Here is a 144,179-nt window from a genome sequence, read left to right as displayed (position 1 = left end):
AGCGATAAAGAATAAACCAGCAAAAGATATTATTTTTTTCACTAACCTTCTCAAACTTCTTCAGATGACAGTCCTATAACATCATATTACACAATACATATAGAGTTTGTTCGAAAATGTGCATATTTAGCGGCACAAATCGTGGTTATACAATGAGAATAGTAGCCAAGCTGCCAACAAAATGTTGGGAGAAATCTTGGGAGAGGCACCTAATCTAATCATTAACTAATCATAAACTTGACTAAAAAATACAGGTTGGACAGCAAATGAAAGATACATTAGTTCTTAAACATATTTAATAATGATATTTTACCTAGCTTGATGACCATGGGCATTTTTGCTTACTTGTTGTTCTAAATGGAGACAGCATATTGGATTGTGTAAAAATGCAGGAAATTTGCTTTAAATGCACAAAAACATTCTGGGGGAGGACCCCCAGATCCCCCGCCAGGTTATGTCCTCCCCACTTCTAAAACCAAAGCGACGCCCCTGAACATATTTAGCGGATGTTACTGCGAGTGTAGTGAAATGCTTGTGTTCCTGGCTCCAACAGTGCAGTAATATCTAATAATCCACAACAATACACACACATCTATAAGTAAAGAATGGAATTATATATGAAATATTATGTATATACAGTGCAATCGGAAGTATGCAGACCCCTTCCCTTTATCCACATTTTGTCACAGCCTTATTCTAAAAAAAAAAAAAAAAAATTCAGCAATCCACGCACAAAACCCCATAATGACAAAGTGAAAACAGGTTTTTAGAATTTTTGCAAATTTATAAAAAAAACAAAAACAGAAATACCTTATTTACATAAGTATTCAGACCCTTTGCTATGAGACTCGAAATTGAGCTCAGGTGCATCTGGTTTCCATTGATCATCCTTGAGATGTTTCTACAACTTGATTGGAGTCCACCTGTGGTAAATTCAATTGATTGGACATGATTTGGAAATGCACACACCTGTCTATGTAAGGTCCCACAGTTGACAGTGCATGTTAGAGCAAAAACCAAGCCATGAGGTCGAAGGAATTGTCCATAGAGCTCCGAGACAGGATTGTGTCATGGCACAGATCTGAGAAGGGTACCAAAACAGTTATGCAGAATTGAAGGTCCCCAAGAACACTGTGGCCTCCAAGTTTGGAACCACCAAAACTCTTCCAAGAGCTGGCCGCCCAGTCAAACTGAGCAATCAGGGAAGAAGGGCCTTGGTCAGGAAGGTGACCAAGAACCGGAGGATCACTCTGACAGAGCTACAGAGTTCCTCTGTGGAAATGGGAGAACCTTCCAGAAGGACAACCATCTCTGCAGCACTCCACAAATCAGGCCTTTATGGTAGAGTGGCCAGATGGAAGCCACTCCTCAGTAAAAGGCACATGACAGCCCGCTTGGAGTTTTCCAAAAGGCACCTAAATGTCTCTCAAACCATGAGAAACCATGAGATTCTCTGGTCTGATGAAACCAAGATTGAACTCTTTGGCCTGAATGCCAAGCGTCACTGGAGGAACCCTGGCACCATCCCTACGGTGAAGCATGGTGGTGGCAGCATCATGCTGTGGGAATGATTTTCAGTGGCAGGTACTGGGCAACTAGTCAGAATGGAGGGAAAGATGAATGGAGCAAAGTACAGAGAGATCCTTGATCAAGACCTCAGACTGAGGGGAAGTTTCACCTTCCAACAGGACAACGACCCTAAGCACACAGCCAAGTCAATGCAGGAGTGGCTTCGGGACAAGTCTCTGAATGTCCTTGAGTGTCCCAGCCAGAGCCCAGAAACTCCCCAAATAGAGGTGTGCCAACCATGTAGCGTCATACCCAAGAAGACTCAAAGCTGTAATCGCTGCCAAAGGTTCTTCAACAAAGTATTGAGTAAATATATCTCTTATGTATATGAGATTTCAGTTTTTTGCAAAAAAAATAAATATATATTTTTGTGTTGTTATTATGGGGTATTGTGTGTAGATTGATGAGGGAAAAAAACATTTTAATCAATTTTGGAATAAGGCTATAACGTAACCAAATGTGGATAAAGTCAAAGGGTCTGTGATGGGATTACGAATTTCCCGAATTGGATCCTTTGTTCGTACCCACCAGGGCAATTGAACTGATTCCAGAGGCTGATTCACAGCCCGGCGGAGAAGAGGTATTCGGAGCAGACTCCTAGTCCGACTCAGCAGGAGCGAACACCACCCACTGCTTCCGGGTATATTATTTGCTAATGTTCAGTCTCTGGATAATAATGTTGACAAGCTAAGGGCTAGGATCTCCTTCCAGAGAGACATCAGGGATTGCAACATACTCTGTTTCACGGAAACATGGCTCTCTCGGGATATACTGTCTGAGTCCGTACAGCCAGAATTCTCTTCGGGTATAGTCACAGCCGCGTATATTCCCCCTCAAGCCGATACCACGACATCCCTCAAAGAACTACACTGGACTCTATGCAAACTGGAAACCACATATCCTGAGGCCACATTTATTGTAGCCGGGGATTATAACAAAGCTAATCTGAGGAAAACGCTACATTGAATGTAGCACTCGCTCTGAGAAAACATTGGACCACTGCTACTCAACTTTTCAAAATGCCTACAAGGTCCTCCCCCGCCCGTCCTTCGGCAAATCTGATCACGACTCCATTTTGCTCCTCACTTCCTATAGGCAGAAACTGAAACAGGGAGTACCAGTGCTACGGACTATTCAAAGCTGGTCTGACTAGGGCTCCCGAGTGGCACAGCGGTCTAAGGCACTGCATCTCAGTTCTAGAAGCGTCACTACAGACCCTGGTTAGATTCCAGGCTGTATCACAGCCTGCCGTCATTGGGAATCCCATGGAGCTGTGCACAATTGGCCCAGCGTCGTCCGGGTTAGGGGTTGGCCGGGGTAGGCCGTCATTGTAAATAAGAATTTGTTCTTAACTGACTTGCTGAGTTAAATAAAGGTAAAAAAAATAAGAAAATCAGATTGTTTTGATCACGTGGACTGGGATATGTTCCAGGTAGCCTTTGAAAATATTATTGACAAATACATGGATACTTTGACTGAGTTTATCAGGAAATGTATAGGAGATGTTGTACCCACTGTGACTATTAAAACCTACCCAAACCAGAAACTGTGGATAGATGATAGCATTCGCGCAAAACTGAAAGTGCAAACCATTGCATTTAACCATGGCAAGAGGACTGGGAATATGGCCAAATACAAACAGTTTAGTTATTCCCTCTGTAAGGTAATCAAACAAGCAAAACGTCATTACAAAGACAAAATGGAGTTGCAATTCAACGGCTTAGACACGAGACGTATGTGGCAGGGTCTAAAGACTATCAAGACTACAAAGGGAAAACCAGCCACGTCGCATACACCAACGTCTTGCTTCCGGATAAGCTAAAAAACGTTTTCACCCACTTTGAGGATAACACAGTGCCACTGACGCGGCCAGCTACCAAGGACTGTGGGCTCTCATTCTCTGTGGCTGACGTGAGTAAGATATTGAAGCGTGTTAACCCCCGCAAGGCTGCCGGCCCAGACTGCATCCCTATCCGCGTCCTCAGAGCATGCGCAGACCAGCTGGCTGGAGTGTTTACAGACATATTCAATCTCTCCCTATCCCAGTCTGCTGTCCCCACGTGCTTCAAGGTGTCCACCATTGTTCCTGTATCCAAGAAAGCAAAGGTAACTGAACTAAATGACTATAGCCCCGTAGCACTCACTTCTGTCATCATGAAGTGCATTGAGAGACTAGTCAAGGATCATATCACCTCTACCTTACCTGACATCCTAGACCCTCTTCAAATTGCTTACCGCCCCAATAGATCCACAGACGATGCAATCGCCATCGCACTGCACACTGCTCTATCCCATTTTGACAAGAAGAATACCTATGTAAGAATGCTCGTCATTGACTATAGCTCAGCATTCAACACCATAGTACCCTCCAAGATCATCATTATGCTCGAGGCCCTGGGTCTGAACCTCGCCCAGTGCAACTGGGTCATGGACTTCCTGACGGGCCACCCCCATGTGATGAAGATAGGAAACAACAGCTCCACCTCGCTGATCCTCAACACAGGGTTCCCACAAGGGTGTGTGCTCAGCCCCCTCCGGTACTCCCTGTTCACCCATGACTGTGTGGCCAAGCATGCATCCAACTAAATCATCAAGTTTGCGGAAAACACAATAGTTGTAGGCCTGATTACCAACAATGACGAGACAGCCCATAGGGAGGAGGTGAGTGCCCTGGGAGTGTGGTGCCAGGAAAATAACCTCACACTCAACGTCAACAAAACAAAGGAGCTGATTGTGGACTTCAGGAAACAGCAGAGGGAGCACCCCCCTATCCACATGGACGGGACCACAGTGGAGAAGGTGGAAAGCTTCAAGTTCCTCGGCGTACACATCACTGACAAACTGAAATGTTCCACCCACACAGACAGTGGGGGTGAAGAATTCCTTTTATTTAGATTTGTGTGTATTGTTGTGAAATTGTTAGATATTACTTGTTAGATATTACTGCAATTTTGGAGCTAGAAACACAAGCATTTTGCTACACCCACAATAACATCTGCTAAACATGTGTATGTGACCAATAAAATTATATTTGATTTGATGTATAGACCTTATGGACAAAATGTGGATAGAAAATGTAATATACAACACAGCAGTAGTAGACCTGATTACCAACAATGACGAGACAGCCTATAGGGAGGAGGTGAGTGCCCTTGGAGTGTGGTGCCAGGAAAATAACCTCAACGTCAACAAAACAAAGGAGCTGATTGTGGACTTCAGGAAACAGCAGAGGGAGCAGCCCCCTATCCACACTGAATAATACATAGATAGATTAGTAAATGTACAGCAATAGTTGAATAGGAGGGTAATGACTAGGGGGGTGTAGTATATGGCCTGAGGGGGGTGTAGTATATGGCCAATATACCACGGCTAAGGGCTGTTCTTAAGCATGATGCAATGCGGAGTCTGGAGATGCTGTGATGCAACCCAAGATTTTGTTGGAGACCATTGCAAATCCAAAGTAAAATGGTCAAATGATTATTGTAACATTATTTGTGTATTTCTGTCAAATAATAAAAAAGATCTATAAATCACTTAATGCATTTAATATAGAACAATCAATGATTCAGTCACAGGCTCCATTTGACCTCCAGTTGTGCATATACTTTACCGTATATGTACTTATTACTACTTGAGATCAAACTTCTTTAAACAATGTGACCTAAAGCACTGTCTCTCCCCAAACTGACCATCCTACCGATCCTTGACTTCTGCGATGTCATTTACAAAATAGCCTCCAATACCCTACTCAATAAATTGGATGCAGTCTATCACGTTTTGTCACCAAAGCCCCATATACGACCCACCACTGCGACCTGTATGCTCTCGTTGGCTGGCCCTCGCTTCATACTCGTCGCCAAACCCACTGGCTCCAGGTCATCTACAAGACCCTGCTAGGTAAAGTCCCCCCTTATCTCAGCTCGCTGGTCACCATTGCAGCACCCCCTGTAGCACGCGCTCCAGCAGGTATATCTTTCTCTGGTCACCCCCAAAACTAATTCCTCCTTTGGCCGCCTCTCCTTCCAGTTCTCTGCTGCCAATGACTGGAACGAACTACAAAAATCTCTGAAACTGGAAACACTTATCTCCCTTACTAGCTTTAAGCACCAGCTGTCAGAGCAGCTCACAGATTACTGCACCTGTACATAGCCAATCTATAATTTAGCCCAAACAACTACTTCTTCCCCTACTGTATTTATTTATTTATTTTGCTCCTTTGCACCCCATTATTTCTATTTCTACTTTGCACATTCTTCCACTGCAAATCTACCATTCCAGTGTTTTACTTGCTATATTGTGTTAACTTCGCCATCATGGCCTTTTTTTGCCTTTACCTCCCTTATCTCACCTCATTTGCTCACATTGTATATAGACTTATTTGTCTACTGTATTATTGACTGTATGTTTGTTTTACTCCATGTGTAACTCTGTGTTGTTGTATGTGTCGAACTGCTTTGATTTGTCTTGGCCAGGTCGCAATTGTAAATGAGAACTTGTTCTCAACTTGCCTACCTGATTAAATAAAGGCGAAATAAATAAAACATTTAAAAATTAGAGGTCAGTCTTCAGTTAATTACTCACCAACTGAATCGAGATCTGCACACACAGAAGCCAGGTATGTCGGCTCCGTCATATCCTCACATGGTCTCTGCTATCACTGCTATGTGGTTGACACAACTACTTTTCTCCTTCCCCCCTTCTTGACACCCAGGTGGTGACACGCATCTCTGCGTGCCTGGCAGATATCTCAGATATCCCAGAGTGCAAAGAACCGCGGTGTACGCTGGACAAAACCCTGTCATTCTCTGCAAACATCTAAGTAGTGATTCACTCGTGCAGGTACATGGTCAACAACAGTGATCACCAACCTTTTCTGAGTCAAAATCACTTTTGCAGTCAAAAAGCAAGCTGAAATCTACCATGACTTTAAAAAAAGGAACATTGACCTATTAAAAACGGTTCTGTTGGATTTAGGTTATTGCAGTAGGCCTAATACATTATCACAGCTTATTGGCTATATATTCGGTCCGCCCATTTTGTTCTTCTTAGACCATATCATATTTCAAAACTCAAGCTTTTGTCATGACTGGCCTGTGCAGGTCAGGTTGCCGTGTACCCTTATCCTACAGAGATATCTCTCACACCCACCAGCGGGGGAGAGATCGAAAGGTTTGGAGGTGGGGGGTTTTATGACAACTGCAGCCCATGGTAAATCTTAAGGCAGCAGACAAAATCTGTTTGTCCTCTCAGTACAGAGGAATGGAATGTGTGATGGGCCTATGGAGAACCTACCTCTGAACAGTAACATGCAATAAATGGACTTTGGGACAATATGTTTCATCAGCCAAAATGGTAGTAATGACGATAGAAGGAATGTGAAAATGAATGTCTTTTTTTGTTTATGTTATTAAAAGTTAAATGACGACGTTATAACGACAACATTGTAACTTGAAGAGTTTTCACAATATGTACTTGATGTTTGCATACTGTACGTTGTGTGGAAATTGTCCAGATCAAATATAACGTTTTTGTAAAGATGAAATGTGAAGTTAGTTGTCTAAATTGGATCTGAGTCAAATCCAGACCTTGCCTCGTAACGCCCAGAGAACTTGCCCTAAAGGCGGAAACGGCCATTCATGAGTCGAGGGTATAAAACATGTGAGTTAACCTGTTGGGGATGGGGGCGCTGTTTAGACTACTTATGCTAATGTGGCTAATTTTTTAAACGGCTTCCCACAAAATCCTTGATCGTACAATATGCATATTATTATTATTATTGGATAGAAAACAGTCTATAGTTTCTATAGGAGTTGAAATTTTGTCTCTAAGTGGAACAGAGCCCATTCTACAGCAATTTCCCTGACATGGAGTCAGATTTGAGAAATGTTGGCCACTCTTCTGAAGTCATTTAAAAGGGCACTGTCGTTGCTATGACTATACGGACACTTCTTACGTCTTCCCCTGGATGCCTTTACGTGATGACGATTCCAACGGGGTCGATTGCACGTTCACAGGCCCTACAAATGAAAAAACCCTGAAGCTAGTCATTCTTTGGGAGCTGCGTCATGAGCAAAGTGGACACCGGCGCGCACCTGTTCCAAGCGTTAGTTTAGCCTGTTATATTTCTCCGGTCATCTTTTCACTCGTTATAGGAGTTAAAAACATCATAAGGTAGTTAATTTAAAGCGTTTTATAGCAATTTATATCCGTTTAGTGCGATTTTGGGACATTTATTTTTGCAACGATGTGAAAAGTTGGGCACGCTTTTCAGTTCATCCCGAACGCAGTTGACTTTTCCACATGGCAAGAGGACAGCTTTCCACCAAAAGACGATTTCTCCCAAGAAAGGATCCTTTGCCCAAGATACTGATGGAAGAACAGCTCAAGGTAGGACATTTTTATTATGATAAATCGTGTTTCTGTCGAAACATTTTAGTGGCTTAGGACGCCATGTTTTTTGACGTAGCTTCGCTTGGCGCAAACTGTATTGAAAAGTAAGGATAAATTAAAAAATGTAATAACGCAATTGTATTAAGAATTAAATTGTCTATCAATCCCTGTCCACCCTATATTTTTTAGTCACGTTTATGAGTATTTATGTATAAGAGTAGATCACTGTCTAAGTGGCGCAAGGACATTTTCTGACCAGCTGAGCTAAATTTCACATTGTCTAACCATGATTTTGGTGGCTAAATATAAACATTTTCGATCAAACTCTATATGGATTGTGTAATATGATGTTACAGGAGTGTCATCTGAAGAATTCTGAGAAGGTTAGTGAAAAAATTAATATATTTTTGGCGATGTTGACGTTATCGCCCACTTTGGCTAGAATCAATGCTGGGCTGCTATGTGCTATGTGCTATGCTAATATAACGATTTATTGTGTTTTCGCTGTAAGACACTTAGAAAATCTGAAATATTGTCTGTATTCACAGGATCTGTGTCTTTCGATTCGTGTATGCTGTGTATTTTTACGAAATGTTTGATGATTAGTAGTTAGGTAAACACGTTGCTCATTGTAATTATTCTAGTCCATTTGTGATGGTGGGTGCAATTGTAAACTATGCCATATACCTGAAATATGCACTTTTTTCTAACAAAACCTATCCCATACCATAAATATGTTATCAGACTGTCATCTAATGAGTTTTTTTGTTGGTTAGGGGCTATAAATATCTTAGTTTAGCCGAATTGGTGATGGCTACTGGTGTTGGTGGACAAATAAAAGATGGTGGATTATGCTAATGTGTTTTTAGGTAATAGATGTACATCTTTACATATTGTGTCTTCCCTGTAAAACATTTTAAAAATCGGAAATGTTGACTGGATTCACAAGATCTGTGTCTTTCATTAGCTGTATTGGACTTTAATGTGTGAAAGTTAAATATTTTAAAAAAATATTTTTTTTGAATTTCGCGGCACTGGTTTTTCAGTGGGGGGGGGGGGGGGGGGGTGCCGCTAGCGCCACGCTGATCCTAGACAGGTTAAGAATTAACATCATGACTAGGGACCACGAGCTGCAGCCAAGGTCTGATGAGTTGTAACCCCAAAACGCAACACGATGTCGACGAAGACAAAGGTACCTTTTAACAATTTATGCTACGGATGAGTAGCTGTGTCTAAGAGGGGGAATTCTAACAGGACGACCCGGTTATTCTCTCCAAGGAATCGTGTGTCTACACTGCTTTCATTCCCACGCTGGAACCACATACATGGCTGATTAGCCGTCCTCAAAAGACCCCTCTTTTAGAACAAGTGCGAGGAAACAGACCACTAAGAGAAAGGACACTGACATCTTGGTAGACAATCAGAAAGTTACACCTGGTAACAACAGAAGTGTTGCCATCAAAGAAGTCGGAACCCGGTCCACTAAGAGACACCCCATCGGAGACGTTCGACACATAATTACATCATTATATTCTGACCCATAAGAGCGGCAGTTCAGGCAAGGTTAGGGTTAAAATAAGCATAGTTTACAAATGTACCTAAGTGTGCTTTTCTCTCGTGCACTCTCTCTTTCTCTCTCTTTTGAAATCCCCATTTTGTGTAACACGTGTCATATTGTGTTGGCCCGCTAGGGACCTGTTTCATTGTACTAAGTTCTAATCAATAACCTAGACTGTGTTTATGTATGTGTATCTTATATTATCATTTTAGCTTGTTAATAAATAAATAATCAACTCAATTGGTGTGGTTACGGATTTATTTAGTGAGACAGATTATTTAGTTTGTGCAGATTCCCGGATTATGCAACGTTCAAAATGACACTGTAGAGGAAATTAATGAATTAGCGACTGTTGTAAAATCGATATTCTGATATTCATTTGGGAAATAGAAACTCAATAAAGCCAAAACTTTCCTATGGTGCCCCAAGCTTAACTTGTTTGGGATAGGGGGCAGCATTTTCACTTTTGGATGAATAACATGCCCAGAGTGAACTGCCTCCTACTCAGTCCCAGATGCTAATATATGCATAGTATTATTAGTATTGGATAGAAACCACTCTGAAGTGTCTAAAACTGTTTGAATGATGTCTGTGAGTATAAAAGAACTCCTATGGCAGGCAAAAACCTGAGAAGAAATCCTATCAGGAAGTGGGAAATCTGAGGTTTGTATTTTTTATTTTTTATTTTAATTTTATTTTTATCCCATTTTCTCCCCAATTTTCGTGGTATCCAATCGCTAGTAATTACTACCTTGTCTCATCGCTACAACTCCCGTACGGGCACGGGAGAGACGAAGGTCGAAAGCCATGCGTCCTCCGAAGCACAACCCAACCAGCCGTACTGCTTCTTAACACAGCGCGCCTCCAACCCGGAAGCCAGCCGCACCAATGTGTCGGAGGAAACACCGTGTACCTGGCCCCCCATGGTTGGCGCGCACTGCGCCCGGCCCGCAACAGGAGTCGCTGGAGCGCGATGAGACAAGGATATCCCTACCGGCCAAACCCTCCCTACCCCGGACGACGCTATGCCAATTGTGCGCCCCATGGACCTCCCGGTCGCGGCCGGCTGCGACAGAGCCTGGGCGCGAACCCAGAAACTCTGGTGGCGCAGTTAGCACTGCGATGCAGTGCCCTAGACCACTGCGCCACCCGGGAGGCCAGGTTTGTAGTTTTTGAACTCACCCCTATCGAATACACAGTGGGATATGGGTTATTTTTCACTTCCTAAGACTTCCACTAGATGTCAACCGTCTTTAGAACGTGGTTTCAGGCTTCTCATGTGAAGAGGGGCCGGATGGGAGCTGTTTTACTAAGGGGTCTGCCTACAGCCTCGTTCTCAGTCACGCGCTTTCACTTGAGAGGTTGCTCTCGTTCCAGTGCATTTCTACAGACAATGGAATTCTCCGGTTGGAACATTATTGAACTTTTATGAATAAAACATCCTAAAGATTGATTCTATACTTAGTTTGACAAGTTTCTTCGACCTGTAATATAACTTTTTGAACGTTTTGTCCGAATAGACCAGATCGCGCTTTTGGATTGTTTACCAAACGCCCTAACAAAAGAAGCTATTGGACATAAATGGACATAAATGATGGACATTATCGAACAAAACAAGCATTTATTGTGGCACTGTGATTCCTGGGAGTACATTCTGATGAAGATCATCAAAGGTAAGTGAATATTTCTAATGCTATTTATGAATAATGTTGACTACCCAACATGGCGGATATTTCTCTGGCTGGTTTGGGCTCTGAGCGCCGTTCTCAGATTATGCTTTTTCCGTAAAGTTTTTTAAAATCTAACACAGCAGTTGCATTAAGGAGAAGTGTATCTAAAGTTTCATGTATAATAACTGTATTTTCATCAACATTTATTATGAGTATTTCTGTGAATTCATGTGGCTCTCTGCAATATCACTGCATGTTTTGAAACTTCTAAATCTAACACGCCAATGTAAAATAAGATTTTTGAATATAAATATGAACTTTACCGAACAAAACATACATGTATTGTGTAACATGAAGTCCTATGAGTGTCATCTGATGAAGATCATCAAAGGTTAGTGATTCATTTTATCTCTATTTGTGCTTTTTGTGACTCCTCTCTTTGGCGGGAAAAATGGCTGGGTTTATCTGTGACTTGGTGGTGACCAAACATAATCATTTGTGGAGCTTTCGCTGTAAAGCATTTTTTAAATCAGACACTGTGGCTGGATTAACGAGAATTGTATTTTTAAAATGGTGCCTAATACTTGTATGTTTGAGAAATTAGATTTATGAGATTTCTGTGGATTTGTATTTGGTGCCCTGCAATTTAATTGGCTGTTGGAGAGGGGTTCCGCTAGCGGAACGGGGTTCTGCTAGCGGAACCCCAGTCCTAGACAGGTTAATGAGTTAATAATTACCTGATTCATTTAATCACATAATTCTGAACAGTTAATAATTCGATGAACAGCAGTCTTCACATGAATCGACCCAACGTCACAACACTTTGATAACAAAATATATCAGTTTGTGTAGCGCTTGTGAAGCACAGCTGAGCTTTTTTATTGAACTGGACTGATGGTACCTGCATCTGATGGTCATAGTGCTTTCAAGACAACTAGGAACTCTAAAAAAATAGGTCAATTCATGATGTCCGTGATTTTCAGGTCAGAGCTCTAGAAGTTTCCATCTTGGAAATCGGAATTGGATGACTGTTCAAAACTATTTTTCCCAGTTTGAGCACATTTTTTTCAGACTTCCCAGTTCTCTTGAACGCGCTGAAGTTGGACGCCAAAGACTTCAGAGTTCCCAGTTGTTTTTAACACAGCATTAGTCTGAGCGGAGGGAGGGCGAGAGCAGCAGATGCTCCGCCTCTCACGTCCCTGCTCACTCCTTTTCTCCGGTTAGACTGACCAGAGAGAGGGGACACCGTCTTCCACCTGATGGCAAAACTCGAGTCACATTGCAATCCGCATCTGCCTCATGCACAAATTCATGTTGTTCCTATGACCAGAGAAAGTAAAATACTTCACGATACTAAAAAAAGACACAATGACCTGCTTGTAATAAAAACGTAGGCCTATCAATACACTTGGCTACTAATTAATTTCAGCTGCAGCGCGAGTGGGGAGAAGTGCGTTTTATGTTTTGTAAAAGTGTTTAATTTTAACCGTGTTGAGAGTGCTGAAGAAAAACATGAACTCAGTCATAAAAAAACATCTCTTTGCTGTATTCTTTGACAGCCTCGCTCTGGTCATGGTTTTCAAAGTTATGAACTATCAAGTAGACTAGTATCAAACCTTGCTGTGGCACAGTGATTTGAGCTATCCGATTGGCCAGGGCAGTAGGCACACTTGATTTAGCCACAACTCTCCCAGGTCCGCCGGGGGCATCTGAATCAAGTTTACCTACCACCAACAGCGGGGGGAAAAAAGGAGTGCAAGCCTTTATCGTTGGCTTTTCTAGAGAAATGTTTGGTGATCGACTAGGAATGCCTTGAAGATCGACCAGTCGATCGCGATCAACCAGTTGGTGACCACTGCTCTACAACATCTGCAGAATACAACCCAACCTCATGCAGGAAGCGGTGCAGGACCTAATCTACGCACTTGTCATCTCATCTCCCATCTGGAATACTGCAGCCCGCTGTTGGCTCGGCCATTAAACCCCTGCAACTTATCCAGAACGCCACAGCCAACCTGGTTCTCAACCTTCCTAAGTTCTCCCATGTCACCGCGCTCCTCCACACACTCCACTAGATTCAAAGCTCGCATCCACTACAAGACCATGGCATTTGCCTATGGAGCAGCAAGAGGAACTGCCCCTCCCTACCTTTAGGCGATGCTCCAACCCTACACCCCAACCAAAGTACTCCATTCTGCCACCTCTAGTCTCTTGACCCTCCCACCCCTATGGGAGGGCAGCTCCTGCTCAGCCCAGTCAAAGATATTGTAGCAGGCTCAAGGGGGTGGGGTTTCCACGTCACCAAGTTCAATAACCAAACACGCACACGAAGCACAACTAGAATACAAATGGGGAATTTATTAGGGAGATTTGCACACTGTGGGACGGGGGGAATTCAGCAACCAGTTCACTGTCCACAATCTATTTTTATTAATACTTTTTATTTTAGCCTACTTGGTAAATATTTTCTTCTTTTTGAACTGCACTGTTGGTTAAGGGCTTGTAAGTAAACATGTCACGGTGAAGTCTACACTTGTTGTATTCGGCACATGTGGCAAATAAAGTTTGATTTGATTTGATAATATGATTAGGATTTTGTGTTTGGCTTCTGGACATCAAAAATAAAGTTTATTTGAAAACCAACGGAAGAGAAAATGCTGGTTTCAATTTCATAATGTTAATGAGGAACTGTTTTGCCTATGGTCGGATTTTGGTTAGGCTACTTTGAAACAAGGTAAGACATGCCTCATTGATCTCTGAGAGTTCTGCCCCGCGAGAAAACGACCAAGGAAGGGTCCGAAAACACAATACCGATACTGTCATCGGATCTTAGAATGTGACAATGTTTGTGAACGATTCCCTTCATTTGTTCAGAGCACGTTGAATAGCACGTAGTAAGAAAGCAAGAATTATTATTTTTGCGAGACTGTCCTTTGGATTTTCTCAATGGCAGTATTAATCTGAAAATGTTTGTACCCCCTCTCCTTGAATTTTCTTTGCATCTCAGCCATATTTCTGTCGAAATCTGATTGTTTTTTGCAAATTCTTTTGATTCAAAAGAATTGGCTGTAGGGCAAACGGGTGACAGCTATCAGCCCTCAACAAACTGTTAGGATCAGTAGGTTTCCTGTAAAGATCAGTGTATAGAACATTATCCTCACACAAAATCATAAGATCAAGGAACTGACTTGACGTGTGTCAGATTGCATAGTCAATCTCAGGTGCTCAGAACAAGAGTTAAGAAAAGCATGGAATGCCTTGAGCTGTGTTGCATCACCCCTCCATGGAACAAATCATAATGTTAGGCAGGAAAACATTTTTGAAAGGATTGAGAACTGACTGTTTCTCCATGTAACCCACATACAAATTAGCATAGTCAGGAGCCATAGGGGATCCCATAGCAGTATCCTTCATCTGAATAAAGAAATAATTTAGAAACTTGAAATAGTTGTGTGTGAGTACTATTTCAGACAATGTTATAATACATGCACTGGAAGAAAATGTTCCATGGCTTCAATACCGCCCTCGTGTGGAATATAGTCAAGCACACAACTGGTTCGATCTTTCTCTCTCCAGTCAGGTGGTCCACCTTCCCAGTGGCCGACACGGTTGCTGTATGGACAGTGGAGAGAACATGGACGTCTCGTTTGTTATGCCACTTTACTGCCAGCTGTTGACCATTCTCCTTGAACCCCACCTCCCCCATTTGCATCTTCCTGCTTCTGAATGCTGGAATCCCCTTCCTGTTAGTCTAGACTGTGTCACAGGCCCCTGTGCTGTTGGAGAGAAGATGCTGGAATAATGTGGGACTGCTGTATAAATTGTCCACATACAAAGTGTGGCCCTTCCCGAGATGAGGAGCCAGAATGGTCATTATTACGGAACCGGACACACCAAACCTCTCATAATGTTGGGTGGACCCTGTGTAAACTATAATGTCCTGGACAAATCCTCTCCTCACATCGCACATAACAAAGAACTAGACCCCAAACCTGTGCCTTTTGGAGGGAATGTATTGACAGAACGAAAGCCTACCCTTTCATAACATCAGGGACTAACTAACACAGCAGGTTGGGTGAATTAACGTAGGCGGTTAAGAGAATGAGGTTAAGGTTAGGAAAAGGGTTAGGGCTAGGGTTCGCTACAATGCTACAGTTGTCAACAATTGCTGACCCGGACACAACCACTAGTTGTGTCCGGTTCTAGTTGTAGGCCTAGCTACTAGTTCTAGTTGTAGGCCTAGCTACTCCATCTAGCCACAATGGTAGAAACATAAACAAATCGTCTGTGGCGACAAATTATCAGTATCATAGCACCGGCATGTGCCATTTGTATCAATAAATCACTATAAGAAACTGGTTTGTGTGGTAATCATTTCTTTATTTACTGTTTTATTTACATGTTTTCAAGTACTATTGACAAATCATGCATTCTTGTTCTTCCGTAGATTGTAATGGACAAATATGATATGTAAAATACTTTTTGGAACTTTGTATTGATTATGATGAGCTAATGCTAAGCTATTTGCCGGCTATATGTGGTTTCACTATCTCCAAAATAAGCCCAATGCGTTTCTATGGGCAAATGTTTGGACCTGCCTTCCTGCCTTTGGGACAACATTAGGGCGGAGACATTAGCATCTCGTCATTATATGCAGATCTCTGGTGTCACGTAAACGTCTGTCAGACCAAAGATGTTCCAGCAAAAATGAGGTGACTAACCTTACTTTGCTACCTGACAACTTTACGGATTTTACTTTTTAATTACCCTTTATATTTTTTGTTTTTCCCTCGCGCTACTTTTTTTCATTAAACTTTTTCACTCCGGATGCTTTATCTGGACGTGGTTTGTCAGGACCTCCACCAGCCAAAGCTAAGTAGCAACATTAACATGATTCCTTCTAATTGCAGTCGCTTTACTCATAATCTACAGGAGAACGATCACCTTAAGGCGAGGATAGCTGTGCTGAAAGCCCAGCTTCAGACGCAATCGTTAGGCAAGGGTAATTTCAGTGTAGGCAAGGATGAAACAGCGTCTGTACCACCAGTAAGTACAGATAGTAGTATAAATCTCCTCACACATGCTCCGCAGCCGGACAACTTTCTCATGGCTTCTGGAGGGAAATACTGTAGGAATGCTCAACCGGTGTCGCTCATTCAACCGGTGTTGCTCATTGGGGTGTAAGGTAGCCTAGTGGTTAGAGCGTTGGACTAGTAACCGTAAAGGTTGCAAGTTCGAATCCCTGAGCTGACAAGATACAAATATGTCGTTCTGCACCTGAACAAGGCAGTTAATCCACTGTTCCTAGGTTGTCATTGAAAATAAGAATTTGTTCTTAACTGACTTGCCTAGTTAAATAAAGAGTTTAGGGATATTGTTATCCATGTCGGCACCAACGATGTTAGGATGAAACAGTCAGAGGTCACCAAGCGCAACATAGCTTCAGTGTGTAAATCAGATAGAAAGATGTGTCTGCATTGAGTAATTGTCTCTGGCCCCTTCCCGGTTAGGGGGAGTGATGAGCTCTACAGCAGAATCTCACAACTCAATCGCTGGTTGCAAACTGTTTTCTGCCCGTCCTAAAAGATAGAACTTTGTAGATAATTGCCCTTTTTCTGGGACTCACCCACAAATAGGACCAAGCCTGGCCTGTTGAGGAGTGACGGACTCCATCCTAGCTGGAGGGGTGCTCTCATCAAATCTACGAACATAGACAGGGCTCTAACTCCCCTAGCTCCAAAATGAGATAGGGTGCAGGCCAGGCAGCAGGCTGTTAGCCAGCCTGCCAGCTTAGTGGAGTCTGCCACTAGCACAGTCAGTGTAGTCAGCTCAGCTATCCCCTTTGAGACCGTGTCTGTGCCCTGACCTAGGTTGGGCAAAACTAAACATGGCGGTGTTCGCCTTAGCAATCTCACTGGAATAAAGACCTCCTCCATTCCTGACATTTTTAAAGAGATTGTGATACCTCACATCTCAAAATAGGGCTACTTAATGTTAGATCCCTCACTTCCAAGGCAGTTATAATCAATTAACTAATCACTGATCATAATCTTGATGTGATTGGCCTGACTGATACACAGCTTAAGCCTGATGAATTTACTGTGTTAAATGAGGCCTCACCTCCTGGCTACACTAGTGACCATGTCCCCCGCTCATTCCGCTAAGGCGGAGGTGTTGCTAACATTTATGATAGCAAATGTCAATTTACCAAAAAAATGGCGTTTTCGTCTTTTGAGCTTCTAGTCATTAAATCTATGCAGCCTACTCAATAACTTTTTATAGCTACTGTTTACAGGCCTCCTGGGCCATATACAGCGTTCCTCACTGAGTTCCCTGAATTCCTATCGGACCTTGTAGTCATGGCAGATAATATTAAAATTTTTGGTGACTTTAATATTCACATGTAAAAGTCTACAGACCCACTCCAAAAGGCTTTCTGAGCCATCATCAAATCAGTGGGTTTTGTCCAACATGTCTCCGGACCTACTCACTGCCACAGTCATACTCTGGACCTAGTTTTGTAACGTGGAATACATTTTGTGGATCTTAATGTTTTTCCTCATAATCCTGGACTATCGGACTACCATTTTATTAAGTTTATTACGTGCTATAAATTCTCGGACAACCCAAAGATTCCTAGATGCCCTTCCAGACTCCCTCCGCCTACCCAAGGACGTCAGAGTACAAAAATCAGTTAACCACCTAGCTGAGGAACTCAATTTAACCTTGTGCAACACCCTAGATGCAGTCGCTCCCCTAAAAACCAAAAACATTTGTCATAAGAAACTAGCTCCCTGGTATACAGAAAATACCCGAGCTCTGAAGGAAGCTTCCAGAAAATTGGAACGGAAATGGCGCCACACCAAACTGGAAGTCTTCCAACTAGCTTGGAAAGACAGTACCGTGCAGTATCGAAGAGCCTTCACTGCTGCTCGAGGATCCTATTTTTCCAACTTAATTGAGGAAAATAAGAACAATCCAACATTTATTTTTGATACTGTCGCAAAGCTAACTAAAAAGCAGCATTCCCCAAGAGAGGATGGCTTTCACTTCAGCAGTGATAAATGTATTAACTTCTTTGATGAAAAGATCATGATCATTAGAAAGCAAATTACGGACTCCTCTTTAAATCTGCGTATTCCTCCAAAGCTCAGTTGTCCTTAACCTGTTGAGGATGGGGGCGCTGTTGTCACTATTTATGCTAATCGTGTAATTTTTGAAACGGCTTCCCACAAAATTCTTGATCGTACAATATGCATATTATTATTATTATTGGATAGAAAACAGTCTATAGTTTCTATAGGAGTTGAAATTTTGTCTCTAAGTGGAACAGAAGTCATTCTACAGCAATTTCCCTGACATGGAGTCAGATTTCAGAAATTTTGGCCCCTGATCTGGAGTCAGTTAAAAGGCCGCAGTTATTGCTATGAGTATACGGACACTGCTTACGTCTTCCCCTGGATGCCTTTACGTGATGACGATTTGAATGGGGTCGATTGCGCGTTCACAGGCACTACAAATTAAAAAACCCTGAGGCTAGTCACTCTTTTGGAGCTGCGTCATGCGCCTAGAGGACACCGACCCGCACCTGTTCCAAGCATTAGTGGAGGGAGTAATATTACTCTGGTCATGTTTCTACTCGTTATGGGAGTTAAAAACATCATAAGGTAGTTAATTTAAAGCGTTTTATAGCAATTTATATCCGTTTAGTGCGATTTTGGGACATTTATTTCTGAAACGCTGTGAATTGCTGGGCACGCTTCCAGTTCATCCCGAACGCAGTTGGCATTTCCACATGGCAAGAGGACAGCTTTCCACCAAAAGACGATTGGACCCAAGAAAGGATCCTTTGCCCAAGATACTGATGGAAGAACAGCTCAAAGTAGGACATTTTTATTATGATAAATCGTGTTTCTGTCGAAAAATGTTAGTGGCTTAGGACGCCATGTTTTTTGACGTAGCTTCGCTTGGCGCAAACTGTATTGAAAAGTAAGGATAATTTAAAAAATGTAATTCCGCGATTGTATTAAGAATTAAATTGTCTATCAATCCCTGTCCACCCTATATTTTTTAGTCACGTTTATGAGTATTTATGTATAAGAGTAGATCACTGTCTAATATGGCACACGGACATTTTCTCACCAGCTGGGCTACATTTCACATTGTCTAACCATGATTTTGGTGGCTAAATATAAACATTTTCGATCAAACTCTATATGGATTGTGTAATATGATGTTACAGGAGTGTCATCTGAAGAATTCTGAGAAGGTTAGTGAAAAAATTTATATATTTTGGCGATGTTGACATTATCGCTCACTTTGGCTAGAATCAATGCTGGGCTGCTATGTGCTATGTGCTATGCTAATATAACGATTTATTGTGTTTTCGCTGTAAGACACTTAGAAAATCTGAAATATTGTCTGTATTCACAGGATCTGTGTCTTTCGATTAGTGTATGCTGTGTATTTTTACGAAATGTTTGATGATTAGTAAGTAGGTAAACACGTTGCTCTATGTAGTTTTTCTAGTCCATTTGTGACGGTGGGTGCAATTGTAACCTATGCCATCTACCTGAAATATGCTCTTTTTTCTAACAAAACCTATCCCATACCATAAATATGTTATCAGACTGTCATCTGATGAGTTTTTTTCTTGGTTAGGGGCTATAAATATCTTAGTATAGCCGAATTGGTGATAGCTACTGGTGTTGGTGGACAAATAAAAGATGGTGGATTATGCTAATGTATTTTTAGGTAATAGATGTACATCTTTACATATTGTGTCTTCCCTGTAAAACATTTTAAAAATCGGACATGTTGGCTGGATTCACAAGATCTGTGTCTTTCATTAGCTGTATTGGACTTTAATGTGTGAAAGTAAAATATTTAAAAAAAAATAAAAAAATTGAATTTCGCGGCACTGGTTTTTCAGTGGGGGTGGGGGGGGAGTGCCGCTAGCGGCACCCTCATCCTAGACAGGTTAATCTGCACAACTCTGCCAGGACCTAGGATCAACGGAGACACTCAAGTGTTTTAGTACTATATCTTTTGACACAATGATGAAAATAATCATGACCTCTAAACCTTCAAGCTGCATACTGGACCCTATCCCAACTAAACTACTAAAAGAGCTGCTTCCTGTGCTTGGCCCTCCTATGTTGAACATAATAAACGGCTCTCTATCCACCGGATGTGTACCAAACTCACTAAAAGTGGCAGTAATAAAGCCTCTCTTGAAAAAGCCAGACCTTGACCCAGAAAATATAAAAAACTATCGGCCTATATCGAATCTATTATTCCTCTGAAATATTTTACAAAAAGCTGTTGCGCAGCAAGAAGACCAACAATGTATATGAAAAGCTTCAGTCTGGTTTTAGACCCCATCATAGCACTGAGACTGCACTTGTGAAGGTGGTAAATTACCTTTTAATAGCGTCAGACCGAGGCTCTGCATCTGTCCTCGTGCTCCTAGACCTTAGTGCTGCTTTTGATACCATCAATCACCACATTCTTTTGGAGAGATTGGAAACCCAAATTGGTCTACACGGACAAGTTCTGGCGTGGTTTAGATGTTATCTGTCGGAAAGATATCAGTTTGTCTCTGTGAATGGTTTGTCCTCTGACAAATCAACTGTACATTTCGGTGTTCCTCAAGGTTCCGTTTTAGGACCACTATTGTTTTCACTATATATTTTACCTCTTGGGGATGTTATTCGAAAACATAATGTTAACTTTCACTGCTATGCGGATGACACACAGCTGTACATTTCAATGAAACATGGTGAAGCCCCAAAATTGCCCTCGCTAGAAGCCTGTGTTTCAGACATAAGGAAGTGGATGGCTGAAAACGTTCTACTTTTAAACTCGGACAAAACAGAGATGCTTGTTCTAGGTCCCAAGAAACAAAGAGATCTTCTGTTAACCTGTTGGGGATGGGGGCGCTGTTTAGACTATTTATGCTAATTGGGTAATTTTTGAAACGGCTTCCCACAAAATCCTTGATCGTACAATATGCATATTATTATTATTATTGGATAGAAAACAGTCTATAGTTTCTATAGGAGTTGAAATTTTGTCTCTAAGTGGAACAGAGCCCATTCTACAGCAATTACCCTGACATGGATTCAGATTTCAGAAATGTTGGCCACTGTTCTGAAGTCAGTTAAAAGGGCACTGTTTTTGCTATGACTATACGGACACTGCTTACGTCTTCCCCTGGATGCCTTTACGTGATGACGATTCCAATGGGGTCGATTGCGCGTTCACAGGCCCTATAAATCAAAAAACCCTGTAGCTAGCAAGTCTTTCCTTGCTGCGTAACGCGCGTGCTGGACACCGACCCGCTCCTGTTCCAAGCGTTAGTTTAGCCTGTTATATTTCTCCGGTCATCTTTTCACTCGTTATAGGAGTTACAAACATCATAAGGTAGTTAATTTAAAGCGTTTTATAGCAATTTATATCCGTTTAGTGCGATTTTGGGACATTTATTTTTGAAACGATGTGAATAGTTGGGCACGCTTTTCAGTTCATCCCGAACGCAGTTGGCATTTCCACATGGCAAGAGGACAGCTTTCCACCAAAAGACGTTTACTCCCAAGAAAGGATCCTTTGCCCAAGATACTGATGGAAGAACAGCTCAAGGTAGGACATTTTTATTATGATAAATCGTGTTTCTGTCGAAACATTTTAGTGGCTTAGGACGCCATGTTTTTTGACGTAGCTTCGCTTGGCGCAAACTGTATTGAAAAGTAAGGATAAATTAAAAAATGTAATTCCGCAATTGTATTAAGAATTAAATTGTCTATCAATCCCTGTCCACCCTATATTTTTTAGTCACGTTTATGAGTATTTATGTATAAGAGTAGATCACTGTCTAAGTGGCGCAAGGACATTTTCTGACCAACTGAGCTACATTTCACATTGTCTAACCATGATTTTGGGGGCTAAATATAAACATTTTCGATCAAACTGTATATGCATGTTGTAATGTGATGTTACAGGAGTGTCATCGGAAGAATTCTGAGAAGGTTAGTGAAAAAATTAATATCTTTTGGCGATGTTGACTTTTATCGCTCACTTTGGCTAGAATCAATGCTGGGCTGCTATGTGGTATGTGCTATGCTAATATAACGATTTATTGTGTTTTCGCTGTAAGACACTTAGAAAATCTGAAATATTGTCTGTATTCACAGGCTCTGTGTCTTTCGATTCGTGTATGCTGTGTATTTTTATGAAATGTTTGATGATTAGTAAGTAGGTAAACACGTTGCTCTAAGTAGTTTTTCTATTCCATTTGTGACGGTGGGTGCAATTGTAACCTATGCCATCTACCTGAAATATGCACTTTTTTCTAACAAAACCTATCCCATACCATAAATATGTTATCAGACTGTCATCTAATGAGTTTTTTTGTTGGTTAGGGGCTATAAATATCTTAGTTTAGCCGAATTGGTGATGGCTACTGGTGTTGGTGGACAAATAAAAGATGGTGGATTATGCTAATGTGTTTTTAGGTAATAGATGTACATCTTTACATATTGTGTCTTCCCTGTAAAACATTTTAAAAATCGGACATGTTGACTGGATTCACAAGATCTGTGTCTTTCATTAGCTGTATTGGACTTTAAATGTGTGAAAGTTAAATATTTAAAAAAAAAAAAATTTTTGAATTTCGCGGCACTGGTTTTTCAGTTGGGGGGGGGGGGGGGTGTGCCGCTAGCGCCACGCTGATCCTAGACAGGTTAAATCTGACAATTAATCTTGATGGTTGTAAAGTCGTCTCAAATAAAACTGTGAAGGACCTCGGCGTTACTCTTGACCCTGATCTCTCTTTTGACGAACATATCAAGACTGTTTCAAGGACAGCTTTTTTCCATCTACGTAACATTGCAAAAATCAGATATTTTCTGTCCAAAAATGATGCAGAAAACTGAATCCATGCATTTGTTACTTCTAGGCTAGACTACTGCAATGCTCTACTTTCCGGCTACCCGGATAAAGCACTAAATAAACTTCAGTTAGTGCTAAATACGGCTGCTAGAATCCTGACTAGAACCAAGAAATTTGATCATATTACTCCAGTGCTAGCTTCCCTACACTGGCTTCCTGTTAAGGCAAGGGCTGATTTCAAGGTTTTACTGTTAACCTATAAAGCGTTACATGGGCTTGCTCCTACCTATCTTTCCGAGTTGGTCCTGCCGTACATACCTACACGTACCCTACGGTCACAAGACGCAGGACTCCTAATTGTCCCTAGAATTTCTAAGCAAACAGCTGGAGGCAGGGCTTTCTCCTATAGATCTCCATTTTTATGGAATGGTCTGCCTACCCATGTGAGAGATGCAGACTCGGTCTCAACCTTTAAGTCTTTACTGAAGACTTATCTCTTCAGTAGGTCATATGATTGAGTGTAGTCTGGCCCAGGAGTGTGAAGGTGAACGGAAAGGCTCTGGAGCAACGAACCGCCCTTGCTGTCTCTGCCTGGCCGGTTCCCCTCCACTGGGATTCTCTACCTCTAACCCTATTACAGGGGCTGAGTCACTGGCTTACTGGTGCTCTTTCATGCCGTCCCTAGGAGGGGTGCGTCACTTGAGTGGGTTGAGTCACTGACGTGATCTTCCTGTCTGGGTTGGCCCCTTGTGCCGTGGCGGAGATCTTTGTGGGCTATACTCGGCCTTGTCTCAGGATGGTAAGTTGGTGATTGAAGATATCCCTCTAGTGGTGTGGGGGCTGTGCTTTGGCTCAAAGTGGGTGGGGTTATATCCTGCCTGTTTGGCCCTGTCCGGGGTTATTGTCGGATGGGGCCACAGTGTCTCCCGATCCCTCCTGTCTCAGCCTCCAGTATTTATGCTGCAGTAGTTTGTGTCAGGGGCTAGGGTCAGTCTGTTCTATCTGGAGTATTTCTCCTGTCTTATGCGGTGTCCTGTGTGAATTTAAGTATGCTCTTTCTAATTCTCTCTCTCTTTCTTTCTCTCTATCGGAGGACCTGAGCCCTAGGACCATGCCTCAGGACTACCCGGCATGATGACTCCTTGCTGTCCCCAGTCCACCTTGCTGTGCTGCTGCTCCAGTTTCAACTGTTCTGCCTGCGGCTATGGAACCCTGACCTGTTCACCGGACGTGCTACCTGTCCCAGGCCTGCTGTTTTCAACTCTCTAGAGACAGCGGGAGCGGTAGAGATACTCTAAATCAGGGGTGTCAAAGTCAAATGGACGGAGGGCCAAATAAAATTTTTTGCTACAAGCCGAGGGCCGGACTGTTCGAATGTTCATTGAAAAAAATTTAAATGACGCATATAGTCTAGTGAACCTAATTGAACCTACTGAAAACCTAACAAATATATTCCAATATGATCAGATAAATAAAGCAATATTTTCTTATGGCTCTGTCAGTAATCTTTAATTTTCAACAGACACAAAAGACAAATTTCCTTTATATAAAAATCCCCATAACATGAACATTAAATGAAAGAAACCGGTATTCAAGGCACCATCAGTAGCCTATATTTTCTATTTTAGCAAAAGTGGGCTAAATTTACTTCAAAGAAAAAAACAATAATAGCAATTTTCTATCATCCACTCAACTGAAATATTTTTAAAATATAATTGGATTGAAATACAATAAAATAAAGTGCAAAAATCTATTAATCAAAAACAACACTTTGTTTAAGGAGAAGTAACATGCAGTGAAAACAAATATTAAACTTGAACTTTTAAACTTGAACTGAGTAAAAACTCTAAATATGTGATTGCACAGTAATGTTCACTTGTTTGAGGTTGAGGGTGATACTTGGTGGTGTCCCATCTTTTCCACAAGTTCATCAATGTTCGGGGTAAGGCTCTGAGCTGAGGAAATCCTCAGAATTGAGTGGAGGTGTTCAGCAGTAAGTCGACTTCTGTGTGATGTTTTGTTCAGGTTCATCAAAGAAAACAGTTGTTCACACAGGTATGTGCTGCCAAACATAGACAACGTTTGAGCAGCCTGGATGCGCAGCTGGGGCATTGTGTCGGGGAGGAAACGGGCGAACTCCGCAGCACCCACTGCCGCATATTTTGCCCTCAGTGCATCATTGCATTGGAGGTCAATCAACTCCATTTGGAGGTTTGGTGGTGAGCTTTCCACGTCAACAGCAAATGGGTTACCGAGCAGTTCCAACCTGCTTTTTTGTGCTTCAAAGTCAGCAAATCGGCGTCGAAAGTCAGCGGCAAGCATACCTATTTTATCAGCCAACTGTGCGCTCGGGAACGCACTGGTAGAGAGCTTCTCTTTCATGGTCTGGCAGCTGGGAAAGTGGCTCAAATTTTCTTTCCGCATCTGCGTCTCCCACAGAGTCAGTTTGGTTTTAAATGCCTTCACTGTACTGTACATATCAGAGATGACATGATCCCGACCCTGCAGCTGCAAGTTCATTGCATTCAGATGACTCGTAATGTCACACAGAAAAGCCATTTCACACAGAAACATTTCGTCTCGGAGTTGTGTTGTGTCTTTCCCTTTGCTGTCCAAGAACAGACAAATCTCCTCACGAAGCTCGAAACATCTTTGAAGCACCTTTCCCTGGCTTAGCCATCGCACCTCTGTGTGATAAGGCAAATCACCATGCTCCGTTTCTAACTCCGTCAGAAATGCCTTGAACTGGCGGTGATTCAAACCTTTGGCTCTGATAAAGTTAACTGTGCGCGTGATGATGCTCATTACATGCTCCATTTTCAAGGCTTTACCGCACAACGCTTCCTGGTGTATGATACAATGATAAGCTGTCAGCTCACCTGTCGCGTTTTCCTCTTGCATCTTTTCCCGTATCTTCGCCACCAGTCCGCTCCTGTGTCCACACATCGCAGGTGCTCCGTCGGTTGTCAAACCCACGAGTTTTTCCCAAGGCAGCTCCATCTCATTTACACATCTTGACACCTCTTCATACAAATCATGCCCCGTAGTTGTGCCATGCATAGGACGTAAAGCCAAAAACTCCTCTGTCACGCTTAGGCTGGAGTCCACTCCGCGGATGAAAATTGACAACTGGGCAATGTCAGAAATGTCGGTGCTCTCATCCACAGCCAAGGAATATGCAATGAAATCTTTTCCCTTTTTCACAAGCTGCTCTTTTAGATTGATGGACAACTGGTCTACTCTCTCGGCAATGGTGTTTCTGCTCAGACTCACATTTAAAAAGAGTTGCCTTTTTTCTGGGCAAACTTCGTCACAAACTTTAATCATGCAGTTTTTGATGAAATCCCCCTCCGTAAATGGCCGGGCTGATTTAGCGATCTCTTCTGCCAAAATAAAACTGGCCTTGACAGCAGCCTGGCCTTGTGATTTGGCTTTTTTGAACAGAGCCTGTCGAGATTTGAGGCCTCGGTTTAATTCCTCTGCCTTTTGTAGCCTTTGTTCCATGTCCATATTCTTGTTTTTGTCCGCGTGTTTCGTTTCATAATGTCGTCTCAGATTATACTCTTTCAGTACCGCCACACTTTCTCCACACAGAAGACACACAGGTTTTCCAGCTACCTCCGTGAACATATACTCCGACTCCCACCTTGTTTGAAACCCCCGGTTCTCAGTGTCCACCTTCCGTTTTGCCATTTTTGATGGGTATCTGAATGTTAATTTTACTGTGATGCTGACGACTGCTGTGCCAATAAATATTGAAATGAAGCAGCCTACTGCTCGGTGCGTCACCGTTGCATTGTGGGAAATGTAGTATTGGTGCGTGTAAAAGATCTGCGGGCTGCCGGCTTGCTGCGGTCTGCGGGCCGGTTCTAATAATAAATCAAGATCATCCCAGGGGCCGTAAAAAACCTTCTCGCGGGCCGGATGTGGCCCGCGGGCCTTGACTCTGACATATGTGCTCTAAATGATCGGCTATGAAAAGCCAACTGACATTTACTCCTGAGGTGTTGACCTGTTGCACCCTTCGACAACAACTGTGATTATTATTATTTGACCCTGCTGGTCATCTATGAACATTTGAACATCTTGGCCATGTTCTGTTATAATCTCCATCCGGCACAGCCATAAGAGGACGGGCCACCCCTCATAGCCTGGTTCCTCTCTAGGTTTCTTGCTAGGTTCTGGCCTTTCTAGGGAGTTTTTCCTAGCCACCGTGCTTCTACACCTGCATTGCTTGGGTTTTAGGCTGGGTTTCTGTACAGCACTTTGAGATATCAGCTGATGTAAGAAGGGCTTTATAAATACATTTTATTCGAAATTTTATTTGAGGTATGGGATGGTTCACTCGTCTTTTGAGTAAACTTCCGGGAAGTGAATGATGGGAAGCAAATTATGTAGTTGACACACCCCCTTCGCCTTCAACATGGATACTGCAAACAGACCCAACTCATCTTGTCACCTATTCTTATCTTTGGTTTATGCGGGAAAAGCATAAAAGTGTCATGTGATAAATAGTAATTGCTACTAGCTAATTCAAATTATGGTTTCTGACAGTCGAGAGATCGCTAAATATGACTGCTTCCGTTAGCTCACTCTTTCCTCAGACGAAGGTAGCCTACATTTTCCGATTTGGATGAGAATTGTGTTATGCAATTGCTACTTCTGTAAATGTCGGAACATCTGCATCCAAAAATAAACAGCTCACATTGAGGACATAAAGTTGTAAAACTGTTGGTGCAAAATGTTTCTGTGAAGAAACAGTATGGCCAGCTCAAACGCTGATGGTTGCGTCAATTGTAACTAGATATTCTGATGAAGTGTTCCAATCACACCAGTTTCAGCGTACGCTGCAGGGACCACTATATAATGATCAGACCTGTGTGTTCGTACTTGTCAAAGGGTTCATTATTTCGAGCAATCCTGGATCTAATCGATTCCAAAATGTTAAAAAGACCTCTGGAGGAATTGCGTCCCATCCAGGTGATTTGCCTTTATTCATGCTATCCTTTTGCCCTTTTGAGTTCATTGAGAGAGATTTGGGCTCCCAGCCAGGTGGCTTCCTCTGTTGAGAGAAGAGGAGTTCTTAATTATTTTAGAAAGGACTTAGTCTGACTTGGTGTGTATTTACAATCAGAGGTGTACAGTTCTTTATAGAAGAGGTAGAACCTTTGATTAATTTGGGTTCTTATAGTAATTCCCCGGTTTCAGATTCAATAGTTGCTATATCAACAAATGTATTGTTACTGCGTAAGTTGTTGGAAACTAAACAACTGAGGCAATTACCGTGGAGGTAATGCTTGAGTTTTACTCGATGGATGGCAACTTCTGCTCTCTGTCTTAACAATAAATTAAGTTCTGTCCTTACTTTACAAACAATAATAGCTACCTGGTCTGAAAAGAGTGTTTGTTGGGAACACTCTTACAGAGTTAAAAACATTTCAAAATTGGGTATATCTGTCACGGCCGTCAAAGAGAGGAGACCAAGGCGCAGCGTGGGATGCGTACATACTGATTTATTTAAAGAACGAACACTAAACAAACGAACCGTGAAGCTATACAAAAATGAGTGCTGACAGGCAACAACACATAGACAACTACCCACAAATACAGGTGGGAAAAGGCAACCTAAGTATGGTTCTCAATCAGAGACAACGATAGCCAGCTGCCTCTGATTGAGAACCACACCCAGCCAAACACACAGAAATACAAATCATAGATAAAGGAACATAGAATGCCCACCCAAATAACACCCTGACCAAACCAAAATAGAGACATAAAAAGCTCTCTACGGTCAGGGCGTGACAATATCATCCTTCATTGTGATTTCTTCAACCTAGGTGCAAATGCAGCTGTATTCTTTTTTGTAAAACTTTTGGTGCCATCCCATATAATATGGGGTCATCGACTGAATTTTTATTGATCATTATGAAATAGTTTAGTTCAATTTCAAATTGATCACAGAATGTAGGATTTTGTAGTAATGAAATGTTGAAGCGCCAACTTGTGGCTTTTAGAATATTCTGACATTTTAAGTTGGCAGTAGTAAGCATGGTGGTCAGACAAGCTCGTATGCCAAATTTTGTATTCTCTTAATTCAAGATAATAGAGGTGTTGATAATAGTATGAAATCGATTCGTGAGAATGATTTATGTCTGAGTAGAAAGTGTACTCTTTTGCTTTAGGATTATGTGCTCGCCAGGCATCAATGAGGTTGTAATCAAAGACTATATGTTGGAGAGCCTTGGTTGAGTGCGGATTGTATTTGGTCTTATTAGATTGTTCCTGCAATATCCAAAATGACATTCATGTCTGTCCCAATAACCAGATGGAATTCAGTTAATTCTAACAATATGCTGTTCAGAGGATGAAAAAAGTAGGATCATATGAATTTGGAGCGTACACATTAATAAAGGCAATTTTCTTTCCATCATGGATACATTTAATGAAAGTGATTCTGCCTTTTTGGTCTTTGCCTTTACCAAAGATGGTAATTTTGAGTTTCTAATGTATTATTATGATTACACCTTCATTTTGTTTGGGGCTGATGAAAAAAACAGCCAGTTTGTACAAATAGTTCTCTATTCTATTTAAGTCCTTTTGGAGCATGTGTGTTTCTTGGAGCATTGCTATATCAACATGATTTCTTGCTAGGATATCAAGACAGCTGGAACATTTAATAGGACAGTTTAGGCCTTTGAAATTCCAAGAGAGAATGGCAAGCGTTGCCATTGTTTTAAAATATATGATTTATTAATGTAATTGTTATCTTTAGTGTTAATAAGTCCATGGATGTGAAACAAAAAGCAGGACTGACAGGGAAATGCATCCATTGTGCGTTCCCCACCCAGGGTGAATTAAGCCGCATCTCAGGTTCAGCTGGCGTAGCTGGGATCTCACCTTGTTGTAGGTCACCCTCTGTTTTAGCAGTTCGGCGCTCAGCTCTGGGTAGATGCTGATCCTCGTTTCTGCATAGGTCTGAGCCCCAAATTCCACTGCAATGCAAACAATTTGCAGTTTGACTTCAAAACTGTTGATTCGCACAATCATACACCGAGATCCGCTCCGGAGAGGACCCATGCCGTGCGCAACGTTTATCAGCGGCATGGGACCCAGCTTCTCTTGCCCAAACAGAAAAGATCATGAAGGAAGTTGGGTTGCCCACTTCCACACCAGTTTCCAGTCCAGGGACCCGCACATTGAATATATGGGAATAATATTAAATTCTATTAAATTTTTTAGGAGATTGATTTACCCTCCTAACTTAGTTTGCGCTGTTTACAGGTCATGAAGTTGCTCCTCAGTTACATTGGCCCCTGTCTCCAAACATTCCACTTTAGTTGATCTGGTATCCACTTTAGAAGTGAGCAGTGCAAGAGATTCATTTATTGGTGTTAATTGCAAGTCGAGGGCAGAGGTAATTTCCTCAGAACAATCTCTCGGCTAGTAGTGGCCAACTCTTTCTGTTGTCGGGTGTTGAGAGCCGCCATGTCCCCACAGGTGAATTGTGAACGGACAAAATATGCCAGCTGCTAAAGCAAATAGACCTGCTATTGTTCCTTGTAATACAGTGAATGTGTAAGGACAGATGCTGAGAGACGAGAAGCAAGTACAGGGAGTGAACATTTAAGCACCAGAGAGGGGGAGCGGGAGAAGGCATGACAGTACCCCCCACTCTAGGGGCGCCACTCGGCATCCCACCTGGGCGAGCCTGACGGGCCGGCCGAGACATGGGAGTTGGACGAGCCAGCTGAGGCGTGGAAGTCCGACGAGCCGGCTGAGGCGTGGGAGCCCGACGAGCAGGCTTAGGCGTAGGAGCCCGACGAGCAGGCTTAGGCGTAGGAGCCCGACGAACCGGCTTAGGCGTGGGAGCCCGACGAGCATGCTGAGGCGTGAAAGCTTGACGATCCCACTGAGGCGTGGGAGCCCGACGAGCCGGCTGAGGCGTGGGAGCTCGACGAGCCGGCTGAGGCATGGGAGCCTAGCGGGCCAGCTGAGGCATGATGTGGGATGTGAGCCTGATGAGCCTGGCTGAGGTGTGGGAGCCCGACGAGCCGGCTGAGGCATGTCGTGGGGTGTTAGCCTGTCGAGCCAACCGAGGCAAGGAAACCTCTCGAGCCAGCTAAGGCGTGGAAGCCCAACGAGCCAGCTGAGGCACCCCCGGTTCCTTCAGCAGCGGCACCCTGACCTGACGTCACCAACAAAAACAAAGAACAAAAACTCCCTGATGCTTCAAATTGTGGTGTCAGCATTCTGTAAGGTCAGACGCTGAGAGACAAGAAGCAAGTACAGGGAGTGAACATTTAATAAACAATGGACATGAAACAGAACACGGACAGCGTCTGGACAGGGGAAACAAAAGGACAATAATGCCGACACGGGGAACAAACTGAGGATCAGACAGATATAGAGGCAATCAACAAAGTGAAGGAGTCCAGGTGAGTCCAATGAGCGTAATGTTGGTGACAGGTGTGCGTAATGATGGGCAGCCTGGCGCTCTCGAGCACCAGAGAGGGGGAGCGGGAGCAGGCGTGACAGAAGGTCCCACACCTTAATGTGATGTTATATGTTGACATTAAAAAAAATATAAGTATCTGAATTCATAGTTACTTTTGCAAAAGAAAGCTACGAGAAAGCCACGCGTTTCAATGCATTCCACCAGAACCGGAACACCTCAGCTCCTCATTTATCTTGACATATTGTACCGTCGATAAACTGCATGCACTTGGTGAAAAGCAACCTCATAATATCTAGAGTACACTCAAATTACCCTAATCAATCAAAACCTCCTCTGACAAAATATCACTTTTCCTCAACACCAAATATCTAACGCTAGTTGCCGAGTGACCTCCGGCCTGTACGGTGTGCATATTAAGACAACCTTAGTCTCAGCAGGATTTATACAAGACACAGTACAGAGCTGAGTGTGGGGAGAAGGATGTACTGTATATACCTCATAGTCATAATATAGCTACAGAGGGGGCTTTGGTCAAGCCAAAGACACTGGACTGGAGAAGGGGAGATACTGCTTAACATAGAGAGCACAGAAACAAAATGGAGAACAGAACAGAGTAAAGACAAAGTAAGAAAGAATAAAGTCTGGAAAGGGAATGAAAGATACAAAGATTAAATCAGAGATAGAAGTATCGAGAAAGAGAGAGAGGGGAGAGGATAAAATTAGAAAGGCTAGAGGTGGAGAACAAAATGAAAAGGTGGAATGAGAGTGTGGGACCGCGAGTGAAGCTTGAAGAGTTTGAAGAGGCTGTTCTTGTGAAGATGTTTCTGATGTCTTCTGATTGGCGTTTGGCTATGTACTGTGCAGTCGATCAAGCACCAAAGTGTTTATGGGGCAGACATTTGGATTCCCCCCTCTTCTCTGTGGCGTCAGATTTAGCTGAGCGCTTGATGCCACTGCATCGATTTCGCTTCACCCTTTCAACTGACAAAAGAAGAGAGGGATCAAAAAAAGAGAGAACTTCATCATGAGACCTCTATTGTACACAGACACGAGCCTTAAAGGTCAACATGAAAAACTCCCTTTGGAACACCAACTCACAGAATAACATGATGACAATTAAAATACAACACCTAAGGGAAGCCAAAGTAGGACCAGGCCAGCCCAGCCCAGTAGATTGCGTTGCAGGCTGGAGATTACTATAAGATTGCTCGTATTTGAATGTGGCTCCTGAGATGTTTAAAGGGAAATTATGGAGAATTGAAAAGTACCTTGTTGTTTGTTAAACATCCTGTTTTGGACTTAACGTGTCAATGTACGGCTCATACATGCATAATAAACCATCTGCAGTCCTCTCCCAGCAGAGAAAGGCACATCATTCTTAATTCTAACCTGACATCATTTAGTGTACAAGATCTGTGCGGTACCCCATGTAGCGAGGCTATACATGGGGTACCGCTACAGAATGAATGTGCGGGGGCACAGGTTAGTCGAGGTAATTGAGATATTATAGTACATGTAGGTAGATTTATTAAAGTGACTATGCATAGACAATAACTGTCACGATCGTCTTTAGGTGAAAGAGAGGACCAAGGCGCAGCGTGATATAAATACATCTTCTATTTATTTGAAGATGAAACGAACACGAACACTAATACAAACTAGACAAAACAACAAACGTGAAGCTAACAAACGAAAGTGCAGACACAAGCTACTAACGTCAAAACATAGACAATTACCCACAACCTACCTAATGCCTATGGCTGCCTAAATATGACTTTCAATCAGAGACAACGATAGACAGCTGTCTCTAATTGAGAACCAATCCAGGCAACCATAGACTTACATAAACACCTATACTGAACACAACCCCACGAACTCTCCCAAACCCCCCTAGACAATACACACACCCTAGACTAGACAAAAAACACACAAACATCCCCCATGTCACACCCTGACCTAACTAAAATAATAAAGAAAACAAAGATAACTAAGGCCAGGGCGTGACATTAACCTGTCTAGGATCAGCGTGGCGCTAGCGGCCCCCCCCCCCCCCCCCCCCCCCCACTGAAAAACCAGTGCCGCGAAATTCAAAAAAAATATTTTTTTAAAATATTTAACTTTCACACATTAAAGTCCAATACAGCTAATGAAAGACACAGATCTTATGAATCCAGTCAACATTTCCGATTTTTAAAATGTTTTACAGGGAAGACACAATATGTAAAGATGTACATCTATTACCTAAAAACACATTAGCATAATCCACCATCTTTTATTTGTCCACCAACACCAGTAGTCATCACCAATTCGGCTAAACTAAGATATTTATAGCCCCTAACCAACAAAAAAACTCATTAGATGACAGTCTGATAACATATTTATGGTATGGGATAGGTTTTGTTAGAAAAAAGTGCATATTTCAGGTATATGGCATAGTTTACAATTGCACCCACCATCACAAATGGACTAGAATAATTACAATGAGCAACGTGTTTACCTAACTACTAATCATCAAACATTTCGTAAAAATACACAGCATACACGAATCGAAAGACACAGATCCTGTGAATACAGACAATATTTCAGATTTTCTAAGTGTCTTACAGCGAAAACACAATAAATCGTTATATTAGCATAGCACATAGCACATAGCAGCCCAGCATTGATTCTAGCCAAAGTGGGCGATAACGTCAACATCGCCAAAAATATATTAATTTTTTCACTAACCTTCTCAGAATTCTTCAGATGACACTCCTGTAACATCATATTACACAATCCATATAGAGTTTGATCGAAAATGTTTATATTTAGCCACCAAAATCATGGTTAGACAATGTGAAATGTAGACAAGCTGGTAAAGAAAATGTCCTTGCGCCACTTAGACAGTGATCTACTCTTATACATAAATACTCATAAACGTGACTAAAAAATATAGGGTGGACAGGGATTGATAGACAATTTAATTCTTAATACAATTGCGTTATTACATTTTTTAATTTATCCTTACTTTTCAATACAGTTTGCGCCAAGCGAAGCTACGTCAAAAAACATGGCGTCCTAAGCCACTAAAATGTTTCGACAGAAACACGATTTATCATAATAAAAATGTCCTACCTTGAGCTGTTCTTCCATCAGTATCTTGGGCAAAGGATCCTTTCTTGGGAGAAATCGTCTTTTGGTGGAAAGCTGTCCTCTTGCCATGTGGAAAAGTCAACTGCGTTCGGGATGAACTGAAAAGCGTGCCCAACTTTTCACATCGTTGCAAAAATAAATGTCCCAAAATCGCACTAAACGGATATAAATTGCTATAAAACGCTTTAACCTGTTGGGGATGGGGGCGCTGTTTAGACTATTTATGCTAATGTGGCTAATTTTTTAAACGGCTTCCCACAAAATCCTTGATCGTACAATATGCATATTATTATTATTATTGGATAGAAAACAGTCTATAGTTTCTATAGGAGTTGAAATTTTGTCTCTAAGTGGAACAGAGCCCATTCTACAGCAATTTCCCTGACATGGAGTCAGATTTGAGAAACGTTGGCCACTTTTCTGAAGTCATTTAAAAGGGCTCTGTCGTTGCTATGACTATACGGACACTTCTTACGTCTTCCCCTGGATGCCTTTACGTGATGACGATTCCAACGGGCTCGATTGCTCGTTCACAGGCCCTACAAATGAAAAAAACCTTTAGCTAGCAAGTCTTTTCTTGCTGCGTAACGCGCGTGGAAGACACCGACCCTCTCCTGTTCCAAGCATTAGTTTAGCCTGTTATATTTCTCCGGTCATCTTTTCACTCGTTATAGGAGTTACAAACATCACAAAGTAGTTAATTTAAAGCGTTTTATAGCAATTTATATCCGTTTAGTGCGATTTTGGGACATTTATTTTTGCAACGATGTGAAAAGTTGGAAACGCTTTTCAGTTCATCCCGAACGTAGTTGACATTTCCACATGGCAAGAGGACAGCTTTCCACCAAAAGACGATTTCTCCCAAGAAAGGATCCTTTGCCCAAGATACTGATGGAAGAACAGCTCAAGGTAGGACATTTTTATTATGATAAATCGTGTTTCTGTCGAAACATTTTAGTGGCTTAGGACGCCATGTTTTTTGACGTAGCTTCGCTTGGCGCAAACTGTATTGAAAAGTAAGGATAAATTAAAAAATGTAATAACGCAATTGTATTAAGAATTAAATTGTCTATCAATCCCTGTCCACCCTATATTTTTTAGTCACGTTTATGAGTATTTATGTATAAGAGTAGATCACTGTCTAAGTGGCGCAAGGACGTTTTCTTTACCAGCTTGTCTACATTTCACATTGTCTAACCATGATTTTGGTGGCTAAATATAAACATTTTCGATCAAACTGTATATGCATGTTGTAATGTGATGTTACAGGAGTGTCATCGGAAGAATTCTGAGAAGGTTAGTGAAAAAATTAATATCTTTTGGCGATGTTGACTTTTATCGCTCACTTTGGCTAGAATCAATGCTGGGCTGCTAATTGCTATGTGCTAAGCTAATATAACGATTTATTGTGTTTTCGCTGTAAGACACTTAGAAAATCTGAAATATTGTCTGTATTCACAGGATCTGTGTCTTTCGATTCGTGTATGCTGTGTATTTTTACGAAATGTTTGATGATTAGTAGTTAGGTAAACACGTTGCTCATTGTAATTATTCTAGTCCATTTGTGATGGTGGGTGCAATTGTAAACTATGCCATATACCTGAAATATGCACTTTTTTCTAACAAAACCTATCCCATACCATAAATATGTTATCAGACTGTCATCTAATGAGTTTTTTTGTTGGTTAGGGGCTATAAATATCTTAGTTTAGCCGAATTGGTGATGGCTACTGGTGTTGGTGGACAAATAAAAGATGGTGGATTATGCTAATGTGTTTTTAGGTAATAGATGTACATCTTTACATATTGTGTCTTCCCTGTAAAACATTTTAAAAATCGGAAATGTTGACTGGATTCATAAGATCTGTGTCTTTCATTAGCTGTATTGGACTTTAATGTGTGAAAGTTAAATATTTTAAAAAAATATTTTTTTTGAATTTCGCGGCACTGGTTTTTCAGTGGGGGGGGGGGGGGGGGTGCCGCTAGCGCCACGCTGATCCTAGACAGGTTAAATTAACTACCTTATGATGTTTTTAACTCCTATAACGAGTGAAAAGATGACCGGAGAAATATAACAGGCTAAACTAACGCTTGGAACAGGTGCGCGCCGGTGTCCACTTTGCTCATGACGCAGCTCCCAAAGAATGACTAGCTTCAGGGTTTTTTCATTTGTAGGGCCTGTGAACGTGCAATCGACCCCGTTGGAATCGTCATCACGTAAAGGCATCCAGGGGAAGACGTAAGAAGTGTCCGTATAGTCATAGCAACGACAGTGCCCTTTTAAATGACTTCAGAAGAGTGGCCAACATTTCTCAAATCTGACTCCATGTCAGGGAAATTGCTGTAGAATGGGCTCTGTTCCACTTAGAGACAAAATTTCAACTCCTATAGAAACTATAGACTGTTTTCTATCCAATAATAATAATAATATGCATATTGTACGATCAAGGATTTTGTGGGAAGCCGTTTAAAAAATTAGCCACATTAGCATAAGTAGTCTAAACAGCGCCCCCATCCCCAACAGGATAACAGAGTAGCAGCAGCGTAAAAGGGCACTATGGTGTTGAACGCTGAGCTGTAGTCAATGAATAGTAGTGCTACCGACCCGATCAAACTCAGGTTTGATCACCAGTTTCTCATTTCATCTATGGTGCTGCTTTCCTTTGTTAGTTTTACAAGTTCTGTGCTATGATATGGGCTGCTTAATTAGCCATACATAATGTTAGCCAACATATGTACAGATTTCCTATTTTGTCATTGAAAATCTGTCTCGAGCCGCCTACTCTGGTTATAGACTGCACACACACAGACCCGTAGAGATGTATAGAGGGCCAGTAGACGGGAAAGACCTCTATGTCCTTTGTTATAACAGCCGCATCAGAGAAAAATACAAAGGTGTGCCCTATACATTTCTATGGACAGCAGCTGTCATGACATTTCTCCAAACAGCCTTTCTCCACTCGCTCGAGAACTAAATAAGGAAAGAAGTCGAGATCGGATCATGGAAATGTGCCCGGTAGAGAAATTATTATTCATTACATATTAAATTACATATTTACACTTTTTTGTTAATCCCTTTGAGGCCTTTGAGGTCTTCATTCAGCTTTGATTTAACTGTCTTCAAAGCCTCTTTTTTTGTTGCAGCCACATTTCTCCACCAAGTAACCTTTTACTTGGACAACCAATTATAAGCCATTATCAATCATTATGCTAACATAGGTCAGAGACGCAGACGCGGTCTCAACTTTTAAGTCTTTACTGAAGACTCATCTCTTCAGTGGGTCATATGATTGAGTGTAGTCTGGCCCAGGAGTGTGAAGGTGAACGGAAAGGCTCTGGAGCAACGCACCACCCTTGCTGTCTCTGCCTGGCCGGTTCCCCTCTCTCCACTGGGATTCTCTGCCTCTAACACTATTACAGGGGCTGTCACTGGCTTACTGGTGCTCAACCATTTGAGTGGGTTGAGTCACTGACGTGATCTTCCTGTCTGGGTTGGTGCCCCCCCTTGGGTTGTGCCGTGGCGGAGATCTTTGTGGGCTATACTCGGCCTTGTCTCAGGATGATAAGTTGGTGGTTGAAGATATCCCTCTAGTGGTGTGGGCGCTGTGCTTTGGCAAAGTGGGTGGGGTTATATCCTTCCTGTTTGGCCCTGTCCGGGGGTATCATCGGATGGGGCCACAGTGTCTCCTGACCCCTCCTGTCTCAGCCTCCAGTATTTATGCTGCAGTAGTTTATGTGTCGGGGGGCTAGGGTCAGTTTGTTATATCTGGAGTACTTCTCCTGTCTTATCCGGTGTTCTATGTGAATTTAAGTATGCTCTCTCTAATTCTCTCTTTCTCTCTCTCTGTCGGAGGACCTGAGCCCTAGGACCATGCCTCAGGACTACCTGGCATGATGACTCCTTGCTGTCCCCAGTCCACCTGGCCGTGCTGCTGCTCCAGTTTCAACTGTTCTGCCTGCGGCTATGGAACCCTGACCTGTTCACCGGACGTGCTACCTGTCCCAGACCTGATGTTTTCAACTCTCTAGAGACAGCAGGAGCGGTAGAGATACTCTTAATGATCGGCTATGAAAAGCCAACTGACATTTACTCCTGAGGTGCTGACTTGCTGCACCCTCGACAACTACTGTGATTATTATTATTTGACCATGCTGGTCATTTATGAACATTTGAACATCTTGGCCATGTTCTGTTATAATCTCCACCCGGCACAGCCAGAAGAGGACTGGCCACCTCTCATAGCCTGGTTCCTCTCTAGGTTTCTTCCTAGGTTCTGGCCTTTCTAGGGAGTTTTTCCTAGCCACCGTGCTTCTACACCTGCATTGCTTGCTGTTTGGGGTTTTAGGCTGGGTTTCTGTACAGCACTTTGAGATATCAGCTGATGTAAGAAGGGCTATATAAATAAATTTGATTTGATTTGATATAAGACAACATAGGACAACATTTGATAAGCAATGTTAATCTTACCAACAATGGCCTCCAGTCTTCTTATTTTTTATTTATTTTTCATTTTTTATTTAACTAGGCAAGTTGAGGGCCTCCTTGGCAACAGGTCAAAAGAGGTAAGTAGAGTGGATAAGTATACCAATATGAACATACCTAACATTTTTATACAAACACACATACTTATTTGCTAGCATGACTCGATCATACCTACAGCATTATTGCACAAAATGTTACGCTACATCATCTGGAAATGTGTGCAACAAAAGTTCAACATTCACCTTCTACCATTTCTGTCAAGCCGTCTATGCATACAGTTTGACGCATACGTTCGATAAATCCAACGTATGCACCACACAGAACGCACTGCAACTGCCTCTGCAACGCAATGCTGCAAGGCAAATGCAGCTTTCCATTGGAAATTAATGAACTTCTGGTGTTCCAAAATGCAATGAAGAAAACACAGGCTACATAGCTACATGTCAATGGGGCTAGCAAACAACTAGGCTAAACTCAAGACCATTTTGGCTAGCAATCTTTTTGATGTGGTAAAAAAGTTTTATTTAAACGGCTAGACAACATGAAAGTATTCATAAAACATACAGCAAAGTTCAACTTACTGATGGTGCCAGCATAAGGGATATGAAAGGCAGGATGTCGAAGGATAGAAGATGATTGCATTAGGGATTGTAAAAAACGGTAGCTAGCTAACAACAACCAACTACTACTACTACTACTACGTCTTCTTATGTGGTCTTGAAAACATTTTTAGGCACTGAGCAAATTTCAGGTCTGCTGAGCTCAAACTCGAACGTTGTGAAAATTCTGTGTAACTTCTAGCACGTTTACTGTGAACACTAAGGCTGTACCCGCTTTAAGTTACAGATTTAACAATGGCCAAGTAGGCTACTGTGGCTATTTGATCATAATCTAGGCCTATCAGAGTGGCCTACCATCAAAAACAATGAACATGTTTTTAACATTTTATCATGGAAATATCTGTTCTATCATGCAGCCTACAGCAGAAGCCAATGTGTTGTGTTCAATGTAGGCCTACATTCCGTGAGAGTTTTGAAAAAAACATGCAGGGCTTGACATTAACCGGTTTAGCCACTTGTCCTTCAGACAAGGAGGTGACTGAAAATGTTGTGTTGTTTGGTGGAAGAAACCACTTTACAAAATAATATGCATTATTATTCCTATACCATTATTACAGAGAATCAGACAAATTATGCTACCCTCTGCCTATTGGATTCTCAGCTTATTCAAGCAAGTCTCAAAATACAACACTGTCCCTTTAAGCCAAAAAAAATGCTTTTAACCTGACGACATGCTTTTCAAAGATGTCTATAAATGTATACGTTTTTCTGCTGTTGTAGGAAGCAAACACTCCCCTATTGCTGACTACAAAGTATCTATAACTGGGCTAATAACTCACTAACTAGCAAAGGATATGAAGAAAACGTGCTTTGATCTCAAAACAAGGTATCAACTCATGACCACAGCTGTGAACACAGTCTAGTTCAATTAAATGGCACAGATCCCTACATGGCAATGATTGTAACGATCTTCTTCATCTGATGAACAGGATAGATCGGACCAAAACGCAAGTGTCCATGTTAATTTATTATAACTGAACACGAAATGCAAAATAAAGTGAAAACAACGAAAATCGAAACAGTCCTGAAAGGTGCAAACACAAAACAGGAAACAACTACCCACAAACACCAGGTGGGAACAATCAGAGACAACGATAGACAGCTGCCTCTGATTGGGAACCATACCAGGCCAAACACATAGAAAATAAAACATAGGAAAAAAACATGGAATGCCCACTCCAACTCACGCCCTGACCAAACCAAAATAGAGACATAAAAAAGGAACAAAGGTCAGGGCGTGACAATGATCTATTTGCATATAGGCCTACTGCAGCTCTAATTGGTTATGACGCACTTGTCGGTGTAGAGTATGGGCTGAATATCACAATAGAATCCTACTCTGATGCGTTCTGCCTAAAATAAAATCTCTTGCATAGTTTGTTTTGTTTCGATATGTTGCATTGAAAGTTGCTAATATTGCGTTGATTCGAGAACAATTGTCACAGTAAAGGGAAACATCGATCGTGTTAACGAACAGGGAAAACTCTAGAAAGTTGAGTGAAGTTCAATCTCGATATTTCTTCTGCACTCTACCGCCAGGCGAGCTGCTTGTCAGTCCCGGGGCTACTGCGCACACGCGCACGCATGCAGCTTAGAGGAAACATTACATTTGAGTCGTAAAAGACGGTCTGTTCTTTGTCACTTGTCATCCTCAGTCCCTTCAGAGTCGTAAAGGGAGCAGTTGATTTGTCTCGTGATAGGCTGCAAAAGGGGGCCGTCAAATACATAGCGGTAAACGCTTGGCCTGGAATGTGGTACTTAGGAAACTCTGTTCTGCATTACCTACTCCACCCCGATCGTGAGCACTCTGCCGCAACATAGGCTATAAGCTATTTTTCAGGCATTCTCAGTTCCATTATAATACAATATATTCACTTTTTCTTTTTTATTTGAAGGATTCTTTCTCGCTGATGAAAGATAAGTGCCATATATTTCGAAAGCCGTATCACAAGCGATGAATATTGATATTTCTAATTGTTAAAACACAGCGTCAGGATTTTTGTTCACATGAGCCAAGTGTAGGCGAAGCTAACCACTGAAAAATGTAGGGAGAAGGCAGAATGCCGCCTAGAGTTTGAGAGCTAGCGTCCATCCATTTATCCTGTTTGTGAATCGCGACACAACACACACAACTTGTGACATGACTCTCCTATGAGGATCCAAAGATGAGGTTACAATGGATCAACTTCTACCAGATCGCTCTCACCTGTAGAGGTGGAGGAGGTATTGATGTGGGGGTTTTGTGACACCTCACGCCCTGTTGTAAATTGTATGCAGCAGAGGACTCTTTTTAGCTTTTAGTATTGGTGATTGGAATGTCCTTTGTTAACAGAGACATCTTGCCACCCAAAAACTCTAACGTCCAAAAGTGGGCACTGGAACAATATTCCTAACATCCAAATGTGGGGAATGATGAGAGATGGTCTATGGAAAACTAATGTCAATTTTGGGATGTCAATAAAAATGGTATTAAAATGTTAACAAAAATATTGTAACTTGAACACACATGGTGAAGACGACAAAGTAGCCTCTCTAACAATCAAAGTTACTGCTGAGTAGCTGTTCGAAGTACTGTATCTAAGAAAAATAATTTAAGTAGGACCATCCTGTTACTCTCTTCAAATCATCGTCAACTATACTGCTCACATCACCCCACTGAGGACCATCGACATGGCTGATTAGCTATCTTCAGAGAATCTCTCTTCCTGGGAGTGAAAGTTACCACCCTGTTAGTCTGCTTTAGACTACAGGACAAGGCATTGATGCCATTTACAACTAAGAAGAAGGTATTGTGACCTCTTGTGGACTTCTTGTGGACAATCAGAGCCTTACACTTAAGAGCTCGGGAGAAGGCCAACGGAACCCTGTCCACGAAGGCCTGGATCCAACAGAGATGAACGACGAAGGAAGACATTCAAACACGTAAATACATTAATTATTTCTTACCCAAAACGTGCGGTGGTTCAGGGCAAAGTATTTTGATTACAGTGAGCGTAGTTCCAAATGCATAAGTTTGTTTCTTTTTCTTTCTCCCTTTGTTCCTCTCTACTCCTCCCTCTTTTGATAAACAAGCAGTCATGTTGTCGTTTGTCCGCTAGGGACCTGTTTCCATCGTATTAAGTTTCTAATCAATAACCTATACCGTGTGTGTGTATCCTGTGTTATCATTTAGTAGTAGTAAATAAATAATGAAATCAATTTGTGTTGTACGGAATGATCTGTAAAGCTGGGGTTTGTGTGGGGCTCCCGAGTGGCGCAGCGGTCTAAGGCACTGCATTGCATGCAGTAGTGCTAGAGGCGTTACTACGGTCCTGGGTTCATATCCCGGGCTGTGCCACAACCGGACATTGTCGGGAGTCCCATAGGACGGTGCACAATTGGCCCAGCGTTGTCCGGGTTAGGTGAGGGTTTGGCTGGTGGGGCTTTAACTTGGCTCATTGCGCTCTAGTGACTCCTTGTGGTGGGCCAGTTGCCTGCGGGCTGACCACGGATGCCAGTTGAGCGGTGTCCTCCAACACTGCAGCTGTTGATTGCCAGAGATCATCATCCATCACATGCTATATGTAATCAATACATAACTTTCAAGGAGCAGGACATTTGATGCAAACATATACAGTAAGTATAACTTTTCAATTGTATAAAATGACAGTATCACATTCGTTTGCTCGTTTGCAATACTAGTCAAATGAGACCATGCATGCAACAATGCGAACTAGCCTGCAACAACCAAACGTGAAGGACAATGTTGATTGGCAGGTGGAATGAGGTTGCAAGGTTAAAGTGGGAGGCAGGATCAGGCTGGCACAGTATTGTCCAATGAGGTTGTGTGGTGAGCTCAACATGCACACCACAGTTTTTTTACTCTCTTTGTGCACATGCTACAGGGGCTCAAGACAAATGACGTGATCACGTTGTACACAATTGTGTACAATTGTTGGGGACCCTTTTAGGCTCTTGAGCGATACTTTCAGAACTACTGGCTTAAAAGTATAGAAAACCTCAGTTCAATCTTTTTAAATACTTCACCAGGAGTTGTGAGATCTGATAAACTGCAAAGACGACCTAAAACGAAGACAATGCATTGTTGGAGGAAGGGCAGGGTTAAGGGCAGAGAAGCTGGGCAACACCATTGGCAAGGTAGTTTCCGAGTCAGGTTAGTCCTCATTAAATTGAGGGAAAATTAAAATAATGAAACATTCAAAAATCCTCATTGTAACTTAAACTATCAAATTTGTACACGTCACCAACATATCTAAGTCAGGATATGTTCCAAGACAGGAAAGTATTGACCTCAGGGAGCCAGATGCTGGATGCCAGTTAGAGGTCAAAGAGTCCTGGGTATGTTGGGTTAGAGCGTCACCCTAGCATGTTGGCGTTCAAACTAGCACCCAAGGAAACCTTTCGGTTGATTGATTGATTGTGTAATCACAAGGGTCCCTGAAGGGGAGACACTCAGTAATAATTTGATGTAGGTTGTACATGTCACTGAGGATTGACAGACCCTGCTTGTCATCGACGGCCAAGGGTCGTCTAGTATAGTCTATTCTAGTCTTGTCAATCACAATGAACATCATCAGGTGATGATACAGAGTTTTTTAAAGCATCATTTTATTCGATTTGGTCAACAAATCTCATTACTTATCACTAACATTTCGATCAATAGACCATCAGGGTTTTACAGAGATGTAATATTAATTTGATTTTATAGAAATAGAGGTATTCTACAAATAATAGTCAAGACAGGCCTGCCAGAGGCGTCAATTAGGTTAAAATAATTGACGGGCCATGTATCCCAAACAAAAGGTGTAACTAGCATCTTTTACTTTTCTTTCAGTTTCATGAGCGGTTGAATTGTATTAGATGTGAGCAAGCACATTGTGTGTTTTGAGAGCCTCAGCAATATCTTCAATCTTTTTTTTGTGACAATAAAAACTCTTCCGAGGATCCTTCCCAGAAAATACTTAAAAAGACAACAAGTGCTGAGAAAGTTACTAAACTCCACCAAGCTCCCCAACCCTGATGTCCTTGCCGTGTCTGAATCCTGGCTTAGGAAGGCCATCAAAAATGTGGAGATTTCCACCCCCAACTACAACATTTTCCGTCAAGATAGAACTGCCGAAGGGGGATGAGTTGCAATCTACTGCAGAGATAGCATGCAAAGTTCTGTCATACTTTCCAGGTCTATGCCCAAACAGTTCGAGCTTCTAATTTTAAAAATGTATCTCTCCAGAAATAAGTCTCCCACTGTTGCCGCCTGTTATAGACCCCCCTCAGCTCCCAGCTGTGCCCTGGACACCATATGTGAATTGATTGCCCCCCATCTATCTTCAGAGTTTGTTATGTTAAGTGACTGAAATCTATAATTGGCTTCCTATTTTGCAACAAAGCATCCTTCACACACGCTGCCAAACATACCCTCGTAAAACTGACCATCCTACCGATCCTCGACTTCGGCGATGTCATTTACAAAATAGCCTCTAACACTCTACTCAGCAAATTGGATGTAGTCTATCACAGTGCCATAAGTTGTCACTCAAAGCCCCATATACTACACACCACTGCGACCTGTATGCTCTCGTTGGCTGGCCCTCGCTTCATATTCGTCGCCAAACCCACTGGCCCCAGGTCATCTATAAGTTTTTGCTAGGTAAAGCCCCGTCTTATCTCAGCTCACTGGTCACCATAGCAGCACCCACCCGTAGCACGCGCTCCAGCAGGTATATTTCACTGGTCATCCCCAAAGCCAACTCCTTTGGCCGCCTTTCCTTCCAGTTCTCTGCTGCCAATGATTGGAACGAATTGCAAAAATCGCTGATGCTGGAGTCTTAGATCTCCCTCACTAACTTTAAGCATCAGCTGTCAGAGCAGCTTACCGATCATTGCACCTGAACACAGCCCATCTGTAAATAACCTACCAACTACCTCATCCCCATATTGTTATATTTTGTTTTGTTCCTTTGCACCCCAGTATCTCTACTTGCACATTCATCTTCTGCACATCTATCACTCCAGTGTTTAACTGCTAAATTGTAATTATTTTGCCACTATGGCCTATTTATTGCCTTACCTCCCTAATCTCACTACATCTCAGACGATACGAAAGAGAGGTTGAATAGGCTAGTAATAGGGGTTGCAACAATTTGGGCAGATAAATTCCTTAGCTTTCCTAATTTTCCTAAAATACCACAAAGAGAGATGAGAAGCATTTTTTCTCCGCTTTTTACAGTAACCCAAAGGAGTCATACCTAACTGCCCAGTGGCTTTCCATAGACCCCCTGCTGCAACCTGTTCTCAGAGCATTTTCTATTATTCTGTCCCTAAATTCATGTATGATATGTTACGAATTTGTGAAACGTACAATATGTTACGAATTTGAAAAGCATGCCATACGTTTTTGCCTTAATGCTGCAATATGTAACTTTTTCTCGACCTGACCAAAATAGAAATGTTGAGTTATAAATTCTTATTGAAGCAAGTCTAAGAAGTGGTAGATCTGTTCTATGTGCAATATCTTTCCCGTTCTTAAGTTTAGTTTTTGCGTCTTTTACTTTTGGTTTTGTACACCAGCTTCAAACAGCTGAAAATACAATATATTTGATAATGGAAAATATATTTCACAGTGGTTTAGATGTTATAATGATTCTATACACAATGACTGTTTGTTCTGTCATATAAACTGAAATTAGCCGAACTATTCGAATTTTAGCAACCAGGAAATGGCGGTGCGATTTCTGCATATTGCACATTTAAGTAACCTTCTGTCTTATGTAACCATACCAAACGTAACATATCATACTAATTTGAGTGTTTTAGATTTACATGTACTATATTACGTCTAGTCTATGAGACCAGGCTGCCTGCACACATTGCAGCGTGCCCTGTCCATTGTACTGACACAGTGCAGCGGAGACAGCGATTTTTTTTGGGGTGCCAACCTATCACACAATCATTTGAACTTTTTAGCTTTTTTAATATAGGGATATAAAACTAAAACTCCACCTCCTAATGGAGTCCCGAACTTATGCATACAATTCCACTTTAAATTCACTCTCGCTGAATAAGAATGACATTTGACAGCGCCCTTCAGTTTATTTGCATCAATTAGAGCTGTACGGTGATAGACAACCTTAAATGGATGGACACTTATTATAGGGTGGTGTGACGTACAGGGCCAAAAATACACCAATCCCCACATTTATCTCAAGGTGACAGTGACATGAGAATCGTTTATTTTCAATTACTGTACAGAAGTATGACATATACTATGATACTTATGATACTTATGACATACAATATTTAATAACTATCCTTATGCCAATGTCCTTCCTTTTATAATTTCCTGCTTAATTAATTCCATATCTCTGAGCCATCTTGCTGTAAAAGAAACTGAATTCATGATATACATATGGACATACCATTTTAACTTTACTTGAGTCATTCATTAGGGCACACTGTAGTAAAAGGTTTGGCAAAAGAACACTAAAATGAGCATTTCTTATTGGTGAAGTTCAGGAAGTCCCTCACTGTTTCCGTATATTTTTGTTCCAGTTGTTGCCTATTTAATACGACTCTGTTGTAAATGGAGTGTATCATGGTTAATGGTCAGCATACACCAGAAGCACAATGATGCTCCCTTAGAGATGAGTTACCACCTTACAGGAGGAAAGGACACGGGCATGCTTATGACTGTGACACCGGACATAGAATTCAGGTCAGAGAAAACAAGAGGCCAACTGAGAGTCAATGTATAACAAGGACCTCTACAAGAAATAAGGGTCATCCTTGCTGACCTTTGACCTTTTGGGGGAGCACCGTGCTGTTGGTGTCGTGACCATATCCAGTAGGTAATGTACAACAGTAGTGAACATGTGGTGTCTTGAATGTGTATGGTTGAAATGTTTTCATAGTTGAATAGGCATTGCTCATTCCATTCAAGCACTTAAAAACAACCTAAATATATTCAATGTTTGTTAAAAAAACGGTGGTGTTGATGCAAAGAGAGGCTAGAGCATTTATTTAGCCATGTTACCGGGTTGAGGTGCGAAACTGAAGCGTTCAGAGGTATTGAGGATATGACAAGTCATTGACAATATGTTCAGTCGATCCAAAAACGTTACGTGTACCCTGGGATGTACAAGGACCTGCAAATTATTTGAATTTTGAAGTACACAGCATCTTTGAGGATTGTGAGTGTGAATGCATGGTCTACGAGTTAACTGTTCATTAGAATGAAATCCATAATTGATGCTTTCTAATGGCCCACAGGGAGGAAGTAGTGGAACTCACCCACAGCATGTATCAGGGAGGTGCTGATGCCTTCTACACACCCTCTTCCCAGTTCCCACCCAGACTCCCACAATCCGAATTGCGGGAGTTCATCTGTGGAGCATGATTGAAAAGGCAATGTTTCCATTTAGCGGAGACTACATTCACGGTAAACACTGCATATGTAAGCTCAATCGGATACTACCTTTAAATTTCTAGCGTGGAATCGGTAATGCTTCAGCGTTACAGACTGAAGAGAGCCCTAAGCCTAGAGCTAGAAGAGATGTAATGGAGTAGTCCAAGTAACTCTACGAAAGTGGACAGCAATTGCATTCCCCTACATGACCAATGGGAATTCTTGAGTGAATCAAACGTCTGGTAGAGACGGAGAGGAGATACGAACAGCAAGGCGTAAACACTTGAATCACGCACGGTGTCGGGGAGATGATGTGATGTGGGAAGAAAGGTTAGAAGGGGTGAAGAGAAAAAGCTAAAGTAGAGAGAGAGGAAATGAGTAAATACTACCTATCAAAAACAAAACAGAATATAATAACCCAATTTGATCCAAAACGACTTCCAGAACAGTGAGTATACAATACCTTTTTGTATAGTATATATACAGTTGAAGTCGGAAGTTTACATACACCTTAGCCAAATACATTTATACTCAGTTTTTCACAATTCCTGACATTTAATCCTCGTAATCTTAGGTCACTTTATTTTAAGAATGTGAAATGTCAGAAACATAGTAGAGAGAATGATTTCTTTCAGCTTTATTTCTTTCATCACATTCCCAGTGGGTCAGAAGTTTACATACACTCAATTAGTATGTGGTAGCATTGCCTTTAAACTGTTTAACTTGGGTCAAATGTTCTGGGTAGCCGTCCACTAGCTTTCCACAATAAGTTGGGTGAATTTTGGCGCATTCCTCCTGACAGAGCTGGTGTAACTGAGTCAGGTTTGTAGGCCTCCTTGCTCACACAAGCTTTTTCAGTTCTGCCCACAAATTTTCTATAGGGTTGAGGTCAGGGCTTTGTGATGGCCACTCCAATACCTTGACTTTGTTGTCCTTAATCCATTTTGCCACAACTTTGGAAGTATGCTTGGGGTCATTGTATATTTGGAAGACCCATTTGCAACCAAGCTTTAACTTCCTGACTTATGTCTTGAGATGTTGCTTCAATATATCCACCTAATTTTCCCTCCTCATGAGGCCATCTATTTTGTGAAGTGCAACAGTCCCTCCTGCAGCAAAGCACCCCCACAACATGATGCTGCCACCCCCGTGCTTCACGGTTGGGATGGTGTTCTTCGGCTTGCAAGCTTCCCCCTTTTTCCTCCAAACATAACGATGGTCATTATGACCAAACAGTTGTATTTTTGTTTCGTCAGACCAGAGGACATTTCTCCAATAAGTATTTTTCCCCGTGTGCAGTTGCAAACCATAGTATGGCTTTTTTATGGCGGTTTTGGAGCAGTGGCTTCTTCCTTGCTGAGTGGCTTTTCAGGTTATGTCGATATAGGACTCATTTTACTGTGGATATAGATACTGTTTTACCTGTTTCCTCCAGCATCTTCACAAGGTCCTTTGCTGTTGTTCTTGGATTGATTTTCACCAAAGTACGTTCATCTCTAGGAGACAAAACACGCCTCCTTCCTGAGTGGTATGATGGCTGCGTGGTCCCATGGGGTTTATACTTACGTACTATTGTTTGTACAGATGAACGTGGTACCTCCAGGCATTTGGAAATGGCTCCCAAGGATGAACCAGACTTGTGGTCTACAATTGTTTTTCTGATGTCTTGGCTGATTTCTTTTGATTTTCCCATGTCAAGCACAGAGACACTGAGTTTGAAGGTAGGCCTTGAAATACATCCACACGTACACCTCCAATTGACTCAAATGATGTCAATTAGCCTATCAGAAGCTTCTAAAGCCATGACATAATTTTCTGGAATTTTCCAAGCTGTTTAAAGGCACAGTCAACTTAGTGTATGTAAACTTCTGACCCACTGGAATTGTGATACAGTGAATTATATGTGAAATAATCTGTCTGTAAACAATTGTTGGAAAAATTACTTGTGTCATCCACAAAGTAGATGTCCTAACTGACTTGCCAAAACTATAGTTTGTTAACAAGAAATGTGTGGAGTGGTTGAAAAACGAGTTTTAATGACTCCAACCAGAGAGAGAGAGAGAGAGAGGAGAGAGAGAGAGAGAGGAGAGAGAGAGAGAGGAGAGAGAGAGAGAGAGAGAGAGAGAGGAGAGAGAGAGAGAGAGAGAGGAGAGAGAGAGAGAGAGAGAGGAGAGAGGAGAGAGAGAGAGAGAGAGAGAGAGAGAGAGAGAGAGAGAGAGAGAGAGAGAGAGAGAGAGAGAGAGAGAGAGAGAGAGAGAGAGAGAGAGAGAATCTATGGAAATAGAGAGGCTTTTGATGAATATGTAGTGACCGATAGAGAAACCCCCTTGAGCCTGCCTCTGCTTCCTCTTCAAACCTCCTGTCATCGCAGAACATCATGACCAACTACCTTTCACATCTCCTCAGCGCGGGGAGGGGAGGACGAGCCACAGCGCTAAGCCCATGTGGTTTCACTGAGACAAGAGCATGGCACGTAGCCATCTCCCTAGGTTTTGTTCTACTCTTCAGAGACAAAATGAGAACAATTCACAGTATACCTAAACTCTGTTTTATGGGAAGGAAATAGCGACAACTGAAGACTCAAACAATTCTACAGAGATGCAAGGTGAGGCAAAAGTCTGGAACGTTTCCCTCGGGGTGATTTTGTCTGAGTAAAGTCGATCTTTTCAACTGGAAATTTACTTCTGACAGTTAATACATGAATGGTTGGTTGGGAGGGCCTCCGATGGTGGCATGTTCAACAACTCTGAAAGATGGTGGCATGTTCAACAACTCTGAAAGGAGACCTTGAACAACACAATGGTGCAACTTTTTCCCAAAGACCAAAAGTATTTAAACACTGAAGCATTTAACTGTATTTTTTTTGTGTAGGCCTATTAGCAGTATCATATAAATAGATTTGAATGGAATTCTCCTTATTAACTGAGAACTTATTAAAGGAAAGATAGCTAATATCAAATACAACATTGTTTTCCCACTAGGGAATAAAACACAAAGTAGTTCCTTGACTAACTCCTTATTTCTCTGAGGCTGTCATAATATGGACACGGTATAATTGTCCCCTTTCATTCTATAACAACAGTTGCCTGACGACTTATCCTGAATTGAATTCTGAAGCTCTATCGATCGCTCAAACATACATTCAGTGTGAAACTGACATCCGGGAAGTCGCTTATGTCGACTTCAAAATGAGCGGCGTTGTACAAAACAAATTCATCAGCAATTGGATCATCTCTAACCAATCAGAGTATCAAAGTTGATAACATCATCACGTAGACCGGCTCTGGCCCAACCCAAATGATCAGAATGTGTTTGCATTCTACAAGACGTCAGGGAGGAAAGCAAACCCAGACTCATCATGGAGAAGAAACGCTAGTGGGCGTGGCATTTGGCCAGAGCGATGTAGGTGGGTAGTCAGGCTACAAGAACAGTGACCACTAGAATAAATTGAGTCTCTGCTAGAGAGTATTTTATTTGCAAAATGGTGACACACTTCACTGTTTGAATGGCAGCATACATTGAATATCATCTGTACATTTTCGAAATATGTAAAGTAGCTCAAATGAAATGAAGTCAAACTGACCATGGTCCCACTGTGGAGTTTCACACCAAGATCTGTATTACCCCGTTGCACATAATTGTAATTGTTGATTAATTTGTTTACATAATATGTCATATCACATATTATGTGATCTTGAAAGGCGGATTGTTAACTGGGAATTGGGGAGATTCATAGAGACAACCCACATGGCACAGACGTCAGTTCAACTTCTAGTTTTGATTTACATTTGGTTGAGTTGTCAACTAAGGTGAATTCAACGTGAAAACAAAGACAGAAAATTCCCTTTGGGCTTTGGGCTAAAATTTGGGTGAATAAAATATGAAATGCCCCTAATTTGATTACTTTTTGCAAATCCAATCAGTTTTCCACGTTCAACGTTATCACATAGATTTGTGGGGTTGAAGTGACAATGGAAACTGTGTTGATTCAACCAGTTTTTGCCAAGTGGGAATTAGCTTTGCGAACGGTGTTTGGTGGACTTATTAACATGGATGCTGTATGATAGAGAATGGAGAATGGTTGGATTTGTGTGTCTTGGACATTTTTCTCACCAAATAGAGAGAGGTAGAATTGAATATCCCTTAAGGTCAGGCACCACAAGCTGAAATTACATTTTTTCATCTCCCTAGCAATTTGGAGATTTTTTTTGTACTTTAGTCCAATAATATTAGTATTTCTAAAAAGTCAAAATAGGTTGATGAAAATTGATATTTTCGTTAGTTTATCATACTACCATCATAAAAAGTTATTGAATTGTAACCCGCTTTAAATGTCCATATATCGATCATTGCAAAGCTCACTACATTGAATCACACATAATTTAATAAAAGCCCATTTCATAGACAATGTTACAAACTGGACTATATGTAGTAACTTATTTTGAAGAGATGGTGATTGGGTCTAAATACTGTAGGTATTTGGCGTTTCTCATGGGCACACACTGGTTGAATCAACGTTGTTTCAACGTAATTTCAATGAAATTACCTTGAACCAACGTGGAGTAGATGGTGAATTGGTATCTGTGCCCAATGGGTTGGTATTCTAAATTCAGTCTACTTGTCTTTAACTGCAATTCCCTGAAAGTCAAACTCTTCCCACATGTCAACTCATTTTTTTCAGCCTCAGACGCATCTGCATTCACCAATTTGTCTGTGGTTATCCTTAGACGTATTCTCCATACTTATACATAGGGAATTGCTGATATGTTGTAAAATGTTTCTTCTCGATTACATTTTCTTCTGAAAAATGAGCCAGTATGTATTTTACATATCGATCCTGGAGTTTTAACAAAATGAAACTAAAATATTTAGGCTGACTTCATCCAGTGTCCAGAAAAAAGAATTTGCGTGATATGTAAATATGCGCATATTTAACTAGGCCACCTAATTTGCATATTTTAATTAAAATATTTCAGAAAAATATATACAAAAAAGTATTATAATTGTGTCCACATTCAACTGGTAAAAGTTGATTGTGATATGATGGGGGGGGGGGGGGGGGGGTTACCCTATTAGGGTGTGGTACCTGGCCTTAAGCTTGTCATACTTGGCAGCTGTTCGCCATAATCACTCAAAGGAAGGTTTCCAACAGTTCCTAATTAGCTTTGGACCGGTGTGGATTTATTATGGGTAAAGTCAAGCCTATAAGAAGTCTGCTGCTGCAGGTGCATAATTCGATTGAGAATGCTTTGTCTAATGTGCAGTTACTTCAGAGTACGTGCAGAGCAGGGAGATTTGTGTGTGTGTGTTTGTGCGCGAGACATCAGAGAGAGAGTAAGCACTTTTAATATTTTTGCCTCATGTAAATTAAACATTTTGTAATCCTTTAACATTCCCCTTGTTTAAAAACGATATTGCACTCTTTCCCATAATAAATAAGGCATTTATACAACTGCATGTGGTTACACTGCGCCTGTAAGGCTTACCATATTTTCCATAGTCTGTAGGACGGCGGTCCCACTGTCATTGATCGGATAATGGATAAGCAGTCATTTCTGAATACCATCTTGGGGAACTTGTACCAATTGGAGCAACCGGTTTCAATACATCTGCTGCTCCAAATACATAGAAGCTATAACCTTTAGAGATCATATGAATAAACAAAGACTAGTGTCTACTCTTATAAGACACAAATTTACGTCACTTTTCAGCATGGGACAACAACACCACATGTCAAATATCTGATTGAAGCAACACATCCTCTTACGCACGAGGTGAGACAAGGGAATTCAATGTAAACCATTGGGGGTAAATGGTGTCGTCCGTTCGATGCTAATCTCTTCCTCGCAATCGCCCAAGTCACAAACGGAGTCGGTGCCATTTTCATTGTTGTGAGTTAACTGTGATATCCTGTCAAACGTGTCCTCGTGCTCAATGCATTCCACTACGTTGGGGATCATATTGACATAGGCGTTCACGATTTCTTTGTGGACAAGTGTGTCCTGGTTGTAGGAGACCAACTCGTTGCTAATATTCACCGTTTCAACTGGTGTGCTGGAGCAGAAATTACGACAACCCAGCAGACTGGCAAATGCTTTTCTGAACTCTGCGTTAAAAGCGTAAATAATAGGATTCATGGATGAATTAGTCCAGCCAAACCACACAAAGACGTCAAATGTTGTCTCGCTGACGCACGGGAGACCTGCATCTTGGTCAGTCTGTGGTTTGTCACAGAATGGAACTATGCAGTTCAAAATAAAGAAAGGTAACCAACAACACACAAAAACACCCATAATGATCGATAACGTTTTTAAAACTTTGGTTTCCCTTTTAATAGACGTTTTCAAGGTATTGTGGTGTTGGCACTCGAGTCTGTTGGTCCTGCAACTTGTGGCGTGCTCTGCCGCGCGCTCTAGGGAAGCTATAGTCCTGATTTGGATCTGAGCAATCCGATAGATTCTCGTGTATGTCACAATCATAATTGCTACGGGTATGTAGAAACTTATTAAAGATGACGATATGGCGTATTCTCTGTTGAGGCTAGAGTCACAGTTTTCCTCTACTTGACCCAAGGAGGCGTTATGCGCTCTAACTATTTCGTCTTCGCTGGCTTTGTGCCAGTTCAGTTGGACGGGTATGAATGAAATGAGAACAGACAAAGTCCACGTGACGCTTATCATCACAAAGGCAACTCGTTGGGTCATTTTTCTCTCGTAGCGGAATGGACTTGATATGGCCCAGTATCTATCCACGCTGATAATGCAGAGGTTGAGGATAGACGCAGTTGAGCACATAATGTCAAACGCCACCCAGTAATTACAAAAAGTGCCAAATGGCCAATACCCCGCCACCTCAGCCACAGCTTTCCATGGCATCACCAGAATTGCAACGAATAAATCCGACACAGCCAAAGAAACGATGAAAATGTTGGTCACTTTACTTCGTAATTGCCGAATTCGTAGCACGGCAGAGCACACCATAAGGTTTCCCAGCAGTGTCCATAGGATGAGCAGTGAGAGCAAACAGCCCGTCACTGTCCGGATGACCAGTTCCTTTCCACCGTCGGATGTTCCCTCCGATTCGGTCGAGTTCCACATAATCTCCCCAAGAGATAACGGGACGGAGTGGTTCTTATGTACTGAGTTGTATTTCGCAGGGTTCTCTGTGTCCTCAAGTGGAAAGCCAGTCCATTGCGCCATGCGCGTCTGAGGACGCAGTAGTAACCAACTCACGGTGCTCTGTCGTCCCTTCGTCAGCCATTCTATTGGAAATAAATATACAAACAAAGGATTTGAGATTGCTTAGTGAATTTGCGACAAATGTGTTGCATCCACGCTGAACCGAACAGAGCGTTCGGTGCGTCAAAAAATTTAAGCGCGTTGGCGACCGCATGTTATTACCTCGCGTGTCGTCTGACCTGCCTTGCCAAAGTAAGACAGCAGCACTGACACTGTTGGTCGAGGCTATTTTGAGTTCGTGAGCGCTTTGAGAAGGGAGGGAGTCCCCTGAGCCAACGCCCCCCCCCCCCCCCCCCCCCCCCCCCCACACACACACACACACTCACATACATACCTCCGTTTTGGAAACACGCACTACATGAATTGAGTTTCTACTCCCCTCGCTAGAAAGATACCAGTGAGCATTCTATTTGGATTGTATTTTTGGATTAGGTTGCACACTCATACTCCAGTTGTGGGTTTCTGTTCTTCAAAAGCAACAATTCAATTTGCAAAATGTAGGCCTGAGTGAATGTTTTTTTTAATTTAATCTATACCTTTCTATAAACAGTGAAAAAATGATGGAGCATTTCATTGCTGTGGGGATAATGAATAGTAATATCCAGAGGTGCTGTCAGTGGTGCTGAAATTGCACATGGGACAACTCTCCCCCAGGAATGGGAATTTTACGCACGATACTTGTTTTCGAATTAGCCTTTTGTGGATGGAATTCTATTGTTAATCGACGTTGTTTGTGTGAAAACAAACATGGCATATAAGTCATACATTTATAAAGGCCATCACTAGACTACGTTGTGAGCAATTGATAGTACAGCTCTCTCTAAATTATGCACGACGCGTTTGGAGTGAGCGTGATGTTTTCAGTTTAATTTCAACTTCAGGCTAGACATCCTAGGTGACTCACTCTAACACTCGACGTGCAAGTAGAAACACAATAACTCAGTGCACTGCAACATCTGCATTTGCAGTGTATCCTCTCTTGCGTTGGCAGTTTCCGTCTTTTAAACGTCATCTTTATTTTTAGCTGTGTCAACAACATGCCTGTCAAATCGATTTCATGCACCATCTACATAATCTCTCAGCGTCCTGCAAAATTCTGTCGAGTAAAATCTAGGATATGTTATGTCGAATTCTGACATGATTTACTTCTTTCGTTCATGGAAATTTGTGCAAATGATGATCCGTCTTTTTTTTTTACTGACTTTCACCTTCCTTGAATATAGAGAGTGAGAGTTTACCGAACAAGAGATTTGTCAGCCCCTGTACCTGCACAATGTCAATCAATGACAAAGATGTATACAAATTGAACATTTTAATGTTAACTATTTATAATAGGCGAGCATATGCTTACCTATAGAGCATGAATTATATTCAGATAATACTTTGCATTTGAAATTATGATTGACATAATTCAGATAATAAATAGGCTATATCCCAATCATTCGTAAAACCCCTAGGGAATATGGTCACAAACTGTTTTGAAATTATTTAGCAATTCCATTCCAACAAACAATGGGACTAGGCTAACTGACAAAAATGGGTGATTGCAAAATGTTACATTCGCTGACCGTTATTGAAGAGTTGAATACAAAGATAATATAGCACGCTTGGAATTGGGCAACAACCTTAGCAATGTATCTGATTCCGAGGTTTTACGCACCAACGCATAGTCGGCTAGAAAGTTAACATTTGTCGCCACCAGGTGGCCAGCTATTCCATCTAGACGACATTTTAGCAAGTTAGAAAATGGTTAGGAAATTCAAATAATTAGCAGGATCAACTAAGGTCGGGGTGAGAACTTTAGGCCTATATTCCCAGAGTTCTATAACGAGGCAAATTGATTAATCTTGTTTCCAAAAATATGCTTTTAACTCTTGCGGTGAAAGAAGATAGTTTCTGCTATTTGAGCATTGAGCTATGCTACATAGGCCTATATGCTCCGATGAAGGTCCACAGTGAATTGATGAACTTTTAGCTAACGTGCAAAGATTGAGCGAGCGAGAGAGACCAGGGTCCCCTACCAGCAGTGGGTTATAGGACCCACTGTGTGTACATAGGTTTTATGTGAGTTATATATTCATAACTTCACTGTAGATAATAGACCGAATGTGTGTCATTTCTTTAACTTAAAATGTCAGTTTCACAATCATTTTTATTACAGAGCCAGGAGTCTTTATGTACATTCGCTTTAATCTACGTTCAGATATGTACACAGGGAGGATATAGTATTGGTGCAGGTTTACCAATAAGCATTGACCACAGATTGGCACGTACAACTGAAAACAAGTACAGTAGTTAGCACCAATGTAGAACTCACAGTTTTCTGATAGTCCCTACAGCCTAAATATGTTGTCCAAAAATGAACCATACAGTAGCACTACATTTCACTAATTCATCACAAAATCGATCAACAACATCACAGGTTAAGATTATTGTCAACGCTTACTTTTCAAAACTACATCAATCAAGATATGTGGTTCAGTTTGAGTTGTTTCAGTTTGAAGCAACATATTTTCTTTTTGGAAAATGCATGTCAGTCAATACAGTATATACTGATGTGTGCAAATATTGTATTATTTCCCTTTTCAATGATATAACCGCCCCATTCTTCCGCTGTTTACCAAAACAGTGGCAGGGTGTACGCTTTGGTGTTGTTTGAACTGCAGATTGTCCCTTTAAGATGCAGAGTGCATACTTAGTCTCTTCACCAACATTATGGAGTGGGAGAGCAAATGGGGCACACTGTCGGCCGGTGACAAGTTTACGGACACTTTCAATGGAGATTCTCCATTGAGCATTTGTTTTAGTCCAGAACTAGGCTTAATATGGGTCCAGGGAATACATCAGTGGGGATTGGGGCACGCTCCACACACTCCCAGGCGGTTTCTTAGTCAAATTGAGTTCCATAACAATTATTGAAATGTTAAATATATTTAAGGGAACCACATTTGAGGTTCATTAGAAGAAGAAACTATATAACTGAAAGGAAAGTAGAGCTACGAGCATTACAGATGAGTCAACACCGTACAGCATTCAACTGTATGTGTATGCCATCAAATATACGCGGAATGATGTCAACAAGTCATGATTGACGACCGTCAATACAATGAGACGTTTGCGAAAGATTGTGAGAACTACAGTCCAGTGTTCATTTGTTGGAGATTCTGAGAACTACAGTCCAATGGACTTTTTCGAGAGATTGAGAACTACAGTCCAATATTACACCGAAGAGCAATCCAAGTCTAGCCCAGCCCTATACTACAGTACATGTAGGACTCTAGACTGTGGCCAGTCAAGTAGTTCAAGTGTTTGACACAGAAGTATTGAGTTTCCTGTGTATTTTTCTGACCACTGAGAACATCCTCCATGACAGTATGTGCATTTGAAATATACATAAAAATGGCAACACAAACAAAAACACAAAAAAACCTTTAAGGCTTTTACAGTTGCACGTCATCTTTACAATCCATAGTACAGTTCTTATGTGACGTTAAATAATCGAGAACGAGAGAGCTTCTTTGGCTTCTCTATGATGTTGGAGTACTGCTGCAAACACAGTGGTGTGTGTGAAATCAGCGCAACCGGGGATGAGGCCCACTAGTCTCACCATGATACAGGATTTGAAAAATGAATGTGGCATGGCATTTTCGATATAAGTTGTTTCACTGCACCATCTACTTTCATCATGTATCATCACTTATCATGCTCCACTCTCATGATGCATTCATACATAGCCTGGCTTACATCTGTACTAGATCTGAGAGACAACTCGACACTAAACTATTACATACGCGTTTAACAACGCGTTCAACAAAACTTTGATGAACATCAAAAGACAAACCCAAACACTTGTTATAACAGAGACCTAAATTCAAATGTCAATTTCACTTTTCAGTGCAGCAACACACAGCAAAGCAAATAATATTTGAAATCTTTCAAAGACTTTGGCGTTTTGGGTGAGCCTTCCCGGGGCGGGGGATCAGTTCTTGCACATTTGGGGCTATTCCATTGGTTACATTGTGCCAGGCCAGCTCAATCAAGCACAGCTAAAGTATTTGAAAGATTCCGAATACTATTTGAATCCAGGGTCTGATATCAATGTAATTTGTTGTTTATATCTGGTGCTATAAAATGTTTCCGAAGATGCATCGCTACAAGGGACATCTCATCTAGTATAATCCCCCTAAACTGACATGTTTCAATGCTTATTTAGAAGTCTAAAGTACATGACAAGAGCTCCTCCTGAAAGGTTGACCTGTGTTGCTATTAATTTCCTCTATGGAGCCCTTGGTGACAAGTGTTCTTGTGCATGTTGCGTCGTCTCGTCGGTCCCTCTTCGTCCTGTCACACCCTTCGGAAGACTTCGAAGAGGGAGGCCACAGAGTGCATGCGGTAAAAGAGGTTCATGGGCACGGCAAAATTGAGAACTGTTGTCCATATGGTGAAGCCAAACGTCTCCTGCTCCAGGCCGTTGTCATACTGGGGTCTGCAGCCGAAGGCGGGGAGGATCCAGAGCTGGAGTGAGGAGATACCAAATAAGGTTAAACTTACCTTGTTGTTTTTGTGTGTGGTGAATACGCCTTGTATTTTCATAATTCTCACACACAATACATTTCCCTACTGGAACATTGCATTAAAGGTAGAGAATAAGAGTAGCTAGTAGGGTAAGAAATGGGGAATCCTATGAGTTTGAGAACTAGTTATGAGACAATAACATCAATGCTGACTATTGTCAATAAATAAATGATAAATGATAAGTAAAAAAAAACAGCAAGCTTACTGAGATGTTGCACATGAAGAGGAAGACAGCGATGTTCTTCAGAATCTGCCTCTTCTTGCTCGGGGTCTCCGCTACGTTGTTCCCGACGTGCAGGGGCACTGCCGAATGTTTCCGTGGGCTGAATGTTCCGTAAACCTGTCCGTTCTCCACCTGCTCGTTCTCCAGCGTGACACAGCCCTTGTCTGGGTTCTCGTACGCCCGGTTGATGATGCCGTTGTAGGGCGGCGCCAAGGAGGAGGTCACAGAGAAGATCTCCGGCACAGGCCCCGCCGCCTCAGCGTCCACCCTCTCACCGTCCTCCCGCTGGCGGTAGAGGGACTCTATGATGAACAGGTTCTGGATGTACTTCTCCAGGACGATGAGCAGCGAGTACATCAGGTTGGTCCAGCGGTAGCTCGGGCTGCTGCTTGAGGCTGTCACAGCCACCACGCTGCACCAGGACATGAGCCAGGAGCCCACCGACGATCCGAATAGGATCTCTGTGTCCAGCGTCCGCGAGGGGTTCTTGGTGGTGTCCATGGTCATAGGGTCGGCACGGTATATGAGCAGACCCGTGGCCCCGGCCGAGCACATGAACACCAGCATGACGATGCCGTAGCAGTAGAACATTGCGATGGCCGACTCCCGGGTGTCCGTCGACTCTTCCACATGGATGATGTAGACCACCAGCACGCCGATGGTGCTGGCCAGGGCGACAAGACCCAGGATGGGGCCGACCACCAGTCCCTGGGTCCTGGTAGCCGGCCTTTTCCGGTTGTACTGGAGGTCAATGCTGCGCCCTATGTTCTTCCACATGACGAAGAGCATTGCAGAGACAAAGATGTGGTACTCTATGTTGAAGGGGTATAGGTAGTAGAGGCTGTTGGAGAACATGGAGCAGGCGCTGGTAGTGCAATTACAGTGAGGCTCCATATCCACTGAAACACATAGAATAAAACAATGTCTTGTCAGTTTCAAGCACAGTGAAATCCCACTTCTGCAACCATAATGTACTTCACAAAACAGTGGCCTCCAGTTTGTGTATACAACTAGACTACACAGAGGATGTAAACTCCCAAGTTATTCAAATATAACAAAATAAATTATATATGCCAATAAAGTATATTTCAACGTTTTTTTTCCCCATGAAGCCAGTTGTTTTCTTTGTGTCTTATATAACATAATTAATCAATTCTTTGCCATCAGAGTCTAAAGCAACAATACACTTTAAAGGGAGGTAGGAATTGAATTTAGAATTCAGTTATTTACCAAATAAATTGATCTGGACAGGAATATAGAGAAAATGTCCTGTTAGGGCCTCCCAGCTCAATGTCCTAGTCATTTCAACTTTGACAATCCTTCATGTACCAGTGGGTGGTCTGATAAATATTCCCACAAACTCCTCTTCACATGTGTGATGAGGATCATCAGGTTGGTGGATCAAGTGTATCAATCAACCTTCTGAACACCAAAATACACAATTCCACAAAATGGTATACAATGACTTCCAGTCTTTCCTCAAAATAATGCTTCCCTTTGTACTTGAAGCCCTTACCATTTGTACTACTCTTTCCTAGTGCTGCCCTCTAGAGACTGCTTTTAAACTCAACCCTGAAGCACCACTATCTCTACCCACTCACGACCCCCTCCCCAAAGGGTACCACTACGGCCCTGTTCTCTTTAATTAAAAAGGGAACAACAGTGGCACAGTCAGCCTCACAGTCGGCCGGATATGAGGGGGCCGGTGGAGCAGCCACGGCTTAAGATGTATCAGTTACTGTAATTGCAGCGCCCATGGGAGCAGCCCGGCCTGGGACAAAGGCGTCTGAGGTCGCTAGAGCTGGGGGGGGGGGTGGGTGGGTGGGTGGTGGGGGCCAGCGACCGTGCATGTCTCGTGAAACCTAAGAGAGAGGCGTTCGACACAAACAAGACCTGCCAGACTGCCTAATCCATCCCACCTTCCCCTCCAACCCCCCTCGCACCCCTGTCTTTCATCCAATGAAGTGAGCTTCTCAAGTGAACTATTGTCCTTTTTTCTTTGGGTACAAGCAGCCACTCGACCCCTGGTCCCCTTACCTATGGTGAGGTTTACATAGCCCAGGGAAGAGAGCCTTCTCTTGTGGTTGTTTAGGAAGTGCTCAGCCTCAGACATCACACCGTTGCACCACAGTAGCAGGTTGGTGAAGACTGCATGGATGACGCCAAATCTGAGGGAAACACACATGAAACAAAATGGAACAATATGAATTTACAATGACACTTTAAATAAGTACAATGTTTATAACAGGATAAATAAACTCATCAACTGTTTTATTGAATTGCACCAATGAAAAATGTGCTTGAGTATAACCTAAACATACCTTAGGCTTGAGAGGCGGGCATGGGTTGTGACAATCTCAAAATACTGGTTTATTATATTTCACACTACCTTTCAAAGGTCTCGAAGGTCTTGATGACGTCCTTGATGTGAAACCAAAGGAAATGCACCTAAAACAAAACTCAAAATTATACTTGTATCATGGCACTGACAGGACACACTATATAATAAAATAAAATAAAAATACAAAAAACATTCCATTTCTGGTGAAGGCTTTCATTTGGACTGTGAAAATGAATCATCAGAATGTGAAGGCCATATCAAGCGACCTCTCAGCTGATGGATTACGTTAGTGCTACATTAGACTCCAGAAACATGGACAATGACAGGATTATGTTGTACAGACAACTCTCTTGCCTGAGCAACAAAGCTTACATTATTCCACTCCAAGACAAAGCACTATACCTGTTTAAGTGGAATTTCGATACCATTACTCAATAACTTTTCAAACAGAGCAGCCAATTTACCTGTAACACTTTACATATTTAAGAGGACAAAGGGGTTTATTCATGGTTTATAAGCGGTTAACTGTTACTTAGCCTGTGTACATTGCAATTGTAGGCTCTAATAACACATTGGTTTAAACGGTGTGCTTGTCATTTAGCTGCTAGGCAAATACTGAGCTTATGTGGCTGCACTGTCAATAATAACAGTAATAATCATTAGAACATTCACAAGCATATTATTAAGCAAGCACCAAAAATAACAATCTTTAAATGAATAATTAACCGTTTGGAAATTACAGACCACTTTATAAATCCTTGAAAGTATAGGCCATAATGAAAAGCGTGATCAAATTAACATAGAATGGGGGTTGTATCTTACCTGCGCTATCGTGTGAGTTGCGTGGATGATAGGGTATACCCCTAGAACAGCCGACACGCATGATCGATAGCCCACAAAATAACCAATTCGGAAGGCATCCATGATCAACGAGAGGAGCGCAAGAAGAGTTAACCCACCTATATCAATGAAACATTCGTTATTATGGGGCTGCACGGAAACGGGAAACTATGCAAAAGAACCTTTAATTGCTTTTGATGTCAATAAAATGTTTGAAAACCGAAAACAAATATATTCGGAAAATACGCCACATTTAGCTAGTTGAGAAGCATTAAACTATATAAAACATTCAAGATATAATGTAATACCACGTTATTCCTATGGACTAATAACGACCTTGAGATTAAATAAAGAAATTTTTACGTAAGGGAAAGACTAAATCTTCCAAACATGCGTGTCAGCTTCACCTCTTATCCAACAGGTAGTGGCATGCACATCCTTTTCTGGCTGTAAGTTACTCTGCCTGTCTCTGCTCACGATGTACCATATCATCCATATCAGCTGGAGGATCATGAGGGTCGTGATAAACGACAGCAGGTGCTCTTCCTTCACTGATGCGCCATGGTGCGCAATGGCCAGCATCAGCGACACGCCGATCAACAGTAAATTAGTCCCATACTGGCCGCTCAGGATCTCCGCGTTCTTCTGCGGATAGTCCTCAGTCAAACTGACTTTCAACTTGGTGAATATTCTCTTTTCTCGCTCTGAGCTGGAGGACGAGGTAGTGGAACTGTGACTGTAGGACTTATTTAAACACATAAGATCGAGGCCTCCGTGCTCAACCATGGCGCCGAAATCTGTAACATTCGAGTCTGAACGTAAGAGCAAAGTCAAACCTGTGCGCTATAAGTGCATTTGTGGAAGGCCAAGCGCGCAACCTGTTGCAACAAGGCGGGGACGCAAATGGATAGGAACTGTGCCAATTGCATGTTGATTCAATCCAAAGACGGTCTCAATTGTTTCGCATGCTTTCAGTGTCCAGTTTCCCTAACTTCACTGTTTGATGTAACCTATTGTCACCCTGGACCATTTAGCTGAAATTAGGCTACTTTATAGCGCATAATATACCCTCTAGCTGTGTGAATTCAGATTAATAGATTGAGTTTCAGCCATCGGTGACCGCCATCCGTTGTCCGGTTGGACCTGTCAGACGTTTTTTTGCTAAATTGGTGGACTAGTAGTGCCAACCATTCACTTAATCTACATAAAAAAATTAAGTGATCATGGAATAACTTAATCCCCAAAAAGCTTTTTCGTCACCGGATCCTCGTTTCTATAGTCGTTGCCAACTAGCACTACTATCCAAGTCTCTGAAATCCGTTTTGAGGGGTTATCCCGTGTAAAATAAAAAGAAAACGATATTTGTCAAACCACTTAGGCGAGGTTTTATAGGTATGGGGCTAAGAGTCTTCCCAACTCTCCAAATGTGCTCGTCAGTCCAATAGTCCGTTAACATGTACCTCCACTTGCCTTGTCATGGTTAAGAACTATGCTTTCCAAGAGTGAAAAAAACTGAATCGGATTTCAATGGTCGAATTTACAATGGCCCTTTTTGTAAATGGATTTGTTTAAGTAGGAGGACTCATCTTCAATGAGAATTGCTCCCCCGCCCCCATCCCCTTGAAATGAAATCGTCTTTGGCAACATCTAGAGCACTAAGGGGATTGTTTTTTTCTATGTGAGGGGGATATAAGTAAAGTCAAAATTAACCTAGTCTATTTGTTGTGCCCCCCCCTCAAACACATTTATCAAATGCATGATAACATATTGCATGCAATAGGCTATCAATGCGTGGTAGATAGTGTGAGATACACTTAGTGAAATTGATACAGGTAGGAGTAATGGTTTAACAATGGGAGCCATTATATTTCAATATCCTTCGGGAACTCTGGGAAAATCTGACCCGGGAACCCCTGACCAAGATGTTGTCCCGAGTGGTTTACACCTTTTACGCATGACTCCAAATTCCCTTTGGTGCTTTTTATGTTACCATAGCTGCAGTTTTAGAGGCTGCAAATTATACATTGACCAGGGTGCATTGAATAGTGCTTACAGGAGAGGCGTAAAACAAATACAGGGCCATGAAATAATGATCAATTAGCTCATGAGATGGGTTGGCGCAGATCTATATCGAATCTCAATACTATTCTACATGCCTAATCAGAACTTCGTTTCCGTTGTTGTATTTACACTCGTTGTTTTGATCATTGCAGTCAAAGCATCAGGAAATTAACTCATGGACTCTCAGTTGAGGTGATCATCAGCGCTAACCTTTCTGAATGGGAATCCTAATCGGAGATGACACCATGTCGTAAATCATTGCTCTCGATTCCTATCAGTCAAGTAAACAAACATCCATTAAATGTTAATTCCATCAACCTGATTGATTCTGTTTCTGGGCATTTCAAATTGATTGGAGGCGGTCATTTTGAACAGTGGAGCGCGCGTGCATGCATGGTGGGGTTCCAACTTCCCTGAGCTCTTATTCAACCAAAGATAGGCCTATTTAGGTTTGAAACTTCCCTTGGATCGACGGAGTCGAGTGTTTTCGATTCTAGGCCAGCAATAGTTGTTTATTACAGATCGATAATATGCAGTTAGCCCTTTACACTTGTACCCATATACAGGTTGAACATGGCAGTTTTGGACACTGATAAGCTCCTAAATTGGAACACAATGGCTGTACAGTAATATGCTAGAAATGACATCAAAGCTCAGGCTCTGCACTTCACAGCGCTGGATGGGTTTTGACTGACAGCAGTTCTAAACTTGAGCACCGCATGCAACAAGAAGTTGCCCCCATCCCTCCCGCTAATTAAGCAGCTACTTGTTTGTTGTCTGAGTGAGGGACTCAATGTATTTTTAAAGATGAGACATTGAGGATGATGACAAATACCACTATGATGTCACACAAGCCAGCCAAACACCCGAGCCCAAATGTGCACTACACATTTCCATATGAAACTCATGTCATACACAGTGTCAACGTTTATGATCACTATGATGTACATAGTTATTTACGAGACGACATGGCGTCGTACTCTGGGTTGTTCTGAACAGAATGAGCCTGTTTGTCTGTTGTGATGAAAATGTGCCGCTGAACACACACCTAATGCACACGACTCCTTTCTATACACACCACAATTACGATCAGTTTCTCTGAATTGCCCCGTGAAAGCCTAAACCCTAAGATTGTACTTTATAACTTAGCTAGTCATGTTAGCAATAGAACAAGCTTTCAAATGATGCCCACCTGACCCAGATTGCGTTTTACACTGAGTGTACAAAACATTGACATAGACTGACCAGGATAATGCTATGATCCCTTATCGATGTCACCTGTTACATCCACTTCAATCAGTGTAGGTGAAGGGGAGGAGATAGTTTAAAGGATTTTTAAGCCTTGAGACAATTGAGACATGGATTGTGTGTGTGTGCCATTCAGAGGGTTAATGGGCAAAACAAAAGTTAAGTGCCTTTGAATGAGGTATGTCAGTAGGCACAGGAGGTTGGTGGCACCTGAATTGGGGAGGATGGGCTTGTGGTAATGGCTGGAGGGGAGTCAGTGGAATGGTATCAAATACATCAAACATGGTTTCCATGCGTTTGATGCCATTCCATTAGCTCCGTTCCAGCCATTATGAGCCGTCCTCCCTCAGCAGCCTCCACTGGTGCCAGGCGCACCAGTTTGAGTATGTCAAGAACAGCAACGAAGCTGAGTTTTTCCACAGTCAACAGTTTCCCATGTGTATCAAGGATGGTCCACCACCCAAAGGACATCCAGCCAACCTGACAACTGTGGGAAGAATTGGAGTCGACATTGGCCAGCATCCCTGTGGAACGCTTTCGACACCTTGTAGTCCACAAATTGACGCTGTTCTGAGGGCAAAATGGGGTGGCAACTCAATATTAGGAAGGTGTTCCTAATGTTTTGAGAAGTTTTTGGATTGCGTAAACCTCAATAGTAATTGTGTGATGTCGGAGATACAGGTCTGTGTTCCAAAAAAAACAAATACAATTGTGCTTGCTCTAGTTCTTCAACGGCACAGCTGGAGACTTTTCTTTGGATCAGAAAAGTACATTTAAATTACTTAGGAACTGTGCACATTTTGGAGAGTTGTGTGGCCACGTGGAGTTAGGACTAGTCCTCTCACTACCCCACATTTTCCAGGAATATTCTTATCACGAATGTATACAGAGTATTTTCAGATATTGTTCTGAACAAATGCGTTGAAAAGTACAGGAAATGTAAAATGCACATAAAATCAACAGTAATATTTGGATTAAATCTTGTGTCAGATGAACTGTTGTGTCCTGACCTTTGGTCTAATAACTTTCCCATTATCTCCAAATTGTTCCCTTTCAGTTGCTACCACAGTTATGCATACGCTTTTCATATACTTCTGTAAGAAACATTTCAATTTAGCCCTATCCGTATAAGGCCAATTCCTATGAGTGTAAAAGGTTTTAAGGTGTCTTGCTCAAGTGTATCTTATTGCAGTTGTTAGTAAAGGGTATTTGATTCTACAACTATCTTGCAGGTGTAGGCCTGTACATTTTTAGGTAGGCCTATAGATTTTCTCAAGGAGATTATAATAACTGATCCCACAACAGTTAGACAACTACAGTATAGCTCATCTTGATGCAACAAAAACCACTTGTCCACTTAAATGACCTATTAGTCCCACATACAGTATTAAATAAATATAGACACTCAAGTTCATATCAATAATTCTGACAGTTAGGCTTTTTGCCAACAATACAGGAAAACAAGGTTGACATTAGCTACAAACCATTATTTATTAAGCAGATTTTACAGAATGTAAGCACACATTTACAATGTTAATAGCACAATGGCTTTGTGACTCAAAAATACACATGCGATACAAAAACAATTAAAGCACTTAAAAAGCTTTGGTAATTTATCAAATATAATATATTCACGTTTAAAAAAAAAAACTTTCCTGAACATTATCAATTTATTAACACGAACGTCAAACTGTCGTCATTGTTGAGGCTTTAGTTCTGTAAATGAAACAAAAATAATTGCACTCAGCAGTAGGTACTTGGTTATCTATTATTGGTAGTTATGCAATACAATGATATAATTTTGAAATGGAGGGAGAAGTATTGGATGGAACAAATATTAACAATACAGTTCACAATACCGATTCTTACACAATCTATATTGTTGATTCATAAGACCATCTTTATTTACATTTTGCTATCTTACCTTAACATCTCACCCAAGCATGGATATGAGCATAACACCTCCCATGAACTGGGTAAACAGGAGGATGGGGGTGAGGAACGACCACACAGGCCACAGTGCTATATTTAAACTGGGGAGAAGAAATAAAAAAATGTGCTTGATCAAAATCATTCTGATCACCTTTAGAGATATTGTAAAATAGGCTAACAATTTACAAACCAAAAGCATTATGTAGCCAGCTAGCTATGCCATTTGTGTCCATTCACATACAGTGGCTTGCGAAAGTATTCACCCCCTTGGCATTTTTCCTATTTTGTTGTCTTACAACCTGGAATTAAAATAGAATTTTGGGGGGTTTGTTTCATTTGATTTACACAACATGCCTACCTACCACTTTGAAGAATTTTTTTTTTGCATAACTATTCACCCCCTCCCCCCACCCCCAAAAGTCAATACTTTGTAGAGCCACCTTTTGTAGCAATTACAGCTCCACGTCTCTTGGGGTATGTCTCTAAAAGCTTGGCATATCTAGCCATTGGGATTTTTGCCCAATCTTCAAGGCAAAACTGCTCCAGCTCCTTCCAGTTGGATGGGTTCCGATGGTGTACAGCAATCTTTAAGTCATACCACAGATTCTCAATTGGATTGAAGTCTGGGCTTTGACTAGGCCATTCCAAGACATTTAAATATTTCCCCTTAAACCACTCGAGGGTTGCTTTAGCAGTATGCTTAGGGTCATTGTCCTGCTGGAAGGTGAACCTCCGTTCCAGTTTCAAATCTCTGGAAGACTGAAACAGGTTTCCCTAAAGAATTTCCCAGTATTTAGCGCCATTCACCATTCCTTCAATTCAGACCAGTTTCCCAGTCCCTGCCGATGAAAAACATCCCCACAGCATGATGCTGCCACCACCATGCTTCATTGTGGGGATGGTGTTCTTGGGGTGATGAGAGGTGTTGGGTTTGTGCCAGACAGTGTTTTCCTTGATGTCCAAAAAGCTACATTTTAGTCTCATATGACCAGACTACCTTCTTCCATATGTTTGGGGAGTCTCCCACACGCCTTTTGCCAAACACCAAATGTGTTTGCTTATTTTCTTCTTTAAGCAATGTTTTTTTTTCTGGCTACTCTTCCGTAAAGCCCAGCTCTGTGGAGTGTACGGCTTAAAGTGGTCCTATGGACAGATACTCCAATCTCCACTGTGGAGCTTTGCAGCTCCTTCAGGGTTATCTTTGGTCTCTTTGACGCCTCTCTGATGAATGCTCTCCTTGCCTGGTCCGTGAGTTTTGGTGGGCAGCCCTCTCTTGGCAGGTTTGTTGTGGTGCCATATTCTTTCCATTTTTTAATAATGGATTTAATGGTGCTCCGTGGAATGTTCAAAGTTTCTGCTATTTTTTTTATAACTCAACCCTGATCTGTACTTCTCCACAACTTTGTCCCTGACCTGTTTGGGGAGCTCATTGGTCTTCATGGTGCCGCTTGCTTGGGTGGTGCCCTTTGTTTAGTGGTGTTGCAGACTCAGGGGCCTTTCAGAACAGGTGTATATATACTGATATCATGTGACACTTAGATTGCACACAGGAGGCCTAATTATGTGACTTTGGTTGGACCAGATCTTATTTAGGGGCTTCATAGCAAAAGGGGGTGAATACATAGGCACACACCACTTTTAAGTTTTATATTTTTTGAAACAAGTGATTTTTTTCTTTTCACTTCACCAATTTGGACTATTTTGTGTATGTCCATTACATGAAATCCAAATAAAAATCCACTTCAATTACAGGTTGTAATGCAACAAAATAGGAAAAACACCAAGGGGATGAATAATTTTGCAAGACACTGTAGATCAATAACAGGGTATGCTTTAATGAATATTCAGGTACTTTTTGCGAAGATTTCAGGAAGGCTGCCGTGCTACAGAAAACAAAGAAAACTAAGGAGGGGTGCTTGACAGCAATGACAAAAATCCAACAAAAAGGGTTTACCCAACTTCCAAAAGGACTAATTCGAGGCAGAGACGAGTTGGAGAACTCAACAAAAAAGACAGATTAATTTCTTATTTTCTCACTTTAATCCACTGTTGAGGATGAACACTAGATTAAAGTAAGCAAATAAGAAATTAACCTGTCTTTTTTGTAAACCCCGGTTAATTTTTGCAAAGTTAAGTGATGCGTTTCCTACAGCCTTCGTAGCTAAAGTAATGTTATTTCTCTGCAAAACCCAGCCACAAGAGAGTAACAATTATACAAATGTATGTTTGACACTTAATATTCAATGCTTGAACTAATGATATTTGTAACATAAAGCACCTTGCACTTCTACAAGAGGCGTAAGTTAATGTCGGCAACAGGAAGAAAAAAAACCTACTTTATGTTAACACATCCCATGTCAGTTTTGAGGATGTACAATGTAATTGAAAGAGTATTACCTGCATGATGCTGCAATGAAGGCTGCTGTGGTAATAGGAGCAATAGCAGGGTACTCCTGGTCATAGTCCTTTATGCCCTTGAACCACTCCAGGTATACGATGCAAAATGTGGCCAAAGATAGGCATATTCCCAGCAGTATCACACCGAGATTGAACCACCAGCTGGAAAACAAAACCCCAAAGCAGCAAATACATGATAGGAACTTCGGTAAATGCAGTCATCATAATTGCGTTTTGCAAACATTGAGTATTCAGATAATCCTGCATGAATAAAATGTGCCTAACCAAAAAAGAACAAATAAGCACAATATTTGGGACTTTTCCAATTCCATTTGACCAATTCTCAAGTCTGGATCCAGGCTAACAACCCATTTGATGAGCCTACTAATCATAGATGGCCTACAGCAAAGACCTACACACACAATTCCTCATCTTTTCAAACTAGCTGGATTGGTTTGCGGACAAAATATTTTTTCCTCAATACAACACCTTTTGATATCCTCATTCTCCATGAGGACCCGGAAGAAGTCGAAATAATACGTCAACCCAACAGATGACACAATCCAGAAGATGGAATGGCGGTTGATCCGAGAGAGTGGTTTGGCATCTTTCTCTTCTTGACCTGCAGGTTTGAGACAAAATGCCATGGTCACTGGTAATGAAGTAGGGCTAGATCATCACTTATTCAGTTGATTTCTCAAAAGAAACAGCAAAGGCCTACAGTGATCATGTGTAATTGCGCTCACAGTTTAGTGTTTAGAGATTTGTTGAAGGGTGCTACACAATCTAGCTAGGCCTATGCATGATGATAGTAGGCTGTAGCCTAGGCTATTCAGCATCATTGAGTTTAATGCTGAATATTGTCAGTTTGCCAAGGGGTTACAAAAACAGATTGAATTTACAACAAAATATGAGAACAGAAGGTGCCCAATCCGCACCTTTTAAAGGTTCAAGACATTTCAAGATGAAACAGATAGCACGAGGGGCAGTAGGCGATAAGATAATTTTTTGGAAAGCCTATTAATCCCTATAATTTAGCAGTTGATTAAAAGTATCAGAGACAGGAGTTGGCTGGTGAAGTGGACAAGCTGCGAGGTCTGTCCTCAGGTATGAACCCAGCGCACTGGCATTGGAACAAAAAACAAAAATCTCCTCTAGTTGAAAATCCGGGCCCACCAAGATGCTGCTGTCTCATACTAGACAGTTCAAATAGTAACTTCAAAGGTAATTTAATAGTATTAAAAATAAAGGAATATTTCACATGAATAATGTCAGTATGGCACAAAATATTGCAAGCGTAAAAGAATACCATATACTGGACCATCCAGCCAGCCAATGTTGGGTCTGCTGTTTCTTTTGATGCATATCAGCTTACGCAAGCACTGGGCTGAGTCTTGAGTACAGTCCAAAAGTATAGTCTGAAACTATCATGTTGCTGCAGTGCTGACACAGCATTTGCACAGTCAAAACAATCAAGAATCAGTGGCATGTTGCCCAGTTTGGTTCTGAAGATAAGACAATTGTTCTCTCTGTTGTCAAATCTGCCTACTGGACCTCCTGTGTGATGGCACAATGTTGGCTATATTTAAGTTATAATACCTAAAGCCGTGGTTTGGAGGATATATTGGGCCGTGTTAGGTTCGAGACTAGGGTTGCAAAATTCTGGGAACTTTCAATAAATTCCCTGGTTTCCAGAAATCCTGGTTGGAGGATTCCGTATTTCCTGCTTATTCCCTTCTGATTCCGTGATCCTCCAACTAGGATTTTGGGAAACCAGGGAATTTATTGAAAGTTCCCGGAATTTTGCAAACCTATTCGAGACAAATACAACAGTTAGAATCATTAAAAACATTATTTTTATGAATGAATTCATACGATTTCATCCTTCCACGAAGATATAGTCCCGAGGTTGCTACCCAAGCCGCCTGGTCGTTCGTTCGATTAGCATTGTTTCCAGCCAAGGTTTACAGGTTGTTCATTTGATTGGCAGGTTACTATGGAAAACAAAAATGGTTGCTATGGAGCAGGGGTTGGAACCAAAATTATTTTCCAATCGTTTCGAACCACTATCCGACCAGCATAATAAAGGTCTGAACTGTTTCGAACCAGAAAAGTACCAGTTTATATCGTTCCTTTCCATTCCTTTTTTAAACTTGTGAAATCGACAGTTTTTACATTTAACTCATTAATTTACTCCACCAATCAATCAATGCAGATAGAGCAGCTTTCTATGGACCAGGCAAACTAGTTGTTTACATGCTTGATGAACAGACAAGCGTAGTGTGTGAGATGCAACTGAAATTTTGCAGGGTGGGGAGAGAGCAAGATAGGGGGTGGACATGGAGGAGGCTTGGCATCATAATATGAGGTGCATTATGTGTTTACGATATTAGTAGGCCTATCATTACTTCAACGAATGACATAATTATATGCCAACTAGATTCCTAGCTAGCTACGGACAAGCGGTAAATATGGAAGAACTTTGAACATCCAAGAGTTGTCTCAACGCCAAGGCTAGCTCAACACCCCTGGGCCAGAGCTAGCTAACAAGCTTGTGGGTACAGCGGCACCAGAATTTAAAACACATCTTACCTTTTGGTGGTTAATAAATCCAATGTGAAACGTCATAACTTTTGCATCCTTAACTAGCATAGAAACTAGCTGGCAGGCAAACAATAGAAGGATACGTTTCTGAGTGACAGAGTGAGTGTCACGCCCTGACCTTAGTTATCTTTATTATTTGGTTAGGTCAGGGTATGACGAGGGTGGTATGGGTGTTTTTGTCTTGTCTAGGGGTTTTTGTATATCTATGGGGTTTTGGTATTGTCTAGGTAAATGTAGGTCTATGGTGGCCTGAATTGGTTCCCAATCAGAGACAACTGTTTATCGTTGTCTCTGATTGGGGATCCTATTTAGGTTGCCATTTTCCATTTTGGTTTTGTGGGTTATTGTCTATGTGTAGTTGCATGTCAGCACTCGTGTTTATAGCGTCACGTTCGTTTTGTTAGTTTGTTTAGTGTTCTTCGTTTAAATAAAGAAGAATGTATTCATCTCACGCTGCGCCTTGGTCTCCTCGTTATGACGAACGTGACAGTGAGTGCTTTGCATAGGCACTTTGATGGCATTTTTTTGTAGGGACTCAAAAAAATGCTAGGAATGTAAAATAACGTTATTAACCTATTATCATGCTTTTAAAAGAATGGTTCTGTTCCGGAACACTAGAGATCACTTTCATTCCCAGTTCAGTTCCTCAAATTGTTATTTCCCGATTTTCTGTTCTGTTCCCGTAGCTGGTTCCAACCCCCACTACGGAGGCTCTTCCCCCTTTGCTAGCTAGCCAACTACACAGCTAACAATCACTTCAAATTGAAGCTGGAAAGAACGCAACTACTGCATTTAGTTTAGTTTGACCTGTTTTTCTATTGCCATTTTTTAAATATATCCATAAAAATGTCTGAATAACACAATTTCAAAATGTTTTCTGAAAGAACATTTTTTTTTTATCAATCACTTCTATAGTATAGTTCAGATTAAGTCATTTGGTGTGATGAACAAATAACAAAGGAAGAAATGCAGAGAACAGGGTAAAGCAATTTTACCAGTTTTATTTAGATTGTCATTTTGGAGACACCTATTGGATAAATGTGTCAACTGCTCTCAAAAAGGTTGGTCTAGTTTTTAGGCTTTGTGAGCGGGTTTTGAGTGGTCATTGGCCTGCAAATTTTAGAAATGTATGCAGGGTTGCCATGTTTGTGGTTTTCCTGAAATTGGGCTACTTTGAAAACGATTTAGCGGGTGAAAATGTATTGGTCGCAGGTGGCGTGTTTTTGGGCCACTTCTAAATTGGCCGGAGGCCACCATGGCATTTCTCTTAAAAATATATATATATATATTTCACTGTTCTCTGCTGCTGCTATGAGTGAGTGAGAGAATTGTGGGGAGGGCCGGAGAGGTGTGTGAGCATTGAGAGCACTGGTTGAGAGAGTGCTGCAGCGGATGCAGCACACCCACACGTTTTACCAGTCGCAGGTAGGCTATTTAGATTGGTAATTATGGAGACATCCCTTTTCTATAAAACATATTAACGCACTAGAACTGCTATAATGGCGACAAAGCATGGAAAACGACTTTAGGTGCACTAGAGCTCTTTAGATAAATTCTCTCAAGAGGTGGTTTAAAGTAAATTGCATTCTGATGTCGACTTTTCTTACAGATAACAGTATTAAGCGAAAGGTTTTACTCGTGCTCAGTTCTAGGGTCTGGAGTGCTGCGCGAGTGGAAATTTTAAATGGAAGTTACGGAACTGCCTAGCATGCTTCTGTTATGGGGGAAAAGTCCACAATGAAAATTACATTAAATGTGGAGAATGATAGGGTACATTTGCATCTGTTTACCATCAAGTAGGCTATTAATTTATATACCATTGTAGTATACTGTAGCCTACCATTTGGTACAATAAATATATTGAAATGACGATATCACTGGAGCCATTGCGAATCAATTTGTGCCACCTGTGTAGCCTACCTGGAGCTGGCAAATGGATTTGATTAAATAGCCTATTACTCAGTTTGTTGTTGTAGTCTTGTGTTATTATGCAATTATTAATGGCCATGTTTAATTCATTAAATTGAAAGTGATCATTTGTGATCATGTTCACAGCTCTATTGCAAAAGTATCATTGAGGATATTTCCCTGAAATTAGATGTTGGCCTACCAGGGGCTATAGGTTACCTGCATCTAGCTCAGCAAACCATGGCAAAGTTTAATTATAAACACAGATTTTAGTAAGTAGCATATGCCTATTGCAATAAGTCAATCTCGCAAATAGGCCATTTATAACAGTAGTCTTAACATCTGGCCATTTATAACGGGTTGTAGTCTTAACATCTGGCACATAACAGCAGCCCATGTACCACGGGAATGACTTATTTTTTTACTGTTTTAATTACGTTGTGAAGCAGTTTATAATTGCAATAAGGCAACTCGGGGGTTTGTGGTAACGTTATATGGTCATTATACTACGGCTAAGGCTTATGTCCTAAGAACAGCCATTGGCCGTGGTATTTTGGCCATATTACACACCTCCTCGGTGTAATAGCAATTGGAAATAGGGAAGTTGAATATGATAGGCAACGACACAGTCCAAGTAAGTTATTTACGACACATTCATTGATTTGTTACTTCTTTAAACTGTCGTCTGTGCTAGCTGCTAACGTTAGCTACGAGGGTATTTTAATGGCTAACAGTTAACTTTACTTACTCTTTTCGTTGCCGTCACCTGCTGAAACCCCTTGCATAAGAAGTTCAGCATCTTTCTTGAATCTATTTCGCAGATTTACGAAATCACTACCAGCAAGCATGTTTGATACCAGGCTGTTTATCTTGTCTGACTGGCTAGCTTTGGCTAACGCTTCCTGTTCACAGGTTTGCTGGTGACGTTTATTTAATGCGACAGTCGTAGCAGGGGGAATTCAAAGAATATAGGCGCGATCCTTTTCCCAGGTTTTCCTGAAGCATGCAACATTTTACAATGCCTGGAAAGGTGTTTTAAGCAGTGGTGTAAAGTACTTATGTAAAAATTATTGAAAGTACTATTTACTACTATTTTTGGCTATCTGTACTTTACTATTTATATTTACTTTTACTTCACTACCTTCCCAAAGAGAATGATGTACTTTTTACCCCATACATTTTCCATGACACCAAGAGAACATCCATGGTCATCCCCACTGCCTCTGATCTGGCAGACTCACTAAACACATGCTTTGTTTGTAAAGGATGTCTGAGTGTTGGAGCATGCACCTGGTTATCCGTAAATTAAATAAAAAACAAGAAAATGGTGCCATCTGGTTTGCTTAATATAAGGAATTTAAAATGATTTATAGTTTTACTTTTTATACTTAAGTATATTTTAGCAATTACATTTACTTTTGATACTTACGTATATGTAAAACCAAACACTTTTAGACTTATACTCAAGTAGGATTTTACTGGGTGACTTTTACTTGTCATTTTATATTAAAGTATCATTACTTTAACTCAAGTTTTGGTACTTTTTCCACCACTGATTTTAAGTATCAATCAACCACATCATAGTTATAGAAAGAAATAGTAACGGTGTCTTTTTGTAGGCACTGACAAAGGCTAACTCTGCCATGGATCCTTGGCCAAAGTCTAGGGGGAAATGAATGTTTCTTGGGGATTAACACCGAAATGAGGTCTGTGGTCAACACAGAGAGATCTTATACATTTTGTTCTATGATATCTCATCAGCTAACGTTACTCTTTGTGAATTTTGAAGCATTTATGTAATCAAAACAAGTAAAACGTTAACAATCTGCTAACATCTAAAAAATAAAACTACACCTCAGGTCTCATGCCATTGATGTATAGCGGACATGCTGAGCTTACACCTTATCAGACGGACCCAAAGTCTTCTCTGGACATCGTTCGTAAAACAAATTAAATGAGCACCTTCCCGCTGAAGAGATATGGTTGCAGCCTGGAGCAAAACAATATAACATCCTTGCATTTTCTTTAGAGCTGGTAAGCAGAAAGCTAACCTAGATAACTAGCTTTTTGGCGGACTGTAGCGCAGACTAGTTTGGCATGATATGAAATGTTGTAGTTACATTTCTCTTTTTTAGTTTTGTTATTTGACCATTTAAAAAAACAAGCACACATAAAACTTTAAAAAGCCATACATGCACATTAATAAAATCATCAAGGATAACACAAAGTCTGGGACTTATTTCCATTGTGGTCCTCTTGAGACAATATGGCTAGACAAGCTCGAACACAGTATGGCAGTGAAATATAAAACAAAAACAGAGAAGAAGAACATCTACAGTTGAAGTCAGAAGTTTACATACAGCTTAGCCAAATACATTTAAACTCAGTTTTTCACAATTCCTGACATTTAATCCTAGTAAAAATGCCCTGTTTTAGGTCAGTTAGGATCACCATGTCACGGCCGTTGAAAAAAGTGGACCAAGGTGAAGCGTAGTGAGTGTACATTTCTCTATTTATTTAAAATGTCGCCAACAAAACAACAAACGAAAAACAACCGTGAAGCTTACAGGCCAATAGTGCCACAAACAAAGTTAACTACCCACACTGAAAGGAGAGAAAAAGGGCTACCTAAGTATGGTTCCCAATCAGAGACAACGATAGACAGCTGTCCCTGATTGAGAACCATACCGGGCCAAAACATAGAAATACAAAATCATAGAAAACAAAAACATAGAATGCCCACCCCAAATCACACCCTGACCAAACCAAATAGAGACATAAAAACACTCTCTAAGGTCAGGGCGTGACAGTACCCCCCCCCCCCCCCCCTCCCAAAGGTGCGGACTCCGGCCGCAAAACCTGAACCTATAGGGGATGGTCTGGGTGGGCCTGAGACAGTGAACCATTAACCTCTACTACTTGCTCCCTTCCTGATAAATAAGACTTTACCCAGCCTAGATGGATACTGCTTAACTCCAGTGCCTCCAGTTTGGACATTAGGAGACAGTGGTTAACTGTATCAAAGGCCTTTTGTGGGTCAAGCATTACCATTCCACACAGATTTCCCTCATCAATCTCTTTCCTGATGAAGTCAGTCAAGTAAAGTAGACATGAATCACTGGAGTATGTATTTCTAAAACCCGACTGAAAATCATACATTAGACCCTGTTTGCTAACATATTCATAAATTTGCTCATGTACAACTCTCCCCAGGATCTTTGATGTTATACAGAGGATAGATACAGGCCTATAATTACCAGGGTCAGACTTTATCCCCTTCTTATACAGAGGTATAACTTTTGCTTATTTCATGTCCCTGGGAAATGTTCAAGAGAGAGATTAACGATATGCGTAATACAAGGGGCAATTTGCTCAGCAGAATCTATAAGAAACCTTGCAGAAATATTATCCAGGCCTGTGGCCTTTAAGCTCTGCCATCATACTGACTATTTTGGCTGTTTCTACCTTTGCAAAAGAAAAAGAGTTTGGCTGAACCCCTAACTTTACATAATACTTCTTGACTTGGTTGCTTCCATACAGACCAGAACTGGTGGGCAGCTTGCTAACCAGCTTGCTGGCAACAGAAGTAAAAAAAGAGCAACCAAGCAACCTCTGCTTTTTCATATACCACCCCCCCCCTTGATGTTCAGTCCAATACTGTTTAGATTGTTTTTGGTAGTACTACTACAGCCTAGTTCCTTAAATGATTTACAAAGCTTTTTAGGGTCATTTTTGTTCTCAGCAAAGTAACCCCTCTTAGCATCATCCATCCTGCTCTGTGCTTCATTTCTGTGACATTTATATAGGACAAAATCATGCTGCTCTTGAGAGTTCTTCCATTTTTAAAGGCCTTATTCCTTGCTTGGATAGATTCTAAAATCTCATGATTAAATCAAGGGCTAGATCTCTGCTTTACCCTGAACCGTCTAACAGCAGCCATCACATTCACCACATCAAGGAATCTACATTTAAATACTTCCCAGGCACTGTCTACCCCTACACTGTCTACCCCTGTATCTAGCACAGGTGACCAGTCAATTTTACCCACTTTCTCCCTAAACTTTTCAACACAGTATTTTTTGAGTCCTCTGATTCTAACGGAATCGTAACAGGTTAGAATAATTTACACAGCAGGTTAGGAGATTGAAAGTAGCAGGTTAGGAAAAGGGTTATCTAAAAGGATTTTTTTTTTCTTTTTTACTTTATACTTAAAAAATGCACAAATCACAGACCAACATGGTTCATCAAAATATATATATATATATATCCTTATGTTTGCTTGCTGAGAGGGTACCTAAAGATCCAGTCTCAAATCCAAATTGGAATGATATAAAAAAAAAAGAAAAAAAAAAGCTTGGTATATTAAGGGCTAGTTTCCAAGCCAAAGCTGAAGCCTCGTCCTGGACTAAAACGCTTTCAATGGAGATTCTACATTGAGCATGCTTTTTAGCCCAGCTCTAACTTTAGGCTTAATCTGAATGGGTATGCCTATAGCCTACATTTCACAATATGACTTTGAAAAGTATGTTAAGAAAAGTATTTAAAAGTCAGACTGCAGAAATGGCTACATAAGGTGATGAATCCAAGTGTGGAGAAAAACCTGCTCATCGCACACTTAATTGGGAAATACAGTACTATATTCTCAGTGGCAGGTATGGAAGCTTATCTGTTACATATTTTGGGGCGGCAGGTAGCCTAGTGGTTAGAGTGTTGGGCCAGTAACCGAGAGGTTGCTAGATTGAATCCCAGAGCTGACAAGGTAAAAATCTGTCATTCTGCCCCTGAACAAGGCAGTTAAACCACTGTTCCTAGGCTGTTATTGTGAATAAGAATTTGTTCTTAACTGACTTGCCTAGTTTAAAAAAAGTATACTTTTACATACAGGCTACTTGGCCTGAATTCTACACTGCACAACAACTTCAGTCTTGTCCAATTCCCAGATGGGATTTGTATCTGTGAGTGCAGGGGAATCAATTATGCTTTTTGATGCCTTATCAAAAAATTGTTGAAACTTGCCTCAACTGATGTTGACATACATTATATTTGACTATTTATAATGGCTTTCAGTTAAGTGTGTTTTTTCGTTTTGTTTACATTACTCCAATTTGGCATGTTTCCTTGAATGCAGTCAAATGTGAATGTTGACAGCAGCTAAAATATGGCAATTATGGCAAGATATTTTGTAACACTCATTTAGGTAAGCCCCTATTGTCTCTGGCTTGTTGTCTTTCTGTTTCTCCATGTCAGTTATGCAACTCATTTGTTACGCAGGCATTACTTTTGTTTGCTTAGCCTTTCAAAATAACTTTACATTTGTCTCTCTTAGTAACATAGTGTGCTACTGGGTAAGTCCATCACTCATCAGCTTATGGGTAGTGACACACCCAAGTTGTTTTCAGGTTGTTTCCCCATAATGACACTACCACAGCGTAGCTTGTTAAACATGCACAGTAGATGCCAGCTGCCGTTCGAGGAAGTATGAGATTCAAGTGAACATTTGAAATTCATCCGAGCACCACACTGGTTTAGTACCTCCAGTGAAATCTATTCATGAATATTGTAAGACTATGTTTGTATATTTAAAAAGGTTGAAGGTGCTGCCTCTGGTGGCCAGTTCACTAAATTGGATAGATAACCCGTGTCGCAATATCACATGCAAACCTATTTGTATGCCCTAACCCATCTGGACAAGAGGAATACCTATGTAAGAATGCTGTTCATCGATTACAGCTCAGCATTTAACGCCATAGTACCCTCCAAACTCGTCATTAAGCTCGAGACCCTGGGTCTCAACCCCGCCCTGAAAAACTGGGTCCTGGACTTCCTGACGGGCCTCCCCCAGGTGGTGAGGGTAGGTAACAACATCTCCACCCTGCTGATCCTCAACACTGGGGCCCCACAAGGGTGCGTTCTCAGCCCTCTCCTGTACTCCCTGTTCACCCACGCCTCCAACTCAATCATCAAGTTTGCAGATGACACTACAGTGGTAGGCTTGATTACCAACAACGACGAGATGGCCTTCAGGGAGGAGGTGAGGGCCCTCGGAGTGTGGTGTCAGGAAAATAACCTCACACTCAATGTCAACAAAACAAAGGAGATGATCATGGACTTCAGGAAACAGCAGAGGGATCAGCCCCCTATCCACATTGACGGGACAGTAGTGGAGAGGGTGGAAAGTTGTAAGTTTCTCGGCGTACACATCACGGACAAACTGAAATGGTCCACCCACACAGACAGCGTGGTGAAGAAGGCGCAGCAGCGCCTCTTCAACCTCAGGAGGCTGAAGAAATTTGGCTTGTCACCAAAAACACTCACAAACTTTTACAGATGCACAATCGAGAGCATCCTGTCAGGCTGTATCACCGCCTGGTATGGCAACTGCTCTGCCCATAACCGTAAGGCTCTCCAGAGGGTAGTGAGGTCTGCACAACGCATCACCGGGGGCAAACTACCTAAACTCCAGGACACCTACACCACCCGATGTCACAGGAAGGCTAAAAAGATCATCAAGGACAACAACCACCCGAGCCACTGCCTGTTCACCCCGCTATCATCCAGAAGGCGAGGTCAGTACAGGTGCATCAAAGCGGGGACCGAGAGACTGAAAAACAGCTTCTATCTCAAGGCCATCAGACTGAAAAACAGCCATCACTAACATTGAGTGGCCGCTGCCAACATACTGACTCAACTCTAGCCACTTTAATATTGGAAAAATCTATGTAATAAATGTATCACTAGCCACTTTAAACAATGCCACTTTATATAACGTTTACATACCCTACATTACTCATCTCATATGTATATACTGTACTCTATACCATCTACTGCATCTTGCCTATGCCATTCGGCCATCACGCATTCATATATTCTTATTCATTCCTTTACACTTGTGTGTAAAAGGTAGTTGTTGTGAAATTGTTAGGTTAGATTACTTGTTAGATATTACTGCAAGGTCGGAACTAGAAGCACAAGCATTTCGCTACACTCACATTAACATCTGCTAACCATGTATATGTGACAAATACAATTTGATTTGTAATCATGTTTCAGTACTATTACTTGGATCAATACTGACAGCTTGAGCAAGCCGTATTATTGAAATGTCCAAAGCCAATATCATGCGAGGTCTTATGGGTCGCTCCACAAATAGTGTCTTTTATGTCCTTTAGACAAATAAGTGTAAATTTGTCTTAATTTTAATTTAACAATTGGATATCCCATCTATGCTCTAACTAAACCATTTGTTTTATCTGAAGATCCCTGTTTTGGCATGTCTGGTCATATTTGTGCAAATTCTAGGAATAATTTAACCCACTTAACACCAAGGTTCTCCCCGGTGTTCACCATCAGTGGAAAGACCTAGTTATTTTGTTGCTTTGGGAATGTAATTTCTGAAGATTTTTACTTATTTAATGTGATTATTGATTCATTTACATCTGTCCCTCAGGTTTAATCTCAATCCTCTAACATGAACTGAAGTAAAACTATTCCTTAAATCTTAAAAAAAACAAAAACATATTGAACATCTACTAGTCAAATTACAGTATAAAAAGCAGGTGAGCTGGTTCTACTCTTTTCCCCCCCAATTTTCTGGTGGAAAACTGAGCATAACACGTCAACTCTGTTACCCATATAGATGGCTAGAAATGTTTTAACAATTTTAAACCTCTTGAGATGGGAAACATATTTATTATGAAGTTAAACATGTGGTCTTTATGACCATGTTAAAATTTGGTGAAATAAAGACTATTCGTGTAATGACATTTATGCTTTGGCGTATTCTGTAGGGTCTGCACTGAAAAATTATTTTAAAAAGTGAGCTTGAACCCTAATACAGGCCAGAAAACACAATTTTAATACTTGCAAACTTGAGTAACAGCTTTGCTAATACCCAAAGTATGCAATATATAATTACAGGTAAGCACAGCGATGAATGAGGATCAGTGTTAAACTCGGAAGGATTAGCAGGAGCTTCATAAAGCTGAGGATATTTCCTCCAGCATCTCCTAGTGACTGTGGCCGTGGGTGTTTGTGTGCAGTGAGTGTGTATGCAGGTAACAGGCTGCTCATTTGAGTGGTGGAAATCAGACAGCATTAAAACTTCACCTGAGGCTGACACCAGTGTCTTGATTCTATGGCGCTTCTGTGTACCCGGCCAAATGAACCCCGTTCTGGGTGCCGAGGAATGTGCATTAGCCCCGTCCCGTGTGAGAGTCAAATTCACCTCAGGTGCACCCCTCCCCTTCCACATCCAATCCCAGAGATAAGGTACCGTTTCACAGCCGTACTGTGGGTTGGAATGTGAAAGAGCCGGTATCCTCCACAACCACTATTAACCCTAAGGCACATGAAAATCATTTTTGTAAATTCTTATTGCTCAATTAATAGGATGCAAACAATTAAACAAACAAAGCATGCAACAAGACAGTGTTTATCTTGCTGAACTAAAGCCTAAGTATTAGCCTGGGGTGAGTCCAGGTGGGCCTCCGCACTACAGTAAACAGGATAATAGGAGGGGTGTTCGACAACAATGACAAAAATCCATCGAATGGGCTTACCAAGAAAAACTTCCAAAAGGAATAATTCAACTAATTAATCTCTGCCTTTTTTGTTAAGTGCTCCAACCTCTTTGTCTCGAATAAGTCCTTTTGGAAATTTCTTGGTAAGCCCTTATCACACAAGTGCTTCTAAACCACCTCCATTTGTCAGTCTTGCTTTTACAGAAGACTCATTAGGTCTGTTCACACCAATCATTAAACAAGTGTCTCTATTCAAATGAACAAATTTGGCACATGTTGCAAACAGACTGCCTTTAAAAAGCAACAAATCCCCTTGAAAACCACCTATTTGGCATTGATATGAGTCAGAAACAGTTATTCTAGTATCAAAATTGACTACAGTGTAAATAATCATATATTAAATGGTCAGTCATGTCCAAAAAAGTTTGGAACATCTGTACGTCAAAATGGGTAAATGAAGGTTGGGTGCTGATTTGACACAGTCCATTTTCCCACTAACATGGTACGACCAGCTGCGGTGATTGCGCTTTATCCAATAGCATAGACAGAGAGGCAGACCTGCCCAGCAGCTGACTTTCTTTACATAAGACATGTCGCATATTTTCTAACCTCAGAAATACTGCACCAAACACCTTAGTTAAATGTAAAATTACTCAACTAAAACATCCTCGGCAAAAGCGTCAACATTTATCACGGCGTTCTTGAGTTATAGATTCTTTCTGGGGATTTTGAGGACGTGAAATAGGCTAGTGTCTCATGGGGAACAAACATCATTAACCAAACGTGGAATCTTTCAGGAAACACACCCTCAAGACTGATATCTAATTTTTCTAATGAGCAACAGAAAAACACATGCAAATTGGCATGTTCAGTGGCTCTTTACACTAAAGCCTGCATTGTTTCTAGTCTTAAAGAAACAAGACAACATTGGTGTCCAATTAAAAGTCAGTAAAGGGTCATGACTTGGTGTTAAAGATGATTTAATCTTTCAGGTGACGTCTTTAAAAAAAATGACACGCATACCACGGTGAGTTGTTAAAACAGCCATGCTGGAATTCAAGAGAATTCATGAGAGATTTACATCTACTTTACAAGCCTAACTTTGTCTTTTAATTCTCTAAACTTGGGGTTGCCTTTAATCTTCTTGTTGAAGAGTGCGAGCAGCTCCTCTTCTGATTTGAAATTTCCCTCTCCGCTGAATGAGTAGTAAGCTGACAAAACCTGGAAGGGAAAATGTATTGTGCCATTAGTGAAAACAGTGACAATTACAATCATGACCATGTCATATCACTATAATAGCCCTACGGGCATAATGTAAAATGGTTAAATATGCTGTTCCAGTAGTATGTATGAACTATATGTGTGCAAATAAAAGTGAGATGCCAGAAAAGCTGATCTCTAACTATCTTGTGTGATGCACAATATTCCTAGATGTCTGATTCAGATGAACATACCTTCTTCCTGAGTTTTTTCACCGCAAGTCCTTCTTCAGGAGATTGTTTTAAGACTGCCTTTATCGTTCCTTTCCAATTGAACTTTCCTGGAAGTCAAACAAGAGCATTAGTTGATCATGGCTAATCAAATTGCATTGGACACATGCGCCAACTAGAACAGGTGTAGACTTCACAGTGACATGCTGTTTTACGAGCCCATTCCCAACAGTGCAGTGTTAAAAAGTAAGACAAATATTTGCCAAATAAAAAAGGAAATAGTAGCACGAAAACAATAAAGACGCTATATACAAAGTGTACCATTACAGAGTCAATGTGTATGGGTACATGGTAGTTGAGGTACAGTATTTACAGTGCATTTAGAAAGTATTCAGACCCCTTTTCCACATTTTGTTACGTTATAGCCTTATTCTAAAATGTATTAAAATTGTACTTTTTCCCTCATCAATCTACACACAATACCCCATAATGACAAAGTAAAAACAGGTTTTTAGAAGTTTTTGCACACAAAAAATGAAATCTCACATTACGTAAGTATTCAGACCCTTTACTCAGTACTTTGTTAAAGCACTTTTGGCAGCGAATACAGCCACACGTCTTCTTGGGTATGACGCTACAAGTTTGGGACACCTGTATTTGGGGAGTTTCTCCCATTCTTCTCTGCACATCCTATGAAGCTCTGTTAGGTTAGAGCGTCGCAGCACAGCTATTTTCAGGTCTCTCCAGAGATGTTTGATCAACTTCAAGTCTGGGCTCTGGCTGGGTCACTCAAGGACATTCAGAGACTTGTCCCGAAGCCACTCCTGTGTTGTCTTGGCTGTGTGCTGAGGTTCGTTGTCCTGTTGGAAGGTGAACCTTCACCCCAGTCTGAGGTCCTGAGCTCTCTGGAGCAGGTTTTCATCAAGGATCTCTGTACTTTGCTACGTTCATCTTTCCCTCGATCCTGACTAGTCTCCCAGTTGCTGCCGCTGAAAAACATCCCCACAGCATGATGCTGCCACCACCATGCTTCACCGTAGGGATGGTGCCAGGTTTCTTCCAGATGTGACGCTTGGCATTCAAGCCAAAGAGTTCAATCTTGGTTTCATCTGACCAGAGAATCTTGTTTCTCATGGCCTGAGTAGGTGCCTTTTGGCAAACTCCAAGCGGGCTGTCATGTGCCTTTTACTGAGGTTTGGCTTCCGTTTGGCCACTCTACCATAAAGGCCCGATTGGTGGAGTGCTGCAGAGATGGTTGTCTTTCTGGAAAGTTCTCCCATCTCAACAGAGGAACTCTGGAGCTCTGTCAGAGTGACCATGGGGTTCTTGGTCACCTTCCTGACCAAGGCCCCCCCCCCCCCCCGATTGCTGAATTTGGCTGGGTGGCCAGCTCTAGGAAGAGTCTTGGTGGTTCCAAACTTCTTCCGTTTAGGAATGATGGAGGCCACAGTGTTCTTCGGGACCTTCAATGATGCTGACATTTTTGGTACCCTTCCCCAGATCTGTGCCTCGACACAATCCTGTCTCGAAGCTCTAAAGACAATTCCTTCAACCTCATGGCTTGGTTTTTGCTCTGACATGCACTGTTAACTGTGGGACCTTAACTAGACATGTGTGTGCCTTTCCAAATCATGTCCAATAAATAGAATTCACCACAGGTGGACTCCAATCAAGTTGTAGAACATTTTCAAGGATGATCAATGGAAACAGGATGCACCGGAGCTCAATTTCTTGTCTCATAGTGAAGGGTCTGAATATTTAAGTAAATACGGTATCTACCCCCCCCCCCCCCCTTAGCAAAAAAAATCTACACCTGTTCTCGCTTAGCCATTGGGTATTGTGTGTAGATTGATGAGGGATTTTTTATTTTTGAATACTTTCCGAATGCACTGTACATGTGTGTAGGGGTAAAAGTGACTAGGATATATAATAAACAGAGTAGCAGCAGTGTATGTGTGCGTGTGGCGTCAATATGAGCGTGTCTTTTGTGTGTGTAAGCGTATGTAGTGTGTGTGTATGCATGTGTGTTGGAATGTCAATGAGTGTGTGTGTGTGTGTGTGTGTATAGAGTCTAGTAAGTGTGCTTAGTGAGTGTGCATAGAGCCAGTGCAATGGAGTCAGTGCAAAGCAATTAAGATAGATAAATAAATAAATAATAGGGCGGGGGGGGGGGGGGGGGGGGGGTTTCAATGTAAATTGTAGCCATTTGATGAACTGTTTAGCGGTCTTATTGCTTTGGAAGCTGTTCAGGTGCCTTTTGGCCACAGACTTGGCGCTCCGGTAGCGCTTGCTGTGCGGTAGTAGAGAGAACAGGCTATGACTTGGGTGGCTGGAGTCCGACTACATGCATGACAATTTAAAATTGAAGGTGCTTTTGTTGGATATCAAATAATCACTGTTTCCAACTATTCTTGAAAGAACATTCATGTAGGCCTACTCTGCAGCAGAGGGACGTGTCAACACTGTCCCCTGGTGGCTTCATTTTCAAAATGTAAAAAACTGAGGTAATGAACTAAGTCCAATGTACGTCCCAAATTCTCCACTTCTCTCGAAGTGTGCACCCTTCTCGTCATGGATTTAACAAAGTTGAAAACTCCCTCCAGCCAATGCTTTTTAATCCACGAAAGGGGCATGTGCGGTGTGCAAGTGCACACATCGGGGGAAAAAGTGTGGTGAATTGGGATGAATTGGGTCTTTTCACACTATGAAAACTGTGCAGGACAATGAGCACATTCTCAGAAGAACTGGTACCTTTGGAACTTGTTTCTCCTGCAGCACCCTCTGCCTCCTCCTCAGTCGCCTCTGTGTTTTGGTCATCTGGAAGGTAGAATAAAAAGAAACTGAATCAAAGACTAATGTGCATTTTCCAACCGCAAATGTGAAGAAGAGAAGCAACGCGGAGTGTCACACTCACTTGAGAAAAGAACCCCCTGAAAATGTGTTAAATACCTCCGGAACTGTCCTTTTTACTTGTCTTCCGTTTCTTGGTGGTCACATCTCCTCCAGCATCTTCCTCAGAACTCCTCTTCCTTTTTTTGTCCTTTCGTTTGCCTGCACTGGCTTCCTCCTCCTCCTCCTCCTCCTCGGTGTTACCGTTCTCCGAGGCTTTCTTTTCTTTCTTCCCGCTCTTCTTTTGTCTTGCCTCTTTGCGCTCACGCTTGTTCAACTTCTTCTTCTCTGGTGGTGGCTCCTCCGATGTGCCATTCTGATGGCCCCCATTAGTCTCGGTTTTGCTTTCAGCAACAGACTGCTTGGGTTCCTCTGTCTGAGTCAGGGCTTCGGGAGCCAGCTAAAATCAAAAGTTTATTCATATAACATTGTTTTGAATTATGAAAATTATATCAATTGCTTTAGTTAACGTCACCTGATTTGTAAAAATACACATTGATTCTGTTTTATATATCATATACACTGAGTATACAAAACATTAGGAACACCATAATATTGAGTTACAACCCCTTTTGCACTCAGAACAGCCTCAATTTGTCAGGGCATGGATTGTACAAGGTGTCGAAAGCGTTCTACAAGGATGCTGGCCCATGTTGACTCCAATGCTCCCCAAAGTTGTGTCAAGTTTGCTGGATGTCCTTTGGGTGGTGGACCACTCTTGATACACACAGGGAACTGTTGAGTGTGAAAAACCCACCAGCGTGGGTCTTAACACATAAACCGGTGTTCCTGGCACCTACTACCATACTCCGTTCAAAGGCACTTAAATCCTTTGTCTTGCTCATTCACCCTCTGAATAGCGCACATACAGTCTGTGTCTCAAGGCTTAACTTTTCTGGGATAGGGGGCAGCATTTTCACTTTTGGATGAATAGCGTGCCCAGAGTGAACTGCCTCCTACTCTGTCCCAGATGCTAATATATGCATATTATTAGAAAACACTCTGAAGTTTCTAAAAATGTTTGAATGATGTCTGTGAGTATAACAGAACTCCTATGGCAGGCAAAAACATGAGAAAAAATCCAAACAGGAAGTGAGAATTCTGAAGCTGGACGATTTTAAACTCATCGCCTATTCAAATCCCAGTAAGATATGGATCTGTTTGCCCTTCCTACGCCTTCCACTAGATGCCAACAGTCTGTAGAACGTTGAATTAAGCTTATACTGTGATGTTGAGCCGGATGGGAGCTGTTTCAGTCAGTGGTCTGGCAGAGAGCCAAGTCCTGGTCACACGCATTTCACATGGTAGCGACTTGCGTTCCATTACTTCTACAGACACAAAGGAATTCTCCGGTTGGAACGTTATTGAATATTTAGGATAACAACATCCGAAAGATTGATTCTCTACTTAGTTTGACAAGTTTATTCGACCTGTAATATAACTTTTTTAAGTTTTCGTCTGACGTTATGCAGGACCTGCACTAGCGTTTGGATATGTTTACTAAACAAGCTAACAAAAGTAGCTACTTGGACATAAATAACGGACATTATCGAACAAAACAACAATTTATTGTGGAACTAGGATTCCTGGGGGTGCATTCTGATGAAGATCATCAAAGGTAAGGAAATATTTATATTGTATTTTCTGATTTATGTTGACTCCAACATGGCAGATACATTTATTTATTTTCTGAGCGCCGTCTCAGATTATTGCATGGTTTGCTTTTTCCGTAAAAATTTTTTTGTAAATCTGACAGCGGTTCCATTAAGAATAAGTATATCTTTAATTCTATGTAAACCATGTATCTTTCATCAAAGTTTATGATGAGTATTTATGTTATTTGATGTGGCTCTGCAATTTCTAAGGATATTTTGGAGGCATTTCTGAACATGGCGCCAATGTATACTAAGATTTGTGGAAATATATATTCACATTATCGAACAAAACATACATGTATTGTGTAACATGATGTCCTATGAGTGTCATCTGATGAAGATCATCAAAGGTTAGTGATTAATTTTATCTCTATTTCTGCTTTTTGTGACTCCTATCTTTGGCTGGGAAAATGACTATTTTTCTGTGGCTATGTACTGACCTAACATAATCGTTTGATGTGCTTTCGCCGTAAATCCTTTTTGAAATCAGACATGTTGGCTGGATTCACAACAAGTGTAGCTTTAATTTGGTGTCTTTCATGTGTGATTTCATGAAAGTTTGATTTTTATAGTAATTTATTTGAATTTGGCGCTCTTTATTTTCACTGGCATTTGGCCAAGTGGGACGCTAGCGTCCCGCCTATCCCAGAGAAGTTAAAAATCCTTCTTTAATGTGTCTCCTCCCCTTTATCTACACTGATTGAAGTGGATTTAACAAGTGACATCAATAAGTGATCATAGTTTTCACCTGGATTCACCTGGTCAGTCTGACATGGAAAGAGCAACTGTCCCTAATGTTTTGTACACTCAGTGTACAGTACTAACGTGACATCTGTCCAGTGGTGTCAAGTGTCAAAATTTAGATAAAAGTAGGGATGCACGATATATCGGTAAGCATATTGGAATCGGACAATATTAGCTAAAAATGCCAACATCGGCCTGATGTCTAGTTTAACGTCGATGTGCAAAACCGACATCAAAGCTGATTAACCTAGCCCACGTCTGCTGTGTGGATCTATTTTTTTGAAGTTTCAAAGGAAGATAACGAAATGTCCATATGCAACGTCTGTGCTGCTATTATTTCCAGAGGGGAGAAAGTGAAATCTGTCAATACCAGAAACCTAATAACTAATTTGAAAGTGCATCCCCCCAGACGTTCAGCGGCTACTTAGAACAAAAGCAGAAAAAAAAACCACACACACTTCCAACAACTAAACAAGTTCTAGTCGAGCAGTCATTTGAAAGAGTAAGAATTTCAGCGAGACAATTCAAAGGCGAAATCCATTAACGCCAAGATAACGGAATTCATTGCCTTGATAATCAACCACTATCTGTCGTGGATGATGTTGGCTTTCGCCGACCGGTTGAGCACCTTCAGCCCCGGTACACACATCTAAGTAGGTGCTATTTTTCAGATGTTGCCCTACCAGAGTTACACAGTATTGTTGAAACGCACATCCATGAGCTACTTGCTATGGGCATCACTGCTATTAGCTTCACGACTGACATTTGGACCAGCGATATCAGCCCCATGAGCATGCTAAGTCTGACAGCACAGTGGGTCGATGAGAATTTCGTACTGAGGAAAGCCGTATTGCATTCTCAAAAATGTGCTGGTTCTCATACCGCTGCTGCCATTTGAGAACATGTTTCAACCTTGGAAACATGAACACACTCCTAGCGCCACTGACTCGAGAAATAAGTTCATCAACTGCATCTGCAGCAGACGTGATACCCTCTGACATGGCATTAAAAAGCCTGTTCAACAAAACTGCAGACACAGAACGTGTGGTTAAAAAGTCCTCTACTAGAGGTTGTGAACAAGCGATTCTGTGGCATTCTCTCTGAGGTCTCTTTACTGTGTCGCCACCATTCTCGATGCTAGGTACAGGGACCGCTACTTCGATGCAGACAAGAAACAGGGTTTACGTGAAATGTTACAGACAGCTGGACAAGATGGAAACGGACACAGTGACAGTGCACACCGAGGAAGAGGACCCACGGCGGAAGAGGCCATGGACAGACAGAGCTGAAACGTCACTGCTTGACATGTATGATGAAATCCTGGTTGAGAATGAAACGACTGAACAAATGAACAACGAAACAGCACAGCAAGTAAGTGAAAGAAATATTTTTTTATATTGGGTTTCGGTATTGTGGTTTTTGGCAAGGAAAATATCGGTATTGGCCAGAAATGTAATATCGGTGCATTCCTAGATAAAAGTGTTTGCTAAATGACCCTAATTATGTTAACACTCTTCCTTTAAGAGATACTCACGCTGCTGGTTGCTGCTGAAAAGATGTCCCACACCTGGTCATGCAGCGTGGAATTGTGGATCTTCAGACTGTTCTTCATCCAGTTCTGATGGAGTGAGCACCATGTGACAGCATTATTACAACAGAGTGATTTAACATTTCAACAAGCCAAGCATAAAATAGCAGTAAACGGACACTGCGGGCCAGCACAAAGTCACGCACCACTGACAATAACGAACCATCATATCCTTAGCAACGACAGAAATAACCAACCTGGAACTTCGACTTCTTTCGTGGGACGTTATCATACGAACTGACTTGATTTAGAACATCTTTCAGCTTGGCACTGATTCCTGGTTTGTTCATGGCGTCTTGGATCCTCTATGGAAAAATCTCATCCATTAATCATCTACCCACAAAGTGCTGATAAACAAGAGGGAAATCAGATGAATGATCTATTTCTCACTTGAATCCATTGTTGCTGTTTGACATCCCCTTTTTTGGACTTAGCCTCATAGCCCTTGCCTCCATACTTTTGATCCTCACTGATGCATTTGATGTGGTCCTTGTAGTCATTTCCCCTGTTGGGGGAAGACATAGAATAGCTATGTACCCATCATAATCATTTACCTGTTCAACATGTGATGTTGGCTTGAACCAGTATGTGTTTGAGACAAAGCACAGATTCAAACTCCCATTCATCAGCTCTGCAAGCGTTATATCAAAACACGTTTGTTGATCGCAAAATATGGAGTTTCGCTAAGCAGCCATCTTCATTTACTCCTGTTACGGCCGGTATCTATCCCAATACCTAATCAGTTTAGTCCTAGTTATACGGTGCCTACAGAAAGTATTCATACCCCTTGACTTATTCCACATTTATTTTGTTGTGTTATAGCCTGAATTAAAAATGGATTCAATAGATTTTTTCCATCACCCAACGACACACAATACCCCATAATGACAAAGTGAACCCGAGTTAATACATGTTAGAATCACCTTTGGAAGCAATTACAGCTGTGAGTCTTTCTGGGTAAGTCTCTGAGAGCTTTGCACACCTGGATTGTACAATACTTGCCCATTATTCTTTTTAAAATTCTTCTGTCATATTTGTTGATCATTGATAGAAAACCATTCAACTCTTGCCATACATTTTCAAGCACCTTCAGGTCAAAACTTTCACTCCAGTGTAGATTTGGTCTTCTGTTTTAGGTTATTTTCCTGCTGAATTAAATCTCCCAGTGTCAGGTGTAGTGGTCGACCGATTAATCGGAATGGCCGATTAATTAGGGCCGATTTCAAGTTTTCATAACAATCGGTAATCGGTAATCTTTTTGGACGCTGATTATGGTGTCCTCCACGAGGAGACTGCGTGGCAAGTTGACTACCTGTTATGCGAGTGCAGCAAGGAGCCACGGTAAGGTGCTAGCAAGCATTAAACGTATCTTATAAAAAACAATCAATCTTAACACAATCACTGGTTAAACTAGTAATATCTTCAACAATGTGTAGTTATCTAGCTTGTACTGCGTTGCATATAATCAATGCGGTGCCTGAAATTGTGTCACTTCTCTTGCGTTCAGTGTAAGCAGAGTCAGGGTATATGCAGCAGTTTGGGCCACCTGGCTCGTTGCGAACTGTGTTAAGACCATTTCTTCCTAACAAAGACCGTAATTCATTTGCCAGAACTTTACATAATTATAACATAACATTGAAGGTTGTGCAATGTAACAGCAATATTTAGACTTGGGGTTGCCACCCGTTCAATAAAATATGGAACGGTTCCGTATTTCACTGAAAGAATAAACTTTTTGTTTTTGAAATTATAGTTTCCGGATTTGACCACATTAATGACCTAAGGCTCGTATTTCTGTGTGATTATATATTATAATTAAGTCTATGATTTGATATTTGATAGAGCAGTCTGACTGAGCGGTGGTAGGCAGCAGCAGGCTCGTAAGCATTCATTCAAACCGAACTTTCCTCCGTTCGCCAGCAGTTTTACGCAATGCTTGAAGCACAGCGCTGTTTATGACTTCAAGCCTATCAACTCCCGAGATTAGGCTGGAAATACTATAGTGCCTATAAGAACATCCAATAGTCAAAGGTATACGAAATACAAATGGCATAGAGAGAAATAGTCCTATAATAACTACAACCTAAAACTTCTTAACTGGGAATATTGAAGACTCATGTTAAACGGAACCACTAGCTTTCATGTTCTGAGCAAGGAACTTAAATGTTATCTTTTCACATGGCACATATTGCACTTTTACTTTCATCTGCAACACTGTGTTTTTGCATTATTTAAACCAAATTGAACATGTTTCATTATTTATTTGAGACTAAATAGATTTTATGGATTATATTAAGTTAAAATAAAAGTGTTCATTGTTCATTCAGTATTGTTGTAATTGTCATTATTACAAATATATATATATAATAAAAATTGTCCGATTAATCAGTATCTGCTTTTTTTGGTCCTCCAATAATCAGTATCGGTATTGAAAAATCATAATCGGTCAACCTCTAACATATACACATATATACATATTTTTAAAAACACATATTTAACCCCTTTTTTGGGTAGCACAACACTACCTTCATACTTTCATATTTTTTTTAACCAGTACCGGTTACCTTCAGACTAGTCCCGTGACACACCATCGTGTTTGTGACAGTCTCCCATTTCCTTAGAGTGGACATAATAGTGTCCTGACCAAAACCAGACAGAGCACACATTACACCAGTTTTAAGGTCTCTTCACTGGCTGCCTGTGAGTTTGAATTAATTGTAAGATTCTTCTATTAGTTTTTAAATCAAGCGACTATTGTGCAACCCAATACATGTCAGATATGCTTTTAAGTTATGCATCCAGTAGATCCCTCTGGCACTGGCCTTTTAACTATCCCAAAGCCTAGGACCAAAATGCATGACAAGGCAGCCTTTAGTTATTATGCCCTCAGCCTCTTGAATAACCTGCAAGAGAATCTAAGGGGGGACAACACTGGAAATATTTAAAAGAGATCTTAAAACTAATCTTTTTTTAGCTTTGCTTTTCCATAGGTCACGTTTTTTTAATCTTAAATTTGTTGTGGAGTTAATATTAGAGCTTTTTTTCTCCTTCATTTCCCCCCCTGTGAAGCACATTGCGTTGCATTCCATGTCTGAAATGTGCTGTATAAATAAAGCTTGATTTGATACCTTGTGTATATTGCCAGTGATCGTTACTGGATCGTTTCCACTGGATGTCATAAGGTGAATGCACCAATTTGTAAGTCGCTCTGGATAAGAGCGTCTGCTAAATGACTTAAATGTAAATGTAAATGTTACTCATTGTGTATTTATTATTACATGTTATTAACTTTCTATTATTTCGTATACTTTCTTTCTCTGCATAGTTTTGAAGGGCCCGTAAGTAAGCATTTCACTGTTAGTCTACATCTGTGTTTTACGAAGTATTTGATGAATGCAATTAGACTTTTATGTACTTCCAAATAAGGTCTAAATAAAAATGTACAAGCAATCGAAAAAGTGTCTCTTCGGCAGCCCCAATGCATACATTTATATTTAAACCTTTTTTGAAAGTACATATCAGCCGTAACGGGAGTAAATTAAGATAGTTACTCAGCGAAACTCCATATGTAGTGATCAATGAACGTATTTTAACGTTATAACGCTATAGCAGAGCTAGGAATGAGAGCTTTGAGCGCTTGAATATGAGCCTTATGGGCGTTAGAGGTGTCTAACGCACAGACAGATACTGGTTCAATGTTGGCTATGCAAAGCAAGCAACCAAACTGCGATGTACCCAACATAGCAAGAGAAAAAAACATTCACAAGCACTTACCAAAAGTCTTTTCCGCAGTCAATGCATGACAAAATTTCACATCCACGGCACATGTTCATATGTTTATCGACTTGGGCTTTCTTTAGTGATTCACCACACGCATTGCACGTGAAGAAGACCATGTTGGACTAACGTTAGCTGACTACGTACTCGCTAACGTTAGCTGATACTACCGTTCTTTTATGGCTCAATGAATACTACCAACTAACACAAGTCAATGAACTCAACAAAGCAAATTCCTTTTGGACAACGTTGCCTTGCTTGCTATATACTATGCCAAATTACGTTTAGATCGATACAGAGTGAGACACATGGCATGGGCCAACAATTCCTGAACTAACTTACCGGGCGGTAGCTAGCTTACGTTAGCCGGCTAGCTTACTCTAGTCATGCAAGGAACAAGCTTGTTACTTAGTAAGTAACAACGGTATTTGAAACAAACATTGTGTCATATGACTGATATGAAGCTACTACATAGGTCATTAGCTGTAGTAGCAATACAAAGACGTTGGGGAAAAAACGCATGTAGGTTCGTCAGTGCAAAGTTTTAAAACACGCGACTTCTTTCAAGACAGGAAGTGTTACATTATTTCCCTTCCGGAAAGGCGGCAGATGGTTTTGAGGAGTTCCAGTTCATGACATGAATCTTAAATAATTTCTTATGGCCCTGGGCCCAGATTCACAAAACCTTCTTAATTAATCCTCCTGTTGTGTTCGTTTCATGTTAATTAATTCTGTGTTCCCGGTCCAAAATGACCGCCCCATTATAGCTGATTATAAATCCATAATAATCCATATATTATTACCTAATGTTGTGTTCGATCTTTTTTATCAACTTACGTTCTTGTGAACATTACAAGTTTTGAAATTTTATTTGCTATTTATGGCCTGCAGGCCTCATTGACCTGAGTAAAAAAAGCATAATGTATGGATTATTTTGACTATAAAAATACTCAGATGAAACATATTGTGCTATTTATCATAGACTACTTTGTGTCAAAGTTTAATAAGGACATTTGTTTTGAAACCATTTCAAATGTTTAAATAGTGGCACAAAATAACATCTGTTGTGTTCACGGTCAAAACTGACCGGTATGATTTTATTAGTAAAGAAAGGACATAGGCCCAAAACGACACATGAAAACTTTACCATATTACAAAATTAATGTCTGAACACATTAAAGAACAACAGTAACAATAACAGTATTACTAACAATAACAAAAACATTCAAATGTTCACAATATGTCAATCAATGGTGGTTACATTTTGTGTGTTCTCATGCACATGTTGGACAATACATGGTGGTTGTTGCATGTGCCTTGCAAATATATGCTCTGTATATATGGCACATAATGCTCGTTTTGACATCTCTTTAGCACCTCTTCATTTTGTCTCTTCTGTCTCTGGCGGCCGTAGATCTTGCTTCTGGCCCTTGTATATCTCCCACCAATCCAGCCGAGGATGATGTTCAAGGAAGATGTTGGTGCCTTTGAATGAGGGGTGCCACCATGGCTTTCCCCAACTCTTCAAGGAATAATCTCCTCTTGAAGAATTTCCCCTGCTTCCAGCCTGGATTCACTTCCATCCACACCACAAACGCGTTGTAGGCCGACACATCTAGGATGTTGAAGAACACCACCATGGGCCAATGTGCCGTCATCCCCTTACAAGAGTATGTGCCAGTAACCTGCAAAAGTGGAAAAATCTGTAAATAAAATAATGAGTACATGCAATTGATACTTCATGTCTTGCATGATGACGTGAAAAATTGCATCAAGCGTTGTTTTAATTTATCACATCTAAAACATATTTACATATTCAAATGAATAGAATTGACTCCATATTGTTCACAAATTCAATGAGCATTTCACCAAACAACAACATCTCTTATTTTTATGGTGCAGATAAAACAATCTGGTAATAGGAAAAAAAGTACATGAGACTTGAAACATAAAAGTAACATACCTTGTCAAGGTTGTCAACTCCCCCTTTGTTCCTGTTCTAATCCAGGACAGCGTTGGACTTCTTGTCCTCCCTGGTACTCACAGCGACATCCCTGTGCAGAGTTGTCATCAGGAGCACATTCATATTTTTCTTCGGGCAGTAGGACATGAGTGTGTGTATCGGTGAAGGTAAGTTTAGAGGGAAAACAATCCCTGTCCTTGGTAGTGAATAAGGCAGGAGGCAACTCAAGCTTGTTCCTCCTGACCGACCCCACCATGGTAATTTTTTGGGGAGCAGCTCCAGACCATGAGCATATGAAGTGAAGAAATTGTCACATGTTATGTTGTGCCCCTGGAGACCTGCAGTCATTTCCAGGACCACCCGCTTCCCCTGGTTCCATTCGGGAACACCGTCAGCAGGTATCCCGGTGTGAACCTGTATGTTCCAGGCATAACTTGTCCTGGCGTCACATGCTGCCCATATCTTTATTTCATATTTTGACGGTTTGCTTGGCATGTACTGTTCGAATGGGCAGCGTCCCCTAAAAGCGACCAGACACTCATCCACTGTGATGTCTGGACTTGGGTTATAGATGAGTGGCAGGCACTCCATCCACTTGTGCTAAATCTCTCTGATCGCTGCCAGCTTGTCTTGTTGATGGAGGCCTGGTCTTGTATCACGGTTGTCGAAGCAAATCACCCGTGGCAACGTGTGAAATGTCTGGAGTGACATAGTGGCACGAAAAATTGCCCGACCAGACTCTGCATCCCATAAACTGGTGGTAGATTAGTTTCTGGATCTGTATCAACCAGCCAAAATCAAGAGACCCACGTATGCTTGGATGTCAGTCCGGTCTACCTCCTTCCAGTTGTCTTTGTAAACGCGTCTCCCCTCCAAGTTTGTCATGTTTATCACTATAGTTTCGATTGACTCTGTCAGGAATAGCCCGAAGCAGGATTTTATGTCATCAACCTGGGATATAGCGTATCTCAATGGCCCTGGGGTTATTCTGATAACATTTTCAGTCGACAGCCAACCTCTCAGGTGGGGATGAAGACCAGGACAAATTCCCATTCTTTAACCGGAATGTAACAACAACCTCAGCAGAGCCCTGTTCCTCATCACTGGATTGTTCCACATCGGTAGTCTCTTGGTCTTGATCATATTCTGTATTGTCTTCAACTTCTGACACTTCCTCCTCTAATGCATCTTCGCTGTCAGTTTCCTGGCTTATCTCCTCCTCACCAGTGTCATGATCAAAGATATGATCAAGAGCCTCACATACCGTATGTCGTTTGGTCATTGGGCTGCCACAGAATGAATTGTGAGCAAGACATCAAAAAAGCTTTATATACCAGAGCTGCGAGAAAAGTTCCATATATTATTGAAACAATGTTGCGATTGTTTGTGAGAATGCCAACAGGTGTGGTTCTCTTGGGGGAAATATTATTTTGGGGAAAGGTCCCCTTGGGGGTTGCCATGGAAGCCAAGAAGGTGGTCTGAGGTGTGTGTGTGTGTGTGTATGTGTGTGTGTGTGTGTGTGTGTGTGTGTGTGTGTGTGTGTGTGTGTGTGTGTGTGTGTGTGTGTGTGTGTGTGTGTGTGTGTGTGTGTGTGTGTGTGTGCTCAAACACACATGCATGTGGGGGTCTGGGAGAGGAAGTGTGTTCATCTGATGAATGGGCAAGTGCCTGAACTCAATTTTATACACTAATTGTAGTCTCACCAATTCCTTTCTAATGACCAGTAATTTTTGACCGGGAACACCACAGGTGTACAAAAGTTAAATAAAACACGCAAAATGTAATGAAAATCATCTAAATGTATTTGTGTGTTCAGATGCCCTGTGTGGACAACGTCATGGAACCTTATGACAATCAGATTAAATCAACTACATTCTTGGAAGAGTTCTAGTGTTGGATAGCCATAGTCAGCTAGCTAACATGGAATCCCTCTCTGTTTGAGCCCGGTGTTTGAGTAAGCTAAACTAGCTAGCTTCTCTAGCTAAGTGAAAGTTAAAAAATAAAACCAAATATCTCTCTCTCTCGCTTCTTCTTAATTTTGTGAAGAAATTAATCTGTTCAAAACTGTTCAACTATTGTCTTTCTCTCTCTTTGAGTCAACTACTCATCACATTTTATGCACTGCAGTGGTATCTAGCTGTAGCTTATGCATTCAGTACTAGATTCCTTCTCTGATATTTTGATTGGGTGGATAACATGTTAGTTCATGCTGCAAGAGCTCTGATAGGTTGGAGGACGTCCTACAGAAGTTGTCGTAATTATTGTGTAAGTCTATGGAAGGGGGTGAGAGCCATGAGCCTCCTAGGTTTTTTATTAAAGTCAATGTACCCATAGTAGGACGGAACCTAGCTGTTCTCCGGCTACACCATGGTGCTAACCTACAGAATGCTGCTGAGGCTACTGTAGACCTTCATTGCCAAACAGTATGTTTTAATAAATTATTGTGCGACATGTTAATATATTTATTATAGTTTAATCCAAAAAGGAAAACTTTTTTTGTTTCACTATTTTTATGAAATTCACTGAGGATGGTCCTCCTCTGAAGAGCCTCCACTGCCCTGTGCCCATCTCAGTGCAACATGATCAATTCAAGTGTCACGACTTCCGCCGAAGTCGGTCCCTCTCCTTGTTAGGCGGCGTTCGGCGGTCGACGTCACCGGCCTTCTAGCCATCGCCAATCCACTTTTCATTTTCCATTTGTTTTGTCTTTATTTTTCACACCTGGTTTCAATTCCCTAATTACATGTTCATTATTTAACCCTCTGTTTCCCCATGGTTTTTGTGCGTGTTTGTTTATTGAAAATTCAGTCCGATGTTTGTGGGCTTGGTGTTACTTCATGTATTTTGTCATTCATAAATATGCACATTATCGAACAAAACATAAATGTATTGTGTAACATGATGTCCTATGAGTGTCATCTGATGAAGATCATCAAAGGTTAGTGATTCATTTTATCTCTATTTCTGCTTTTTGTGACTACTATATTTTGCTGGGAAAATGGCTGTGTTTTTCTGTGGCTATGTACTGAGCTAACATAATCGTTTGGTGTGCTTTCGCCGTAAATCCTTTTTAAAATCAGACATGTTTGCTGGATTCACAACATGTGTAGCTTTAATTTGGTGTCTTTCATGTGTGATTTCATGAAAGATTGATTTTTATAGTAATATATTTGAATTTGACGCTACCGTCCCACATATCCCAGAGAAGTTAATGGGGTATGGTATTAGGTGCACCGATTTGAGTGTGTCAAGAACTGCAACGCTGCTGGGTTTTTCACGCTCAACAGTTTCCCATGTGTATCAAGAATGGTCCACCACCCAAGTCCTCATTGAATGCATGATGTGTCCTTCCCTGCTCAGGGTTCAGCAACCTGATGGAGTAAAAGAAGACACACCACAGACAGAGTTCACCTGTGACCAGTGTGCCAACTCCTTCAACATGTATAGGAAGCTGCTGCAAGAACATACACTCCGAGGAGAAACCGTACACCTGCCAGATCTGTGGTGCGTATCGACCTGTACCTGTGATTATGGTGTTCCTATTAGAACAGACTCTGAGGCTGTCCAAATATGGAAACCTTATTTTATCAATGCAGACATGAAGAACACAGGAACAGTTTGGGACTATTAGAAAACTGTAAAAGTCACTGAATGTATTTTTCCACATCCAGGCAACAGTCTGTTTTGTTGTTGTAAAAGGGCAGTTATTGGAACACAATAATTTGTGTACAATGTCAATGGTTGATTGTCTTTACATGTGTATCTCATATCAATCCATACGATTAGGAAATACCTTTGAAGGGTCGGGCGACTGCGTCACCACGTGAGAACGCACACCGGCGAGAGACCCTACCTCTGTAACACATGCGGCAAAAGCTTCACATGCTCAGCTGCCCAACGACGCCAGCACTGAAATAGAGGACTCAGAGCAGCCTAGCAGTAGCAGCACTGATGGAAGTGGAGGAGGTCCATTCCAAAAGCCTGTCAGCCACAAAATACCCTTTGTACCTAGGCAACCACCACCACCACCCTTCACTACCGTGATGGGGCCTTTGGCGCCACCAGCACATGAAGAAGCCCCATTGACTTGCATACACCTCAGCCCATCTACCTCAACGTCCTTCCCCGAGCTGCGCTCCATTGTGCCACCAACACCTCCTCCTAGCAGCAGGAGAAGTCCCCTCTAGCAGACTCCCTGAAACTAGGAAAAGCTCACCTACTCCAGGAGACCCTTGTGTCTCTATGCGGAGAACGGGCCAGTGGGTGTGGAGATGCAGGGCCCTGGGACCCCAGTGGTGGCACGGCCACACCTCTCGGCCCCAGACAGTTACTGTGGGGCCCTCCCAGGGGCCATCCTCACCAGTGGTGCCCCTTACAGGGCAAGCGAAGGGCCCTTCTTTTCCAGTGTAACAATATGGGGTCTGTCCATGAAAACACTGCAGAATGACAATGACATGGAGCAGTGAAAGTTGGAGCAAAATCTAACGTGGCTTCCTTTCTTTGTTTCCTCTCCTTCATCTACACTGATTTTGAAGACACTGTTGTAGGGAAAGCCGCATGAGGATACCTATTGGTATTCATCTTTCATCTGTTCAGTTATTTCACATCATTGTAGATGAAGGGAAGGAGATGAGAAAAGGAGGCCACTTTAGTCTATTCAGAACTGGCCATAGAATTCCCTTATGAAGGAAGACTGCTCAGCACTATGATATTGTCTAACTTGAATCTATTCAGAACTGGTTATAGAATTACCTTATGAAGGAAGACTGCTCAGCACTATGATATTATCTAACTTGAATCTATTCAGAACTGGCTATAGAATTACCTTATGAAGGAAGACTGTTCAGCACTATGATATTATCTAACTTAAAGGAATTTCAAAATCACTCTCAGGTATTACTTACCTTTATTTAACTAGGCAAGTCAGTTAAGAACAAATTCTTATTTTCAATGATGATCTAGGAACAGTGGTAACTGCCTTGTTCAGGGGCAGAATGACAGATTTTTACCTTGTCAGCTCGGGGATTTGATCTTGCAACCTTTTTGGTTACAAGTCCAACACTCTAACCACTAGGCTACCTGCCGCCCCAGGCAGGTAGGATGTATTGTTTAGGAACAAGCTAAGTTATGTTTGTGTATATTCTTTATGAATAATGTAAGAAAATAAAAGGTGCCAAAATATATGGCTTTTTTGGTTGTTTTAAAATACGTAGTAGGATATTGAATGTTCGTGCAGTAATGCTGCAATGGTGTACTTTGTAAGCCTGCTCTGTCCATAGCTTGCATGAGGTAATGAAGGAACTCTTTCCACCCACCCAACCCCCCACATAGAGAAAATCCATTTCTAATTCATTAGGGATTAAATAAATGTCTATAAATGTCTTTAGTGGCTCCAAGCGAGTGGCTACGTTATCTCTTCGGAAACAGGGATTTAGTCTTCAGTCTGAGTTCTCTGACCTCCCCATGACACTACTATCTCCAGCAAGATAATATTGGGCATGAACATGAAGTCATGAGAATGATCACAACTAAGGTCTATTGATTGAGAATAGGTGCAGACCAGGTTGCGGAACAGAGAAGATCTCAAAAAGCCTGAGACCAGTACTGCAATGGTGTTTTATTTATTGACTATAAGTTCACAATTTCAGGTGAATGGGAACAATAGCAAAAGCATGGCAAAATATCTATCAGCAGGTCTTCCCTCCCACAGCGCTACAACAGGTGCGCCAAATCTACAATGCCTTCAGAAAGTATTCATACCCCTGGACTTATTCCACATTTTGTTGTGTTACAGCCTGAATTCAAAATGGATTACTTCGATTTTGTTTTCACCCATCTACACACAGTACCCTATAATGACAAAGTGAAAACATGTTTTTAGAATGTTAGCAAATGTATTGAAAAGGAAATACAAACAATATCTAATTTACATTAGTATTCACACCCCTGAGTCAAAACTTTGTAGAAGCACCTTTGGAAGCGATTACAGCAGTGAGTCTTTCTGGGTAAGTCTCTAAGAGCTTCCAACACCTGGATTGTGCAACATTTGCCCAATCTTTTCAAAATTCTTCAAGCTCTGTCAAATTCGTTGTTGATCATTGGTAGACAACCATTTTCAGGTCTTGCCATAGATTTTAAAGTACATCTAAGTCCTCCCGGGTGGCGCAGTGGTCTAGGGCACTGCATCGCAGTGCTAGCTGCGCCACCAGAGTCTCTGGGTTCGCGCCTGGGCTGGATTCGCGCCCAGGCTCTGTCGCAACCGGGAGGTCCGTGGGGCGACGCACAATTGGCATAGCGTCGTCCGGGTAAGGGAGGGTTTGGCCGGTAGGGATATCCTTGTCTCAGTATGTAAAAATGTATGCACTCTACTGTAAGTCGCTCTGGATAAGAACGTCTGCTAAATGACTAAAATGTTAAAAAAAAAAAATGTAACAAAATACAGATGTATGGGGGAAAATGCAGGTAGGCTTGACGAGACTAGATGAACTAGCAACAGACAAACAGAGAACACAGGTATAAATGCACCAGGGATAATGGGAAAGATGGGCGACACCTGGGGGGGAGACAAGCACAAAGACAGGTGAAACAGATCAAGGTGTGACATACGCTCCGTATTTTCCGCTGGCTGCCCCACCACCACAGAAAGCACAGAGCTAGGCTAAAACACCTGCATTTTGGAGCTGCCTTACTCAGTAAAACAAAAAAGAGACCATGTTTGTATTTTGCAAACTGATATGTGACACATTAATGCCAAAATAACATTCCCCACCTGCACTGAATAACCGGTCGCCACTGCCCATAACATGATGCATCCACCGCTATGCTTGAAAATATGGAGAGTGGTACTCAGTAATGTGTTGTATCAGATTTGCCCAACATAACACTTTGTATTCAAGTGTCAATGGTGTATTGGAGGCAAAGTCAGGTGCAGGAGAGCAGAGTATAATGAACAGGCACACTTTTATTAAAGTTCCAAAAACGAGAGCACTACATAAATCAAATGCGCTCAAAAAACAGAACATAAAAGTAAAGCGCGTAAACTAACACCACATAACATGAAACAATTACACACAAAACATGATGGGAAACAGAGGGTTAAATACAAGTAGATTGATTGGGGAAATGAAAACCAGGTGTGTATGGAAACAAGACAAGACAAATGGATATATGAAAAATGGAGCGGTGATGGCTAGAAAGCCGGTGACGTCGATCGCCGAACGCCGCCCGAACAAGGAGAGGAGCCGACTTCAGTGGAAGTCGTGACATCAAGAGAAAAAGTGAATTGCTTTGTCTTTTTTTTTTGCTGTATTACTTTAGTACCTTGATGCAAACACAATGCATATTTTGGAATATTCTTTATAGGCTTCCTTCTTTTCACTCTGTCAATTAGATTAGTATTGTGGAGTAACTACAATGTTATGATCCATCCTCAGTTTTCTCCTATCGCAGCCATTGAACTTTGTAACGGTTTTAAAGTCAAAGTCACCAAGGAAATTCCTGGGCGGTTTCCTTCAACTCCGGCAATTGATATAGGAAGGACGCCTGTATATTTGTAGTGACTGGGTGTATTGATGTACCATCCAAAGCTTGATTAATAATTTCACCATGCTCAAAGAGATATTCATTGTCAGGTAAAACATTTTTTTACCCATCAACCAATAGATGACCTTTGCGAGGCATTGGATTTTTTTTATTTTTTATTAAATGTTCAGCTCATTATCAATGTTTCTTTCTTTTTGATTAGATTTAAAATAGTCTTTCAAAGTTTAGATGTAAAACCGTTATCACCCTAGACCTGCTCCTATGTGCTATCTCGTGTGTAGCCTATGCATGGGATGTAGGCTAATGTTGTTACATCACTTGGCTGCCAGCAGCAGCATCCGCTCGGAGGGACCGCCTTTGAGGAGCATCAACGAGAGCTTGACCATATTGTGTATCTACAACATCTTAAATCGGCTGAGTCACACCTACACCGGCGGTCTCAGTTATAACAATAAAATAGGACAACAACACCAACAAGGATTGAAATAAAAAACGTTAGCAGGTAAGGGTTGATGTATTAGTCAATGTCATATACAGGTTTATCGTTCTTATTATCACAAATAGTGCTAATTGAAAGTAACATCCAAAGGATACTACAAAGGATGTTTTATTTGCGAGCGCTCCTTCTGGTATCCTATAATGAAATTAACAAAATAATCCACGTTCCATATCTATGTTATCAATTGCAGTGTGTTTGATATGCAGGTGTGTTTTTGTTTCAGCTCAGGAATGATTGGCTACGTTAAGATAAAACTAAAACAATCATATGCCATTCACAATTTAGACGACGCATAGGCCTACATGTATTCGTCATACAATCACTATTAAACGCCCTGTCCTTTTCCGAACAGGTTTTTATACCTCATCGTCTCGAAAAATGGTTAAATTGGGGAATAATTTAAGTGACAAAAACAACGCCAAAACCAACGCCAAAACAGTCTCAGCAGATGGATTCGACACCATTCCCCTCATAACACCCTTAGATGCCAGTCAACTGCAGTTTCCTGTACTCGACAAGGTAATATTTATTCAAGTGAATTGAAAGCCTATTGGTGCAGTATATCTACTCTACCCATCGTCAATGTTTTTATGGAGTTGTTTTCTTTACAGGATGAAATAATATGAATGAGACCAACTAAGGATCCAATAGAAATAAACGTGTCCAATGCAACCACTATTTTGTCAATAGCCTCAAATAAAAATCTATCAATCTATTCACCATTACACACGTGAAGGAAATAGCCTAGTTACACCTTCATGCAGGCCTATGATCAACATGATTTATTTACATCTTGGCATTTGCCATTGTGTTTCAGGTGGTGGTAAAGACCAAAACAGACTATGATGGGGAGCACAAGAAGAGCAAGCTGCACTCCCCCAAGATAGCAGCATTCTCAATAAGCGTCATCGACGGGGTATCTGAGCGACTTAAAGTAAGATATGTTTTCTTGTTCTTGTTTTTCACCCAAACCCAAGCCCCCCTTGATTAATTCAACTGTTGCCATGGCAATGATCGTGTAATTGTCATGTCTCACTCAGTTGTTTTTTCTCCATTGTTTTATTTAACCTTTGTTTAACTAGGCAAGTCAGTGAAGAACAAATTCCTATTTACAATGACGGCCTACCAAAAGGCTTAAAGGCCTCCTGCGGGGACGGGGGCTGAGATTAAAAATAAATTAAATAAAAATATAGGACAAAACACACATCAGGACAAGAGAGACAACACAACAGTACATAAAGAGAGGCCTAAGACGACAACATAGCATGGCATCAACAGATGAGTTTGCATAGAGGTCTTTGAGAAGCAAATTGCTAGGCTACAGATCACCTGAAGAAGCCATACTTGCTCACTATCTAAGAGTGGTCCATCAAAAACATTGGTGCGAATGCATTCTATGACATCCCATAGCACATTTGATTTCTATATCTGTAGTGCTCAAATGCTCTTTGTGGTATTTTCCAGCTCGCTATGCTGATATCTTTGTATCTGAAGTCTTAAAGCATAATCCGTTATCAGATAGGGCAAGACATTTACTTTTCTGTAGGCAATATGCACACTGTAGTTGAAAGGAACATTCCCTACCTGGTTTCTTTCTTCTCTGGCTCCATGCTGGTTTTGCATAGCAGCCCTTGATATCAATTCTTTAATGATTTCCGCAAGATGTTTCTAATTCTAATAGAGAAATATGACATCATCTACATCCTGGAAAATCAGAAGGAACTCTTAGTAAACCTGTGTCAATAAAAATCGATGATATAATACACTAAGTTTTGGCCCGTGATCAAGACAAAATCAGGTCCCATATTTATAAAGTGTTCCAGAGTAGGATTGCTGATCTAGGACCAGTTTTGCCTTTTTTATTATACTGGTCTTAGTACAGCACTCCTCTGAGACGCTTTATGAATACGGGCCCTGGCCTCATAACTGAGGCTGGCATATTTGACAAAGTGATTTTCCCGTCAACTCTCTCCCACTCCCCGCCTCCTCAGTTCCTCGAAACGCCTGTAGCCATTGCATAATACCCTGGAGATGTCAGTGCAATGTACTTTTACTCTTTTAAAGACATCATGTGCCTCACTCTGTTCGGTCTAACGTCCAATACCTATTCCCTAATCAACCCCTTAGACATGTCTTGATGAGTCCTCGTAGAACTGAAGTAATAGGATAGGTGCAATCTGGCCCCGTATTCATAAAGTGATTCAGAGTAGGAGAGCTGATCTAGGATCAGATCGCCCCCAGTCAATGTAAACTTATTCATTATGATCTAAAAGGGAAAACTGTTCCTGGATCAGCATGCCTACTCCTTCTCCTGAGACGCTTTATAAATACAGGCCATGAAATAATTGGATTGGTGGAGGCAAAATAGTAATAACTTCACCTATCCCTGTGGTTGGGCAAATGGAGATTCTGTCATATGTCTTACACCCATCTAGTTCAGTAATCTACCACAGAGTAGTTTCTAGTGGCTAGCCATCTAGGGATTGATTTGGGCTTGGGCATAGTGTGACCTATCAGTAACCCAGAGATGATGTTTGTGTCTCTCATCTTCCTAGGTCACTCTGCTGGTGACTTGTGCTTTGGCATTTCTGGTCTGCGTGATGTTTCTGGTGGTCTATAAAGTCTACCAGTATGAGCAGCCCTGTCCAGATGGCTTCATGTACACGGTAAGCAACGACAGTAAGCATCCCACTGGGCACACACTGGTTGAATCAACGTTGTTTAAATGTAATTTGTCAGCGTATTGTGATGTGGAATCAATGTGGAAAATGCATTGGATTTGAAAAAAGTCATCAACCTCGGCTCGGTTTCCCGATAGAGATGGAATTTAGGCTTATGGACCTTAGGCTTAACTATGCATCATAAAAATAACATCTGAAGATGTCACACCCGTTTCCCAAAACACAACGCAGTGCACTCGTTACAAAGTTCAACTTAACTGAGTCGCTTCAGGAGCTGTCTGGTGCTGAAAATGACTCCAGAATATAGGCTAAAGAGCTCCCTGTTGCTCTTAAAATATTTAGGGTTCTTTTTTACACAATAGTTTTCCCATCATGAGAATAAATGTTCTGTAGTCTATTATGTATGTAAGGGTTTGTATTATGTTTGTCATGTGTTATGTATTCTAAGTGTTTACTCGTACCATTTTTGTAAGCAATCTTTGATTAAGTAAAATCTGAATTTTTCAGTTTGTCTAAACTGTGAGCAAGAATGAATAAAAGTTGTTTCTTTGCTATAGACAATATCAGCTTGACCTAAAAATAGGATATGATGACAATGGTTTTCGTAATTGCTCAACAAATCATTGTAGCCTAATGGCAGGCAGGAATTGGGTTTCAAGTAGGCCTAACAGATATTCTACAATTAAATCATTAAACAATTAAAATAATTAAACATGAAGTAGCAAGTTAAGCGACTTTGCTATAGACCTAATATGTTGACCTTTAGGTTATTGGTAAGATTACAATGAAATGCGTCAGATTGTAGATAATAGTAGCCTATAGGCCTAATAGACACGAATATGGAATAGACTCAGATGTTGCCTAATGGCTTAATACTAGGTAGGTCTATCAATTGCACATGAAAGTGCTGTCAACATTTAACCTAATTATATAATAGCTAGATTATTATGCTATTTCAGTTTTCATAAAAAAAATCAAATGCATCTTGCTTTGCTTGTTTAAAACATTGCACACTTTTTAGTCAATTCAACTATGACGTTTTCGGTGGTCACAGAGAGACAGATAAACATATTCATTCTAGGTTTAGCTGGGATTTTCTGTGTGTAAAGTGGGTAAACGGTGATCTAATGATGCACTTTGCTGTTCTACGAGGGGTCTGAGGCAGGCGTTAGATTACGAGCAATTTCAAGTGCAACGTTAATAAAGACAGTTTTGGGAAACGGCTCAGAAGTTCTAACGATTAACTTAGCCTTAAGATGCTTTTGGGAAACCGGGTCCAGTCATGTTTTCATCTCATTTCAACCAGCATTGTAAACATTGAAATTAGGGTAAAACTTCAACTTAAATGCATTTGACTTAACCTGATTAACAAGTTGTTACATCGATCTAATTTCAACATAATCATCAGAACTATGTATATGCTGAAATTGCATTGACAATTCCACGTAGAATTTTTTATCCTACATCAATATATATTGGGTGGTTAAGATTCTGTAGAATTTCATATTTGATTAGACATTTGACCTTGTTTCACTGTTGATAGTAAAAGGATATTTGAATCAACGTCATTGTTTCAACTTCATTCTATCAACCGAAATAAATAGATATATTTAAATAAAATGTGATGCCAGTCCAATAATTCCCGACTGAACAGGGACTCCTACTGGAATATGAGGAGTAATGCACTTCAGTGAGAATAAGTCTACCATCCAGATTCATACCTCTATGGATCCTGTTCAGCTTTGGAAACAAGCTGTGTTCGATTCAGCTGAGCTATACTGTTAACACATTTAGACATTGATCAGCTTCCATACTCTTTTGCGTAGGCTACCTAAATGACACTGCATAGCTGAAAGTAGAGCATGACCGATATGGAATTTTTGGATCCGATATTGATTCCAAATTTAGAGTGGAAATATTCGCCGACAACCCATATCTATTATTATAGCTAGAATAAAAATAAAACCTTTTTCTGTATGGATTGTGCTTAAAACAGCCCTACGATACTCAGAAAGCTGATTTCTTAAATTTGAGGAAATTACATTAATGAAAGTGCCACATAGAATTTAGGTGCACCAGAAAGCTGAGATTATTTAATGGAAAAACTGTGTTACTCTAGTGAAAGGAGGATAAACTGCACTGATTCCAGCAAAAATATTTTTCCCAAGGCTCTGAAAACTGAGCTGCCTCATGCTAGCCAGCTGGGAAACGACATAGGACACATTTTCAATGTATTGCTATTTAGCTATGTTTTCATCAATTGTAAGGCTATAGCCACTGAATTCTGGTAGTTGTCACTTGAAACGAAAAATATAAATCACAAAATGCGCCGCTGGCACAGCGTTGCCTCAGTGAAAGGTCCTTGCTATTCGGAATCCTTGGGTTGTCCCTACTCCATTGAAGTTGACATTTAAAATGATTAAGGTTCGGGTTTAGAGTATGTATGTCCTACGGATCCCAGATATCACTAAGCTCCATGAACGCCGTCAAAAACTCTAACACAGCTAGTTATCTGGCTAGTTAGTTAGCTAGCACGCGTCATGGAAATGGCGATTAGTGAAACGTGAATTTGAACCAGTGCCTATAAAGTGACAATTAATCCATACATCAAAACGTAGCTACGAAGCGCTACTTTGTAACCTGCTATGTTTTTTTAGTGTCTCTGAAAAAATTTGAATGACAGAGCTTGAGGAATACCATTTGCAAAGAGCAAAAATAACACCAGATTTCGCTGGCTTCACTAAAGGGCTGTAACTTTGTGTAGGGTGGTAGTGTCCAGTCTTGCTGTAGCGCACCATGGCAAGATAGGCTTATAGCCATGCAAAGAGTGCCCTCTTCAGGACAAATAATAAACTGCAACAACAAAAATTTCATTCTATTTAAAAAAAAAAAAAGACGTTTGCTCCGCATTTTATATCGGTCATTCTCGGTGGATTAAACGGCGATACAAATACATCGGTAAAAGGTTCATATCGTCAGATATTATCGGTCACCGAGAATGACGTTTCTTACATAAGCTGTATGTGAAAGTAAATTCGGAGTGAGGTTGGGTTTATGTAGGCTACATTGACATCTGATTTGCCCAAAGGACAATCATTGGTTCATGGCATACTGTCGTTCGTCCATGGTTGATTGGATCTTTCCAAATTTAGAAGTAGTTACCATTAGCCCTATAAATGGGATGCCAAATTTATGATATTAGTAGAACACTTTTAGAACACTTTTACCGGATATTATCTCTGCTATTCATTACACGTGGCCTGATTAAGAAATCAAAGGCTCTGGGGCTATTAAAACACTTTATGTTGGTGTTTCTTCTGTTTTTTGGCATTTACCTGTATGCGCTTGTCATAAGACTTAATCCACAGTTCTTTTTTTAGAAACTTTTAGAAACAAAATGATGCTCTCTGCTGTATTTTGAACATTGAAAGTGGGCTCCAGTCGTATTTTATTATTATTCTCTGCTTCGGGCCCACATACACTTGTGTAAGAAAAGTGAGTTACTTTGAACTATTCAATGTTATGTAGGTAGTCTATGCAAATGAGTATGGAAGCTGATCAATGTCTGAACATGTTGACATGATAGCTCAGCCGAAACGTACACAGCTTGTTTCCCAAGCCAAGCAGGGTACACACAGTGCATTCGGAAAGTATTGAGTTTCAGACACCTTGACTTTTACGGCCTTATTCTAAAATGTATTAAATTGTTTTTTTTCCGTCATCAATCTACACACAATACCCCATAATGACAAAGTAAAAGCAGGTTTTTAGACATTTTTGCAAACTTACACAAAAAATTAACTGAAATATCGCATTTACATAAGTATTCAGACCCTTTACTCAGCACTTTTTTGAAGCACCATTGGCAGCGATTACAGCCTCGAGTCTTCTTGGGTAGGACACAACAAGCTTGGCACACCAGTATTTGGGGAGTTTCTCCCATTCTTCTCTGCAGATCCTCTCAAGCGCTGTCAGGTTGGATGGGGAGCGTTACTGAACAGGTATTTTCAGGTCTCTCCAGAGATGTTAGATCGGCTTCAAGTCCGGGCTCTGGCTTGTCGAAGAGTCCCGAAAAGAGAGTCCCGAAGCCACTCCTGCATTGTCTTGGCTGTGTGCTTATGGTTGTTGTCCTGTTGGAAGGTGAACCTTCTTCCCAGTCTGAGATCCTGAGTGCTCTGGAACAGGTTTTCATCAAGGATCTCTCTGTACTTTGCTCCGTTCATCTTTCCCTCGATCCTGACTAGTTTCCCAGTTCCTGCCGCTGAAAAACATCATCACTGCATGATCCTGCCACCTGTCTCATAGCAAAAGGGTCTGAATACTTATGTAAATGAAGGTATTATTATTATTATTTTTGCAAACATTTCTAAAAACCTTTTTTCATTTTGTCATTATGGGGTATTGTGTTTAGATTGATGAGGATTTTTTTAAATGTAATATATTTTACAATAAGGCTGTAACGTAACAACATTTGGAAAAAGGGAAGGGGTCTGAATACTTTCCGAATGCACTGTATAGTATGCGTCTGGATGGTAGACTTGTTCTATCCCTCATATACCAGTACTCACTGTTCAGGCAGGAATTGTTGGACTGTGGCTTCACATTTTTTGTCAATATACCTCTTTATTTAGGTTGATGGCATAACGTTGAAACAATGATGTTGATTAAAACATTCAATTTGACTCTCAACATTGAAACATGGTCAAATAAAATGAAACAACTTAAAACCCAACGTTTCAATGTGTAATTTAACGCAATTTCAACGTATACATAGTTCTGAAGATTATGTTGAAATTAGATTGACGTAACAACCTGTTCGTCAGGTTTAGTTAATGTAATTAAGTTTTACTCATATTTCAATGCTCACGACGCTGGTTGAAATAAGATGAAAACAGAGCTGGCGGATGATATTTTTTTAATCTAATGTATTTTTCCACATTGATTCCACATCACAATGCATTGATAAATTATGTTGAAACAACCAATGTTTGCCCAGCCTCTTGTAGGTACCAATGAAGACCGTCTTTCAAAAAAAATGCACCATACAATTGCACTTGCAAGACAGAACTTCAATCAATTCTCCTTTCTTTTTATTATTGGCACCTTGATGTTACCTTCTTTTCAGTAACGACAACAAGACATGTTTTCACAAGCACTTCCAGGTCTTATCTTGTCAACATTTTTAGATTCTGCCTCTTGTTCCTATGCTAAAATCGCTCTCTCAGCAAGGTCGGTGCATGCCGACGGGGATATACGGCTACTACCCCCCTGGTGGGCGCGGGCGTCTCTTCACCATCATCAACCACTACAACATGGCCAAGCAGACCATCACCCGGTCCGTGTCCCCGTGGATGACCGTCATGTCAGAGGAGAAGGTCACCCAGCAGGAGACCGAGACCCACCAGAAGCAGGCCTAATACACTGGGCTATATTCAGAGAGGTGAAACGTTAAGAATGTTACAGATACAATTGCAATGAATAGAGCCGACCTGATGCCCAATTCTACATGAGCGCTAATCATATGTGTGCTACAAAATGTATTTCTATCTCAGCGTTTTGTAACGTTGCACCCTTCTGTACTAGGATCACCATCTAGTCCTGTGAAAAAAGAATACGCGGTGCCATTCAGGCAAACTCCAAATCTGGAAAAGCGTTGGAGCTAAAATTATTGTTCCTGAGCTGCACCAGTTTTAATTGTTATTGTAGAACTGCAATATATCAGGAAAAAGTATTGTTTTCAATTAGTTCAATTATTTTACAGATGCCTTTGTGTAAGCAGACTGGAACAGGGGTTGGAGGGATATTGGTTTTTCTTGAATAGCGTCCGCGGTTAGTTAAAATAATTTGAGAGGCGAACACGCACACAAACATGTGTTGCCACATACTCGTTGACAAAACATATTTTTACACAAACGTAAAATGGGGAATAAAATCTCAGTAAGCCAAATATAAACTGACTGAACCATCTAGTGTCTGTGGAGCTGGTTTAACCACACATGCCTTTACAAGGCTTCTGCATTTCACACAAGCAGACTGTCTTTGTTACAAAAATACATATGAAGTACTGTCAGAGAATGTCCCGTTTAGCCCTTGAGATCCAGCTAAAATGACTAATAAAAAAAATAAAGTTTTTCTCCTAGATGGTTTTGCCTCCCCTATTTGTGGATGAATGGGGTATGACTCACTTGAAGATGCATTTTGATGATCTAAAATCTTAATACAATGCAAAAGTCATGTCCTATTGATGTTTTGGAAGTCAAATGACTCCAATGTGTAGGGGCGTTTTAATTCTTGGTCTTCTTCAGTAAGCACGAAACAGGGGAACACATTTTGAAACAGGGAGATACTACCTAAACTTGTCCAATAAGAAATGCCCATTTTCTGTTTCCGTTTCAAAACACTTTGCAACGCTGTGCTATACTGAACACGGCCCTGGTATGACGCTCACTATATTTGTCTGTAGAGCTCACCTTTATTGTGGACACTGATCATGTCAAGGTCTTCAGAAAGCATGTGAATGCTTATTGTTACTGCATAGCATATCCCATGTCTTGTTGATACTGAATGTTTTTGCCTTGCTCTTGAATGTAACGTGTAATGCCATTGAATAGGGTTCTGTAGTTGTCAGTCACCCTAAAAAGGCAGTCAAGTCATACAGATATACCAGACTGAGGGAAGCGTGCAATGCAACTCTAAAAATGACATATTTGACAGGAGAAATATTCATGGCTTAAAAATAAATAAAAAGTCATTAGTTTTTTCAATGATACAATGATTTAAACAGAAGTACATTTGATGCTGTTTTTTTGGAGACAATCGAGGTAAATGGATTGGCTTTGAACTGTAAACCAAATATCTATTAAAATGCACACATTTCACATCAACCTTAGAGTAATCCATCATATGTAAAACAAGAGATGAAGTTCCTTCATGCTCATTTCCAAAGCCAATTCTTTGGATCGTGGTTCATGCCATAGGCCCAGATTTCTAGATCTGTATATAATCTGGATACTATTGTTTTGCCATGAACTAGACTAGAGAATGGCTGAAGTACAATCCATATAATATATCAACTAGTGAAAGTGTGGATTTCTTGCTGTAATTTGGGGAAATAAGAAAAGAAATGGAAAATGTCATTCACAAGCAATGCTTCATTTTATTGGTGTTAGGACCAGGTTTTTACACAAGCAGTGTAAGTGCAAAGTGGAGTTATAACAACACATAAATACTCCCATTGATTGATCATAACCACTATCTTCACACAAACAAAAGGCTTACATGCTCGTTGTAACTCAATAACTATTCTTGAAAATATCCCATCTGCAAGAGCTTAGCCTTAACTCATGGTATATTAGTAATTATTAACCGGGTGGTTCGAGCCCTGAATGCTGATTGGCTGAAAGCTGTGGTATGACAAAAATTTATACCACAGCTAAGGGCTGTATCCAGGCACTCCGCGTTGCGTGTCGTGGGTAAGAACAGCCATTAGCCGTGGTATATTGGCGATATCCCACACCCCATCTGGCCTTATTGCTTAATTATCTAATATCTTCTAAATGTGTACATACCATTGAAATAAATACATATGAAAGACCACAAGGGTTTAAAAAAACATTTGCTTCATCTCAACAAAGTACACAATATCAAGATCTCAATACAGATATAGACAGACTAATAGTTCAGAAACCACTTACTTCCTTTGAGAAAGACAGCAGAGGACAGTTGCTGTTGATGCAATAACAAGCATAGTGGTCAGTATGTATGCGATACCGACTGCCCATATATACACAGTGCAGGTGGATGACAGCACTTTGCATTCAGCCAATAGCGTGCTTTGCTGAACAGGAAGAGTTACCTAGTAACATGCGTTTACACTGACTTCTAGTGGCTCGAGTACGGTTGACATGTAGTGAAGTCGTCATCAAAGCACTGGTCTGGGGTCAGTTTTCTGTGGGGGGGGGGGTTAGGAAAAGCTGGTCCTAGACCCAACACTGTCCATCCAACCATATACTTCAATGTGATAAACACTTAGGGCTAGGCCCGGGCTGATGTCACTTCCTGGTTCTGCCAGGTTTAGGGGGTTAGCTGTCGTACCAATCCAGGAAGAGCAGAGAGAAGGAGCACATGACAAGGAAGAAGAGGATCCAGACACGGAATCCAGCATTGTTTTTGATGGCCTGGAAACAAGTTAAGCGTACAATGAAACATACAGAGCTAAAACAGATCACTGGCTGTGTTGAGCAACCTCGAGTCAGTTCTAAATATTTGGTAAAAATGTTTTTTAAATAAAAGTTATATCCAATGGAAATCTATGGATACAGCCGTAATCTAAAAATACAACAATATACAGTATAATGAGTAGGGGAAACTACTGGGGTTGTTTAGCATAACCTGCCATTACCTCTCGGATGTCCTCGTTTCCCTCTTTAACGTTTTCAGTGGCTCCCACAACTAGCTGATGGATACTGTCGATATCAGTTTCCTGTGAACAATGCATCGACAGGAAATAAGTAACACACTAATAACACATCAACAACACCTTATTAAGTGGGATGGGCATTCTTTTCAATAGAGGCATTTTCCTTCAGGGATGGCCAAATGGAGGTCACTCACTTGCATTAGCACCTTCTCCGCAAAGATCTCCTGGAGTCGTGAGATCTCGACGACCTTGCCCTCGATTTGCCTGAAAGACATTAGGGAGGAGATTGTTTCATCTTTGCTTCACCTCAGTCATATCTAGAAATGTAGTGGTAAAAAAATGGTCTGAAGGACTGATTAGACACTCACCTAACTTCATCTACTAGGTTGCTCATCTCACTCACCAGCCTCTGGTTCTCTTGTTCAAACTAGACAGAGTGAAACATGTATTGTAAATGCTGTGCAGAATCAGACAACAACAGAAAGGCAATAATAGAAGTAACACAATGCATTGGAGAGAGGGAGAGCACGGAAGCATACACAACATCTCTGTTCCATAGTTCCATACCATCTGCATCTCCTCAGGCGAGAGCTCGTCCTCCACACGGCCCTGGCCCTCCTCCCACAGGCTCACGTTGTTCTCCGGCACCTCCGTCACGCTCCGCTCTTCAGGGAGAAAACAAAAAGGGAGAAATACATCCCGTCTTCAATTCAAGCTCACGCAAACATCAAATCACTCCTGTGACTGTCATAGCCATTTATTTTCCGCTCTATCCATTTCCCTTTATCACACAAAGTCACTCCTTTCATAACCATCCCTTTACCTCTATCCAATTTGCTTTATTTTAAATGCAGAAGTTGACCATTTTCATTGAAACATTTGAGTTTTAGGCACTTGTAAGATTTCCACGTGCAAATAGCGCTAAATGTCAAATGATTATACCAGTAGTAGTAAATAAATGAAAATCCATGCGAGAATAACAAGTTACATGTAGAGATGTGGGAGGCTGTAATAAAGACAAACACCATATAAATAGTCGGCTGTAGTGACTCAAAATAGATGTTCTTTCCACCCAGAGTCTCTTTGGGAACTCGTCTTGGTCTCTGTACTCACCACCGCTGCCGCTGCTGCTGCTCTCCTCCTTAGCCGTTTTCTCCTCGCTGTGCTGCTTTGCCGGTGAGCTTCTCTCTACCGCCTCCCTACTGTGGTGGTGCTCTGGCTCTAGTCTGGACCTGGAATAATATCAAAACACCAAAGACAAGGTCAGGCTTCCTAAAAGCCCCCCAAAAAACACAAGGCGAGGCCACAACATATATTATGGAGAGAGCTTACTGCCAAAAATGTTGTCAATGAATGAAGAATCATTCACAAATAAATTATGTGTTATGAATATACATTTGTCAGAATTCAACTCAACGGTCCCTGAAATCAAGAATTCTGTCAATAAATGAATAACTCAAGTTATTTTTTCCCATAATAGATGCGATTACTTTTAACCTTCCATTGCAATTTGTTAAATTTAAATATTATTATTATTATTTTTTTAATGATCTTTAAAACACTCACAGTCTCTTCTTGTCCACCACTCTCTTCACTCGTATAGCCCTCTGCTCGGAGTAAAGCTTGCATACTCCTGCAAACAGGAATGATCAACACAAATCCGATATCGTCGACATTATTACAAAGTACTTACAATATGCACCGACGTCAAATATATCGTGACGTCGCCAATGAGCCCACCTCTCAAATATTTCTCGATGAGGTCGAGGACCGCCCCCCTGTGCTCTCTGATCTGTGTCGGTATGACCTGCTTCTCAGCTGGAAGGGCGACAACAAATGACAAAAGGGTTCTTATTATTGTGCATTATACAGTATGTCCAGTACATGCAAACCAATGGATTCACACACACACACACACACACACACACACACACACACACACACACACACACACACACACACACACACACACACACACACACACACCTTCAGAGCGGAGCTGCTTGATGGCCTCAGAGCAGGTTCTCATGAAGATCTGGGCATCCTGGTCGATCTGGTCTCGCTCATTGTCTGTCATCCGGGTTAGGTCTGCCGAGATGAGACTACAAAACACACAAAGCAATTGAAAGGAAATAAATCATAAGGTGAATGCACCAATTTGTAAGTCGCTCTGGATAAGAGCGTCTGCTAAATGACTTAAATGTAAATGATATTTGGACCCAGGTCTACTGTAAACTAGGTCTGCAGATTCTGTGCAATTAAATGAAAATGCTAAGCCTATGTTGCCCTCTAGTGGATTCCTACTGTATAGCTAATAGATCATTCCCTCAGAATGATAGTTCTGGGATGACTGACATGCTCATCACCTTTCCTGTGTTTGCAGTGATTAATAAAAAATAATACAAATAAATACTTAAGTCAATTCTATGGGAAGATCACAATGTACTTCTTCACATGTAAACTAATAATATGTTTTTATTATCACATTTTTAATGCACGTGACAGGTTTTTAATCACATTCTTTTTTTGGGGGGGGGGGGGGGGGGGGGGTAATAGATCCAAATTGCTGCCTCTAAACTAAGGTAAGAAAATGTGATAACGTTTTTCAAGGCCAGCCCTGCGAGCGCGCACACACTGCCCTCGGGGCCTTGACCAGATGAAGCCTATGATTAGTCCCAGGGCGTGATTTGCTCTTCACTTGGTTGCAGCTCAATTATTCCACCCAATTAGACTGAGTCTCCAAAAGACCACCCCACTCGCTACTGACCCTGTGCCAGCGCCTGCCTTCCCCAACCACCCACCTCAATTAGACCAGTCAGACCTTAGAGCCTGCAACACAGCCTGCAGTCAACTCTGTAGACAGACAGAGACAGACAGAGACAGACAGACAGACAGACAGACAGAGACAGACAGAGTAGCTCCGGCCACTTTAGCCCCTAAGCCTATATAACTACTGCTTAGGCTTATGGTGATTAGTTAATGCCATCTACTTCTTTGACAATGAAGGCTCTCGGGTTGAGAAGGTTAAAACCTTTTTTTGGATCCTTTATGAGACTGATGTTTCAAAGAGGAAAAGGCTCAATCAAGTTGGCAAAAGGTTAGATACATCCCAATCCACATGGAGGCCGAGCTGAACCCTTCCTGGAGGATTTTCTTTAGGCCAAACATGTGAAAAGGGATTAGCCCTACATCTTATATCCACATGAAAGTCACTGTTGAAAACAGACAGTAAAAAGGACAGGGTTTGGTGACCTGAGACGAGGATTACCTTCCAGCATTCACATAGTCCTTCCTGTGCTGCAGCAGGAAGTCTTTCAGCTTGGTGATGTTGGAGATCTGTCAAAATGAAGAGAAAACACATTAGAGAAGTCTATCAATGTCTTCATGTTTCGCTCTCTATTTGTTGGCCACATCTTCTTTCATGATTTTGTCCCTGTCATGTCTTAAAGTAATGATGGACTGTCGTTTCTCTTTGCTTGTTTGAGCTGTTCTTGCCATAATATGGACTTGGTATTTTACCAAATAGGGCTATCTTCTGTATACCACAACACTACTGATTGACTTAAACGCATTAAGAAAGAAAGAAATTCCCCAAATTAACTTTTAACAAGGCACACCTGTTAATTGAAATGCATTCCAGGTGACGAACTCATAAAGTTGGTTGAGAGAATGCCAAGAGTGTGCAAAGCTGTCATCAAGGCAAAGGGTGGCTACTTTGAAGAATCTCAAATATGAAATATATTTTGATTTGTTTAACACTTTTTTTGGTTACTAAATGATTCCATATGTCTTATTTCATAGTTTTGATATCTTCACTTTTATTTTACAATGTAGAAAATAGTAAAAAAAAATAAAGAGAAACCCTTTACTCAGTAGGTGTGTCCAAACTTTTGACTGGTACTGTATGTATGTATGTATGTATGTATGTATGTATATCATAATTTATTTATTTTTACAAATTTTCTCCGCTCCTGACTGCATGTGCTGCCATAGAAATAGAATGAATAGAATGGTTGTCCAACAAGTCAATAATGGCATAATGGGTGGACTGGAAGCCATTATGAGTGTATCCATAGGAACAACGTTAGGTTGAAGATGACAATATTAGATGTCTCGCACAGCCGAATGCTGCAAAGACGTCTGAGAGGTTGGTGGATTTCATTCATTCACTGGTAGACCAAAGAGTTAGTTTCAGGCCCTGCTTGCATGTCTCAAGTTAGGCCTTCCTTTAAAATGACCAAACCTAGCATTCATTGACTGTGACAGGCCACCTTGTCCATCTGTATCGCTCTATCCATTCTGAATTTTACGAATTAATATTGGTTAACGGCAAGACATACCAAATTCAAACTGGCAATTTCCTCGTTAAAATAGCCTAGCTCTTGTAAATAAAATCATTCTCTTCTATACACTGTAGCTCCCTGACAGAAAACATTTAAATACGCCTGAAATGTATAATCTGTCGACTATGTATCATAGATAAAATGTCCGGGAAGATGTGTGCACAGGAAAACCAGAGGAAACTCGGTGGAATCCAATATTTGCTCCTATAATTCGGTTAACATCGAAAAACCCCTAATTGCTTCCCCATCCACAGAGCGGAGCGCAAGAAGGACAGACTACACACACAGCAGGCTCTGTTGGCGAAAATATAAGAGAAAAAAAAAACCTATGAGAGAATCCAGACAAGCGCCATGTTGAAAATGACACAATGAATTCGACTGTGACAGAGACCCAGGGCGAGCGGGATTATTTTTCTAAAGCCAAACTACGCCGTCTTCGGTCCAGTTTTTTCCCTTCTAATGACCGTAATTACCAAATTGCTGCAGTGGTAAAGCACGACCTGGGTCTTGGTCTCTAATGGCGACTCTAAAAAATATCAACGAGAAGAAAAACGACAGGACTTTGAAAAGAAAAGGTTAAAAATAAATAAAAAATAAATAAATACAGAGCTACAATTTGCTTGAAACCCATCACCTCTCCTAGAAAGCAAATAAGCATAGATGACTCGAGGTGTGACATTGCTTCAGAGCAATTAGAACAGAGCAGGTTTAAGATAACCGAGTAAAGGGCTGTGGCGGTGAGTCGACCCTTGTAATAATACAATTATCAGGGGTCAAAAGTTAATCGGTGTTCAGAGCACTTGGGAAGGGGTTGAGTGAAGCACAACGTTCCCATGGTTGAAAGGCAGGAGTATGTTGTTGTCTGCTGTCTGCTGTCTGTGTTGTTGTCTGCTGTCTTGCTAGATTCAAGACGAATGCCCTGTCTGGGATGGGCAACTCCAATCCTCGGGGGCCTGAGTGTCTTTATTTTCCTCTTCTCTCAGACACTCACTATATAAATCGCAGCTATAAACCCATATCATGCTAATTTGGCCTACAACTCAGAGTCACTACATTCTTCTGCTTTTGTAACACACCTTCTCACCAGCAGGTAGCAATAGGCTGCCAGTTTGGAGCCCTACTGGCTTTCAGGAGAGAACAGAGGAGAAGAGAGAAGATGTCAAGAGTGCTGGTTTGGGGGGGGGGGGGGGGGGGGTTTTGATCTGTCTCCTGTGTGTATACATTTGGGCTCAGATTCCCACTGCAACCTCCAGGGTTTGCAGGGGGTCACCGGGATCAATTGCTCTTGTAACGTAAGACTCTAAAGAGCTAGTAATACCTAAACAATGAGGAAGGGGGTAGCCTTGTGCTTGCGGCTGGAGGAGAGTGCGTGTGTGTCCCTGCCAAAGTATGCGAATGTATATGAATGTGCTTGTGCGCGTATGTTGTGTTTGGAGCGAGGCAGCAGGAGGAGACAGTCTGCCGGGCTACATCTAATCTCATCATCATCAAGGACCCCCACTTTATCTTCTTACTCTCTCCTGCCCCTCAGCCTGTACGAAGCGCAAACAAACCATCACAGTGCATTATTATTAAAACACATTTTTAAAGGCTTAGTCAGCTGATTTTTTCTTAAGTCAGTCGGGGCAGGCTCTTTATTTGACTAAAACCAGGTAACTGAGATAATTTGATAATGATCACCCAGACTCCATTGCTTGACCCCTAGCTGCCCATTTTGAAGCCTGTCCAAATCTGATTTGAGATCTATAGACCATAACTAGCCTAATTGTTCAAAGAAGACACTATGAGAAACACTTAAAGCTCTTTGCAGTGGAGGGGACGTCGCCACATAGATCTTTTCACTGCATTTACGTCTTACTCTTGTGTATTAGAAATTGAGATTTCTGGTCAGTCACAGCAACACAGTCAATAATCTACACTCGCATTCAAAGGCAATCTAGGAGCTTTAAAAAAAAAAAATTGGCAAAGAATGTGCATTTTGCAGGGTTATAATCTGGACTACAACAAACATATCTAAACATCTCAGATTTCAAGAAAAATAAATTAAAAGCAAAATAATTTTTCTGGTTTTAGTTAAAACTAGGCCTATGAAATACTGCGGTGTTCACATAGCAGACTCATGGCGGCAGGATGATACCGGATGTCACTGTTTTCAATGAGATGACGACAGCAAATTCTGCCACAAAATACCATCCACTGGGTCCACTTTGTGGTTCAAAGTGCTTTATTTATTCAGTTAAAAATCTTGGCCGTAAGTTAGCGTGTTCTTCTAACCAGCTAGCCAGGCCAACTGCCAAGCAACGTACGGTAGTCCACCAGTTTTCATGCCATCCAATCGGACTTTTTTGAGTCACATACTTCAATGCAGCATAAACAAAGAACAAAGTATACGTTTAACTAGGAGGCCACTGTCGTTCTCCTTTTGCTCTAATGTCAGATGTCGAGTTTTTGCCTACATCACTTGGGGGGGGGGGGGAAACAAGCAACGTGTCCAATTGATCAACAAAGGCTCTGAGGTTTATCCCGTTCAAAGCAGCGCTCTCTCCTGACTACAATGGACGTGAACAATGTCATATTCTAGCTTCATTGAGAAAGAAAGAAATTGGGAACACATCAGACTTCCCCTCAGCCCCTCGGAACCTCTACCCCCTTCACTTATTTTAGCCCAGTCTTTCATTTTTAACTTTAATGGAAAACATGACTAACAAACCTGAATGTTGTGTTGTTTGTTGGGTAGTTGAGCAACACTAATGTTTGGTTTTGTTGCACTTCAGGGATTCATTAATGAAACACACAGATGGACACATTCTCCTCAAGGCCTGTGTATATGGTGCCCACAGTAGAACAGACTAGATTAAACTAAATGTAGGCTACCCAAATGTAAATGTTAACTGGTAATTAGGTTTGCCTAATTCTTTGACACATGTTCAATGTTTATTGTGTCTTTGTGAAAAAGGCAGGTTGGCCTAACACAATTTTTTTTTTTAAAGGGGACCATCGCGCTTTCCCAGAAGCTTGGCTGGTGCGTAAAACCTGCAAATTCATTCAAACAAAAAGGTGTAATGGGTCCGCACTTAAAAGGATGTCGCATAAAGCTTACTTCATTTTTTAAAATTTGTATTTTCATTGCATCAGGGATAGCGTACACAAATGTTTTGGCTTCGCAGCCTTCTGTGAGTAGGTACAATTTTCTTTTAATTCAAGACAGCATTTGTACGGAACAAATGATGCAGTGAAAATCATTTTAAAAATGAAGTAAGCTTTCATGCAACAACTTTTTGTTTGGCCTATTACAAAAGCCCTGAAACCTTTTACAGTTGTTTTGAGAAAAGCCACTTTCCCTCTAAGGTTTGTTCTGGTTGTCCCTGAGCCTGAGAGTGGATGTTCCCTAGTTTGTGATTGAGGACATTTTTCTGTGTATTTTAATACAGATATGTTAAATAATATCCTAATTGAGAATGTTTAAGTAATCAATTATCCTATAGATTACTTATTGTCTTATGTGGCCTAGGCCTATTTGTCATGGAATGAGCCTCATTGCTTAATTAAATAATGCCGTTATGGCTCATATCAATCTGAATTTTGCCTATAAAGCCTGTGTCTCTGAAGCAGTACAGTATTTTTGTTACAATTACACTGTTTAGTCTGCCAAGTATCTGGATTTCATCTCGCTGCCCCCTAAGTTTGACACTCGTCCACAGACCTGTGTTTGTGCATTTACGTCTCCATATGACACTTTATTTCATTTTTTTTTTTGCTAAACTGGCAAAATCCCCTTTCTTGAAATGTCTGTGGGCAAATGCTAGATAAGATTGTATTCCGCACTTGCATTTGATGCCTCAAAATTCTATTTTCCTGGCCTCCGTGCGAAAACAGAGCAGAGATTAAACCAACTGGTAAAGGCAGTGTTTAGCAGGACATTCAGATCAGGGAAATCCCCTCAAATCCCAACCTGATGGTGAGAGAATACATTTGCAGTTGAGTGAGTGAAATATAGATATTAAAAAAAAATACTTTGTGGGAGATAATGAAGACTAGTGAGACTACAAAACATAAACCACTGATCATGACAGCGGATGCAGGTTCATGGCAATTATTGTGGGGTGACATGCAAAAACTTGCTCTGTGTCAACAGGGAGAAGAGTAAGAAAATGGGGTGAAGAAATTTGTTCAAATTAGGCGTGTGATTCTCAGGTAATGGGGCCAACAAATATAGCCTAGGCTTGTACCTTATCTCTTAGCCTAACAGTTAGACTATGGCTTTCTAATTTCAGAGCAGCTACATTCCATCAAAGCATCACATTTACTGCCCTGTGTAAGCACTTCAAAACTTTATATTTTGCCAGAAAGTGTTTTTCCCCCAATAGGAGAGACTGTTTTAGGGAATTTCTCAGACATTCACAGTTCACTTGCGAACAGAACAATTATGTCTGAAATGGACCCAGGTTATCAAAATGTAACTAAATCTTTTGAGAATATACCAGATTATCATTTCCATTTCAAAATACGCCATGAGAGGGCAACCCCTACCTCGCTCGAGTTAGGTAATAAACGCATATTTCTAAGTGCTGGCTGATCACCTCACTTTTTGGACATTCAAAGAAAACACAGTAAAAAGCGGTCCATTGTGGAACGGTGCTGTTGATTTGAACAATTTCGGGGTGACCTCCTGCATTTAAACACGAGAAGAGCAGCCTGCTGTGGAGATGAGGGGAGCAGTGAAACTGAGATCACAGTACCTCGAAACGACCCCTGAGGTAAAAGATTCCCTCCCGATCACCACACCTCAGACACTTACTAGCCGTTCTTACTAGTTCATCAAGCCTTTTGCTTCGCCATAAAAAATATGTTCACTTTCTGCAAAGGGTAAAGTTGAGGGGGAAAAAACAACCCATACATGCTACTTTATATTTGTTTACTTTGAAGTTTTCCTCCCTATCTGTTTTGTGAAGTGTCACTGGGAACTGAGAAGGCAGTGCATGTCTTGGAGGGCGCCCACATCTGTTCAGCATTAGGGGCCGGCCGTCAACATTGTTACTTGGGACCTAATTTAATGTTTTCTCTGCTTTGATCTTCCACCTTTAATCACTGGCTCTTGGGAGGATCGGCTTTCCTCAAGAAATTGTTAGAAAGCTGAAAGAAAATGTTATTGCAGCATGTTTATGGAATCAAACATGTAAAGAGAGGGCTCGCACACAGAAAAAAAATGGATCCTGTATCTGAAGTCTTACAGAGAAAAGGATGAGGGGGTGGGGGCAGATGAAAACCACCACATAACTGTATGCAGTGAGGACATTCCAAAATTTCAATTCCTCCAAACATTGGTTCACCAAGATCGTTTCAGATGATATCGGTAGCACAGGGGAGACAGCGGGAGGGTGGGGGCCCAGGGTCGGGGGGTGCACCACAGGCTAGGTTTGAGTTTCCTCAAATCAGCATCCCTGCTTTCATTAAACCATCATTTCCAATATCATTGCAACAGGGGTGCGAGAGGCATAACAAAGCATAGTTGTGTGGAGCTGAGTGACTGGGCTTGTTTCTCCTGGCTATGGTTGGTGGGGACATCAGGTATGGATCAAGAGCTGATGTCCCTGGGGAAATCCAGAGGAGTTCTTCAAGGTGCCTTTGATAGGGCTTGTATCCATGATACTCACTTCTGCATAGTGGTCACGCTGCATGTGGCGCACTTATTCTATTTGCCAGTCGCTTTCAATGAGCCCTCTTTATTTCTACACCAATGATGGGTCGCGACTATGTGGTGGGTGAGAGTCTGAAAGTCCAGGAAGACCACAGATCTAGGATCCACGGATCTATCCCCGACCTACTGCATTTGAATGACATGTAAAAAATAAAAAATAAATAAAAAAAGTAATGTTTTTTTTTTTTTAAAGAGGAAGATGTGGGGGTAAAAAAACACAGCCTCTCATCAGGACTGTCCATCACTGGGTGTTTCACATTAGGCTATCCCCTAACATTGGAACTGGCTTTAATCAAGGAAGGCCCAAAACATTTTCAGACTCCAGCCGCCCAAGCCAGACTGTTCTCTCTGCTACAGCACAGCAAGCGGTACTAATGCACTAAGTACTAAGTCTGGAATCAACAGGACCCTGAACAGCTTTCTACCCCAAGCCATAAGATTAACAAACGAGACAGGTTATAGCTAATTCAATGGCTACCCGGAGTATCTGCATTAAGAGGTCGACCGATTATGATTTTTCAACGCCGATACCGGTTATTGGAGGACCAAAAAAGTTGATACCGATTAAATCGGACAATTTTATTTATTTTTTTGTAATAATGACAATTACAACAATACTGAATGAACACTTATTTTAACTTAATATAATACATCAATAAAATCAATTTAGCCTCAAACAAATAATGAAACATTCAATTTGGTTTAAATTATGCAAAAACAAAGTGTTGGAGAAGAAAGTAAAAGTGCAATAGGTGCCATGTAAGAAAGCTAACGTTTAAGTTCCTTGCTCAGAACATGAGAACATATGAAAGCTGGTGGTTCCTTTTAACATGAGTCTTCAATATTCCCAGGTAAGAAGTTTTAGGTTGTAGTTATTATAGGAATTATAGGACTATTTCTCTCTATACTATTTGTATTTCATTAACCTTTGACTATTGGATGTTCTTATCGGCACTTTCGTATTGCCAGTGTAACAGTATAGCTTCCATCCCTCTCCTCGCTCCTACCTGGGCTCGAACCAGGAACACAACGACAACAGCCACCCTTGAAGCAGCGTTACCCATGCAGAACAAGCGGAATAACTACTCCAAGTCTCAGAGCGAGTGACGTTTCAAACGCTATTAGAGCGCACCCCGCTAACTAGCTAGCCATTTCACATCGGTTACACCAGCCTAATCTCGGGAGTTGATAGGCTTGAAGCACAGCGAAGAGCTTCTGGCAAAACGCAGGAAAGCACAGTTTGAATGAATGCTTACGATCCTGCTGCTGCCTACCACCGCTCAGTCAGACTGCTCTATCAAATCATAGACTTAGTTATAACATAATAACACACAGAAATACGAGCCTTAGGTCATTAATATGGTTGAATCCGGAAACTATCATCTGGAAAACAAAACGTTTATTCTTTCAGTGAAATACAGAACCGTTCCGTATTTTATCTAACGGGTGGCATCCATAAGTCTAAATATTCCTGTTACATTGCACAACCTTCAATGTTATGTCATAATTACGTAAAATTCTGGCAAATTAGGCGGCCAAAACTGTTGCATATACACTGACTCTGCGTGCAATGAACGCAAGAGAAGTGACACAATTTCACCTGGTTAATATTGCCTGCTAACCTGGATTTCTTTTAGCTAAATATGCAGGTTTAAAAATGTATACTTCTGTGTATTGATTTTAAGAAAGGCAATGATGTTTATGGTTAGGTACACATTGGAGCAACGATACGCACCACATCGATTATATGCAACGCAGGACAACCTAGAAAAACTAGTAATATCATCAACCATGTGTAGTTATAACTAGTGATTATGATTGATTTATTGTTTTTTATAAGATAACTTTAATGCTAGCTAGCAACTTACCTTGGCTTCTACTGCATTCGTGTAACAGGCAGGCTCCTCGTGGAGTGCAATCTAATCAGGTGGTTAGAGCGTTGGACTAGTTAACTGTAAGGTTGCAAGATTGAATCCCCCGAGCTGACAAGGTAAAAATCCGTCGTTCTGCCCCTGAACGAGGCAGTTAACCCACCGTTCCTAGGCCGTCATTGAAAATAAGAATGTGTTCTGACATGCCTAGTTAAATAAAGGTGTAAAAAAATAAAAAATAAAAATAAAAAATCGTCCAAATCAGTGTCCAAAAATACAGATTTCCGATTGTTATGAAAACTTGAAATCGGACCTAATTAATCGTCCATTCCGATTAATCGGTCGACCTCTAATCTGCATTGACCCGATTTTTACACTAACTCTATGCACACACACTGGACTCTACCCACACATACTTACGCTGACAACCCAACACACACTACATACTGTGCATTCGGCAAAGTATTAAGACCTCTTCACATTTTGTTACGTTACAGCCTTATTCTAAAATGTATTTTAAAAAGAATCCTCAGCAATTTATACACAATACCCCATAATGACAAAGTGAAAACAGGCTAAGAATTTTTTGCAAATGTATTAAATATAAAAAACAAATACCTTATTTACATAAGTATTCAGACCCTTTGCTATGAGACTCGAAATTGAGCTCAGATGCATCCTGTTATCATTGAACATCCTTGAGATGTTTCTACAACTTTGAGTTCACCTGCAGTAAATTCAATTGATTGGACATGATTTGGAAAGGCACACACCTGTCTATACAAAGGTCCCACAGTTGACAGTGCATGTCAGAGAAAAAAATAAGCTATGAGGTCGAAGGAATTGTCTGTAGAGCTCTGAGACAGGATTGTGTTGAGGCAGATATCTGGGGAAGAGTACCAAAACATTTCTTTAGCATTGAAGATCCCCATCATTCTTAAATGGAAGAAGTTTAGAACCACCAAGACTCTTCCGAGAGCTGGCCTCCCGGCCAAAATGAGCAATCGGAAGAAGGGCGTTGGTCAGGGACGGTGACCAAGAACCCGATGGTCACCCTGACAGAGCGCCAGAGTTCCTCTGTGGAGATGTGAAAACCTTCCCGAAGGACAACAATCTCTGTAGCACCCCACATATCAGGTCTTTATGGTAGAGTGGCCAGACGGAAGCCACTCCTCAGTAAAAAGGCACATGACAGCCTGCTTGGAGTTTGCCAAAAGGCACCTAAAGACTCAGACCATGAGAAACAAGATTTTCGGGACTGATGAAACCAAGATTGAACTCTGGCCTGAATGCCAAGCGTCACATCTGGAGGAAACCAGGCACCGCTCATCATTTGGCCAATACCATTCCTAAGGTGAAGCATGGTGGTGGCAGAATCAGCAGCAGGGACTGGGAGACTAGTCAGGATCGAGGAAAAGGAACAGAGCAAAGCATAGAGAGATTCTTGATGAAAACCCGCTCCAGAGCGCTTAGGACCTCAGACTGGGGCGAACGTTCACCTTCCAACAGGACAAAGACCCAAGCACACTGCCAAGACAATGCAGGAGTGGCATCGGGACAAGTCTCTGAATGTCCTTGAGTGACCCAGCCAGAGCCCGGACTTGATCCCGATTGCACATCTCCGGAGAGACCTGAAAATAGCTGTGCAGCAACGCTCCTCATCCAACTTGACAGAGCTTGAGAGGATCTGCAGAGAAGAATGCGAAAAACTCCCCAAATACAGGTGTGCCAAGCTTGTAGCGTCATACCCAAGAAGACTAGAGGCTGTAATCACGGCAAAATGTGCTTCAAAAAAGTATTGGGTAAAGGGTCTGAATACTTGTGTAAATGTGATATTTCCATTTTTAATACATTTGCCAAAATTTCAAAAAACCTGTTTTTGCTTTGTCATTATGGGATATTTTGTGTAGATTGATGAGGAAAAATACAACTTAATCCATTTTTTAACAAGGCTGTAACGTAACGAAATGTGGGGAAAAATAAAGGGGTCTGAATACTTTCCGAATGCACTGTATGCCCACAAACACTTATGCATACTGATGCCACACACTTTCCCACTCAGCACATACACTGGTATTGTCTATTTTCTATCCTGTTGCCCAGTCACTTTACCCCTACCTACAGTGCATTCAAAAAGTACTCATATACCCTCCACTTATTCCACATTTTGGAACGCAAGGAAATCAAAAGATAACTTATCTAAAGGGATTTGACTTCTCAAACACGGCAAAAAGATGACACAATATCACCTTATTAATTCAGCCACTTACTTAGCTAACTAGTAAGTAAAACATTTAGGGGTCATGTCAACGCAGAATTCTTCATTTTTCATACAGGAAAAAATTATAACGCATAATAAATATCTTGCTGCGTTTTGTAAACGCATATCTAAAATGGTTCTTATTGTAATTTCTGCTCGCCATCAGACTAATTGTGTGCTTCAGTTGCACTTCTTCCACTTGGATGAAAATTCACAAATAGGCATTCTATCAGCAGACAGCGCTCTGACTGTAGCTACTTTTCTCGGTGTAGCCAGCCTACTTATCTCCGGGAAATGCAATAAACTTTAAGAAAAACATTAGGAAATGTAGCTGGCTACACCGAGAAAATGTGTAGCTATCTAGCTAGTAGAATACACTGACTGTATGTAGGCGTTCCGGAACGCACCACTAACCTGTCAAATGCAAAAAGTAGTAGGTAGCTAGCTAAGTTACATGCCAAGTTCTGACGTTTGAGTAAAGTATTATTGGTTACTTAGAGGTTGATATACGTAGCGAGCACATCATAGACCTAGGCCTTTTTAGATAGCTGCCTAGTTGTTAGTTAACGTTAGGTGTTAACTTTCATGACTTCCAGATACGTTTGACTAATGTCGTTAGCACGCTAGCCTCTGACTCGGCTAACGTTAGCTAACTGACGAGCTAGCTAGCTACCATTAGCTATAACGGTACCGAACTCTATTAATTTCCATCTCTACACAACTGTTATTAAAATAAATTAGCTACATTAACTAACGTTAGCTAGCAAGGCAAACGTTAGCCTGTGCAGTGAATGTCACTCACCACTTCCTTCGCCTTGAGAGAAAATCCATGTTTGGGTCTGCTCTTCTTGAAGATTTCATCTTTCGGCAAATCAAACCCTACTCCGATAGCTTTATTTCGGGTTTTTACCGTTTTGACACTGGCTTTGAACAGTAAAGTTATATCAACAGCCATTTCTGTCAGTAGCACGGCAGTACACGCCACTGTCAACAGCGACACGTCACCACATTCAACGTCATATTTTTGCGACCCATGGGTGCGTTCCAAACATGCATGGTTGGCCACTTTAGTGACAATGCCGGTGTTTGGAGGATATATTGGCAGGATGTTGTTAGGCCCGAGACTAAGTCGATGGTCGGCAAACCGTGCAAATATATCCTCCAAACACCGGGTTCGAGGGCATTATCACTTTTATACAAAAGGTTACCAACATATTCAAATAATGATTGACATATTTTCATAAAAAAGGTTATTTTGTTGAATTTATTCATAGTATTTTATCCTTCCACAAGATACAGTCCTGACACAAATTTAGGGTTGCTACCCAAGCCTTTTGTTCTATCGATTCAGTTGCCAGAGCTGCGACCCAGTTGTTCAGTCTTTGTGTTCTGTGTCTATGGACGCGACCCAGACATTCGTTCTAAATGTTCCATTGCAAAACTGGCTGCCAACGTTCTAATCCCTTGCTTGCTAGCTAGCCAACTACAGTTAATTTACAGTCATGTCAAACAGTGCAGAAAGAATAACACCAGTAGCTGCATTTGCATTTGTTTAACCTGTTTTCTAGTGAGATCTATTTCAACGCATCCATTACAATGAGCTAATGAGGCGCGATTTCGCCTGGTATAGAAAATGTGATCTTTCATCAGGACACTGTTTTTCAGAGGAGCTAGCCAACAACACAGCTAACACAATCACTTCAAAGTGAAGCTGGAAAGAATGCAAACTAGCTGCACTTCATTTTGTTTTACCTTTTTTAATTTACATTTCTTTGTACATATCCATAAAAATGCCTGTCTGTCTCATCCAGACTGCCGACACGTTCATTACTATGGGACAGCTGGAGTTGAATATTGAAACAATGTTGCAAATGTCGCAGAGACAGATAGCAAGGTTTATACACTAATGTCCACTGTTGAAAACTAAATGTTAGTGTGCAATGTGAGATAATGTCTAGATGCTTTTTATAGTGGAGATCAAGTTTATAAATTGCCTGGCTGGGCTGATGAGACAGTGGATTGCGCAGTCAGATGGAACAGAGTAAATATGCTGGAATGTGGTTTTAACCAACCAATATTCAGGATTAGAACCACCCGTTGTATAATTAAGCACAGATACTGTAGAACAATGAGTTATAAAAAATCTTTGACAAGTGTGCAGCATTCCAGTAAAAGACTATCTAGGGATCAAAAGTGCAAAAGAAAAATAATAAAATGAATAGCATGTATTTCACCCCAATATTCTGTGGAAGAGTTGCTGACTCTTATGCAAGGGTGGTCTTAATGTTTAGAATGTACATTAACCACATTTTAAAACGTATGAATACATTTTGCTAAAGCATAGACCAAGCTAACAATTCTAGGGAGATAATGTTTTTGTAATGTTATCTGTAATGTTCCCCTAATGTTTGAGTCTCCAGTTTTCTGTAAGTTAGGGGAACATTCTGCTTATGATAGCAAAAACCTTCTGAGAACCTTTTTAGCAGGTTTTGGTGTTAAAGTTAGGAGAACATTGCCTTAATGTCAAGCCGAACTTATCTACAACGTGGTTACAATGTTCTGAGAATAGACACGTTTTGTGGGAATGTTGCAAGAACATTTCTGTGTATCAGTTGTCAGGACGTCGCCTGATGGTCCCAAAGAAACGTTCTCCCCCCCAAAAAACTTACTACACATCACGTATTGTTACTGTTGCCAAGCCCTGATTTGTGAACCACTGATCTATTCACAGCTCTTTTTGTCTGTTGGCAAGGGATACTCACACACACACACACACACATATTTGACACACTTTGACACACGTGATTACATTGTGCATGTTCATTTATACAGTCATTATTATTCAACATCAATAAAATACAGAAAAACAAATATTGAATGTACTTTTAACAGAGCTGAGATTTAATTAAAAGTGCATTCATCTTGTTGCTTACACCTATCAAGTTGTTTCATATCTACACAAGTGCCCAAGGAGTAGAGGTTAGGGTTTATACTGGACAGGGCCTCACTATACTGGCCCAATAAGCACATGCCCTAATGATATCCCTTATTACCACAGTGGTTAGGGTGTTTGTCATAGGTGCTGTTGGCCTGGGTTTGAATAACCCTACTCTCACATTCTTAGCAATATACTGTATGTTCATGTCATTATTTCACAACAGTTACAACACACCTATCTGATATAATTCAAATTGTATCCCATTGAAAAAATGGGAATTGGTAGAATTCTAGATAGCTGACCATCTCAGAGAACCCTCTATCGTCTTTTTGAAATCCACACCAAAATACCACGTAGAACAAACATGTGTCTCAAGGAATCATCAGCTCTCATCATTGCATTTGTATCTGTAACATTCCTAATTTGTTGCCGAAACATGGCCCAAGTGGTAGTGTTGCTTCTGATAGAAACATACCCAGAACATGGTTGCCATATTCTCAGAATACCAGAAATGTGTACATTTACAGTAGCATATTTGTACTTTCTCACATTTGCCATTTAAGCAATGATGATACCAGTTATACCAAAACAATACACAACATAGAGTTTCACAAAATTGCATCAGAATATATTACGGCAATATATAACTTTTATGAGTAACAGAGCAATATAACAAGTTACTGTCTTCAAATATTGTAATATTATTACAGTTACTTTTTCAAGTAACCTGTATATTACTTTCAGAAGCATATCTCTACCGGCGTGTTATATACATAAAAAAAGATAAATCTATACACATTGTGCCAATAACAAAGATGCATAAATAATATTTCCAAATAAACAATCAAAATGTGAGACTCCCCTAGCAGCTCTCGAACCAAGGCCACCAGAACCAACAACAAACACCCTAACCACTGTCCTAATAAGGGATACAGTACATCTAAACCCTGTGCTTATTGGGCCAGTATTCTTTTTTTTAATGTAACCTTTATTTAACTATATTTAACCAGAAGAAACCATAAACCATCCTCCTTAGGCACTTGTGTAGATCTGAAACAACTTGATAGGTGCAAGAAATAGGGAGAATGCACTTTGAAGTACTGTAAATCGTAGCTGTGTGAAAAGTACACTCCAGAAAAACATTTTATTGATCATACAGATTCAGTAGTATCATTAAAACAGGTTCATATCCCCCACCAACATTAGACAACTATACAGAAAGCACTTCATTTGCTGAAATAAGTAAATCAAATCAATGATGAGAATAGTCAGATTAACTGATACCTGACATGGACAAGGTGGAAAAACAGGAAGCTTGGAATACTGTGAATCAAGAGGTTGTGAGTTCAAATCCCAGGAAAGGACACATTGAGAAATAATTACATACACAATGTAAGTAAAAAGCACTGTGTTTGAGTATTGACAAGGAGCTATGAATAGATCAGTGGATTACCAATCACAGTCTTGCTTTGCAACAGTAACAAGACCTGATGTGTAATAAACTTTTCTTTGGACAAATAATTGTTCTTGCGAAATGACCCATGAAGCATTTCTAGAACATTAATATCTTAAGTTCTGAGGACATGGTAACCAGTTTGTTGCTTGCTTGGCAACCAGGCTACCAGGCTAGGAATTCAGGGAATTGACAAAGAGTTTCAGTGCTGCTATAGGATTCTTACCTAAGTGCACTCTAGAATTTTGAATGCTGAAGTCATTTAATTGCTTAGGTATGTGATGTATACTTAAGTGCATATTTGGACGTTGTAAATGTTTGACATACACCAATATAGATATTTATAAAAAATGACACTACAACGCTACCAAGTTAAGTAAAACTAAAAGAATGTCCTGTCTAGACGAATGTAGTAATTTGTATATAATATTTCTCACTTGGGTTGGCACCTAGATGTAAGTGTAGGGGCCCAACGTGTTGAATAAAATACTGTTACTTGCTGTGCGGTTTGCTCATTTCCTTTGTTAGTGTTGTGCCAAACTCTGTTACAGTAGAGTGGTGTGACTGTCTCCTCTTCTGCAGCTTCAGCACTCAGCTGCTTACATCTCAGACGTGTTTCCCCCTAAAGGAGTCTGCACTGTAAAAAACATTTAGCTACTTTTACTTTTTTTTTAAAATTAGGTAAGGATTTGTATCAACTTTTTGAGTATTTCCAATATAAGGTATTCTTCTGTATAATAGACTTAGCTTTTGGTGTTTCACAAACACTAATATATTGAGTCCAGCATATTTGTTGTTGTTGCTGAGATCCAACTTAATTTGATCAATTCCAAAATTGTTATTATTCATAACATCTTCTTCATCTTTTTGATCAGTTACTTTCAGTGATCATGTTTTAATGTTTGTAAAAAAAAAAAACTATGTCTTCAATTATTTGCCTTTTTTCCCCCCACTTAAGCAGGCAATGCTGAAGACAGCTCTCATTCCGCTAGCAGTCAGTGGAAGTAGAACTGAAAGCATTTTAAGACGCAGCATGTGCCTTTAGCATTAAATGTCGCGTGCGATTGTGCGCATGAGCTTGTTGTTGATGGTGGGATTGGGTGGTCTCATCTTTGAATGTCAATTTGCCAGATGGTTTTGATATCCGTTCATCATGACCCGGTACACCTCATAGCATTGTTGTAGTCGAGTCGTTAAACCTCCAGTCCACGTCGAGTCCCAAGTCTCCTGTGCTCGAGTCGGGTCAAGAGTCCCTATGGCTAAGTCCGAGTTAAGTCTGAGTCCAATTTCGAGTCATCAATGGTCGAGTCACGAGTCGAGTCATGAGTCCCTATGGCTGAAGTCCGAGTCCCAGTGGTCCAAGTGCTTAAGTCTGAGTCACTGGGTCTGTTTAATAAAAAATACCACATTAGCATTGGTTTATGTGCACATATATTTCTTTTTTACTTTTGGAAGCAAAACAACTGATTCTGTGTACTTTAGACATATTTGGTAGTTTGGTTACTGCTGTTTTTTTGTTTGCTTATACTGCCGGCTTGCTGGTTCGATGCTTGTCTGTTTCTAGATTCACACTTTCATTGATTTGGCCTGGATTTGGTAGAGAAAATCTGCTTAGCAACAACTAGTGGCGGGCTAGCGGGAAGATTTTTATGTGACCATTGAAGTCAAGCAAAGATTTTCCTCCTGTTGCCCAATGGTCATAATTGCCTGCAAACAAATAATAGCCTATGAAACAAAGAAGTCCTTCATACACAGGCTCACACACATTTTATTTTAACATAGTTACACTGCCATTCAGAAGTTTGGGGTCACTGGGCTCACTGTTCATTAAAATAACATAAAATTGATCAAAAATAGACTGTAGACATTGTTAATGTTGTAAATGACTATTGTAGCTGGAAACGTCTGATTTTTAATGGAATATCTAAATGGGCGTACAGAGGCCCATTATCAGCAACCATCACTCCTGTGTTCCAATGTGTTAGCTAATCTAAGTTTATCATTTTATAAGGTTAATTGATCAATAGAAAACCCTTTTGCAATTATGTTAGCACAGCTGAAAACTGTTGTTGATAAACTTGGATTAGCTAACTCAACATGCCATTGGAACACAGGGGTGATGTTTGCTGATAATGGGCTTCTGTACGCCTACGTAGATATTCCATAAAAAAAATCTTCAGTTTCCAGCTACAATAGTCATTTCCAACATGAACAATGTCTGCAGTCTATTTCTGATCAATTTGATGTTATTTTAATGGACAAAAAATGTGTTTTTCTTTCTTAAACAAGGACATTTCTAAGTGACCCCAAACTTTTGAACGGTAGTGTATTTCAAATCAGTAGCCTAATGATGTTTTGAAGGGATGAATGCAAGAGAACAGAACCCTTGTTGCTCTGCTGCACACCCCTCTGCTGCTAATATTCTGTTTATCATAGTAGCCTATCTAGTCCAAGTACAAATACAAGTCACGGGAAGGCGAGTGAGTCCGAGTCACCAAAGTCAAAAGTCATGAAAATCGGGACTTTAGACGGACTCGAGGCCTAGTCTAGGACTCGAGTAATACAACACTGCCTCATAGCACAACATTCTGCTTAATATTGATGTAGAAGTCTGCTTTTGTTTCTTCAAACGTGCACACAACGTTGTGTAAAAGTATAATAAAGTCCAAAAATGTTGAATTACCCACAACCCTCTAAAAACGGAGCCACATGGAAAGTTGTTGCAAAAACATACAATTCTTAAGTTGAGAGTAAATATTACGAAAACGGATTAAATGAAACCCAGTATATTAGATTGAATTTACATTTTTGAATGTCATGCTTTTGAACACATAAAAAAGGAAGTATTCAAATATTGAAATAATACCAGAGCTGTTAAAAGAGATAGTCCTTTAATGAACCGAGGCTATGTGGACACAAGACTCTGACAAGACTGGTGGTTTCACCCCCAATATGTTCATTGGAGGGGTATCCAAACATGGTATTCTAAATAGAGGAAACTCATGCATTCTTTAAGAGGCATGATAGTTCTTGCTAAGCCACCTTGACCATTCAGTGGTGTCAAGAATGGCCAGCGGAGAAATAACCATCCTGGAATATAAAGACAAAAATGAAAAGAAAACAACTTACATGATCACTCTAAATTCAAGGCTGCTTGACATTAGCATAGTAGATGTGGCAGTTATGTTTTCTGTCATGATAGGCTATATGTCAGGGTGGGTGGTTAGCTTGGCAACAAATTAGCACTGGCAGCCTCACCTACTGTACCATTGTTAATTATTTGACTTGAATGCAGACAAATTATTTCTCATGACAACATACAACCTCCGCCTTGTCAAGTCTATGACTAAGTAAAGAAGGTTGATGAATTGCAGAGCAGGATATCAAGATATGCTATTACATCCAATATACAGGCTATCAACTGCAGATTCGCTGAATAGAGAAAGTGATTTTATCAATTGCACCTTCTATTTTTTTAATAAAAATCCCAAACAAAAATGGTCCTCTACAAGGTTTGAGTGGACATGAAATCCACAAACCGCCAAAATGAAAAGTAGATGGTATGCTTGATAGAGAAATACCCTGATATATATCTTTATTTTGACAAGCGGGAGAAGCGTAGCTCGGTCATAGTATTCAGTCACTCTCTCTGTGACAGATGAGCCATGTTGTTGAGTGTCCTCTGGGCAGACCACTTAACTCCCTGAAAAGGAGCCCTAACTCCTACCCTTAATCTTCACTTTCTCTTTGTCTGGACTATTATCTGGCCTGTCAGTCCTGGCCACTTCATCTTCAGAGGGCTCATCTATTGACTGTTTCAACGTGGCTAGATTATATCAAAGGCCCTTATCTTTGGTCCCTGCGGCTATATTCTCCTGTTTCTGACCAGTTGGAATGGTTTTAGGATTTGAACACAACCTCTTGGGATGGATATTGTTTGCTGGTTCATCTCATATTTTGGATATGCATCATATGTAATTGTGTGAAGAAATACTTCAGAACGTTAGCAGGTAGAGGTAGAGTTGGGAATAAGTTATGAATTTAACCAAAACACTATTGTCACCTTTCAATCCCCGATAATAGCTAAAACACTCGTAACTATCTAAACCCAAGATTAAGTCAAGTTAAGTTTCTTCTTCGTCCATAGACTGAAATGGATGTTCAAAGGCCTTTACTGGAATGCAGACAATGATCCCTATAAACAACACCTTCCCTGGTTTGAGTTAACGGCCTCCTTAAGTTTCTGCAAGCTCCTGAAGAATTCCATGCGGTTAGATCTGATGGTAACCAATTACCTGGTAAGGCAACTGACGTTGAGGTGGATGCTTAGTCGCCACATCCCTCCAGTCTCAGAGACTGACGAATCAACTCTTGGTTTAGTCCCAATAGTCTTACAATGACCTCCTTTCTCCGTCTGCTTCCTTTCGTGGCCCATGGTCTGACAATGTTTGACAGGTGAGAGCGGGGGTGGCGACTCCGCCCTGCCTTCATGGGATTTACCCCATCTATAGTCCCCTCAGATCAACTGTCATGACAGCAAGGATATGAGGAAAGGAAGTCATGGAAGTCATTTCAGAGAGTTAGGTCATAGATGAACTGAGTTGGCACGAGCATAGTTGTCAGGTACCCAGACACCAATCCCTGCAAACTCCCAAACTGTTCATATTGACACATTGTTTTTAAAAATAGTAAACAAAGTGTATGACCAAATGCGAGTTGTTTTCCTACGCGTATGAATACATGTCTGTGTCTGTGGTTGCATGTCTACATGTATTTCAATGTAATATAATGCAACGCAATAATGTACAATACTGTATAATGTAATAATATAATGCGTAATGCCATAATACCTGGGACGTGTTTTGCATGTACAGCATGGCAAATCTCTGCGCGCAAGGTCAGCGACATACAGTGTGCTGTCAAAATTTGAACGGAAAATACATGTCGCTCAGCAGCTCAGACGAACGAAGAATCTGTAGTTTAACCATATAGGTTAGCAGATGTTGCAATCTCAAATAGGATTTTCCATTGAAGGGTGGCTGTTACAAATGCTTAGCTTTACTTCGATTAAAAGGGCATTGCCTTTTACTAGACATTAACAATAGACTGCAGGCGCACTGCTGTCGCTCTCTGGGTTAACTGTAATTTATATGTTTTTTTGTTTGTTGGCCCAGTGACAGCCAAGAATAGGAAGAAGAAAAAAAATCATGAAAGAAAACCTTCACGAGGTTATACAACAAAGTATGCCTATACTTGCTTGGTTGTGTCTTCATGCCTTACCACACGCACAAACAAAATGCTTAATATGAATACAAACTTTCCAATGGTTTCAAAGGCCCATGTTTACTTGATCATTAATAGGAATATCGAGTCCTAAAAAATGGACAGCAATTAGCCCACCAATGAAAGGGGATCCTCTTTGTAATTAAACTAATAGATAATTGCCCCCTAGATAATGTTAAAAAATAAAATTTATATAAAAAATAAAAAGCATAATTTTTGCATGGTCTTTTTTCACATTCCTAGGTAGTATGGCATTATGGGAATTTGAGTTCCCGTGGCAGTTCTAAATTATACCTTTCATCAAGCAATCATAAGAAAATGGTCTGACATCCTCGACAGCAACATGTTTTTGGTCCTGAATTCATGTCATTGACATGAGCCTTTGTATGAGAGCACTACCTTCATTCACAATGCAAACAACACTTACTTATTTCACCGACATGTGTTGTACTAATTCACACATTATAGTTGTTAATCACAAAATGTATTGAGTTTTATGTTTGTCTCATTCTTTCCTTCATTCCTTCATGTACCCATTTTAAATGCAGCCATTTCATGTATTGCAGCAAGTTTTTTTTTTCTGCAGATTTCAACTAGAATGTAAATAAAAACTTGAAAGCCTATTGTTTATTGGTGGTTGACATCTTGTTTAAACAAAACCTGTGTGCATTGATGACTTGCAAAAAAAAAAAGAAAAAAAAAATGTAACTAGGCAAGTCAGTTAAGAACAAATTCTTATTTACAATAACCGCCTACCCAGGGAACAGTGGATTAACTGATTTGTTCAGGGGCAGAACAAAGGATTTTTAACTTGTCAGCTCGGGGATTCAATCCAGCAACCTTTTGGTTACTGACCCAACGCTCTAACCACTAGGATACCTGCCACCCCTCTTATGAGCTACTGTATGTTGACTCTTTGATCCATTAGAGCAGACGGGACAAGTTAAGACATGTCAAGACGTGACGCTGAACAGCACAGTCAATTCAGCACTTCAATCTACCACGACCACAACTGGCCCATTTTGAGGTCAGTAAAAGTAGGACTCTTGTGTTTCCGCGAATGCACAGTAGGCTTCACTTAATGAAAAATGACCTAAGTAACATTAAGAAAACAGTGACTGATATTAAAGTTACATGGACACTTTCGACTAAATCGCTTGCTGCAAAACCAAAGCCCTCTGCAGCACAGGGAAACTAAACTAGAACTAATTTGTGTTTACATGATTTCTCTCATTCTTAACCTCAGGCCCCCTCTGGCCAAGGCTAAATATTTGCTAGAGACTCAATGTATTTATAAATAGGCAGAGAGTGGAGAGGAACCCGAATATGTGACTATAACCATATGGGTATTGGTAAGAAAGTAACTAATCTTGTGACAATATAGCGTGGCCGTCCCGCAGAGCTGAGCAATCTCCATTCTGTGTCATGTCAGAGTCATTCATGAACAGACTGCAAGCGGAGAAGGTCAGTCCGTGGCTAGGCAAAGAACATAGTGATCATGATTTTAAAAGTACATGTGGGATCTGAGAAGGAAATTACTTTGTCACCTTCATCTGAATGGCACATTTTTGTCATTTTATCTCTTGATGACTTGTGCTTTGCCATTTAAAGCTTGATATGTCTTCCCACACTTACTGTTGTGCCGTTCCTTTACCCTGGGATGACCTTTGGTGAAAGACCTAGCACACTCAATCTCTAACCATAACAAATTAGCACTCATTTGCCCTTTTTTCACTTCTACAAATATTACAGTGGCAATACTGAGCCTAGATTCAATGCGGACCACGGAAGATCGCGTTCTAGCACGATTGACATTTCAAGGTAATTTTCCCGATTGAGCCAACATGAATTACCGTTTACCCTGAATATGCATAGCAGACAAAATGCAATCGGATTGAATCTGGCTCAGTTGAGACTCCTCAGAGGAGAAAGGGTAGGACCATCCACCTCAGTGAATTTCATAATAAATAATAATAATAAATAATAATAAATAATAAAAAGAGTGAAGAGAGAGAAAGAGAGATATGTAGCTATATTTTGTCGTTTTTTAAAACTTTCACTATCACTTACTTAGCTAGCAAATGCAGCTAGCTAGTTTAGCCTACTCAAACACCCGGCTCAAATAGAGGGATGCTATGCTAGCTAGCTGGCTATGACTATCCAACACTGGAACTCTTCCAAGTCAAGGTAAGCTTTTGGTTTTTCAAATGTATTGCCACCGGGACCCGTCGGTGTAACTGCTGAACTTCTTACTGACTGTACACTGTACTGCAAGATTGTAGCAGGTTAAATAACGTATTAGTTCAATTAGTTATGTTGACTATGATGTTACTTTAGTTAATATGGGGACAACTGTCACGTTCACTGTCTTTAAACGCCGTCATAGATGAGCCAAGGCACAGCGTGCATGTAATTCCACATTTCTTTTAATCGTAGTGAAACCTACACAAAAAGAACAGGTAAACAGAAACAAACGTGACGCAACCATGGCGCACACAAACACACACAGAAAATAAATAATTACCCACAACATTAGGTGGGAAGAAGGCTTTCTAAGTATGATTCCCAATCAGAGACAACAATAGACAGCTGCCTCTGATTGGGAACCACACTCGGCCAAAAACAAAGAAATAGAAAACATAGAATGCCCACCCAAATCACACCCTGACCTAACCAAATAAAGAAATAAAACGGCTCTCTAAGGTCAGGGCGTGACAACAACGATGTCAATCAATCAATCAAATGTATTTATGAAGCCCTTCTTACATCAGCTGATGTCACAAGGTGCTGTACAGAAACCCAGCCTAAAAACCCAAACAGCAAGCAATGCAGGTGTAGAAGCATGGTGGCTAGGAAAAACTCCCTAGAAAGGCCAGAACCTAGGAAGAAACCTAGAGAGGAACCAGGCTATCAGGGGTGGCCAGTCCTCTTCTGGCTGTGCCGGGTGGAGATTATAACAGAACATGGCCAATATGTTCAAATGTTCATAGATGACCAGCAGGGTCAAATAATAATAATCACAGTGGTTGTCGAGGGTGAAACAGGTCAGCACCTCATGAATAAATGTCAGTTGGCTCTTCATAGCCGATCATT

The 144,179-nt window shown here is 41.0% G+C and overlaps 6 protein-coding genes across 6 annotated transcripts; 1 reads left to right on the top strand and 5 right to left on the bottom strand.

Moving 5' to 3' along the window:
• Positions 1 to 53,220: 53,220 nt before the first annotated feature.
• Positions 53,221 to 55,617, bottom strand: LOC129841617 (D(1B) dopamine receptor-like). Its single transcript, XM_055910000.1, has one exon. It carries the CDS (start codon positions 55,364 to 55,366, stop codon positions 53,957 to 53,959), a length of 1,410 nt encoding a protein of 469 aa, XP_055765975.1. The 5' UTR covers positions 55,367 to 55,617; the 3' UTR covers positions 53,221 to 53,956.
• A 1,958-nt stretch (positions 55,618 to 57,575) lies between these two features.
• Positions 57,576 to 64,849, bottom strand: otop1 (otopetrin 1). Its single transcript, XM_055909989.1, has 6 exons — positions 63,792 to 64,849; positions 63,367 to 63,503; positions 62,593 to 62,651; positions 62,241 to 62,371; positions 60,186 to 61,102; positions 57,576 to 59,920 (listed from the first exon to the last, which is right to left on the bottom strand). The coding sequence occupies exons 1-6, from the start codon at positions 64,168 to 64,170 to the stop codon at positions 59,750 to 59,752; spliced, it is 1,794 nt and encodes a 597-aa protein (XP_055765964.1). The 5' UTR covers positions 64,171 to 64,849; the 3' UTR covers positions 57,576 to 59,749.
• Positions 64,850 to 68,159: 3,310 nt separating this feature from the next.
• On the bottom strand, positions 68,160 to 76,469 carry LOC129841597 (transmembrane protein 128-like). The gene is made up of 5 exons (XM_055909978.1): positions 76,283 to 76,469; positions 71,512 to 71,644; positions 71,023 to 71,184; positions 68,618 to 68,726; positions 68,160 to 68,409 (listed from the first exon to the last, which is right to left on the bottom strand). The coding sequence occupies exons 1-4, from the start codon at positions 76,380 to 76,382 to the stop codon at positions 68,627 to 68,629; spliced, it is 495 nt and encodes a 164-aa protein (XP_055765953.1). The 5' UTR covers positions 76,383 to 76,469; the 3' UTR covers positions 68,160 to 68,409; positions 68,618 to 68,626.
• An 8,547-nt stretch (positions 76,470 to 85,016) lies between these two features.
• On the bottom strand, positions 85,017 to 96,717 carry lyar (Ly1 antibody reactive homolog (mouse)). Its single transcript, XM_055909966.1, has 8 exons — positions 96,134 to 96,717; positions 92,750 to 92,864; positions 92,557 to 92,664; positions 92,306 to 92,389; positions 88,433 to 88,772; positions 88,235 to 88,300; positions 85,508 to 85,593; positions 85,017 to 85,274 (listed from the first exon to the last, which is right to left on the bottom strand). The coding sequence occupies exons 1-8, from the start codon at positions 96,253 to 96,255 to the stop codon at positions 85,137 to 85,139; spliced, it is 1,059 nt and encodes a 352-aa protein (XP_055765941.1). The 5' UTR covers positions 96,256 to 96,717; the 3' UTR covers positions 85,017 to 85,136.
• Positions 96,718 to 105,948: 9,231 nt separating this feature from the next.
• LOC129841584 (neuronal vesicle trafficking-associated protein 1-like) lies at positions 105,949 to 114,960 on the top strand. Its single transcript, XM_055909936.1, has 5 exons — positions 105,949 to 106,143; positions 106,493 to 106,659; positions 106,958 to 107,074; positions 108,696 to 108,806; positions 114,047 to 114,960. The coding sequence occupies exons 2-5, from the start codon at positions 106,519 to 106,521 to the stop codon at positions 114,236 to 114,238; spliced, it is 561 nt and encodes a 186-aa protein (XP_055765911.1). The 5' UTR covers positions 105,949 to 106,143; positions 106,493 to 106,518; the 3' UTR covers positions 114,239 to 114,960.
• Positions 114,961 to 115,952: 992 nt separating this feature from the next.
• LOC129841586 (syntaxin-18-like) lies at positions 115,953 to 132,434 on the bottom strand. Its single transcript, XM_055909953.1, has 11 exons — positions 132,215 to 132,434; positions 120,509 to 120,576; positions 119,227 to 119,342; positions 118,981 to 119,058; positions 118,807 to 118,873; positions 118,354 to 118,472; positions 117,808 to 117,905; positions 117,609 to 117,667; positions 117,435 to 117,504; positions 117,223 to 117,303; positions 115,953 to 116,998 (listed from the first exon to the last, which is right to left on the bottom strand). Exons 1-11 carry the CDS (start codon positions 132,365 to 132,367, stop codon positions 116,903 to 116,905), a joined length of 1,005 nt encoding a protein of 334 aa, XP_055765928.1. The 5' UTR covers positions 132,368 to 132,434; the 3' UTR covers positions 115,953 to 116,902.
• Positions 132,435 to 144,179: the final 11,745 nt, after the last annotated feature.

Source organism: Salvelinus fontinalis, chromosome 3 (assembly GCF_029448725.1).
Source record: "Salvelinus fontinalis isolate EN_2023a chromosome 3, ASM2944872v1, whole genome shotgun sequence".
In the NCBI taxonomy this organism is placed as follows: domain Eukaryota; kingdom Metazoa; phylum Chordata; class Actinopteri; order Salmoniformes; family Salmonidae; genus Salvelinus; species Salvelinus fontinalis.
Note: the sequence above shows the minus strand (reverse complement) of the source record. Positions and strands in the feature narration are given on the sequence as shown.

Bases quoted from the DNA above. Each gene is read 5' to 3' on its own strand.
- LOC129841617 (XM_055910000.1), bottom strand. From the start codon at position 55,366: ATGGCGCAATGGACTGGCTTTCCACTTGAGGACACAGAGAACCCTGCG.
- otop1 (XM_055909989.1), bottom strand. From the start codon at position 64,170: ATGGTTGAGCACGGAGGCCTCGATCTTATGTGTTTAAATAAGTCCTAC. The intron at 61,103-62,240 runs GTAAGGGGACCA...TATGTGTTTCAG, and splicing joins CTATGTAAACCTCACCATAG to TGGATATGGAGCCTCACTGT. The intron at 59,921-60,185 runs GTAAGCTTGCTG...TCCTCACTCCAG, and splicing joins TCTTCATGTGCAACATCTCA to CTCTGGATCCTCCCCGCCTT.
- LOC129841597 (XM_055909978.1), bottom strand. From the start codon at position 76,382: ATGCTTGCTGGTAGTGATTTCGTAAATCTGCGAAATAGATTCAAGAAA. The intron at 71,645-76,282 runs GTAAGTAAAGTT...TCAAACCTGCAG, and splicing joins AGGTGACGGCAACGAAAAGA to GTCAAGAAGAGAAAGATGCC. The intron at 71,185-71,511 runs GTGTTGTATTGA...TTTGTTTTCCAG, and splicing joins GAGAATGAGGATATCAAAAG to CTGGTGGTTCAATCTCGGTG.
- lyar (XM_055909966.1), bottom strand. From the start codon at position 96,255: ATGGTCTTCTTCACGTGCAATGCGTGTGGTGAATCACTAAAGAAAGCC. The intron at 92,665-92,749 runs GTGAGAAATAGA...ATTTTTCCATAG, and splicing joins AACAGCAACAATGGATTCAA to AGGATCCAAGACGCCATGAA. The intron at 85,594-88,234 runs GTACCAGTTCTT...TTTGACTTCCAG, and splicing joins AGGAGAAACAAGTTCCAAAG to GAAAGTTCAATTGGAAAGGA.
- LOC129841584 (XM_055909936.1), top strand. From the start codon at position 106,519: ATGGTTAAATTGGGGAATAATTTAAGTGACAAAAACAACGCCAAAACC. The intron at 106,660-106,957 runs GTAATATTTATT...ATTGTGTTTCAG, and splicing joins AGTTTCCTGTACTCGACAAG to GTGGTGGTAAAGACCAAAAC. The intron at 107,075-108,695 runs GTAAGATATGTT...TCATCTTCCTAG, and splicing joins GGGTATCTGAGCGACTTAAA to GTCACTCTGCTGGTGACTTG.
- LOC129841586 (XM_055909953.1), bottom strand. From the start codon at position 132,367: ATGGCTGTTGATATAACTTTACTGTTCAAAGCCAGTGTCAAAACGGTA. The intron at 117,668-117,807 runs GTATGGAACTAT...CACTCTGTCTAG, and splicing joins CGCCTGAGGAGATGCAGATG to TTTGAACAAGAGAACCAGAG. The intron at 117,505-117,608 runs GTGAGTGTCTAA...AATGTCTTTCAG, and splicing joins AACCTAGTAGATGAAGTTAG to GCAAATCGAGGGCAAGGTCG.